The 144,179-nt window shown below is 42.8% G+C and overlaps 2 protein-coding genes and 1 long non-coding RNA gene across 10 annotated transcripts; 1 reads left to right on the forward strand and 2 right to left on the reverse strand.

The window, feature by feature from the left end:
• Positions 1–716: 716 nt before the first annotated feature.
• Positions 717–2,621, reverse strand: Gpr25 (G protein-coupled receptor 25). The gene is given in 1 exon segment (NM_001398594.2): positions 717–2,621. A coding segment is annotated over 1 exon segment (1,080 nt). The 5' UTR covers positions 2,572–2,621; the 3' UTR covers positions 717–1,491.
• Positions 2,622–11,152: 8,531 nt separating this feature from the next.
• Camsap2 (calmodulin regulated spectrin-associated protein family, member 2) lies at positions 11,153–90,501 on the reverse strand. Of its 8 annotated transcripts, none has more exons than NM_001134503.2 (18): positions 89,679–90,501; positions 72,757–73,016; positions 51,188–51,349; positions 44,906–44,989; positions 44,328–44,360; positions 40,687–40,828; positions 40,287–40,426; positions 32,780–32,873; positions 30,475–30,568; positions 26,655–26,689; positions 25,629–25,698; positions 23,124–25,311; positions 20,042–20,178; positions 19,379–19,599; positions 17,701–17,773; positions 16,642–16,757; positions 14,366–14,484; positions 11,153–13,959 (listed from the first exon to the last, which is right to left on the reverse strand). In NM_001134503.2, the coding sequence occupies exons 1-18, from the start codon at positions 89,815–89,817 to the stop codon at positions 13,654–13,656; spliced, it is 4,413 nt and encodes a 1,470-aa protein (NP_001127975.1). In that variant the 5' UTR covers positions 89,818–90,501; the 3' UTR covers positions 11,153–13,653. The 8 variants fall into 8 exon arrangements, with proteins under 8 accessions (NP_001127975.1, XP_087436604.1, NP_001402732.1 ...); XM_087580478.1 differs by having other exon boundaries at positions 17,701–17,800; positions 89,679–90,491; NM_001415803.1 differs by lacking the exon at positions 44,328–44,360.
• LOC134481565 (uncharacterized) lies at positions 60,847–68,743 on the forward strand. Its single transcript, XR_015635974.1, has 2 exons — positions 60,847–61,214; positions 68,479–68,743. It is a non-coding gene; the product is annotated as an uncharacterized LOC134481565 (long non-coding RNA).
• Positions 90,502–144,179: the final 53,678 nt, after the last annotated feature.

Here is a 144,179-nt window from a genome sequence, read left to right on the forward strand (position 1 = left end):
ATTTTGACAAGGGCAGCTACAAGATGGGATCAAGGTGGGCTGCGAAATTAAATACACTCCAAGCAGTGGTCTCAAACGCTATTGAGAATGCAGTGGTGCTTGGTGAGGAGAGAGGAGGTTAAATAGCCCAAGAGAACGCCCATCTTCAGATCCATCCGAGCGCTGAGCCTCAGTCTATGCTGCTACTTCACGGTCCACAATCTTGCTAGGACTTGGTTCTCAGCCCGATCGGGGAATTCCTTTCCCTCACTGATCAAAATGTTTGTAGGTCAAATCTTCTCAAGTAAAAACATTTACTTTCTAAGCCTTCCGGAAGCCTCAAAGGATAAGCCGGAGTCTGAAACAGTTAATTCTAAACATTTGTACTGGAAGAGCTCCCAGCACATTGGGGGAATGCCTGGACCGCATTTAAAAATCAAAATTACACATCTCTTCTTTGAAATGACACCTGGCAGGCAGATGCTGTACATCTTCCTCATTTTTTCCTTTCATCTCCCCACTCTCTCGATGTCCTTTAAAAGAATGAGACTAAGTCGTTCTCTGCCCTCCTGAGAGTACCACACTCACAGGTGCAGCTGGCACTCCCAGTCCCAAGGACACACAAACCATCACCCTGAACAGCCTGAACTACTGAGTTGACTTTTGTCTAACTGTACGACACACCCTTCTGACCCCGTCTCACTCTCGATGTTCAAGTCAAGACATGGATGCCAACTAGGGCCAACAGAGGTTTTTATTGAGATGTGTGCTCACAGAAGAACCTTGGGTCCCTGGCTGAGTGAGGGGGACCACGGAAAAGTTTCAGATCCCGGCATTCAGAAGGAAGGAAAGCTAGAACTCTTTTCAGGGTGAGTCCCGCAGCGTCTCCAGAGGGAAGAAGGGCCGCCACACCAGGGTGAAGCAACAGGTGGGAACGACCAAATTGAGCAACTCATACTGGGGTTGGTTTCCATGTGTTTCGTGGGCCTTTGAAAATGAAAAGATGAATTAGGGATGAGAAACAATACAGATAACATAGTGATGAGAGAGAGGGGGGGAGGGGGAGGGAGGAAGGGAGAGGAGAGCAGAGGGGGGGGAGAGGGAGAGAGAGAGAGAGAGAGAGAGAGAGAGAGAGAGAGAGAGAGAGAGAGAGAGAGAGAGAGAGAAGTGTATGTCTCAAAGGACAGAGGCTTTTGCAGGGGCAAGAATAGTCAGAGACAAGGACCTTTGAGAGTCTGGATTGAATGTTTGGGCTGAATTACACAGAATGAAACAAAGGACGGAACTTCCTCCCATCTATTAGGTGAACCCGTTTCTCCAGGTGGGTGTCTACAGTTTTTCTTGCATTGGAGAAAATTAAGGAAATACCCCACCCTTCCCGGTCGGTTTGTGAGAACAGCCAGCCTCAGCAGCCAGCTCTAATGGACAGTCCCGATGCCATCTTCAAGCAGAGTCGCCATCTCGTGGTTCCTCTCTTTGAAGCTCCGGTCCACCTGCGTCATCCTGAGGAGGCTACCAAGCGGCCAAAGCAGAGTTCGCCTTTGAGGATCGGCCCCAGAACACCGAGCTGTCATCTCTGGAGAGCGAGGAGGCCGAGCTGATCCTGCGCACCTGTCGCCCGACGCGCGTGCACGGCCCGAATCGGACCCGGGCGCGGAACGAGCGGTCCAGCAGGAGATAGATGACCGGGTTCGCACAGCTGTGGACGAAAGCTAGGCAGGTGGCGACAGTCAGACCCCAACGCAGCGCCAGCAGCAGGGAGCAGGGCAGCGGCAGCGCCCGGAGTCTCGCCAGGTAGAAAAGAGCGCGCAGGATGCTGAAGGGCAACCAGGAGCCCACGAAGACGCTCTCCACGGTGAAGATGATACGCAGCGAGTTGCCTCGGGCCCTACGGACGCGTAGCAGGCGGCGCGACACGCGCCAGTAGCAGGTCAGGGTGACAGCCAGCGGCAGCGCGAAGGTCAGTAGCAGCAGCAACAGCCCGACACCCTGGAGCGCATCCGAGGGCTCCTCCGCGCACTGGCTGCCCTCGCCGTCCAGGCTCGGCTGCAACCTCCGGTAGAGCAAGGTGGGCAGACCGGCGAGGAACGCCGCAGCCCAGACGGCGCTGCACGAGGCTCGCACACAGCGCGCGCTGCGCAGCGGGCGCGCGTTCAGCGGCCGGCCTACGGCCAGGTAGCGGTCCACGCTCATGCCCGCCAGCAGCAGCGCGCCCGCGCAGCGTGTGGCCGCCAGCGCGAAGCTGCTGATTTTGCACAGGCCATCGCCGAAGGGCCAGAGGCCGCCGCGCGCCTCCGCCACAGCCCACAGTGGCAGCGTGAGCACGAAGCCCAGGTCCGCGGCCGCCAAGTGCAGTACGAAGGTGTCCACCAGCCGCCGCGGTCGGCGCCGCCGGCTCAGCAGCCACACCACGAAGGTGTTGCCCGTCAGGCCCACGACGAAGGCCGCCAGGTAGAGCGCGGAGATGATGGCGTGGCTGTAAGGCAGTTCCCAGGCAGGGCACAGCTCTACTTGGTCCAGGGAGCCTGAGCCCGAATAGTCCCAGGACATCGTGGTGCCCCAGCTAGAATTCCAGGACTCGGTGGACTGCATAGTTGGAGTCACCGGACCCGTGTGCACCCTGGAGCAGTGCAGCTCTCTCTGAGCAGGAGGGGGTTTGCTTTCACAGCCCGTGCCCAGCACCTCCCTTCCTGCCACCCCAGGCTATAGGGGTGAGCAGGAAGGTGGAGGGTGAGAAGAGTGTGAGGCCGGGAGGGGCGGGCCTCTGTGGTGAAAATAGTGGCCTCCAAATTGGGGCTGGCCCAAAGGGAAGGGCAGAGGGGAGTTTCACAACTGGGTATTGTGAGATGTCCTTAGAGACCTGTGGCCACTCAGAGTTGGAGGCTCATCATTTCTGGGTGCTTGGCCTAATATCTGGGGAGGGGAGCAGGAATCTAAGATCTGGTGCAAGGGGCAATGGGTGTCTTGGAACCCTAACCTGTTCTCGATTCTCACCAGGCATTTTCTAGTTTTTAGAGGAGAGGAGACAGATCAGGCATGAGGGCAAGAGAGGACAAAGCCTCGGCTTCCTTCTCTAGTCTGCTCTGCCACGTAGCATGCAGGGAGATCTGAAGGTTGAAGGAGCCTCCCTTGGTTCCTGATCACGAATTGGCACCAGAGTTCTTGGATTAATTAGCCTCCTGGAGTGAAGGACTAGATCTGTTACCTGGAGTAGCATTTTTGTCCTGGTCCAGTCCTTATAGAACCATGTGAAAGGGGTCTAAACTAGAGAGGAAAGGTATCACCCTACTGGAAAGGGCCAGCCCCCCCCCCCAAGTTAACCTTCTCCTCCTTCCCCATAATCCAGAATCTTACTGGTAAGTCAAACGAGGTCCTAACCTCTATAGAAAAAATGATACAAGATGGCCCCTAACAATCCAACAGATGTGCTGTTCTAAATCATAAGACAGGAGCTCTGAGCGTCCTTGTGAGCTGAGGGGAAGGAAAGGGTTTGTGGGTAAGGGGGTGCAGGATGTCTAAGCTTGTGTAGAATGGCAAGACAGAGGAGGGATGGGGGTGGGTGAGGCAAAACTTGCTGCCTCCTCTCAGAGCTACACCACATGGTCAACACCCACCTCCTGACAGGCAGCGTTGGAACTATGTTAACCTTGGTGTGCCTTCCCACAGTCCATCCCATTGTCACTGAGAATGAGTGAGTGGTGCACTGAGCAACCTGGCATTGGAAATTCCAGGGGACTGTGGGCTTTGTCCTCATTTCACTCACGTGACCTCTCCATGCAGGCACTGGTTTGCTTTGCATTGCAAGAAATGCATTTTTGACCTCAGATCCTTTACTGAGGAGGGAAGAGACACAGGCCATGTGTGCAATGGCCAGCCTGCCAGCGGTCAAACTGGCACAGGTTTAAAACAACGTACACTTAGAGCTTAGAAGGGGGAGCCGAAGATCTGGTGGGGAAAGGTCTGCAAAGGGGCAACAGTTCAGGTCAGGTCTAGGAAGAGATTAAAGGTCAAACGGAATGGCAGAGCAGAGAGGATGAGTCAGTCCAGGGGGTTATAAAAAAAGCAAGTAAACGAAGACATAGGAAGACACTGGCAGGCTACCGGAGCCTAGGGGAGGAGTGCAGGTAGGTGCATGAGTGGACAAGAGATGAAGGTGAGAAGGGCACTGTGGCCTGATCCTGAAGGCTTTGGACATCAGTCTGATTTGAAAAGGTCCTGGCAAGACTGTGTGGATCATCGAGGGGGAAGACTCAAGCCAGGGGGACTCCACAGGAGGCTGTTGTATTTGTGAAGGAAGTAGATGGTGGTTGTTATTTTATTTTGCAGGGAGTTAAGATCTCACCCTCATTAGGCAGGAGCTCTGCCACTGAGTGACATAGTTATCTGTAGTAGGGACAGAAAAGGGAGGATGTGTCCAGATACAACACAGGTCTCCACACAGCGAGGGCTGGAAGGAGATCTGGGGTTTCTCTTTGGAACAGCGTAGAAGCTGTCTCTGTAATCAAAGGACCAGAGCTCAGAAGGGCATCTCTCTCTCTCTCTCTCTCTCTCTCTCTCTCTCTCTCTCTCTCCCTCTCCCTCTCCCTCTCCCTCTCCCTCTCCCTCTCCCTCTCCCTCTCTCTCTCTCTCTCTCTCTCTCTCTCTCTCTCTCTCTCTCTCTCTCTCTCTGTGTGTGTGTGTGTGTGTGTGTGTGTCCCCAGATTGACATCAATTGGAAGTAGGATGATGACATTACTTATGATCCAAACCTAGACTTGTCTCCGAGTGAGAGGCATCGTCAGTAAACAGTACTGTTCAGGGAGCCATAGGATCCCACCTGGGTTCAGTTTTCTTTCATATACGGAGCCACCCATGGGTTCAGTTTTCTTTCATATACGGAGCCACCCAGCAGGGAGTAGGAAGATGGGATGGAGGGCTAGATGTTTTCCAATTTCTGTCCAAATCCAGTTTTCATAGAGTAAGGGTTTTAAGCCAGAGAGGGGGGATGTAGCCAGATTGCCTTTCTGTAAGGGGGAAGGGCCTGGGGGTTAATCTTCCTCACCGACCTCTATCCTGAAAACCTACCCATTCAATCAAACACACGGAAACTGGGCGGGGTTCGTGTCTAGTCTGTTCCTGCCAAGAAGTTGTTTTCTTGGGCTGCAGAGATGACTCAGTAGGTAAAGGTGCTTGTCATTAAGCCGGAGGACCCGAGTTCAATCCCCTAACATACACAATAGAAACCTACCTCTGCAAGTTGTCTTCTGATCATACTTGTGCCGTGACACACACATGCCCACATACGTGCCCCTCCGCATGTATACAGTCATATACACACATATACACTCATGCACATGTATGTACACGCATGCACACACTAAGAAGGCATAGCAGTTTTTTTTTTAAGAGTATCTCTCCTGCCAGTTGCAAGCTGGGAGAGGAGACTGTGGAGTGAGCCTGTCTAAACTCTTAGAGGGCACCTCACCCTAGGTTTGGGCTTTCTCTTAGAAGTCCTCTACCCACATGGTGCTGGTGAGTTGCACTTACTTCCTGGTTGGCCGAAGGGGCTACAGCCTCCTTCCCTGGAAGACCAGTAGGATAAAGCCTGGACAGCTGAGGCCAGGACCCGGGCTGCATTTTTACCTTGCACTCGGGTGCACCTTAGAGCTCAGAGAGGTGAGTAACCTTGGAATCTAGTGATGAACAGTAGAGATGCCACTGGGGAGAAGGCAGACTTGGGGCAGCCGCCAAGACGGGAGGGCAGCAGGGGGCAGAGGGGAAGTAGAAATTGGTTGTTTACCGAAAAACACAGATTCGTGCTTCCTGGCTGTGGTCTCATACCCAAGGGAAGTCTGGTTGAGCACATAGGGTGGATTTTCTCTGCTCGGGCTCAAACACAGTGGCCTTTCTTGGCCTGTCTAGAGAAGAAAGCAGCAAAGGCCAGAGTCAAGGACAGTGCTCTGTGTGGACACCTGTAGTGTCTAGGCTGCTTTGTGAGGAGTGGCCAACCACTGTCTCTTTATCCCTGGGGAGAAGTGCTCACCACAGGATTGCAAACAAGTTAGGCAGTTGATGCGTCATCTTTCTCAGCCTAGATGAAGCCCACTCTCTGACTAGTGGGCAGAGGCTAAGCAGAAGTGACTGGCTCTTTTCCTATACTCCTGGAGCCTTCTCTGACACCGACCCTCACAGGCCTCCTTCTGTACTGGGAGAGCCACTGGGCTCACTATTCTGTGGGCCACCCTGCCCTATCCAGGGCACGGTATTGTTTTTGGAGGAAGAGAGAATACTGTGTACAACATTTAATCTCAGTTGTTTTTGGAAGTTGATTTTTCTTTCTGCCTGCCCTATGGAGGCTGCATTTAAGGCATCGCACTACTATTCATTTTTCTGTATAAAAATAATAAGCTTTAAGGAGATTTTGTCCTGGTCTTTTTCATTAGTCAGCCACGTGAAAATCACCGCAGATGTGACTCTTTAACACAATTACACTTCATAGATTGGTGATTTGTTTTTCATTCAGGGAAGGATGTTTCCAATAAGGTGTCCATATACTCCCATTATTTTTAGATTTTTTAAAAAAAATTTATTCACTTTACAATCCAATATCAGCCCCTTCCTCTCATCTCAGTACTCTCATGAAAATCCTCCCCGGATTCTACTTTCCCTTCTCTTTTGAGAAGCCCCCCTCTGGGTGTCAACCCGCCTAACAGGACCCCCCCCTCCCCACACACACACACATCAAGTCATTGCTCGGGGATAGCCCTACTCCAGTTGTTTGGGGACCCACATGAAGACCAAGCTGCTAATCTGCTACATATGCGTAGTAGCCTGAGTCCAGCCCATGCTTGCTCTTTGGTCGGTTCAGGCTCTGGGAACCCCCAAGAATCCAGGTTAGTTGACTGTGTTGGTCTTCCTGTTGAGTCCCTGCCCTCTTCCCATCTCTCAAATCCTTCTCCCAACTCTTCCATAAGGTTCCCTGAGCTCCATCTGATGTTTGGATTTTTAAAAATATTGTATGCCACATACTCTCCAGGTATGTAGATTTTGCACACTGTTCTAGCTATATCTGTCATTAGAATGTTCCTGGTTTATTGTCTGCTGTTCTCAAAAGACCTGTTTTCTGTTTCTTTTTGGTTTGGGGTTTTTGAGACAGGATCTCTGTTTAGCCCTGGTTGTCCCGGAACTCGATCTGTACACCGGACTGGCCTTGAACTTACAGAGATCTGCCTGCTTCTGCTTCTGCTTCCTGAGTGTTATATTAAAGGTGTGAGCCACCAAGCCTAAGTTGAATTTTTTTAATCTTGCTTAAATTTTTAAGTACTTAAATTCAGACACTTCAGTTTTTGGTGCTTTTAATTGCTATAGTTTGTGATATTCAGGTGAGCATGACCTTATGTATTATGATCATGTATCTTTACCATTGATTTTCATAAACTAGGCTGTATCATGTTCACATTTAACTCAGACATTTTCTAAACTTTTTCTCAGCTATTTTAAAGTTTTGAATCTTACAGTTTCAAATTCGTTGTCATTTTCAATTTAAAAATGCTACTTTCTCTCTGATTATATGCTATGGTTTGAATGTAAAATGTTCCTCACAGGCACATGTACACTTGGGTCTCTAGCTAGTGACCTTGTCTTGGAATGCTGTGGAACCTTCTGGACATAGGATTTATTTGGTGGCTGTGCTGAACTGAACCCTCTCAAACTGTGAGCCCCAAACAAATCCTTTCTCCTTTAAGTTGCCGTCAGATACTTTGTCACAGCAACAAAGATGTGTGAACATTGAGTTCTATGGCCATTGCTTTTAAAGGCTTATTATGGGTGTAAGAATGCCTTTATGTACCATGTGTGCCTGGTGCCCATGGAGGCCAGGTGTCAGATCCCCTGGAACTAGAGCAACAGGTAGTCGTGAGCCAGCTCGGTGGTGTCTTCTCCAGGTGCCCTTGTCTCCAGCTATCCTGCTGGGAGAGCTACTTCTCCCTTCCAGGAGAGTGTTTTCTCTAGGAGTGTTTTCCTTGCACACAGAAGCCAGCTTATGTATGGAATCTACAGAGAATCTTCAAGACTTGACCACCACTATTCATAGGACCTGGTGTCACTCTGCTGACGAATCCCTCAGGGCCAAATGTTAGATGATAAAGAGAAACTGCTAGAAGGATTGAAACCACAGCTTGCATTCTGCCAAGTCAGGCAGTTGACAGGGAAGCTAGAGAATTTGAATCTCAAGGGTGAGTTAAAACAAGGAGAGCTGGTCTGTGTTTCTGTACCATCGATACAGCTTGAACTGGGAATGAAGAATCCTCTACTTCTATTGGGGTAGGTCCTTTGTAGGTGTGGGCATGGACTGAGGGATTCAGGGGATCCATAGTAGCCACTCTGGTCCTGCACTGAGAGGTGTCTGGAATGCATGTGCATGAACACACACACACACACACACACCCCACCCTCATACTAAACATCGTATTCAATTATTTTAGACACTTTTAGGTACTAAATATGGGGTAGCTGGGAATGGACACTAGCTTGAGTCAGACATGAGCACTGGGCTCTAGCCTAGGGAATGAGTCAATGTGAAAGCCTTGTGGCCTACAGCTGTGTAATTGTCCCAGGGTTAGGTCTACCCACATTTCTTTGGTGGCCCTTGAAGGACTCGGGGGAGGAGAGTAGGAACAGAACTGCAGAGCTGGGGAGGAATGTAGCTTTCAAGGAAAGTGATACTGTTTTTCAGCAATGTAAAAAGACTTTTTTTAAAAAGTTAAACTCATCAGACACTTTAAAGATAAACAGGGAAGTCCCTCAATGTAAAAATGCCCCTAGAATTTGTCTGGAAAGGAAATGACATATAATGTTTAAGTATTCTGCTCTCAGAAGTGGCTAAGCTCCAACCTACCTGCCTGCCATTACTTCTCAGTGATTTCACATTTTAGTGCAAATTTCTAGCTATTCACGTAAGTCTCATTAGCATGGGTGGGAGAGGGCTGACACCCTCTCCAGTGCTATGATTCTGCTATTCAATGAAGCCAATTCTAACGTCACTTTCAGTTCAGACTGACTTTGTAAACAGCCCCTTCTTCTTCTTCTGGGCAAGGGCTGTAGTTATCAAGGAACTTAACACACAGAATGGGACTTAGGGGTTTCCTCTCAAGCAGGCATGTTGTAGAAATAAGTCAGCCTGTACTAGTTACTGGGATAAAAGGCAGATTGTGACATCCTGCCATGTGTCAAGGTCAAAACAAACGTAAGGGTTTCTGAAGATGTGTGTGGACAAATGAAAATTCTCACTTCCAAGCAGTGAGACAGATGATCACCTCCACTCTTCAATTTTCCATGTACTTCACCATGGAACAGAACACAGAGAAATACTTATAGTCCAACCCCCTAATCCCAGACAGTTTTGATAGCTTGAAATGTTTCAGTATTCTATTTTGGCCTGTCTATAAATCTGTTTCAGCCATGCTGCAAAGTGAGTTGGGCGAGCCTTTGAGGCCTTTTAATGCCCATTGTGAGAAGTGATGTTTATCAAGTCCATCAAGGTTTTGACCAGTGGAATGGCATGAACCTGGTGCTTCAGTAGTGTGGAGGGAGACCTTTGAAGGTTCTACAGAACCATGCCTGGCACGAGCCAGTGGCAGTGAGGACAGGGAACATACTGGATAGGTTTTGGTTACTGCAGGGGATCAAGGTAGGAAAGGGCTCAGTGGGAGTAAGAGACTCTGGAAGTCCTAGCCCAGCATTTGTAATGTGCTCTTCAATGACAGCCATTGTGATTCATGAGATGGGATCTTAAGTTTCCCTTGCAGCTCCTTGGATAAGGATTGTAAACAACTGAGCACACTTGTGCTGGCCACTCTTTTGAGAACTGTCTCTATGTTGATTGGCTTATTCACCAACTGGCAGGTAGGTGCTTTTGGTGTCTAGAGGTCAGAAGACAACAGCTCCCCTGTAACCAGGGTCACACACAGACCACTGAGCCATCTCTCCAGTCCTTCCTACACTTTTGTAACACAAACAGAAAGCACTGGTAGATTCAGGCAGTTCGTGTGTAACTGTGACACTAAGATTTGGTGGTTAAGCACGACAGTTCAATGCTGAGGTGCTGAGAGGCCTACATGCCCAAAGGTGCAAACAGGAGCCACGCAAACTCCATAAATTGTACAAACCCCACAGACCTAGTGTTGTTTTAAATAGTCTCCTTCTGAAAGCACAGCTCTGGTTTTAAGTAGCACTATTTCTATGGGATGATGGAATTTCACTCATTTCAGATTCTTTTTGTCTGTTTCTGGTTCCGAAGTCATAGAATTGCTGTTTGATATCATCAGGTTTTATTCTTCATTATCTCTGCATAGAGGTTAGGAATAAAGATGCTCTCTTGGCTAGGGAACAGTTTTCTCTACCCCAGCAAAGTTCACCCATTTATTAGCCGGATTGGGGGGGAAGCACCATGGTTTACAGATATTTCTCTGCTGATAGACTCAGTTTTTAGGATCAAATGTTTTTATTTTGGAAAATTAAGAAATCGGAGACTGCTGTGGAAGTATAGGTTGTACTCTGAGGTCTGAGTGTCTATTTTGTTGTTTATCTTTTGGTTTTTCGAGACAGGGTTTCTCTGTGCAGCCCTGGCTGTCCTGGAACTCGATTTGTAAACCAGATTGGCTTTGAACTCCAGAGATCTGCCTGCTTCTGCCGCTTGAGTGCTGGGATTAAAGACATGCGCCACAACCACTGGGTTGAGGACTGAGCATTTTACAAAAGAGTGGAGCCCACGCCAATGCCCGAGCACATAACTGTGTGCATGAGGACTTTTTGGCTATCAGATTTTTCCATGCCTGCATCTGAATAAACTGGGCACAAATGAAAGCTAGAGAATGGTATAGAACTGGCCACTGTGTACAGAAGACTCAGAGCCACACTGCAGTCACCGTAGCAGTCACACCTCCAATCCTTAACTCACTAGAGATGGTGTGAGCTGTGTATGAGAAACGAACATCTATGAATCACAGAGATGGATACTATCTGACAAAGCACAGAATCTTAAAACACTCTATTATCACCTAAGAGGCATTCCAGCATAGTTTAATATTAAAAATTACTTCAGTAAATATTCAATTATTAAATTTAAACATAGGCTGAGAGACAGGAAAACTCCAGGATGTATTCTCCTGAGTCCAAATAATGTTACCAAACGCAAGACAAGACAACACACACTTTATTGAAGAATCAGCGTCAGTTGGTGCCATGCTTTTATTCAAATGAAAGGGGAACTAACCGTACCGGGAACGAGCAAGCCTGACAGCACGGATCATCTGCAGCGCTCAGGAGTGGACAGGAAGCACACCACACACTGCACATTGCCCAACAGTGTCCATGAGTCACATCAAAGAAGGGGACTTTGGCTTAAGCAGCCAAATAAAAACTACAATAGTTCTCCTAAAACAAAACAGAGAAACTGAGAGGAAAACTTTAGAAGTTGTGGTAAGTAGCAGAAGTTGACAGGCCACACTGGTTACCATGACAATGATTTGGCAAATTTAACTGAGTAGTTACCATGGCAATTTGACCTCCAACGATGAAAACACTTGTGTTTCGGTAAGGTTGATGGAAATCTTCAAACTTTATGGAATGGCATATTTTCATTTGTGTAATTTTAAAACATAATTTTAAAAAAAGCTGCACCATAATAAAAAATCTGCAGACTAAAGAAATATATCTGTATTCCTCTTGCATTAATAAAGTAAAATCTTAGACTGAGAGCAATGAGCTTTGTGGCAATATTCACATCACACCTTCAGACACTCGATATTCTGCTCAGGTGCTGAATGTGCAGATTAAGAACTAGACGGGAGAGTTCAGAGTTCTTTAGTTCTTTCAATGTCCTGCATCTGACTCCTCTTTACTCAGTACTCAGGTGACAGCAAGGAGACCGCTTTGATAGGGAAAGACCATGGTTAGTAATATAAAATGCTTATTAAATTCCTTTGTCTATAATTCACTTGGTTTTGATTAAGTTTGTTTATAACTTTTAAACTAATTTTATCCTAAGAATGTCTTTGTTTGCTCATTTCCTTCTACTTGTGATAAAAATTGGTGTCTGAAAGGTAAAATGTGAAATTCCCCATTTTTAATATTTATATATACACAGTATGTATACATTTAAAACATAGGCGTTACATATCCTGGTCTCGCGTGCAAGCAGTAGTTCACAAGAGTTTGAGCTACACATACAGTTTGCACAGGTATTGGAAAAAAATCTGTGAAAATTTTTTTACATTTTAACAAATATACATAAATATAAGAACATAAATTACAGTAAAATATTGACAGCATTTGAGAAAATGTTGAAAACCCAGATGCACTGATACCTAAAGGCTTTATAATAATAGAAAAGTACAGCTCAGGGGCTTCCCACTCCACTCTTCTTTTAAATAAGTAAATACATCACGTGAGACATGAGTTCCCTCGCTGAACAACTTAGAGAAATGTACATATTTCATCTCTATATCCCATGACAGAAAACAAACTACTCTCTCACTTATAAACAATGTCTTCCCCACTAGTGTACACAGTTGTCACAACACTGAAACATAAAAGGGCCACACAATCAATCATTCAAATCTTTTCCTGAGAATGAAGTTTTCCCAACTAACCCTCTGGTATACTTGGTAAAGAAGAAAGACTGTGTAGAGGAGATTTCAAGTGTGTCCTCAATCTAAGCTGTTCCACTGGAAAAGGATTAAAAGAAAAGCCAGTATAGTAAAATAATATGAAGCTACTTTCAAATCAAAATGTAGCCCTTTGTGCATGTTTAAAAATTCTAAACACCATTTCTCTATCCTGAGCTGCCCAGGAAGCCTTCCATCTTCACACCGAAAGGCAACACTCCCGTGCCACTCACTCCTGCCAGCATAAAGTGATGTACTTGAAATAGAAAGTGGTTTTGGTTGTTGGTAAAAGTACGATCGAATTTATTCTGAGTTGGCCAGAAGTGGTGTAAAAACCAGCACTGATTTAATCAGCAGCTTCTTACAGGATACTCCGGGTTAGCTCGTGTGGTCTGCAGGGAACCGAGTAGCAGCTTTTACACCTCCTTACTCAATAGAGAAATGCTAATACTTGTGTGAATAATAAATACAGAATGTAAATACTTAGACGGATTCTTGCAAACGCTGTAACACCATTAGAGCATGAGGGCTAGTGTAGAACGTAACACTAGTGTTTCTCTCAACATCATATGGAAGGTGCGAGTTACTTCTCAACGTGAACTTTAGAATAACCCCCAGGAGAACAGGGACGACAACAACAACAACAACAAAATCATTTAAGATGAGCACACATAGTACAGGGTTAAAGAATGTAACACGTAACTGTCATCTAGCCCCACCTCAAGCCTAGGGCCCACTGTGTCCATGAGATTCAGTGCTTCAAGTTCTCTAACACAGGCAGGCGAACCTGGGAACACACAAACCTCCGTTTGTGAATCAAAACGTTTCCTTCATCACGTGGACGTGTCACCTCGTAGGAATCTTCTGCACTCCAAATACTGTGTTTACACTCCAGCTCTTCACAACAACACAGTTAAGGTCCAGTTTTAATTGATAAAAATCTTGTTGGCAATTAGAAAGATTCTCTATAGGCAGGAAAGACGAAGTACAAATTTACCACAGAGGTTCTGAAGCAAGCCTCTCCTGCCTCCTATGCTTTAGTAGGTAAGAGTTTTTTGGGTGTCACTGGTCTTTTGGTCTGCCACAAGTGGCTATGAATGGTAATGGCATCCACACTAGCAGATAAGGTTTTAGCAGGTATGTGGCTAAACTGTTTTCTGTCAGAATTGTACTTGTAAAGCCCCTCAATCATCTTTTTAGTGATAGACTTAGGGCCTATCCCAGTCAGTTTATTGATTTCTTCAGTTTCTGGGCAGTAAGTATACAAAGACCTGAACTGGCAGCCTGAATCCCGGAACAAGATTAAGAAGTTGTTGGCATCTGACTTCTCCATTTCCTTTAGAACAGAAAACAAAAACAAGGTAACGATGAAGCCATGACATTTAACCGAATGTCTATGTACTTGTTAATATTTCCTTGGTTAAAACTTCCGACAGTCTAGAAGCAAACCCGTAGGTCGGTATATTGCAGTACCTGGGACTGCCCACACGTGCCAAGGGTGTGCCCTGCCACCACCCACCACCCACGCAGCTCAAAGTCTCTCTGTGGCTTTAACCAAACCTTTAGGTCTGGAACGGAGAGCAGAGTACACCATCTAATACCTACAAACATCACTTCAGACCCTTCTCGTGCTGCTCAAATTCTAGGAGCCTGTCACAATATTTCCCCTGTACCCACCCATAAAGAGGACTCCTGAAGTTTGGAAATGCTACAAAATTTAATTTTCATGAGGACATGCTTACCTCTAATATTTTTTTCTTCTGACCTTCATTTACTTTTCCAGCCAAACAGCAATGAGCTAATGCATTCTGTATTATGTGTTTATTGGATTTTGCGCTAGGTTCCTTGTAAAGCTTTGGTCCTGTAGGAAATGTTAACAACAGTTTAGAAATAATGTTTCTCAGATAGAAACACTGCCAACTATGCAAGTGAGAACCTCTGGACTTGAAGCTGCTCTGGGACCTCTTTTGTTTTCTAAGACAGATTCTCACTGTTGTAGCCTTGGCTGTCCTGGAACTCTGTAGCTAGACCAGGCTGGCCTCAAACTCACAGAGCTCTGCCTGCCTCTGCCTCCCAAGTGCTGGTATTAAAGGCCTGTGCCACCATGTCCAGCTCTTATGGTCTGGCTACACTCCAGCCACAGCATGGTTTTATTCACACAGGACACATTTGGAGGATGTTCTTTTTTTTTTTTTTTTTTTTTGGTTCTTTTTTTTTTCGGAGCTGGGGACCGAACCCAGGGCCTTGCGCTTCCTAGGTAAGCGCTCTACCACTGAGCTAAATCCCCAGCCCCTTGGAGGATGTTCTTGTGGCTTTCTGACGCTGTCCATGAAGGCAGTGTTAGAAATAAGAAATTGCTAATAATTGTTGCACTGTCTTCTTAATCTTCCCAGTCTGGCTAGATTACTTACTGGTGATCTTAAAGTATAAAGGGCCCAAGAGTAACTCTTAGTTTAGTTTTTTTGAGACAGTGACTCACTCTTCTAACTGTGCAGTCCAGGCTGGCCTCAAACTCATGGTCCCCCTCTGCTCTCAGCCTCCCAGTTAGAAGTCACCATACTTGGCTTTAGCTTGTAAGAAGGTAAGAAGGTAGTTGTTTTCCGTGCAAGCACAAGCATGTGAGAACCCACATATTTTTAAAAGAAGTATTGGTGAGGTGGAGACTGGCAAACCCTGTTTCAAAACACGCAGCTGGAGGTTGCAGCATGTGCCTGTGACACCAGTATTCAGAAAGCAGGCAGGCCAGAGAGGGGCGCGGGGAAACCCTGCCTCCAAATCCGAAAGGAGCGCTGCCGCACGCTGCCATACGAACAGGCTGTCTTCTGGCTCTGCGTGCACACGCAAAATGACGAAAACAGCTTTTTTCCAGGCTGTTAAGATTGCTCAACTTTACAGAGGCAGAGAGAGCAACATGGAAATACTGTCCAGTCTCACACTGCAGGCTGCCAGACTGGGGTTGGAGAGGTGGCACCAGCTGCTTGCTCTTCCACAGTACCCGGGGGGGGGTTTGATCCCCAGCTTCCCAGCACCCACGCCGTGGCGCATCACCATCTCTACCTCTAGTCCCAGAGGATCTGATGTCTTCCTGATACAGACACCAGGTATGCACGTGGGGAGCAGACATGCACATGGGCAAACACTCATGCACACGGGATAAATTTAACAAAGAGATAGATGCTGTCAGATAGACCATAGGAAGTTGTACCAAACAGCTAAAGAATAAAGAGGGGGAGGGGAAGCCAGAAAGTAAATACACAAACAGTTTCTAACTGCTTCTTGGCTACTGAGGGTGTGGTAAGGCTTCCAACTCTGCAAAACCGCAGGTACATGGGACCCCATCCTTTTCCTCCCTTGTCCTTCACCTCACACAGGTGCCCCGTCTCCTCACTCCTGCCTCTGCTCCGTGTCTTTAACTGTACTCTGACTTTCTAATCTCTGCTCTGGCTTTAGTCAGTGCTGCCCACCCACAGAGGCTGAAAGAGGAGCTGGAGGGAACAGGGACAGTGAGGATGGCACCTCCTAGATCTAATGCCCTTACCTGTAGGTTCCCTTGATAGTATTACTAGCATTATTATTTTGGTGGGGCTAGGAATTAAGCTCAGGCCCTCATGCAAATTAGGCAAAGGCTTCACCAGTAAGTTTTACTTTTATTTTTTTTAGGGAGAGTTATGAAGAACAGAAGCTCCTTCACGTAGTTATGAGGAACAATATTTTGTTGATGAAACTTCTCTAACATTTCTTTGAGCCCACATTACCACACAGAAGTGGCCAGTAATATGGGCAGATGGCATCTAAGTTACATCTTTAGCTCTGTTTAGAGCCTACTGTACTCAGGAGTCACTGCCCCTTCAGTGGGGCTGCAATGGGAAAGGCTCATGCCTCAGAGTGAGTGACCTTTCTTCCTGTACCATACGCTGGTGTTTGTGATGCAAGGGGAACCTGTAACAGCCGTGCCCCTCTCCGCCTGTTCTTGTTAGTGTGTTAAATTAGAATGCTCCCCTGAAATGTTCACGCAAACCTGTGTATTCTGTTCCAGAAGCCACTGAAGAGGTCGTGGATGCGTTTTCCCAGTCTTTCTCGCCATTCCGACTGCCACAGCGACTTGGAGATAAGAAGCCTTCTACAGACTCTGACCTAAATAATGAATATCTTACATTTTATGTCTCAGAAAAAAGAACCTTTGAGCTCCCGAGGAAGCATGTGATAGTATCAACTAAACCAACCTAGAGTTTTAAACACGAGAGAGTGCTAACACTGTGTCTTCTTTGTGCCTTCAGAGACACACTGTAAATATCCGCTGGAATGAACTGTTTCCATGCACAAACGGGCAACTAGCACAACAGAGTGGTGGGACAGTGACCAGGCTGAGTTCCTGGGCCCGGGAAGCACTCTTTTTTGATGTGGGTCTTTTAATTCAAGGTGACACTGACCTTTCATCTCTATATGCTGGAGAAATAGTACAAGGGTCCATATATTTGTGAGTTAGACACAAATGCTCCAAAATGTCATACTCAAAGCAAGCTACTTTGGGACTAATGTCACTGTCAACAGGAAGACAGATTATTTTCTCTATTATTTAATCACAGTCATATTAGCAACTATTTGCAGAAAAATACTACTGGTGTTTATAGCTTATAAAAGTATTAATGTTAATCCAATTCTAAAAGAGCACTGAAAAGCAAATAGGTAATTTATTATAATATCATCTATATCTAATAAAATTATAAGCTATATAATTGAGAACTATATATTATGTGTAATAATAACTATATATAGTGTGTGTGCATGTGCATACAATGTCATGCGGAAAGTTTGAGGACAACTTGAAGTCACCGTTTGGGTTCCGGCACTGAACTCAGCTCACCAGGCCTGGCAGCAAACACCGTTACCTACTAAGCTGTCTTGGCGGCCCCACCTCACATCATTTTAACAGAAAGTCTTCAATCAGCAAGGCTAAAATCTGTGATGCTTCACTTCTTATAAAATATAAAATAACTAAATAATTTTAATTATTTTTATATAATTGTAAGAACTGCATTCTTTCCTGTGAAAGACATTCAAGAAGCTCTGGGCTTACCTTGGTGTCCTCTTGCCTGAATGAACACTCTCGGTATCACCTGTGTTCAGCGATGCCAGAGAGAGGCTAGAGACTGAAAAAACACGGTAAATTCGTGATCCTGAACAAAAACAAAATTGGAAATGTAAAAAAAGAAACTAGAAAAGAGTCTGTTCATTAGCTAACACCAGCAGTGATAATTGGACTTTTGTTATTTCTTTTTTTTTCTTTACTCTGAATCCTAGAACACAGTATGTCCCATGCATATATCCACAACTTATGAATCAAGTTTTAGGCAACAATAAAACTAACTTGCTATTTCAAAAGTGAAGTGGTAACAGGAGACCTGATACCCTGATCAAGTCTTTTTCAAGAAAGAAACATATTTCGCAATATCTAATTCCTCTGTGCAAAATTAGCTTACAGTTTTCTTCCAGTGTTTTTTAGTTTTGATTTTCATTACACGAATTTTTGCCTGCATGTATGATATGTACTGCCTGTATCCTGGTGTCCACGAAGGCTAGAAGAGGGTGGTGCTGGAGCCCCTGGAATTATGAACTGCGGGTTGTGAACTACTGTGTGGGCTGGGACTTGTACCCTAGCCCTGCAGAGCAGCAAGTGCTCTTACCTTTGAGTTATCGCGCTAGTCCCAGCCATCTCTCCAGCACATCAGCCAGTACTGTATACCAGAGTCTCACCAAGCCAGGCTCATGCCTATAGCAGCCTCAGGACATGTAGTACTGGAGCAGAATGGCCAGCTGGAGGCCAGCCTGTGCTGAAGAGCAGGCACACAAGCCAAGCTTCACTGCCCAGTCAATTTTAGGTTACCCCCACTCCAGAATAATACAGAAGTTCTTGTTTAGTATTAGGGTGACAGGGATAAAATCTAGAGCCTCGAGGATATTAGGCAAGGCCTCTACTTTTTTATCTTTAGCTCTAACTGTAGAAATTCTTGGAAATTTTCCATGGTACTACATTAAATAAAATGGCTAAAAATTATGTATATTAAATTTTTCAAAAAATTCTAATTTTGGATTTTCGACTATTTGTATCTTAAAGGGGGGGACTTTTGAAATCTTGAGCTGATGTTCTTAACTGTCCAGATAGCAATGTGTAAGGAAAGAGCCAATGGCAGCGATCTTAGACCTCACGTGTAAAGTCCTGGATTAGGTCCTCTAGAACAGTGACAACAAAAGTACAGGTATGTTTCTTATACCTTCCATGCACATGACATTTATCCTCAATTTATGTTTTTAGAAAGTAGTTAATGCATCGGGGACATAGTGTAGCTGCTTGAACACTACTTGCCTATCAAGCACAAAGCCCTGGATTCAATTCCCAACACTACATTAGACAGGGAGTGGTAGTACACGCTTGAAACTCCAGCACTTACAGGGCAGAGGTAGGAGGATCAGTTAAACAGTGAGTCTGAGGTTGGCCTAAGCTGTATGAGACCTTGATAAGGGGGAAGGACGTTACATCTGCAGATTCACATTTAGCATTCACATTTGATCTACTGGATATATGCATGCACACACAATGCACCCAGATTAACTATAAATTTCCTTTGCTTATTTTGGTTTTCCAAATAAGACCATGCATCACCTCAAACTATCCAATTACCAAAGCACTGTCAAGTTAGTACAGCAAACCAAGCTGGTGTTTATGAACAGACCTCCTCAGAAACAACTGCTGTTACCTGGAGGGCCTTTGATTGGTGTTTTGGGAGATTCAATATGATCTCTGTGAATAGATTTTGGCCGCTGTTTTTTCTGTTTTGCCACCTGAGGCCGAGGCTTGATTACTGTGTCCATGTCCTCCATTAGCTTCAGCTGCTTTCGCCTCATGTACTCCTGCCTAATGAATTCTCTCCGTGCCCGCTCGTCCTCTTTCTTCTGACGTTCTTCCTCAGTTTTTCGCCTAAGAAACCAAAGAGCTGAATTGGCTATTTTGTACACCAAATGCAAATGACTCTGGAAGAGTTACATGTTTGATGGGAGGAAAGAACTTCAGAACCTTGGGGGAAAACATAGTTGGCTTAAAATATACTTGAGAAAATTGACAATTTTGGTCATTTTTCTGTGTTTGTGTGTGTTTCTCAGTGAAGTTATTTAAATTAGTGGCTTTTAAGCATTAGTATTAATTTTCAAAGTTACTACTCCTTTACCCTGACAAGCAAAATGAATAGTTTGAACTTCTAAAACCACCAAAAGTCAGCAATGGTCTGGTCTGGCTGTTTTTTATCCCCCCCCACCCCCTCCCCCCCCCACAAATTCCCGCAGAACCCTGCTGTTGAGCACGCTGTCCTAGGCGCCGTGCAGCTCTCGGCCGCGAGCGTCGAGCGTCGGCGCAGCGTCCTCACCTCGTCTCCTCTTTCCTATGCTCCATCTCCGCTTCCAGCTGCTGCTTCCGAAGCTGAGTTTCCTTCTCTCTCCTCAATCGCTTCTCCAACAGAGCTGCTCGTTTCACGGCCATGTCATTTTCTGCCTTTTGATCATCCTAAGGAGAAAGAGTAAACATTTAGATTCTAATATTTTCATTTACCAGAGCCACATCTTATAGTTACTATTAGACCTGAAAATCGAAACTAGTTATAACCGTACCACATGTGGACATGACACACAGAGTAAGAAGTCCTTGAACTTAATGGCCATCAAAAGAACAAAGAAAACAGGTGCGTTCTTTTTCTGCTTTAGCTTGAGTATGTGTGCACATGCATGCACAGTGCATGTGTGGAGGTCGGCGGGTAACTTGCAGGAGTCTGTTCTCTCCCTCCCCATGTGGATCTCAGGGACTGAACTCAGGTCTTCAGGCTTGTTGTTAACAGCCTTTACCTGGTGGGCCATTGTCAAGGCCTTAAGACAACTGTTTACAAAAATTACATCCTGTGCACTCGTGTGCCTGTGCACTCACGCCATGGCACCCATATGGAAGTCGGAAAACAACTTGCAAAAGCTGGTTCTCTTCCTCTACAATGTTGGTCCTGGGGATGAAACTTAAACTGTCAGCCTTGATAGCAAGTGTCCTCCCCACTGAATCATCTCACTGGCCCCCAAATACATTTGTTTTCATCCTAACAACCCAGAGTAGCAGAGTTTGGCCCCCGTTTTAAAAAACACATTTAAATTATAATGAAAAATCAGATAAAAAGCATTCCAAAACTTGGCACCAAATGTCATGTCACATAAATGGCACTAATGGTGCATGGGCTCGTCTCCAGTTTAGTTTTGGTGTTTTCAGCTGAGGTACTGACAGTGTGACTGCTGGGTCACTTGGAAGCAGAGGTAGGCATAATCTCCTTCTGAAGTTCTGCCATTCTCAGAGTTGGTGACGACCTATAGACCTCCTGGACTGACTGAGGGCAGCCAGTTCCCAGAACGCCTCTACAATGCAGTGCTTACAATCCAAGCAAGGAGCAAGTACTCATTCACTGTCTCAATGATTCCTTGAGGGTGCTTATGTTTTAGTGGCTAATACGTTTGCATTATGTGCTGTACATTACAGGTTTCCAATCACACAGGGAAGAAGGACTTTTGTCTCTTTTTCCCTGGGAGCCCAGAGACAGATTTCATGGTGAATGGAAAAAGTCTGAAGATACATCAAACCTGTCAACTTAAACACACATTTCTGGCTAGCTAACAAACCATACATAGTATATGCTATGCTTTGGGTAAAAAGAACCAGTGCCCCTGCGTGTTCACAGTGAGAAAGAAAAGAAAAACACAGTAACTATGGATTCCAAGTGCAATGTCCGAATACTCAGGACCCCACAGACACACAAGGTGGAGACAGTTAACTAAGCATGAACAGTCTTAGAGGAAACAGTTAAAGAACAGTCTAGAAGCTACGAGAAGAGTCTAGACAAGTAGGTCTAGGTTATTCTACCCGAATCCCTGAGTTGTGCTAAGGTTTGAACTTTATTAACACTTGCTCAGAATGCTGGAGGACATAGGCTCACTATTCAGAACCACATTGAATATGAAAGAGGTGTCTCCAGAGGAGCCAGTAGCATAAAGAACAGGATGGCATGAGTTGACGCTAGGGACCTACGTAAGAAATTATACCCATGTCCAGAGATAGGATCAACAGCGTGGGAAAGAATGCAGATATGGTGGTTTTCACTGAGGATGCTCCTGCCCCCAGTTTCCTTTCTGGGCAAGGAAAAATGCTAACAAAGGTCTCTGAACCTGCACATAAAACTTTGCTATGTGTTAGTAGTAGTCTATTAAAAAACAGTGCTTCTACATGGCTAACAAACATGACTGACATCCAAGTTTTTAAATGCTGAGATGCCTAAAGGATAAGCATCCTGAGATAAAGTTTAAAATAAATCACAACAAAACAAGCAAAACCCACTGTCTCCGAGGTCTCAGCTCGCTTGTTTGTTACCACTGCTGCAGCACACGTCGCCACCGAGTGGCTGCTCTGTGCACCTTTCCAAGTAAATCTACCCTGAGCATCTTTACCGGGCCCGAGGCAACAGTCGCTGAACCGAAGGGAAGCATGAACAGCACACGTTCTGACGGTGGAAAGCGTGCTCTTCCACATGGTGACCAGATAACAGAGAAGAAACGCTTTACTTACCATGAGGTTATTTATGGATAAAGCCTAAGGTGTTCACCATCAGGAAGTATGCTGCCCAGGCTCTGCCCCGTCTGGCTGAAGTACGGTTTAACTACTGAACTCTAAGAGCAATAGTAAGATTAAAACGGATGCTCCTAATCTGTACAGACACAGGGCTAGTGATCACCTGGTTTTAGTGCCTTACCAAGAACAAATCTGAAACATACATTCTAGTTATAGAAAAGCAAATGTGGTCCACGATGGAGAGCATGAGTACGGAACACCACAGCCCAGAGATCGTGTATACATCTTTTCTCCAACTGTTTTTAGAGGAGTTTTTTCAGGGGTGGACAATATAGCTATTGGCAGACCTCTGTTCAGTATGCAAAGCATTGGCTTTGGTTCCCAGAACTGCAGAAAAAGAGAAACTGTATCTCAATGATAACATCAAACTACTACACCCTTTTAAAAACATTTCACTGTAAAAGATCCTATCTGATAAGTCTGTAAAACTCAAGTTGATAAAAAATGTTCAGACCTTAACATATATTTAAATATGATACAATTTGAGTGTTTTATCCATTGGAAATAGGGCTTCAATAAAAGTGAGAACAGGAGTAGGGAACCATGTGATATAATTTAACTACACACATGCCATGACTATGGTGGAGGAGTGCAACTCTGAGTCCAAACTGGAACTCGACTGCAGGAACCAGCGTACCTAAGTACTTCTGTAGTCCAAAGCCTGGTCTGCCTAGAACCCTTTCAGGAATAATGGCTGACTGTAATGCCATTGTTACTGAAGAAGTAAATGTATCAACTTAAAAAACACGCAGGCACCCATCCTAAGAGGATGCTCAGAACTATGTCATTAGTATTACCTTAAAAAAGAAGCCACAGCATACTTTCTGGTCATCATCAAACTGTTCCTTGTCACTCTCTCCATCAAACTTTTCAACAGACACATCAGCCTTTTCAGGGGGTTTTAAATCTGACAGAGAAACTTCAATCAGATTGACATTTTTAGGAGCAGTAGGTGGGAAAACGGGCTTAGGCGGAGGATCTGTGGGTTGATTCAGTTGGTCCTCATTTGGTGTCACACACACAGTCTCTGTGATGGGCTGTGACAACACTTCAGACACTGTTGATTCAAGAGGTTTAACCTCCTTCTCCCCAGGATTATGGTCACAAGATTCCAAAGTCCCTTTGCACTCTGAAGGCTCCTTTTTAATCTCCTCTTTTGGTTTGGGCTCTTTTTGGGGCTCTCCATCATCACCAAAACATACGAACGACCGTGTCTGAATGGGAACCTGGCTCGGGGAAAACCTCCTTAGCCGAGGAAGACTATCCACAGACCGAGGAGGTGTCAAGGTTCGATTCAGAGGAGTTATTTTTAATTCATTTGGCCTTGGAGTCCTTTGATTTTTAACAGAAAAAGATGCACTCTTCCTGGTAGAAGACTGCGGAGACGGATGAGTGGGGCGTGGGGAGTCTGCTGAGAACGGTGCAGCAGCTGACGACAGGCCTGCCTGTCTAGGTTTAAAATCGCGGATCTGCTTCTGTGGAGAGGGCTGCGGAGGTGAGATCACCCAAGACTGCTGCTCTCTCATCTGCATTAACATCTCCTGCTGAAGGGACAAGCGCTGCATTTCCTGTTGTAGAAAGTGCAGGGATGAATTCAGCTTTTCGATGGACTTTGTGTACTCTAAAAGTTCTCCCTCATTTAAAGTCTCCTCTGAGGGACTTGTCAGGTTCCACTGCTTCTCGGGATCAACAGGCGTGCTTGGGGACTTTAGCCATTTGCCCTGAGGGTTCTCCATGCTTTCTTTTATGTCTGCTAAGGACTTGCTCCTCTGCCCGTCCATTTTCTGTGACTCCTTCTCTTTGGCTCGGTCAGTATATACTTTCTCGTCTTCTGCACCTGCTGCTTCCTCTCGGAGAGGAGAAATCCCATCCCCTTTCTTTTTCACAACAGTTAGGAACGCTGTCCTTCCCATTTTCTGCCTCTGTTTGGTAAAAGCAGCTTCCATTTTCTTTTTCTGGGCTTCTATAGCACGTCTCTTTTCCTCTAGCCTCATCCTAAGATGCACCATTTCAGACGCCAACAGCTGTGTAGTGTCCCGGCCTTGGGCAACACCCGATTCTTCTGGAATTTGAGCCCAAGAAACCATGTGAGGAATATTCAGCTCTGAGCCTTCCGGGGTAGTTTTCTGAGAACTGCTCCCACTACTCTTCCCATCAGTATGATTCAGCTTCCTGAACTTCTGCTCAGCGAAGCTGGTCATTTTCACCCCAGAGCTGGAGGAGGCGCTGCTCCCCGGCTGAGACTTGGTGCTGATGGTACTTGGGCAGGGACTCAGGGCCTCTCTGGGGTTGCTGGCTCTTATATCATAGTCCTGAAGAAATTTAGACGCATCATCCATGTCAGAGTCTAAGCTAACAGTATAATCTCTCAAGGAAGAGTCCTCGTCCATGGTTTCGGGAATGTCTTCTGAAGGAACGTGAATTCCAGTGTCGACTTCTGTAGTGTCAGTTATGGGACTCAAGGCGCCTTTTGGGTCAGTTATGTTATCAGGACTGGACTGGCTTAGCTTGATATTTGAATTCAGGAGACTCAGATCCTGACCGTGAAGAAAGAAGCCATTAGCAATCTGATCTGGCCGCGCTGTATGAGGAGGTTTTTCAGTATCATGGATTATCTGTAATGCTTCTTCAATGCTCGGAGTTTCAATCTGATTCCCAAACTCATCTAGAAGCACTCTATTTTGTAAAGCCCCGTTTGGGAGCTTGTGGTGAGTATTCTCATTAGAGTTCAGTTCATTTGTGCTGAGAGGCATGTAAGATTTGAGGTCCCCATGAGGGTCGACATGAAGTTCTTCTTCAATGCTTTCCTCTTCTCCTCCATTCACTGGCTTGAAGGACAGATTTTTCCTAATGTGTTTGGATGCCCGACTGTTGTTGAGCCCCTCATTACTAACAGAGCGGATGATTCCTCGGTTTGGAGTGGAGCTCTGGGCATTGTCTTCTTTATCGAAAGAAATATCAAATGAAACGCCATGTACAGATGTTCTAAAAAAGATGTGAAGACAAAATATTTAAGAAATTACAGGAAATAAACAATTTTAAAAATACCATTGAGCAGTTGTTTGGAAGTCTATGTTCTTCCTTCGCCTCTCGAAGCTTGCTGACCTCATGGTGGACTGGGCTGCTCCAGCACCCTTTGGTTTACCCCCTTCGACCTCTATTAATCCCCTGTGCTGCCCTTTTAGAGTTAGGTCCTAACTGAAATTGTGCTTTGGCGAGTTGACTAACTACAACAAAAAGGCAGAGTGAGATAAAACTGGCATTTTTTGGTAATGTGACCACACCAAGATAACTGTTTTTACCTTTTCTCTTTAGGCCATGTTCCTATGAAGCCATCAACATAAGACATAGATGAAGACCTTCTAATTCCTCCTTCAAATGCAAAAAAGGAAAACTCATTGAAACCATGTGTTTGACATATTTGAGAGTTCATTCGTGGCACTAAAAGGTAAAAGCTCAGTAGCGACAACACAAATAATTCCTTTTTTTTTAAAGTTTAAGGAAGCAGTATGTAATTTATAGCTAACACCTGACTAGCAAGAGAGGCTCTGAGTTTAATCTCTAGTAAACTACCTTCCTGCTAAATATAAGTATATACATATAAAGAATTTTATACTTTTTTACTTATTTATATATAGCATTCTACCTGCATGTACACCTGCAGGCCAGAAGAAGGTACCAGAATTCATTATAGATGGTTGTGAGCCACCATATAGTTGCTGGGAATTGAACTTAGGACCTCTTGAAGAGCAGACATTTTAATCTCTGAGCCCAAACAAACACATCCATTAAGTATAGTGGCACATGGCAGGAATACCAGTACTTGGGAGATTGGGGCAGGAGGATTAGTAGTCTAAGACTAGCTTGGGTACCACAAAGAGACCTCAAGAAAAATACAAACAGGGCCTGGTGGCACATCTCCATTAGCTAGACATGGTGGCACATGCCTGTATTCCCAGCACTTACAGAGCAAGACAGGAACATCAGAAGTTCATGGTCATCTCTGGGTACATAAGGAGTTTGAGGCCCGTCTGGGCCAGGTGAGACCTTGTCTCCAAAACAAAGCAAAAGCAGGCACAGGGACTAGGGACACAGCTCACAGTACTGCAGCAGGCACGAGTACCACAGCTGCCCAGCACGTGACACAGAGTTCTTGGGTTAGTCCACAAAGAAGGAAGAAAAGCTCGCATGGAGCTACAGATCATCTTCATGTATATAACAGACACTTTTCAGAAAAAAGACTACATATACATACTTATTCTCACTTATTTCCAAGTCAGCCTACTTAACATAGCATTCACCTCAACAGGCCTTTTCAAATACCTTACCTGAGACTGAAGAATGAGTTTGGGGACGTGTATATCTAAAAGGCAAATGATGAGACTGTAAATATAGCTCCTTCCCAACGTACCACATAATATATATAATACATTCTCTTCCTCTCTTTTCACCCCCACATACCTTTTTATAAACAATGAAAAATTAAAAAAACAAACAAACAAACAATAATTGGCAGTATTTTGGGGAAATTTAAATCTCCAAAAACTTCTGTCCAATAAAATCCCAGATGATCCTGACAGGCCTTTCAGTATATCGCATGTCTGTGGACCTTTCCTGCTCTGACATAACTCTGCCCTACAGTACTAGGTCCAAGGGAACTGACAAGTTTTCTCCTCAGTAATAGTGATAACTGGCCAGATCAAGATATACTTTTTGTCCTCCTTTTAAGTTCTAAGTCACCATGTTCCGCTGGTATCCAGTGGTGTTATATATCCCAGTTAATGGGAATCAGGGATAAGTGGCAGTGGCTTTAGCAGCTCATGCGACTCATGTCTCTCAGCTCAGACAAACAGAGTCTTAACAAACACAACCGCTGCAGACCTAGGGCACTCCCAATGCTGTCTGTGCCTTTACCACTTACGAGAGCTCAATCAACAAGCTTTTTCTAGAATGCAGCCACACTGTCCAAATCAAATGTTACCCAGATCTCTGATTCTTTCTCCCAATTCTGTGCAGCTTGTATTCTCAGTTTATCCGTACTCATGGTCAGGCCTATCAATGAACACACACAGTTCCCCAGCATGCCTGTGATGTCCTGCCTTCTGAGATACATTCCATAGCTACTCTTGCTTAGCTCTCTGACCAGAGAGGGTAATCCTGAATACTAGTAAACTGGTTATTAAAATGTGTTCATTCTTTTCTTCTTCCCCAAATAATGGCTATCATGATGTAAAGCTGGTTACTGTCTCATTTTCAAACTTGCACAGAGGATTTTGATGCTGGGATACTCCAGAGTCAAGCAGGAGCCAAATAGATGGGATGGGCCTGTCTTCTGCTGTGACCGCTTCCTTTTTACTCACGTGACCTTTACTTCAGGTATAGCAACATCTGTAGATGTGACCACATTATTCCCAGGGAGAGGAAAAATTAATCAAATCCTTTATCAAAAGTTCTACAAAGGACCTTGTGGAAGCTTAACAGACATTAGAGGGCCTGGGCGCCAAGGATGATAGTAGATAGGAACTCCTCAAGGGAGAAGACTTGGAATCTACCTGGTTATTGGGGTTCTCCTAGAAAAGAGAGAGAATAGCCTGGGGTATCTAAGTAAAGGATGAGTTTCCAAAGGACCTAAGCTTTATTTTTCCATGGGCAGAGAAGGGGAGGCTGTTCATTCAGGGTCCCCATCCTAATCATGACTGCATGATCCATTCTTAAAGCTTCCCTGTTCACTTTCAAATGGAAGGTCCACAGTACAGGAATGACGATCCAGAATACTGAGCATTTCCTAAACTTTCAAGGGAAGAAACTGAGTCAATCAAGAAAGCACCAGAGTAATTATATTTAGAGTTTCCCATAGGACAAAATAAACAGACACTCCTAGACTAGCTACCCCAACCCTTTCTTTTCTTCTTAGGTGCTGGAGGTCAAACTCAGGACCTTGTATGTGCTAAGGACTCACTCTGGAACTGAGTGATGTCCCCAGCTTGAGAGCAGTAGTCCTCCATAACTTAACCCTTCTGCACTGCATTGCAAGACAGGTTCCGAATAGAAAACTTAGTGAAGTAGCAGAAAGCAGTAAACTAGAGGCTGAGGAGAGTAAGGCAGTTCCTTTACAGACACCAGAAAGCTCCTGAAGGTAGGAAATACAGGGAACTAGGGCACTCCAAGTTCAGTCAACCCTGGGCTTCACATTCATGAACACACACTTGACAAGGGAGTGATAGCTTCAGAGTAAGTTTTTGTTTTTATGTAATGAGGTCAAGAATTAATGCAAAGAGTACCTGGAAGTTTTTGCTCATTACTTTTTAAAGTGTATTCTTGTTTTTAAAAGAATATATTGATGGCAGGTTTATTGAGAAGCTGCTTCAGGCCCCAAGGATTGAGGCTTGGGAAGTCTTCAGGGGAGACTGGACGGGAGAAAAAAAGAGAAAGGACAACATGCAGAGAGAGAAGGAGAAAGAGGAGGAGGAAGAAGAGGAGGAGGAAGAAAGAGAAAATAAAGTGTATTTTTAATAGATCTTCCTGATTTCCTAAAAATCCACAGAACACAGTAATTTTAAACAAAAGAATTAGACTGCAGAGTCTAAAGTCAATATAAATTTTAAGATGTACTTACTAGATACAAATGAAAAGCTAAGTGTGGGTGCACACTGTTACTCTCAGCACACAGGAGGCAGGGGCAGTGCACCTCCGTGAGTTAGAGACATCCTGGTATAGAGAGTCTCAGGCCAGCCAGAGCTACACAGTGAGACCTTGTCAAACCAACACAACACAGCACAGCCATAACAACAACAACAAAGACAGAGAGAGGAAGGAAAAAGCAGGCAGGCTACTTATGGATTCTGCTTAAACTTTTCTTAGATTGAACTGCTATATGTGGTAGTGTACCTGTTTAACCCCAACACTTGGAAGCAGAGGCAGAAGGATCCCTGAGTTCAACACTAGCTTGGTCTATAGAGTGAGTTCAGGACAACCAGGGTTACACAGAGAAACCCCGTCTGGAAAAACCAAATAAATAGATAAATAAATATTTTAAGCTGGCAAATGATTTTTATCATATACTTGGCTGAATAGTCAAGATTATTTAATTAGAACATTCTTACTTAACTTTCAATTCAGCCTCTGATATATAAAAACAGAAGCATTCAATAAAGATTCAATAATATATTTATTTAAATCTACCTTTTAATAACTAGGTAGGTAACTAGAAAAATATATACCTCTTTGTGGTGTGGTGAGGTGATTTAAATAAAAAAGGGGGGCCTTCCACTAAAACAGGCATTTGAACGCCTGGGCCCAATTGCTGTTTGAAGGCTATGGAACTCTAGGAGGGTATCTGGCTGGAGGAAGACTATCACTGGGGTGAGCCCTGAGGGTCTGCAGCCTTGCCCACATGCAGTGTGCGCTCTGCTTTTGTGTTTGCAGCTGGCGAGGAAAGCCCCAGGCTTCTTGCTCTACCTTCCTGATGCCTACCCCATTCTGGATTCCCAAGCCAAAATAAACCTTTTCCCTTAAATTGCTTTTGGTCATGGTGTTTTATCACAGCAACAAACATAAGTGGGGAAAACCTGTTTCAAAAATTGTTTTAATACTAAGAAATTTACAAATCCAGGGTCAGCAAGACAGCTGAGCAGGTAAAGGTATTTGCCAAGCCTGATGGTTTGAGTGTGGTCCCAGGAGTACCCCATGGAAGGACAGACCTGATCTTACAAGTTGTCATCGACCTCCGCAGGTGCTCACATACATAAATAAACATGGTTAAAAATGTAACCATTCGGATCTAATTTTAAAATTTCCCTGAGGCCTAAGAGTCATCTTTTAGATATTTTTCAATATTAATAACTGAATCTTAAATAATTCTCAATTACAGAAGTAATGCAGCAACAAAGTTTAATTTTAGGTTTCATATTTGGAGCTTACATTATTATTTTCCACTTTTCAGTGTTGGTTCATTAAAACCTACTTATGAAACACTCATTTCAATAGAAATTTCAATATACTTAAATTAAAATAGGCCTTGGTAGCATAAGCTACTTGTAAGTTAATTTACAAATCTAACTATAAAATTTAAAACCTTTTTTTAATGTCAAAATATTATTTGAATTCATTAGTAAATGACATGCAAACAGTGAAGTCACTGTGGACTACCTGGAGGTGAAGTCAGAACTAGAAGAACTATCCAGGACGTTTCTTTTGGCAGCATTTAAGACAGGAACCGATGGCATGTCTTTCGCAGGCTCAGCTAGAATAAAAGACAAAACTTCAAAACTGTACAGTCAAGTTATTTCTAACACTATTGCAGACATTCTGAGCCATAAGTAAACTTTACATTTTCCTTTCTATTTCCCTGATTAGTTATAGAGTATCATGTTCTTTCTTTCTTCTTCTTTTCTTCCCCCCCTTCCCTTCTTTCTTCCTCTCCCTGTCCTGCTTTCTTTCTTTCTGGGCTGGGGAATCAAGCCTAGGACCCCAGAACTACCTCTGTTTTCTTTCTTTCTTTTTTTTTTCTTTTTTTCGGAGCTGGGGACTGAACCCAGGGCCTTGCGCTTGCTAGCAAGCGCTCTACCACTGAGCTAAATCCCCAACCCCTCCCTCTGTTTTCTTAACTAATTCTAATATAAATGTACCCTTAAATAATTTCCAAAAGATCAAAAGATTCTCTTACTATAATCTGACTCTTAAAGGTCCACTTGAGGTAGTGGGAGAAGGGACCATAAAATAAAGACAGGTATTCAAGACGAGGAGAAGCCCAAGGGCTTACTTAATATTGTGAAAGTTTTCACAGAACTTTAGAGACCTGAGGTAGGTTTCAGTTTTGCTTTTTATGAAATAGCTGGTAGGTTTGTAGTTAACTAAAGTCAGAATTTCACTGGAAAACTGTCACTGTATCTAGTTTACGAACACTTATAAGTAATCATAGGGAAACAACTTAGTTTTGAGTGATGTTTAATGCAAAAACTGTTGTTACTGCTGAGTGCTGGGCTTCACAGACACAACTAGAAAAAGCAATGCAAGTGACAGTCACACTAATTGCAAACTGTTGTGTAAATATTGGTTAGATAATTATTAAAGGTGTCAACATGGTTAGATAATTATTAAAGGTGTCAACGGCCTTAAGGATCTAAGAGTCTTTCACGGTATTATTACCTAACAGCTCACTACTTACAGTCTACTTTAAATGGCTTTGAGATCCCAGGCTGATCAAATGCCTATTATTTCATATTGCACAGAATGTCGCCTTGGGGCAGCATATTTTATAATGTAAAATAATACCCACTAGAATGATAAGTAGTTCTTTGGTTATTTTACAACCCCCTCCTCTTTCTTCCTAATTTTTTTCTTCCTTTGTATCTCTGGGAAGGCAGGGGTTAACTACAGTGATTAGAAAAGGAAACTGGGGGTGAGGAAAGCTGCTACAAGAAGTAGAACAGCCGCAGTTTTTGCTGGGTGTAGTAGCCACTGTTGCGGGAAGAACTACTCTGTAATTTTTGCTGGAAGAAAGTTCTAGGTTTAGAAGAAATGCTAAACTTAGAATCATTTCTACCTGTAGGAATACATATCTGATTTTAAAATGAAAGCTTGTTTCACTGTGCTATACACAGCATTTGCTCTTTAAAAAAAAAAAAATCCAGAAGGAATTCTTTTTATTTATTTTTGCTTTCTGGCAGTGATGAAGTTTGAACCCAGGGCTGTATGTAAGCTAGACAAGTACTCTACCATTGAGCTGTGCTCCCAGCCCTTGTCAGCAATTTCGTCTTTATTCCTAGAGACTTGTGCAGAAGCCCTCTGATTTCTTATTACTTTTACCATAATTTTATTGTTACAGAAGCTACTAGTTTAAAAAATATATCCACAAAGTATTCCATTGTTTAAAAGAAAATTGTCTTAATATGAGTGGAGTTTGGGTGAAACAATGAAAAACAAAGAACCCACTAAGAAAGGCCTGGGCTGGAATAACAGGTAAAGGGGCAGACAGCACCAGGACGCTGAGAGCTCCGAGCCATAGGATAGCAAAGGCTTCCTGTTCCTTACAAATAAGCTGGGGCCTTTTTATCCAGGGTAATGGCTGGGATCTAGAATAATAACAAGGTTCTATCCAAACAAAGTAACCGGATGAGCTGGGTGGTGGTACACACCGTTAATCCCAGCACTCAGGAGCAGAGGCAGGTGGACCACCATGAGTTTGAGACCAACCTGGTCTACAGGGCTTCTTTCAGGACAACCGGTGCTACAGAGAGAAACCCTTTCTTTTTTTTTTTTTTTTTTTGGTTCTTTTTTTCAGAGCTGGGGACCAAACCCAGGGCCTTGCGCTTCCTAGGTAAGCGCTCTACCACTGAGCTAAATCCCCAGCCCCGAGAAACCCTTTCTTAAAAAACAAACAAAAACTCAAAAAGCCAGATGAAATGTATAAACCTTCCATTTTTCTACATTAAAAATGACCAAGATAGATTACCTCCTTGTGGACGGACAACACGAGGCTGCACAAAGGAAGGCTTCACAACTTCGAACCACCAGAAGAGTTCTGCCATGAACACCAAATAATTACTCTATATAAGAGAGTTGAGAAAATTAAAAGAAGTCTTACATTAGGACATAACAATCATAACAGTGACAAAGTTTTGTTTTATCCTCTCAAATATACATTTGAATTCTACCCGATTGTTATTTTAAAATGTTTGCTCTGTTGTATTAGAGCTGGAGTAAAAGGTTTAGCACTTAGTAACTACACATGTCCAGACCTCTGATAGGAAGCTTCCAGGCATCGCATCTCCAGCTATGTACAACTCTGAGATAACATAAACCGGATAAACATAAACAGGTAGCACGAAGAACATCTACCGTTTGAAAAAAAAGTAAAACGCTTTTGGAAAATGTGTGTAATTGAAATATTGCGTCCACATTTTGATCATGCTAATCCACATGCTAAGTAAATGTGTGTAGTGGTGACCCATAGACTCTATACTCCTATGACTAAATAACCTTGAAATATAAATGCACTGTTTTAATCATTTAATACTTCTAATTTTGAATACATTAAGGATAATAATTTATTATTTATACTTGAGAATGCAAATAAATTTTAAATGGCTTAAAGGAGTTCTCAAAAGCATATTTCTACAGGATTATACATATAATATATAACGGTGTACAAACATATATATGATTTTAGGATTTTAGTTGTTTTGTTTTGAGACAATCTTGAAATCTGAGCAGTGGTTTTTTTTTTTTTTTTTGGTTCTTTTTTTCGGAGCTGGGGACCGAACCCAGGGCCTTGCGCTTCCTAGGTAAGCGCTCTACCACTGAGCTAAATCCCCAGCCCCCTAAGCAGTGGTGTTAAAGACGTGTCCTACTGTACTTGAATTAGGCTTATATGTTAATATATATAAAGAATAATTTCAATTTTAGGTATTTAATATATTTCTAAAAATAACTGTATGAAACCCATTTTCCTCATTATGGCTATTATCACTGGAAATATGGGTGTTTTCTGATGTCTTGCCTTCCACAAATTTGCTAATTAAGGCACTAACATGAACACACTTCCTTAAATTTTATCACCTAGACTTTTTTCATATTTAAGCTGGTAACATCCATATATTCATTTGCCACCTTATGGCTCCAGAAAGCAGAAGAATCAAGGATGTCTCCAAATCTCTGATCTGAGCAACCCTGACTGCCGCTGAAAAAAACAAGACTGGAAAAACAGGTGACCAGAAAAGGTCTCTGACACTTTCCCAAACATCTCAGTGGACGTGGTGACTGTGAGACACAGGGCACTGTGGAAGGACACAGAGCACAGGACAGGACCAACTAGGCTGTTTACTTCTCTTTCAGTATTTGTTTTTACTGTAAATCCCCAGGACAATCTAATGCTTCGTCATCAACAGCTGTTATTTGAAGCTGGTGAAATCTGTACTTTCTCTTTAACAAGAGAATGATATTTCAATCCCTTGCACTGTGGATGCACCCCTGCTTGCACCCCTTCTCATCTCTGCATTCCTAATTACAGTCACCACTTACCCTTCCTTTCATCTTTCTTCCACTGAAAAGCAAGACCTTCTCTCAGTCAACCCTCCTATCTAATTTCTCCGCACCCCTACACTCTTACCTTCTGATGAAATTCCTTAAGAACAGACTCATCCCAGTCCTGCACTTCTCCCATCCTCTTGCTGAACCACTGCAGTCTTACAATGAGCTCCTCCAAACAGCACTGGTTGGGTCACCACACTTTTCACTTTACTTGACTTGCTGAACTGTGATGCTCCTGATCTTTCCCTTCTCTGAAATACTAATACCTATGACTACTCCACTCCCAGTGAATCCTCGTGCACTGACTATACTTCTACATAAAATGACCTACAGAGCACTGGCCTTCGTAAGCAGTGAATGAGAGAGAGGCCTTTGACACTCAGCCCTAAAGAGCATTTCTCTATCAACCACTCCTCCCTCAGGGAACCCCATAGAAGAGGTAGAAAGAGAGTAAGAACCAGAGGGAACGGAGAACACCAAACAAGACCCTCTCCATCAACATGATCAAATCACATATGAACGCACACAGTCTGAGGCAGAATGGACAGGGCCTGCACTCATCTGTACCAGTTGGGGTCCTAGAGCACAAAGGAGAAGTGGCATTCCCTATCCCCAACCCAGCAGCTTTATCTTGAATAGACAGCCACTTGCACATGACAATTTTTCTCCAAGAGTCTCACTGAGAAAATAAAGTACTCTTAAGGGTGGCTGCATGTCCAACGCTAGATGGCTAAGAGAAAATGACCTCAATGGTGTCTGTGCAGATTCCCTGTCTCATGACATGTCGGGACCTTTCCTTTTCACAATTTGTATCTTATTATTTTTAAATTGTCTGTCTGTCTGTCTGTCTGTCTGTCTCTCTCTCTCTTTCCTCTCTTTAAAACTGTAGTCCCCCCCCCATACAGTTTTCAGTTCAGTATTTTTATGTGAATAAAATACTGCCTGTGAGAACAAGTGGGTCTTCTGTTCCTTATGCCTTCTTTTGAGCTTTTCCTTTTTCTTCTGTTTGTTTGTTTTGTTTTGCTCAATTTCAATGTGTTAGTGTTTGCTTTATCTTATTCTATTCTATTCTATCCTATTCTATCCTATTCTATCCTATTCTATCCTATCCTATCCTATTCTACTCTATTCTATCCTATTCTATCCTATTCTATTCTATCCTATTCTATTCTATCCTATTCTATTCTATTCTATTCTATTCTATTCTATCCTATTCTATTCTATCCTATCCTATTCTATCCTATCCTATTCTATTCTATTCTATTCTATCCTATCCTATCCTATTCTATCCTATTCTATCCTATTCTATCTATTCTATTCTATTCTATTCTATTCTATTCTATTCTATCCTATCCTATCCTATCCTATCCTATCCTATCCTATTCTATTCTATCCTATTCTATTCTATTATCGTCCCATAGAAGCCTATTTTCTAATGAGAGAGAGATAGGGGATTGATCTGGATGGGAGGGGAGCTGTGGGGGGAGTGGGGAAGAGCTAGGAGGAGTAGAGGGAGAAGAAACTGTAATCAGGATGTTATGTGAAAAACCCAATTTTTAATAAAAGGAATAAAAAAAGATTAACCATTAAAAATTCTGACCAATCTAACTAGCTTTATCAAACATCATTCTCCAAGGTTTGTCAGCCCACATGCAGATTATAAGACCTAGCCCACCATTATATGTTCATCAGGCTAAAACAGTTGCCAGAACAGAAGAAGTATTTATTGAAGAAATGTCTAAATTAATCAACAACAGAAATGCAAGTTAGAAGAACACCCAGGTGCTGACAAAGGCGTCTCTGACATTAGATGGCGACATTCACCTGAGGAGCACCTCGGACACCAGTAAAGCACAGGCCTGCTACGTGGATGCCCGCATTCTGGGAGGACTGATTAACTTAGTTTAGAAAGTGGACAGCACATCCAAAAGCTGGCAGCCCAAGAGGAGGAAGAGGAGGGAGAGGAGGGAGAGGAGGGAGAGGAGGGAGAGGAAGAGGAGGAGAAAGAGGAAGAAGAGGAACCCGCTGGTTCAGGCACTCTGCTTTTTGTTCATCATGAGGAGCAGCTTTGATCCACCAGGTCTTCACCACGGTGGCCCACGTCAACCAAAGGTTGAGAGAAACAGCATTAGCTGTGCATGGATCAAAACGTCCGAAACTAGCAGAAATAAAGCCTTCCTCAATCCTTTACTCCAAAGCCTGCTATAGCAACAAAAGGCCAACTGGCACATTAAGATCATTATGACCGGGTTGGGGATTTAGCTCAGTGGTAGAGCGCTTGCCTAGCAAACGCAAGGCCCTGGGTTCGGTCCCCAGCTCCAAAAAAAGGAAGAAAAAAAAAAGATCATTACAACCTATACTCTGCTCTATACTTTACTGTCCACCCTTTAAAGCCAAAAGATAAACTTTGTAAGTACTGGCGGTAGGGTCTACTCTACCAGTACTGCTAACTAGGGACTAACTTTATCTTTTGGGAAAACACCCCTTAAGTTTGCAGTAATTATCTGTTGATAGGAAAGGAGTATTTATTTTAAGGCTCTTGGTAAGAACTGTCCTAATAACAGAATGGCAATAATTGGCCACAAGATGGCAGAACTGTAGAAATATCTTTTCTGGTATCTAAACTGGAGATAACTTCATTATAAAATTGTAATTAAATGACAATGAATTGGTCACATTCCAGAAATGGTACAATAATTTAAAATCATCTTTCCATATATTTTTAGACAGATTCTCACTGAGTAGTCCTGGCTGGTCTATAACTGACAGTGTAGACCACACTGGCCAGTGACTCACAGAGAACGTCCTGTCCTTACTTTCTGAGTGCTGGGGTTAAAGGTGTGTGCCATCAACCCTGGCCTACTTTTTAAATATATGCAGCATGTGCCTGCCCCTGGGTTCGTGCATGTGAGTACAGATGCCAATGGAAGCCAGAAGAGGGTGTCACAGAAGTTATAGGAAGTTGCAAGCCAACATGGGTATTAGGAGAACTGAACTCAAGTTCTCTGAAAGAGCAGCATGTGCTTTTAACCTCTGAGCCATCTCTCCAACCTCTACTTCCTTTAGTTGTGAAATACATGTACATAGTAGACAGTATAAACAACAAGAATGAAGAAGTCCAGCACATCTTCATACCTTCTCCCATATCCAACACCACACTGAGAAGAAATTACTTTTGTTTTATAGCACCCTAAGGATTCTTTTTCTGAATCTATATATGTGTCCCTCAGCGTCTATGTGCAGTTGGTTCCAGGACCCCATATAGACACCAAAGATTTAGATTATGTAGTGTCTGCATAGAACCTATGCATACTCTTCCATGGGGGGTTGGTTTTCTCCCCCAACAATGGGATAAAATTCAGGGTGTCGGGTTTAGTAGTATAAGCCATCACCAGCTGAGCCATCTCTCCAGTGCTCACAGGACAGTTAAAAATGACCTTACATCACTTACAAATAGTTAATACAATATGTAAACAATTATTACAATGAATTGCTTAGGGAATGGCTGGGAATATGGGTCAGTGGTCTTGAGTTTAATCCCTAATTCTGAAAGAAAAAAAAAAAAAAAAGAGAGAGAGCCCTGAAACACACACACGCACGCGCGCGCGCGCACACACACACACACACACACACACACACACACTCACGCACACAGAGAAAGAGAGAGAGACAGAGAGTCAGACTGAGAGAGGGTAATTATATACTTTTTTGTTAACTTTACTGTCACTTAACAATGTCTTTGGGGGCTTTCTGTTTCAGTAAAAACAAACTCTCAACTATCTTCCTTTTAATGGATCGCTTATATTAAAAAACCCTTAAATGGATAATTTCTAACTTTTCACCATTGTAAGTGGTCCTGCATACATGCCTTCCGATGGCCATCCCTGCCCTCTAAATAAGTTTACCAAGTACACTGCAGGGGAGCTATGCCCTAACTAGGACACAGCCAGACCATCTGATGCTTTTCTGGGTGGTACTTAGGATGCAGCTCAGGAACTTGCTTAGGCAATGACCAACAGTCCTGTACAGCAGTCAAATCCCACCCTATAATTCCACAAGAGGAAAGGGCAGTGCTCATCTCCACTGTTAAAAGTTGAAGGGAGAGGGTTGGGGATTTAGCTCAGTGGTAGAACACTTGCCTAGCAAGTGCAAGGCCCTGGGTTCGGTCCCCAGCTCCGAAAAAAAAAAAAAAGTTGAAGGGAAAGTGAGGTGCCCAGCAATATGGATGCGCAGCCTCTCTCCAGTTTGAGTCTTAAGCAGAACTGTAAAATCAAACTTGTGGTTATGACAAGCAAAGAATATAGAATGTGAGCAGACCTTTTGTTGACAATTATTTATTTTAAATAAGCCTGACTTAAAGAAATGTTTTTATATTTGGGTCATGCTTACAATGTTCTAAATATCAGGGTTATATTGCCTTATGAAAATCTATATTCTGTTCTATTCTCCAAAATGGACAGGAAGGAACACTACCAAACTTAGTCTAAACCATATTTTTATAATATAATATTTCATATTATAAAGGTAGTACTTATATTTGATAGCATATGCTAGAAAAGTCATTAGTAAGATATAAAGTTAATAATGGTGTAGGTAAACCTTTAGAATTGACTAATCAAGGTTTTTCATTTGATGTGTTAGAATAGGGAGTGACCATGAGTCACTAGGGCTACTGCCCCATTTGGAAATGCTTTTATCACTGGCTCTATCTTCTGCCCTTTGGAGATCCTAAAATGGACAAAGGAAAAGAGGAGATACCAGAATACCAAGAATTCCAAGTGAAAGGAAGACATGAGCATCATCCTGAGAGGAACTCTTGAGCCCTTCCAAGTAGGACTAGCACTAGAACTCTGACCAGGCTCAGCAGAAAACTTCCTCTAAGACAAACTTCTAAGTCAAACTAAACATAAGATCACTTATTCCTAAAGCATTGAGACAGAAGCAGCACATGGATTGACAAAACTAGTATTGTTACACTGGCCAAATTACTGAAGTGATCTACAGAGTCAATGTAATTCCCATCAAAGTTACAGAACTAGAAAACACAATCCTGAAATTCACGTGGAAATCCCAAACCTTGAAGAGCCAAAGGAACACTGAGCAAAAAGTACATTTGACATCTGATTTAAAAACAAACCGAAGAGGCTAGAGATGCCTCAGTGGGGGTAGAGTGGACCCAAGCCTGGACCCCCCAGCATCTCAATAAAATCGAGAAGTGGTGGCCCTATCTGCAACCCTACACACACACACACACACACACACACACACACACACACCCCATCACAAATATATACACGCACACCACAGTTTTTCATTTGATTCTCTAATTAAAAATTCTTCATGAAAAAGAAAGCTTTATTACTGCTTTTTGTTTGAGTAGTGTTTCACTATGACCTCAGGCATGAATCTAACTCAAGCCTCACCATCACTTTTCAGAACACTGGAATTATAGGCAGACGCCCGCACACACATTGCTTTTGAAGAAAAATCTCATCTTTTGTTACATTTACCTATGACAAAAACCATTTAATGGTTTATACTCTGTCCACACTAAAACAACAGATCAATCTTATAGATAACTTTTTGTTGGCCTTTACAATGTAAAAGACTTGTAGCTCACAATGGATATTTAAAGAAGAAAAAAAAGCCCCCCACACCCCCAGTTCTTCACTGACAGAGTGAATCTGTCGGCTTTGTTTTACAGTCGTTCGCTTGTGGAGCTAGAGTCTGCTGGATCCCTGGCTGGCCTCGGACTCATCGAAAAGCTCAGGCTGGCCTTCAACTCCAGCTCCTCCCGTCCCCCTCTCCCTTCCCCCTTCTATCGGCTAGTACTGCATCTGGATCTGGCTCCTGTGGTACTGCTGACATCCCAGTTTGCTGCAGCAGCCTTTAACCTTTAATGGAAGGCAAGTGAGAATGATGTGATTTACCTTTATGGACGAAGCAGCATAAAGCATATCTTCCAAGCTGAAATGGCAGCAATGGTTTAAGTATTCTTGGCAAAATTCCTGAATCAGCTGCAGGTTATACAGACTGTCGGCCAAAGACATAGTTTCTTTCAAACAAATATCTTCAAATAGAAAAGGGGATGGCTTTGGGTTAACCATGAACACTTCAGAACTACTGACAGTACAAATACACGAGTATGTAAACTTTGTTTAACAAACATGTATTTATAAGTAATAGCCACTAGACAGAAATTTCTCAACTTTTTCTCAGAATTATACTTAAATCTTCCTTTAAAAACCCTTTATTAGTTATTAAATACTGTTGGTTTAAATATGTCTTGCCCTCGCCCTCACTTTAGGAAGCTGTCCCCGGAACGCCTACCTTCTAGTCGGACAACAGCAGGGCAGTAGAAGTGAATGAGGGCAGCCAGCGCACAGCCATCCGTGCCGTCCTTCAACAAGTTTTCCACCAATGGAATGCAAGGCAGTTGCTTAAGCAGTGTTTGCTCCTTCCTGTAACGAGCCTACAACAGAAAGAGTTCTAAACAAACACTACGCAATGCAAGGAGAACAACCACAATGGTGGATTCTGGTTCTTAGTCACATTAGAAAATATAAACAGAGAAAGAAGAATTCCCAACTACTCAGCTTTTAGGGAAGGGGGCAATAACACCAAGGTTAAACTTACAGCAATAATACTAATTCCTTTCTTTCTTTGTTTTTTGTTTTCTGAGACAAGGTTTCCTTGTGTAGCCCTGGCTGTCCTGGAACTCACTCTGTAGACCAGGCTGGCCTTGAACTCACAGAGACTTGCTTGCCTCTGCCTTAACGTTTTCATCCAGCCACATGAAGTTATTTTTAGAAGGTAAAGATTTATTTTTCTGAGGGAGTTCGACCCTTACACTTGGCTCTGCTGCTGGTTCTGAAGTCTGGTACCCTGACATTCAGATGGGAGTCAGAACAGGCTGCTTTGCTGTTCCTTTGGGAGTAGTGCTTCTGCTGCTCACTGAGTTTGATAGCTCTTATAATTATTTTTTTTCTCAATGATAACTTTGCTCTTCAAAAGCTAAATCTGTGTGAGAATTTTTAGTCCTTCCTCTAATATTAAAGTAAAATTATATAAAAAACAAAATAACGAAATAAAAATGTTAACACAGCTCTCTAAAAATGAGAAACACTGTAAAAAGTTAAGAAAAAAAACTTGAGCCAAATTATCTGCCCTTACATCCTGGTTCTGCCACTCACTAGCTGTGACTTTGGACAAGTTACCTAAACTCTCATTTCTCATTTTCCTTATCTGTAAAATGGGGCAGTAAAACCTACTTCGTAGTTCTGCTAGGGGACTGAAAAAGACTGCTGGGCACACAGAAGTGGCAGTCAGTCCAGGCTGGCTGTTATTAGCTAGAAGCTTTCCTAAGCCAAAAAGACTAATGCTTACAATTGCTAATGATGCAAAAAGTATGATTATATAGGCTACTGATATTCAGTAGTCATTTAAAAAAAGGTTTATTTTATGTATATCAGCATGTAAATATGTATACCATTTTTGTAAACATGTACAGCCCAAAGTGAGGGCAGATGGCAAGAAATATTTAAACCAATAACATTTAATTAGTAATGAAGGTTTTTTTAAAGGAAGATTTTATGTAAATATGTACACCTTGTGTCCACGAAAGGTAGAGAAGGTTAGATTCTCTGCAAGAATAAGTGCTCTGAACTGCTGAGCCACCCTCCAGCTGTAGCTGTCTTTTTAATAAAAAGAACCATTTAAAATTTTCTTCAATTATATCTAACTGTCACCTCTATGATTTATAATTAAAACACAATTGTGAAAAAATGCTGGTGAGAACAAAAACAGAAAATCTCAAATTTTTTTTAACAAAACACTTAATACATGAAGGTGCAACTCGGTTCTTTTAAATGGCATCTTCCAGAAAACATATCACCAATGAAGAAAAGACGTGTATCTCTGCTTCTCTCTCCTTGGCTACTGACCAAAATATAATATAATGTAAGAATCATGGAACATGTTTTCCTCTTGAAAAAAGAATTTGCAGGAATCCAAGACAGACATTATATCCCTAACTCGTACATCATCTATATGTAGAAAACCATTATTTACATGCATAAATCTATCATGTAGATTCTACTTTTCCGTTCTCCTTCTCATTCTGGGGGGAGGTGGTGGTATGTCAATGCAGCCTAAATTGCCCTCAAATCTCAATCCTCTGGCCTTGGCTTCTGATTGCTGGTGTTAACAGCCTAGACTCTGACTACTGACTTTTATCTCCTTCCTAAAAACCCTTTGTTTTTGTTGCTGTGAGAGAATTTAAAAGAGAGGGAGGAAGAGAAAAGGAAGAAAGTCAACCAGTGGTAAGCTCTCTTTCCAAACACTGAGCACTGCTCCAGACGTGCCTTTTCTCCGGTTATCTAACACAAGGGCTAGATTGAATCAGCTTAGCCATCACAAGCAATACTGGTTTAATGAATTCTATTCCTTTGCCAATTAGCTTGTGGATGAGAAATGTGTGTGTGTGTGTGTGTGTGTGTGTGTGTGTGTGTGTGCGCGCGTGTGCTGACAATAATCTCTATGGTTTAGAGTGGCAATTATGAGCAGCAGGCCAAAGAATCTTCCTAAAGATTATACCTAATAAAAGTTCACACTGAACAAACAAACTTTAATGTAAGGTTTGTACAATCCAAGGTAAACTTAATCTGAAGTCTATGATCCATATAGAACCTTTAAATACTGAATGTCTTTTGTTTTTTGTGTCCTAGGCTGGCCTTGAACTCACTACATTGCCAAGTATAAATATGAACTTCTGATTCTCCTGCTCGGTCTCTCAAGTGCTGAGACTACAGATATATAACCACCATACCTAATTTATGCAATATTGAATATTGGGACCAAATGCAGGAAGCCCATGTTTTATAGATTCACTGCATGAAAACACTGCATAGTCTTTTTACAAACTCGAAAGTCTGGCATTCAAAAGAATCACCATATTTTAAATCAATGGCTAAAAATGGTATATTTTAATATTATATATGTATATGTGATTTTAATTATATACACCATAATAACATAATATACATGTTATATATATTTGTGTGTGTGTATGTGGTAAGCCACTTGTATGCCTGGTACCTGCAGATGTCAGTAGAGGCTGTTGGATCCCGGGACTAGAGCTATGGACTAAGTGTTAGCTGCTTAGCAGGTGCTGGGAGTTAAACCCAGGTCCCTGGAAAGAGTAGCCAGTTCTCTTAACTGCTGAACCATCTCTCTTACCCACACCAGGCTGTATGTTTTTATCAGGATGGTGCCTAAGAGGTCTTAGAACCTTGAACTGCCCATACTTCACCCTGAAATATCAATCATCAGGTCAACTCAGTGTTATACAGTATAAGTGCAATATCGGTAAGGATACAGATACACTTTTGATTTTTATTAAATAGTAAAGTGGATTGGGGATTTGGCTCAGTGGTAGAGTGCTTGCCTAGCAAGCGCAAGGCCCTAGGTTCGGTCCCCAGCTCCGGAAAAAAAAAAAAATAGTAAAGTGTTGTCTTCAGATAGGATAATAAGGAAATTATTTTGCCCAAAACAATTTAAACATTCAGGCAACTTAAAAGATTATTCGGGGGGTTGGGGATTTAGCTCAGTGGTAGAGCGCTTGCCTAGCAAGCGCAAGGCCCTGGGTTCGGTCCCCAGCTCCGAAAAAAAGAAAAAAGAAAAAAGAAAAAAAAAAAGATTATTCGGATTCACTTTTATGAAAACTTTTTCCCACTAGCGAGATTTTGTATCAATGCTTGCATTGGTAATGATAAGTGCTGTGATGAACAAACTTTAAACTGCCCGGAAAACTGGCCAGACCCATTGTTTTCATTTTATATTATGAAAATACCTGATCCCTCTACCTAATGACAAACAGACTTGTATGAAATGATGATACCAGCAAGCTATGATTAATACCACTAATACCATTATAATCTGGAGAGAAAACCGAAGTAGTGAGGAAAACTTACTGGAACCAGTTTCCAAAACCATTTGGAAGGAGACTTCAGAGGAAGCATGGCGGAAAACAGGGAAGTAGGAGGCAAAGGAAAGGCCATCAGAATCAACCACGTGATGTTACAGCAGGCTCCCACCAGAATCACCAGCAGCATGCTACAGCAGGCTCCCACCAGCTGGACTCCCATTCATAGCTCCCACAGGGCTTTATGCTAATTAACACTTTAGTTAAAACTATGTAAGTTCCTAATATCCAAGACCAGTGCCATTTCCTCCTCTCTCCTGCTCCCCCTATACAGAATCATATTTTAGGATACTAAAGATATTTTAGCAACAAATAATTTTATTTCAGATATTCAGAATCACTTAAGCAAATAGCAATGTAGCTGAAAGGACTGGGAATCTAAATGTTAATAATTCTGCTACCTCAGGGAGTCCTACAGAGTATTATTTTTTATTTTAAACACTAAATCCTTAAGTTTCTATCTCAGTACAACTGAGTTATCAGTGAGTATTTATTTTGTATATCATAGAATGACTTCTGGCATCTCTAAATGTATGAATGAATCTCATGTCATATTGCAGACTGTACCTTTTGACCTCCTGGAGCTTCAGCCGTGTGGTGCTCTTTAGATTTTTGTTCTTGTTCCATTATGTCTTTCAAGTGTTCATTTACCTTAAGATATGTAAAAAAAATCAGTTTGAATTTTATTAAAATACAGCAATAAAATGACATGGTTTTAGTAGACCCCGATATTACAGGTAACACTCAAATATCATTTCTATAACTAGAAAATAGTACCCTACAAGAGACTTTACTTAAAACTAAAATCAGCGCAAGGCCCTGGGTTCGGTCCCCAGCTCCGAAAAAAAGAATAAAAAAAAAAAAAAAAACCCAAAAAAGCAAACAAACAAACAAAAAAAAACCCTAAAATCAGTTCTGTAGATCGCACAGTACATATTGAACACCTCTGTACATCAGAAGTTGTAGAGACCAGTTTCAGTTCTAGTAAGAGCTCACTATAACCTTTACCATGTACTCTGCTTCTAGGCATTCAACACACGAAGCCCGTCAGAGATAAGTTTTAATTTCTGTACAAAACAGAAGGCTGAAGCACATGGAGACTCAACGGTAGAGCGTGAGACATCATGTATGAGACCCTGTGCTCCATCTGTAGCATCAAATACGTGGTTTATGCACGCAGGCATGTTATACGTATAAAACCCTGTAACAAGACGAGCAGGAGGAGGAAAGGACTCAGTCTTCGGAAGAAAGGAACACGATGAACTGCACTTATGTTTCTATGGTGTTCATTTTAACTGACAACTTGACACATCTGAGAAGACTCTCACCGAGTGACTATCTACACTGGGTTGGCCTGTGGACATGTCTATGGGAGACTGTCTGAACTGATGTGGGAAGATATAGTGCATTTGTGGGTGCACCACTGGCAGGAGTAGGGAGGTGGGGCAGTGATAAAGTGGTGTGTGTGTGTGTGTGTGTGTGTGTGTGTGTGTGTGTGTGTGTGTGTGTAAGAGTGAAGACACTGAGTTCAGCACAAGCAAGCATGCAGCATGCACTCATTCATTCCTCTGTGCTTTTGACTCAGGGTATGATGTGACTATCCCTGCCTTGACTTCCCCACAACGAGGAACTATAACTTAGAACTGTTAGCTGAAATAAGCCCCTTGTTCTTTTATCATAGCAATGGAAATGAAACAGGACACGTGGACCTCCTTACAACTGATACAGGAAAGAGTGACTAGGACTTAAGCAGAAGAGTGAGCTCACTGGTTTGAAGAGAAATCTGATACTATTAGAGTAGTACATGTGTGTGAAGCGTACCCTGGGAAGGACGGGGTCACAGTTAAGGAAGACCAAAGTCTACATTGGTGGGTCTCAACTTTCCTAAAGCTCTGACCTTTAACAAAGTTCCTCAGGTTATGGTGACCACCAAACCACAAAGTTATTTTGTTGCTTCATAACTGTAATTTTGCTAGTTATGAATTACAATGTAAATGTCTGATATGCAACCCAAAGAGTAAAACCCACAGCTTGAGAACCACCAGTCTACAGATAATTTAGCCTCGAATGTTTGGTAATACCTTAATGTATGTATGCTTAAAAAAGAACCCACAGACCTGAGGGAGAGAAGGTCAAAGAAGCTGCCACCACAGGTTGGTGTTCAAATTCCATTAAATAGAGGAGTGCTTGGTAAATACCTCGGGTTTTCCATGGAAAGTTTAGAATGACAGTGTGTGCTTCTAGAGAGGACTGAGTTTAATTTGAGGGAAAAAAGTATGCACTAGATCTGTCGGCATAAAGATTAACTGGCCAAAAGGAACAATTTCAGGGTATGAGAGAGGAAGGAGAGACAGTTAAGCAATGAGGAAAGTAATGCCTACAGGAAGCTCATTCAACGGGGCTTGGAAGGAAAAGAACCACAGCCTGTCCAGCATTGTGCCAGTAAAGCTGTTTGCCATAACTGAAGGGAAGATAAAAGCTTCCCATGATAAAAAGACTAATGGCAGGAATCAATATATAATTTTCAATAATAACTCTGAATATTACACCTCAATCCCACAATCAAAAGACAAAGACTTTAGAATGTATCAAACAGCAGAAACCATTTATTTGTTACCTCCAAGAAATACATCTCATAGGGCAGTGGTGGCATATGCCTTTAATCTCAGCACTCAGGAATCCAAGGTAGTGGGTCTGTGTTCAAGAACACAGATTTACAGAGGGAATTCTAGGACAGTCAGGGAGACACAGAGAAACCCTGTCTCAAAAACAAAAAATCAAACAAACCAAAACCACTACTCACCATAAAAAGTAGGCATTACTTTAGAGCAGTGGCTCTCAACCTTCCTAGCTGAGGCACTTTAAAACAGTTCCTTGTGTTGTAGTGACCCCAACCATAAACTATTATAAAGTTACTTTGTTGCTACCTTGTAACTGTAATTATGCTTCTCTCATGAACCATAGTGTAAGTATCTGTTAGATGTGTGTCCACCAAACGGGTCTCAGCCACAGGTTGAGAATCACTACCCTAGAAGCGAAAGGATGGGAAAGGGCATTCCAAGCCAACAGACCCAGGGAACAGCAGGAGTTTTGCTGTTTCAGACAAAACAGACTCACTTCAAACTGGGTAAAGAACAATCCATCAAGAGGAAGTTACATAGGTGCAGGCAATTTCATAAAATAAATATTACTAGATGAATACAGAGTCAGAAATTAACCCAGCACAGCAGTGGCTGACTTCAGTACCTACTTTCACCAATGGACAGGTTACCTTGGCAATAAGAATCAATAAAAAACTTCTGAATGATGTTCCACAGATCAAATGGATTTAAGAGGTATATTCAGAATACTCCATGCATACATGGCAAAGACAGAGAGAGAGAGAGAGAGAGAGAGAGAGAGAGAGAGAGAGAGAGAGAGAGAGAGAGAGTGTGTGTGTGTGTGTGTGTGTGTGTGTGTGTATTGGATTTACCAGAGTTCATTTTCCATTTATTTATTGAAGGTCATCTTTATCCCTCCAGGCTTTGGCAAGTATATATAAAACCATTTCAAACCCTTTTGTGCAAGTTTTTATGTAATTGTTTGCTTTGTTGGTATAGATGCCATGGAGCGCAACTGAACTTAAGTTTGTTTTCTTTTCTTTTCTTTTTTTTTGTATAAAAGTGAATGTTGTTGTTTTTGATAGCTGAGTAGTACTCCATTGTGTAGATGTACCACATTTCTTTAATCCATTCCTCTGTTGAAGGGCATCTGGGTTCTTTCCAGCTTCTGGCTATTATAAATAAGGCTGTTATGAACATAGTGGAGCACGTGACTTTGTTGTATGTTGGAGCATCTTTGGGTATATGCCCAAGAGAGGTATAGCTGGGTCCTCAGGTAGTGCAATGTCCAGTTTTCCAAGGAACCTCCAGACTGATTTCCAAAGTGGTTGTACCAGCTTGCAATCCCACCAACAATGGAGGAGTGCTCCTCTTTCTCCACATCCTCGCCAGCATCTGCTGTCACCTGAGTTTTTTATCTTGGCCATTCTGACTGCTGTAAGGTGGAATCTCAGTATATTTTTTTTTCTAGCAGCCTATGGGATTTTCTTTTAAAATGTATCCTGCATCAAGACACAGAACAAGTCAACAAATATCTGAAAACTGAAATAATTTCTTGTATTCTACTTTATCACAATGGACTAAGGTGATGAACCCTACAGTCCCTAGTGCTCATGGAGGATTAAGCCAAACAGAACTGACTGAGGAAGGAGACCTAAAAGAAATGAAGGAAAAAAAAAAATCCTTGAACCAAATGACAATAAATTAAACATACCAAAATCTACAGAAAGCAATGACAGCAGTCGTGGTGGGTTGGGGGAGGGGTCAGGAAGTCGGAGAGATCACAGATAAGATGGCTTAATGACATTCCTTAAACCTCTGGAAAAAGAAAACAAGCCATGCCCTAACTCAGTAGATGGACAGGTATCAGTAAGATCCAGGCACAAGGAAAGAAACGGAAACACCAAACAAAGAGAACAAAGAGCAATGAAGGGCAGAGTCGGTTCTTTGGAAAGATACACAACAATCTCAGCCAAACTGACCAAGAGAAAGAGAAGACACAAATGAATAAAACTAGAAATGGAAAACGCCAAAAAATTCAGAAAATCTTTAGGTCTTATCTAAAAAAATGTTCTCATTAAACTGGAAATCTAAAATAAATGGATGAACTTCTAGCTGCATATGACCTACCAAAGAGATAAACGATTACAAAAGATTGAGCCACAGTGAGATTGAAATAGCAATTAAAAATATCTATGGTTAAAAAAAAGTAGTCCAGGCCTAGACAGATTCACTGTTGATATTTATCAGACTCTCAAAGAACTAAACTCAACATTTCTCAAACTATTCCATAAAATAGACAAGGAAGAAGCATGGCTAAACTCTTTTTACAAAGTGAATATCACTCTGACATTCAGAACACATGACAGATGAACAGAAAAGAAAATTACAAGCCAAACTCCTGATGAATACAGTTGCAAACTCTGCTCCAGAATACATTAAAAAGGTCATTAACCATGATCCAGACGGCTGTATTTCAGAGATGCACGGATGGACTCAAAGACAGAATTACACGGACGTCTCTGTAGGTCCAGGATAACCTTTTGAGGAAATCCGACGGCTGTTCACATTAACAGTCATACAGAGGGGGCTTGAGAGAGATGGCTATGGAAATATACAGGGTTCTCAAAAGAAAAATTACAAATGGTAATAAACATTTTGAAACGTGTTCAATATCATTATCCATGTACATACCATGGCCTTGAGGTGGTGACCAGTAGATAACTTGCTGGAGGTAATTTTCTCCTCTTACATGAGTGTTTTCTAAAACAGTAGTAGCTTCCCACTTAGGGCATATGACCACCCCAGCCACAGGCTTCTGACCAAAGCTTACATTATTGGCATGAATTCCCTCCTGTGAGTAGGCCTCAAATCTGGTCCATGAGAAGTTTTGTTAGCCTCATGACTGCCATGCCACTAATGTACCAGTGGGCACACTTGCCTGGCAGATCACGTGCCAAACTGCCTTTTAAATATTTACGTTTATTCTCATAGATCTGTGTTGCTTTCAGCCTTGGTCAGAGATGCTCCTTTTTGTGGTGGGCAGCACTGAAGCAGAGACTTATAACTGGTCAAGAGTTAATAAGTGACTGCTGCCTGTTCACCCCTAAATGGGTTATCTATATAATTCCCTGCCCCAAAGGCTCAGGGAACATTACGGAAAATGGGGTAGAAATAAGGAGGGTGAAGACTGCTGAGGACTGCTGTGAACTGCTGTCGTGTGGATATATGACAGGGCAGGGCACTTGTGGCCTCACGGGATTCCTGTCACTGCTTTCCAAGCACTGGAAGTACAGCAGGCTGCCAGTTTCTGTAGGTTCAGGAGATCTGGACTTTGGACGTGATGCTCATGCAGCAAGGGCTTTACTTACTAAGCCATCTCCCCAGCTCAGTTTAGCTGATAACAAGTTTCACACAGCATTTAAGGAAGGACACCTCAAGATGTAATTTCTACATTTGCTCAGTGCCTGTGCACAAATCTAGTTTAATTTCCTCTGCAATGACAACTGTAAATGAAAGCAGAGCCACCTGCATCTGGTGGCACAAGCCTGTGATCCCAGCGCCTGGGAGACAGGGGCAAGAGGAGCTCTCTAAGGTCAGTTAGGTGTATACAGTGAGACCTTATCTCAAGCTGAATGCATGGATGCGGGTCAAGAAGGAATGCATACTCAACTAACAAGGAGAGCAATAAATTAAGAACGTAACCATGTTCAAAGCTAAAACCATAAAAATCTCTAAGAAAATGAATTCATGATCAATATGATTTTGTATAATTTAGTTAAACAAACCTAAGACTCGCCCAATCCGAAACGTGTGAGAATTCTATCATCCAAGAGAATCCCTGCTCACTATGTGGCTCCCTATCGTGAGTGCCCTGAGGTTTGTAATAATCCAGTAGAAGCTGGATTAGCCCTGAGTAGTCATTATTAAGAGTAAGTACAACTCTGGATATTGTTAGATATATAAAACTGCTTTATCATTTTGACGCTTTCATTTAAGACCAGGTCTCAATGTGACCCAACCTGGCCTTGAACTCAGTGACTCTCCCACTTCAGCCTCACAGGCGTTGAGAGTACAGATCTAAGTCACTATGTTAGGCTTTATATTTTTTAAAAATAAAATATTTCAAGCAAACTGTGCAATTGTGGCTTATCCTTTGATTTAAGACAAAAAACCATACAAGAGCGATGTGCAACTGAGGATTTCAGTTTCCTGTGTTAGAACTGTATCCAAGCGAGGACAGGCCTACCTTATTTATCCAGTACATGACAGCATCCTCGATATCATAGGGCAGATCTGTGGCTTGAAAAAAAGCTGAATACTGTTGAGCACATGCAATTACTTTCTCTATGCTGACCATCTCTACAGTGTAAGCCATCATTAGAGTATCGATCATGGCCAAGTGTGCACTCTGAAAAGAGAAAAGCACAAACAGGTTCAAGATTACATTAGAAATCGCCTCACTGTAACATATTAGTGTTCTCTTAAAATCAGTAGTAAAGCCAGACTACAGACAGGTATTAAAACAGCACAAAGCACGCGAAGGTGAACCAACAGGTCCAGACTCATTGGACTACCGAAACACTGACTGAAGTTCTATGCTAAGATGCTCCTTTATCTACTCAAAGCCTCTTCTCCTCTTTCTTTTTTTAAACATTATAATCACTCATGGATCATCTGCAATGCAGTTTTCAAACTCCAGCATCGTCTTTGATAATCCTCATTTTCAAACCCACGTAGTATAATCTTAAAGTTCGAACCTTAAAAATATCCTTCTGTGCTCTTCATTAATACTGGTGCACGTTCAATTCAGACTACAAAGTCTCCCTTCTGAATAAACAACAACAAAAAACCTGTAACTGATTTTCTTGTTTCCAAATTCTTTCTCCCCTAACTCCCTCGCGCACAGGACTTCCAGTAATCCCATGGCTTTTTTTCCTTCTTTTTTAAAATATATGAATCTGCTATACAGTAGCTTAAAAAATACAAAATATTACAAAAGCATATAAATGAGGTTTGGTTTGTATTCTTACAAAAAGGTTAACACACACTCGTTAAGTACAATGTTCACATTGTCTACCATCTTTGGCTTTACAAACAGTGCTGTAACAGTCTTCTATGGGGTGACTACTTCCTCCGGGGCTACTGGGTCCAAAAGTAGCTACAGTTTAAGTTCCGATAGCCAGGTAAGTTACAACAGTCTTCCATCCTAAGAATTCTGATAACTAAGAATGTTATCAGAATGCCAATTTCCACATTTTTAATATTTACTTTCTCCATCTACATGACAGGTTAAAAAACCCTCCCCCTTGTTAGACTCTGTAGTTATGATTGTTGCCGGGCATGCTCTTATATGGTTAGCAACTTTCTGCATTTCGTCTTCAGACACCGGTTATATCTTTTGCATGCGTCTTCCCTTGGGACATTCTCTTTCGCACTGATTTGTAAAGAGTTCATCGTATACTGGGTACGTTGTTGGTTCTCTGTTGTCCAGATAGCGAACACTTGTTCCTAGCCTTTCTTGATAAAGCTTTGGCGCTTTCCTTTATGGCTCTGTAGTGTTCATCATGTCTACTATGGCTGTCTCCAACCTAACAGAAATACTATCCTCTACAGTTTCTCCCATTATATTAAATCCATTAGAATTTTAGAATGTTATAAAAGAGAGACTAGATGATTTGTCCAAATCAGAGACTGCAACCTATCCTTCCTACATACCCTCCCCTTTTTTAACATAATACCTACACTCTGTTATATAGCAGTCTCCTTGGCGATTAAAACCTTCTATCTTAGAGGGGAGCTCCTTAAGACACAGGATGTTAAAGGGGGGTGTGTGTACAGCAACAGGATGTGCTAAGGAGAGGTGAAAGCTTTCTTAAACTGGGGAAGAAAACAACTTAACAGCTTCAGGAAGGAAGTCCCTGAAAAAGCCAGATTTACTTGGCTCCTCTATTCCCCAGCCACTGTAAGGACTGTTGTGTTGTGGTTTGTCCTGAAGTTATCTGTATTTGATGCTAATTCCACTGCCCCAAGTACAGCTGCCTAGTCCAGGAATCAGGTGACTTCACCAGAACCTTGCCATTGAATTTGTAAAGTACAGGTGAGAGGCAGGTACAGGATAGAAGGAGGCCTGTCTTTGGAGGAGAAGGAAGGATGGGTGGGAGAGAAGTTTGAAGGAAGAGGAGGAGACTAGGAGAGAAAAGAAGAGACAGGGGGAGAGGAGAGGGTGAGAAGCCATGGCAGGTGATGTTAAGATTCTGCTCTGTGTATTTACAGGTTGTTATCAATGTTCCTAAGGGATGGATGGTACCGGGCTTTGTATGTTTAAGTGGGCAATTATATCTTACCAATTGGGTCAAAGATTATTGTGTTGTGTGTTCTTTTATGTGAGGGTTTGAGTGTAGGAAAGTGTGCGGCTGGGCTGTGTTTCTGCCAAGATATCTAGCAGATATCTTGGGCACCGTGGTGTAGGACCTAGCGAGGTAAAAGACAACTATACTTTTTAATTTTTATATTTTTACAACAACACTGTTGAAGTTACTCTCAGACAAGATGAGCCGCCCAGAAAAAGACTCAGACCAGCTGAGCTGCCTGGAAAAAGCCCAGAACAAATGAACTACCTGGAAGGACACCTTTCAACCTACTGAGCTGCCTATGGGCTATGCAGTGTGTCCCAGTTTTCTCCTTTGTGAGTTGTTACGCAGGGGGCTTTGGTAATGAAGCTCTCTCAGTCATTTTCAGTCCTGTAAGGAACCCCAATAAACACACTGGTTGGATAGGTCAGGCTGCAATGGCATCCTTACTTTGGTCTGCTGTTGGCTCCCTATCTGGAGTGAGCAGAGAAGTGTGTTCAAGTGTCCTCAGAAACAGGGCCACACAGAAATCCTTACAGAGACCAAGCTTTCTCGTCTGAGTTAAACCCATCACTCTAGCCTTCCCGCTCCCTTCTACATTTCTCTGAAAACAACCACACAAAGCTGCTCTTCTTCAAGTCTGCCATTCCTTTTCAAGCCTCCCTGCCTTGCGTTTGTAAGTTCTGCTTATAATCCTGGCTGGCACTGACTGTGACTCTCACTGTAAAGTTTTCCCTCTGCCCCATTCATCCTCTAAACTGAGCACAGATCTGCACAGACTGCAGTTGTGCTCCTATTATGATCTGTATTAATCAAGTAGGAAATAAGCACAGGTATTTTTAAACATGTTCAATGATGATGCTAAAGAGAAATGAAGGATGAAAACCATTGACTTCTCTCACTTCTGGACAATCATCTGTGTACAAAACTGTTTCCTGTGTACAAAATGATACCTTCTTATATACATATTTATGGAAGGAGGGAGACAGGGAGGACAGAGCTAGCTTACTGACTGTTATAAACTGAAGAGTAGGCTTTGTGCTGGAAGTTGAGGAAATAAATGAACTAACTGCATTAGGCAGGGCTTCAGCCTCTACAAAAACTCACAGAACTGAGAAGAAAACAATGCTTTGTGCAAAACAGAAAGCTGTTTGTTGGTGATCACAAAACCTACAATGACTCTCATTTATATGCCAGAGAGTGTGCCAACTACCTTATTTATTTACATTTTAACCAGTCACGGTGGCACCCGGGAATTTAAGACTATTCTGTGCAACAATGAGACCTCTGTCTCTTTAAGAAGGGCACTTGCTTGAGCAGGGAGGTGATGGTCCTAGAGCTGGTGGTGAAGCAGAGGCAGGCAGATCTCTGACTTCAAGGCCTGCCTGGTCTACAAAGCAAGGTCCAGGACAGACAGAGCCATACACAGAGACCCTGTCTCAGAGAATGAAAGAAAGGAAGGGAGGGAGGGAGGGAAGGAGGGAGGGAAGGAGGGAGGGAGGGAAGGAGGGAGGGAAGGAGGGAGGGAGGGAGGGAGGGAGGGAGGGAGGGAGGGAGGGAGGGGAAGAAAGGTGCTTCTGTGAAGCCTGACAGTCCCTACTTAATCAGCAAGCCCCAGGTTCAGTGAAGGACCCTATCTTTAAAAAAGGTGGACAGTAAGAGACGAGACACATATTGTTGATCTCTGGACCACATGAACACGTATACATATGCATGAAATATACACACTCCTGCTCAAATATCAATCACCTCTGAAAAGCTGAAGATGTTCTAGCCCTGCAGTATCAAATATTCAGCCAAGATTAGATTCTTTATGTAAAAATAAATAAGCATATCCATCTCATGCTTTCCCTTAGTAATGGTAAAATTTTATATATTAGTTTTAAAATAAACTTATGCTGGGTATGGTGGCACATGCCTTTAATCCCAGCACTCTGGAGGCAGAGACAGGTGGCTTTCTTGAGTTTGGGCCAGCCTGGTCTACAAAGAGAGTTCTAGGACAGCCAGGTCTGTTACACAGAGAAACCATACCTCAAAAAGCCAAACCAACCAAATAAATTTTAAAATTTAAATTTTAAAAACCTGTGATTTATTATCAGTAAGTAATTGACTTGCATACAATTTATTTTATATACCCTGGCACATAAAAAATTCTCAGGTGAAAAGGATCATAAATCAAGAAAAAGTTTAAGAAACTCTATTCCAGAGACCATAGGACTTGCCCTTTTTCTTGTCTCCAAACAAGGTATCATGGATAAAAATCTCTTAAATAGTTGGGCATTAAAATCATAACCTTTATGGACAGCAATGTGGGAAACATCTCAAAAGTCACTAGACAATTCATATATCCTAGGATTTCTCTTGGCTACTTGTCTTACGATATGACAGGGAAGGGTTGTAGACATTAAGGGCTACGAGGCTAAGAGTACTTGCTGCCATGGACCCAAGGACCTGGAGTCAAGTGGTTCACACCTATGTGTAAGTCCATCTCCAAAGAATCTGCATCCGCCTTCTACTGGCACTTCTCTACACACACACACACACACACACACACACACACACACACACACACACAAGAAATCACTTCAGTTTTTTATATCAAAAGGGAAATATAAACGTCCCACAATGAGTAATTTGTGAACTTTAATTTAGCTAATTTACACTCTGTGAAATATACATAATAAAACTAGTTAAAAAATAAAACATGCAACAATGATCGCTATATTAATGCTATATATATATGAAGTGGGAAATGAAAAGCAGTGATTAAAAGTGCCTTATTATACAGCATGCAAAGACACACATTAATCTATAGTTTATGTCAAGAATTGGGATACTAAACACTAAGCATAATTACTTAAGTAGTTTTAAAACAGCTCAATTCCCTGATAGAAGAAACTAAGAACTCTCGTCGGTATTTTTCATACTTTCACTTTATGAGATAGAGGTAAGTTATAAATAATATTTACAAAGTGTATATATACATATATATATTATATACATATATATAATAGACCTAGAAAAGATCAACATTAAAAAAACCCAACAACCTCAAGGCCAAAAGTAGAGCTTTTATGGTCTCAAGTAAAAGACATTTAGTTTCCTATCTAAATGCATTAGCATCGGATTGATAGCAACAGATAGCGCTGTCCCATACCAGATGCCGGGTTCGGCTTCTTACTGTTTACTGCTCCTAGCATTCTCACTATGGAAAGGTTTCCGGATTTGCTGCAAACTCATTTAATGTAAACAACCTTTGAGTCAAGCGCCACTCTATGCAGTTTACAGGAACAGAAACCTATGTAATGGATTTGCAGTTACACAGCAGGCAGGAACAGCAGGCAGAGCACAACCACATACCATTCTTGCAGACTTGAAGTCAATCTGTATTCCCAGTAGACTCCCAGTACTACAGTAGAAGCAACATTCCCTCTGAGAACACTAGGTGGCAGAGTGAAATACAGTATTTAGGAGCAAGAGGGAAAAATACTGGCTATGAAAAACAAAAACAAAAACCAGGAGAGCTCCACATGCATCTTACTAAAAGGGAAAAGGATGCTGGGCTCCAAGGACTGTGATTTCGGTGAAAGTGAAGTATCATCCAAAGGCCAACAGCAGGGCTCGGTATCTGTATTACAAACAGTGCATTTTATTATCTTCAGCTAGCAAGAGCCTAAGCAAAAATGAGTTAGCATCATATGTGAGAAATGAAGAGATTTGAGGCTAGAAAGACAGTCCAGTGGGTAAGAGCGGTTGGTGTGCAAGCACAGGGATCTGAGTTCGAATCCACATCACCCACATAAGAAGCTAGACATGACCTCACACCCAAACCCCAGCACTGGGAGGGTGGAGACAGGCAGGCTCTGTCTGGAACAGTTAGCTAGCTTCCAATTCAGTGAGAGACCTTGTCTCGGAACAAGGTAGAATACACCGTCCTCTCATACTCACTTGGGCCATACACAAACATAACACATACCACTCTAAAGGCAGAAAAGAAGCGTTTCTAAGTGTTGTGAGAAGTGTATTAGCCTCACAAAGAGAGACACTCATGGCTACATGGCCTTTATCATTCCCACAACAGGCATACACAGCTAAGAGAGAAATTCCTAACATCAACACTGGTCTCAGCCCCAAACGGTGATTACAAGACCGACTAAACCCAAGTCCTCTAAAGGGGCAGAGGAGGAAACTAAGACTTCGATTATACACAGGAAGTACTGGAGCCATTCTATTGAAATGGCACATACAGACTTTTTTTTTTTTTTAAAGAGTTAATCCCAATTTGTAATTAATACTTCACCTATCTTACAGGTTTTCCATTTGGTTCATATTTAACCTCAAATGGTAAATGAAAAATGTTTAATGTGGTTATTCTGGATAGACATATAAAGAAATTATGTATTAGCAATCAAATCAATTCAGTATATAGTTAAAAAGGAAATAAGTTTAAAAAGCATCCTTTCTAAATATGACCGATGCCATCAAAAGATCATAAAATTTCTGGTCTTTAACCTTAGCTTAATTAAATGAATGCTGGCAAATCCCTGATGCTACTGTGCTTCAATGCCCTAAACTGCCAAGTCAGGTAGTGGTAGCAGTGTAACATAGCGTGTACACCAAAAACTAAGACGACCTGCTGACGTACTGAACACCTTAGCACACAGATGCAGAGTCATGCAAGTTCAAAGCTAGACTGAGCTACACAGAGCCCTGTCTCAAAATGCCCAGGGATGTAGTTCAGCACGCACTTGCTTAGTCTGACTGAGGTCCTGGATTCCATCTCCAGGACTGAAACACAAGTAACATAATACCCATCAAGAACAGTGTTTGTGGTGGTCTGAATGAAAAATGGCCCCCACTATAGGGGTGGCCTTGTTAGAAGTGTGTCACAGTGACACTCTGTTCCTGCTGCCTGCCAACCCAGATGTAGAACTCTCAGCTACCTCTCCAGCCTGCCTATGCACCGCCACGTTTTCACCCTAACAATAACAGACTAAATCTCTGAGCCATAACCAGCCCTGACTAAATGGTTTCCTTTATAAGAGTCCCCAAGGTCGTGGTGTCTCTTCACAGCAATGGAACCCTAACTAAGACAGTGTTACAACGTATTTTTAAAAAGACATTATGCCATGATCAGCTGATTCTTTTAAAAATGAGGAATACAATGGTTCATCATATGCAAACCAATAAACAGCACACAGCCTCAGGAGAAATTGCATAATCATTTCAATAGATGCAAAAAAAAGTCTTCGAGAAACTTCAACATCCCTTTATGACAACATGAAGCTAAGACAGAAGGGTCATACTTCCACATAATAAAGGTTATGGATGACAGGCTGACAGCAACATCAGAATCAATGAGGAAAACCTGAGAGCATATTCTCTAAAGTACGGAATCCACAGAGCATCCACTCAGAACTCTTCTGCAGCAGTTATCGGAAGCTTAGCTAAAGCAGTGTGTCACGAAAAAATAAGCAGGATAGAATTAGGAAAGGAAGAAGTCAAGCATCCCTGTATGAAGGTGCACGGTCCTATAGTTAAGACTTCAAAGAGCCCACACCTCAGCTGTGAATAAACTGTCGGCAATGAAATGCACACCAACACCAACACCAACACACAAGCCCCTGCAGCTTTCCTCACTACCAATAACGACGTCAGTGAGACAGAAGTCATGGAGACCGGCCCATTCCCAACAACCCCACAAAACAACTCCCACAAACAACCAAAAGTATTAAATACTCTACAACAAAAACCAAGCTCTGAAACTATGAAGAGAGTGTGGAAGACACCAGACAGCAGAAGCCCATGTGTTCACAGGCTGGCAGAATCAACACTGTGACCAGCTTATTAGCAAAAGCAATCTTCACATGCCATGCAGTCTTCTTCAAAACCTTCATGGCACTCTTCACAAGAAGAGAAAAATTCTTAAACTCACAGCACAAAACAAAAGACCTGGAAGAATCCAAACAATGATGAGCAATGAAGAGGACTGCTCCAGGCCTTACAATGACTTCAGATGGCACTACAGAGCCTCGGTGATAACACAAAACCAGGCATTGGGCGGGGTCTGCAGAATAGCACAGAAAGCCCAGACACAGGCCCATGTGCAGTCACCCGATTCCTGGTAATGAAACTGGAGGTGAGGACCAAGACAGCCTTGTAAACAGTGACAGTAAAGTAACTGTCCACATGTAGAAGATGGAAACCAGGGCAACTGAAAAGACAAAGTGCTGACCTGAAACTAGGGGAGACACTTCAACATCTGAACCTGAGAGACAGCTTCCAGAATACGACTCCAAAAGCTCCAGAAATAAAAGCAGGAATTCAAAGACAAGAGTGCATCAAATTAAAAAGCTTCTGTACTTCCATACAGCAAAAGAAATAATTATCAGAGTGAAGAGAGGAGAGCACACAGAATGGGAGGTCTTTGCTAGATCCTCATCTGACAAATAATAGATTACAACAAGCATCTCAAAAACGTTAAACACCAAAGGAGCAAATAATTCACTTAACAAATGGGCTAATGAAGCAGACACTTCTGAAATTAATAAGTATGAACAGCACACACATACATGAAAGTGTCCAACATCTTCAGCTGTTGGGAAATGCAAATCAGAGGTACAGCAGCAGTCCAGCTCACCCCAGGCAGAATAACGAACATCACAAACCAAGTGTCAGCAAAGCTGTGGAGGGGCGTGTACAGGGAGGGAACTTTACACCAGTTGGTAGGAATGTAACTAGTTCTACCTACTATAACTTAGCTTGGCGGTGTCTCAGTTACTATTCTATTGCTGTGAAGAGACACCATGACCAAGGTAACTCATAACAGAAAGCATTTTCTTGGGGGCTTGCTTATAATTTCAGAGGGAGAATCCATGGCCGTCAGGGAGGAGAGTGTGGCAGCAGACAGGCAGCAATGGCACTGGAGCAGTAGCTGTGAGCTCACATCCTTATCTATATGCAGGAGAAAGAAAGAAGGTGAGACTGGCTGGGCCCGGCAGGCTTTTGAGACATCAAAACCCATCCTTAGTGACACACCTCCTCCAACAAGGTCAGACCTCCAAACTTTTCCCAAAGAGTCCCACTAAATGTGGACCAAGCCGTCAAACAAGCCTGTGGGCACCATTCTCATTCAAACTGTGGCCCTACTAACAACAGTTACATTACAGAACCAGCTTGGGGCGAAGCAATGGATCAAGAAAAATGTACACACACACACACACACACACACACACACTTTATTCAGGCATAAAGGATGGGGTAGGGTTGGGGTGAGGAGACAGGCTGGGGAAGCTGATCTAAGTACGCTATATGTATCTAAGAATGGAGAATGTCATAATGAAAACCCACTGCTTTATACAATTAATCTATACTAATTATAAAAGAAAAGTGTTAGAGGTTATAAAAGGCGTCAGAATAAAAATGAACTGTAAATTCTCAGGGGGAAAAAAGCCACAGCTCTGTTAAAGATTCTACAAGGCTGACTGACAAATTCGGAATTGTGAGAAGTTAGAATGTTACAGATCGAGAGCCAAATTATTTTAGATTACCATTAGCTCCTTTTCTAACCATTCTGTTTCCTTTCTCTTTGTTGGAGAAAACAACCTTATAGTTATACATGAAACTAACTCACAAGCTAACAATATGTTTAGATAACATCTAAAACCTTTCCCCCATTTTGCTATAACCCATCTACCTACTATACATGGTAAATGCTGTGGTTTATGACTTTTTTGTTTTATAGCAATAAATTTCACAAAACTGTTGCCACAATAGAACATGTTATTTATGGCAACCAGATTCTGTGTTCTTAGGCCTTAGTCACTCAAGACTTGGCTTACGATAAACATTTGCCCCTTATCGGAGATGACACCATCGTTTCCTCTGACAGGATGGATGGACAGATGGATGCCGGCAGACTGGGTAAGGAGAGAGGATCTCATGCCTAATTACAAGAGCGGTCACTCTCAAATAAACGTATCATTTAGGGGCTGGGGATTTAGCTCAGTGGTAGAGCGCTTACCTAGGAAGCGCAAGGCCCTGGGTTCGGTCCCCAGCTCCAAAAAAAAAAGTATCATTTAAACGTATCATTCATTGTTTGTTATGTAGGTGACTCATAAGACATTTGAATCATTTCTAAATAAGCTAAAACACTGAAACCTCAATGGCAAGGATACTTAGGAGTACATTTGCCAAATGTACCTGGCTTCTTAAACTCTGCAAAAAAGACAAGCTTGGGGGCTATAAATGAAATATTATACTTTTATAGTATGTTGTGTGTTCATAACCTTGGACATATACAGGCCAGTCTTTCTATAAGGTAGGAACTCAGGTTGTCTCTCACTATTTTAAAACACTCTGAATTCCATATAGCCATGGGTACTAGAAGACAAGTTGATCCAGACTACATAGTGCTTAAATAGAAAATTATCTGTGTCCCAATACTACAAATTGCATCTGAATAAATTTCAGTAAGGAAGTGGGCTAAACAGATGCAACGGGGCTCACCTAGTTGCTCATACACACCCAGATCCATGACCCAAAGCCATTACGAAAATTGCTTTGCTATGCTCTTAACTAGTCTTTCTTTTTTTGTTAACATTAGTCCTTTTAAAAAGTTTGCACCCCCATTCCCTGTCAAAATTATGCAAAAGTAAAACTACTAAAAGCCATGCTGGCCCAGCCCTGGTTGGTGATAGTGAATGTCTGTGGAAAAGGTAAACCACTGGACGTAACAGTGAGCTCCAGGTAAACTCAATCTGTAAACTACTCCTTCTGAACCCTCCCGCTTCCTAAATATGATTAAATGGAGTTTTGCCACTAACATCTACTTACCAATTGCTTCCCCTGAATGTGGGCCTCTTACTGGACCATCTCAGCACCAAGGCCGAGTCAAAACTTAACTTTAGGATTATTGATCAGTGATGCTTTCAGAGACAATCTTCACCAAAAGAAGGAAAAGTAAAAGTTGTCAGAGTGATAATGGTATCATTTCTGTTGAGCCCACAAACCAAGTGGGAGGAAATGAAGTAGGAAAGAAGAAAGGGATAAGGTTTAAAGATCACGCGTGCACACACACACACACACACACACCTCACTATACACACCACTGAAGACCCACAAAAGGACACTACAACCCCCCCTTACACACACACACACACACACACACACACACACACACACACACACACACACATACACACACTCTCTCTCTCTCTGAATGAGTGAACAGAATGGAATCATTCACATATATATGTATGTGTGTGCATGTGCGTGTATGTATGGAAAGGGGGCTAATATATCAGGACCAGATGAGGTAATATCTAAGATTCTTACTATTTGAAAAACAGTTCACATATTAACAAGAAAAATAAGGAAAGCCATGTGATTATCTCAACAAAAGGAAAAACATTTGAAAAAATAACATCTGCTTATGATTCATATACACAAACTTCTTACAAACTACAAAAAAACTGAAAAGTCCTACAGACGCATTCTTCTTTGTTGGTTTTTCCTCAGGGTACAGTGGGGAACTAGCTGTGTGCCTATGTGAAAGCTGACTCTAAAGTGTACTCGGAAATGTAAAAAAACTAGAATGACAAAAGTGAACAGTTTGCATTACAGACTGCAAGACTCTGCACAAAATGATACAGGACAGTGCCGGCCTGGGCTAGAGACCTGTCTCTCCAAAACCTAAAAAAGAGTAGCACATAATGACCATCAGAGCCTAGGAAGAATGTCAGGAGGGGAATGGAGAGATCTCTGGGTACAGAGGCTCACAGGGAAGAAAGAAAAATTCCTCATGCTCTACAGCACAATGGAACAACTAACTGATTGCCTACTGAGTAGTATTTCTGGACAGGTAGTAGAGAGAGACTGTCGAATTCTTAATGGCGTTTGGATCACAAGAACCCATGAAGGTGACAGACGGTGTGGAGGCCTGTCTGTAATTCCAGCCTTGGAAAGCAAGGTCAGAAAAGTCCCTGCAATGTACAAGACTGGCCAGATCCGGGATCTCTGGGTTTACTGAGAGATCTGCCTTACTGAAGACAGTGAAAGAGTGACGATTCCTAACAACCACCTCAGGCCTCCAAATCAAATGCATCCTCTGGTATTCACACACCCACACGGGTGCCTACACATATACAGATATGAACACACACGCATACTAAAAACATGTATGAGTGTTGGAGGGGAGGGGGATCAGTAAAGGGATGTTACTTTTCCTACCATAAAGGAATGACGCATGTCTGGAGCAACAGGTATGCAATTACCCTGAACCTGTAATTCTACATTGCATTTACATATTGAAATGGCATGCTTGTCCCACAAATATGTACAGGTACTACTATGTGTCAATTTAGAACAATTTTTTAATTGTGAACATTTAATTTTTCATCGCAAAAATTTCAAATAAAATATATACCTCAAAGTAATCTAAAAGTTTCTCAAGGAACATTTTTATAGGTTACAATCAGTATGGCTGTATGTTTGCAACTATGGCAGAAGCTTATTACATAGGAATAAAATCTAAGTAAGAAATAAAATCTAAAAATACTCTTTAACCTTAGGTTTAATCATTTAATCAATTAATACTTTAGGGAATTAATGAAATTTCCAATGAACCAATCAGATATGTAACATATTAACAGGAAAAACTAACCATCAAGATCACAAACCAAGGGCTCTATTAAAAGCTCACGAGAGAAGATTATATTTAACAGGTCCCGGCTTGTGTGAAGAGAGTGTGTGTTTTCGAGAATACCTTCAAGTGAGCTGAGCAAGTTTACGCTTCTGACGGCTCAGGCTTGTCCAGCACTGCTCGGCTAACTGCTGCTACCTGTGCCCACAATGGAAAATGGCAGCCATGCACGAGACAGCCGCATGCCTGATGCATTTAACCAGTTACATATGTTTTATTTTTTTTTATTTTTTTTTTGGTTCTTTTTTTCGGAGCTGGGGACCGAACCCAGGGCCTTGCGCTTCCTAGGTAAGCGCTCTACCACTGAGCTAAATCCCCAGCCCACATATGTTTTATTTTTAAATGTTTGTGTTTTAGTTTTCCAAATTTGTAAGTTACCCAAGAACACTTGCTTCAAAGCCAAAAACTGTGCCTCAAACCTCAAAATCTAAAACAAGTTACAAAGGTACACTGAAATATATTTTATTATATTAAAAAAAGCACCAGCAAAAGTTTCAGTGAACCTGGAAAAACCTCTGAAGGAAGCTTGCCCACTAATTTTTTTCCAGGTGGCTGTGTATGAAAATATGTCACATGGCATCAGCTTTATCAGAAGACAAGATGGAGTGACACTGTGATGCCACATGGCTTTCCCCTAACAGCCTAGCAGGTAGAGAGGCTTGACTCCCACAAGCTTTGTGTGAAGAGGGGAATGATAGCTGACTTCGGAAGCTACAGAAACAATGGGCAGCTTAACACCATAGGGAGCTGTGATGGTGTGAATGAAAATGGCCCCCACAAGTGCATAGGGAGTGGCATTATTTGAAAGAATTAAAAATGTGGCATTGTTGGAGCAGGTGTGACCTTCTTAGAGGAAGTGTGTCACTAGGGGTAGGCTTTGAGGTTTCAAAAGCCCAAGCCATGCCCAGTATCTTTCTTTTCCTGCTGCCTTGCTAATGCAATGTAGACCTCTCAGCTCCTTCTCCAGCACCAAGTCTACCTGCACGGTACCAGGCTTCTGCCATGACAACGACTGTCTAACTTCTGAGCTTGTAAGTCAGCCCCAATTACATGTTTTCTTCTGTAAGAGCTGCTGTGGTCACAGTGTTTCTTCACAGCAATAGAACCCTAAGGAAGACAGGAGCTATGATCCTTTACCTTGGCAAAACAGGAACCTTTGAGCTCTGAGCCCAAGCCTTACAGAGCACAGCGAGACTGCATCCTTTTGTTTTTTGGAAAGGTGATATGATTTTGCCAAATGTATTTGATTCTTAAAAACTCATTAATATATCACATGTGTTGATTCTGCATTTCCTTGGCAAGCCACTGGGAAGGAATATGGTGATAATCATGACCCACAGGCCCTGTCTTCACAGAAGTGATTCTATGTCAAAGCAATCTGGGTACAACAATTGTAGGATACAGTTTCTTCTTGAGCAACTTCACTCTAGTTTCATTCTACAGGAATAAGCTAAAATCTACTAGGGATTTCACCTTTTCTAACAATTTTTTAAGTTTAAAAAAAAAAAGGCATGAAATACCCTCTCCTGACCTGAGAAACATATATGCATATGGTATGCAGATATACATGCAGGAAAAACACCACACACATAAGTAACAAAATAACAATTTTTAAAAGTAAAAAGCTGGGCACAGTAACAAGGATCTGTAACCCCAGCTCCAGGAGAACAGAGAAAGGCCAAGTCCAGAGTACCTGCTGGCCAGCCAGTAGGTTCTGTGAATGACTCCATCTCCAAGCAGAAAGGACATTGTGACATGGACTTCTAGCTTCCACATGAGGCCATACATACACAGGCAGATACACAGACTCACATGGAGGGAGGGGGCTAAGAATAAAGAATATCTCATCCTTGAGGGGGTCCAGAATGGTAAAACTTGAGGGCTCTTCCCCCCTAACTTCTAATTTTTAACTATCAACTAATTAATAACAGTGACATACTGGCTGATTTTTTCCCCTAGTTCTGTCCCTGTTTATAAGTTCTCTTCTTCATTTTTTTACTCTGAGAAGTAAAAAAATTCATTCCATAGACCTTAAGAAAGGCCTCTGGTAGGCTCAGAATGTAGTAAACCTCCCGTTAGCCTAGACCCTAAACTCAATCCTCAGTATTGCAGAAAACAGCCCCACTCCCAAAGCAGCTCTCCAGCTGTAGTTCAGGCCCCGGCAAGTCCAAAGTGACATTTCTTCCACAGTACCACCAAGGTGACTTTCTGAAACAAATCTGACTATACCCTCTGTGGGGTCAAGCCCCTATTCTGTGTGATTCTTGCTCACTTCCAGAAAACCACATCTAGGCCCTGTGTCTATGTATCCTGAGGGATCACTCCCTGTCATCTCCCAGTATGGACTTAATGCTAAAGCTGTGACACTGCCTTATATCCCACATACATTATCAACAGCACACCTTCACTTCTGGCAAAATTGGCAGTTGGTGAAGCACCTGCCATGCAAACCTGACTACCTAGTTTGATTCTGAGAACCTACATAAAGCTAGAAGGAGAAAAACAGCTCCACAATGTTGTCTTCTGACCTCCACAACTATTCCCTCTCATATTCCTTATCTCCCCACCTCCCTCACACACACACACACACACACACACACACACACACACACACAAATAATAAAAAACAATAACAACTTGGTCCAAAAGGAGGACTGGGTTTAGTGCCTCTCTATCCTTAAAACATACAGTGAGCACATTATCTATTAGAGTATCTCTCTGGCTCCAATGTCATTTTTCTAAAAACAAAGGCATATATAATATGCTACCCAGAAAAAACAGAATTTAAATTAGGTGTACAATAGCAGAAACCAGAAGACCGAGATCTAGCATAAAGGAAAAGAATTCTACTTAAAAGCAGGTACTAGGGACTGGAGAGGCAGTCAGTGTTAAGAGCACCAACTTTGCTCTTGCAGATGCCCTGAGTTTGGGCCCTAGCACTTACACAGTGGCTCACAGCCATCCATAATTCTGCTTTCAGAGAATCTGATGCCCTCTGCTGGCTTCCAAGAGCTACTGCAACACAAAGTGCATATCCACACTCACACAAGCATACACCCATACACAGAAATGTAAAAATCATCAACAAAAAAGTTTAAAAATAAAATTACAGAGACAAGTTCTGTTCATACATTTAAAATGAATTTTGATAAAACCTGGATAAGAAACTACAGTCTCCTCCTCACTTTACCCACTACTGTGACACTAGTAGGTGCAGTGAGTTGACCTTAGTCTCTTGTCACCACAGTCCTGTCCTTGCTTGTGATCTCTGTTACGACAGTCTAAAAGCCTGCCTCTCTATCAGGACAGCATGGTTATTATGATCTAAGTTACATGAGCACAGGTGTGTGAAGTATAAGCACACTGCATGGTACACAGTAAACAGACAGACAGAAGAGCTACCAAGGAGCCTTGAAAGAAAACAGAAAAGCAGGTGCATGAAAATCAGAAAGACCTAAAACACACGCACACATGCACACACACCTATAAGAATTTATTCCATGATCTTGTCACTCCAAGAAAGTTGTCTTACGTTCAGCTCCTGTCACTTCAATCTAACCATGCACTGTATACCAGTATGTAGTCACATCCTAAGTTGTCAGACACAGTATTCTTCCCAGCACAACAAACTTAGGTTAAAACAAAGACTCCATCAATTCAGCCACCATGTCCTACACTGCTTTTCCTGGGTCCAGCAGAGATGATTCTATTTACCTTGTGGTTCCCAGGGCTCACTGTTTAGAGGCACAGTTCAGAGCACACAGTTCCTGCCATCTGACTGGGTGGTTTGTTCCAGTGTTTTCATCACTAAGTTTTTAAGCTCATTATTCAAATGTAGATGTTCTCTCAAAGGTCAGTGCTGAGCATAAAGCATGATTTAAAAACTCACTTCTTTATGTATGGAAATAACCCTTTTGAGGGTTAAATATTTCCACTGTCTTTCTGTGTCTAACTACAACTTCACTGACCCTGCCTTGAGGGTATAATAAAACAGTGTGCAAGAGTGCTAGATAGTGGTTTACATCTGAATTCCAGAACTCAAAAGGTTTGAGGCAGGAGGATTGCTCCGATATCATTAAAGATCATTTAAGATAACTTTTGGCCAGCTTGGGCTATGTAGCAAGACCCTGCCCACCCTCCCACTAAAAGCAGTCTAAAATAAATATTAACAAGTAAATAAATAAAGCTTTCACTATAAGAGTTTTGGCATTTCAGAAGACGACATTTTTATAAGATGTATTTGTATGAGCACACTGTAGCGGTCTTTAGACACACCATCCCATGGATCATAACCATTACACACAGTTGGGAGCCACCATGTGGTCCTGGGAATTGAATTCAGGACCAATCAGTACTCTCAACTGCCAAGCCATCTCTCCTGCCCCCAGAAGAAAACATGTGATGCCTTACTTGCCAATGACAGATTCTCCCATTTTAATTACCACTAGGTAACAGTATAAGCTCTTCTTTTATTCATTTCTGTAGGTGCTGGGAATGTACCTCAGGTGGAGAATGCCTGCCTGACATGCAGGAAGACCTAGAGCTGATGCCCACCACTGACAGCCCGCTGTGGGGGCTCACGTGTGTGATGCAGCACCAGAGAGCCGTATGCTGAAGGATCAGACATTTAAGGGCACTCTAGAAAACATGAGCTGAGTCTTCAAAATATATTAAATACTTTGATTTACACAAAAATGTTTATTTCAAAACAAAATCTGATTAAACATTAAACATTGTTATATAAGTCCTATTTAAAAATCAAACTCATTCCATTATATGCATATCTACATTTATTTAGAGTTTTATGTATATCAATTTTTTTCCTACATACAGGCACAAATATTGTTGGAAATTAAGAAATTAACTCACAACCAAGAGTTTGATCTCTCACAGTCTCTAGTCTAGATGATACCTGGGTACATGTAATTCTAAGAACTAGCAGGTATGGTGGTACAAGCCTTTAATGCCAGTATTCAGAGGCAGAGACAGGTGGATCTCTGTGAGTTCAAGACCAGCCTGGTCTACACAGTGAATTCTAGGACAGATCCTGTCTCAAACAAACAAACAAAAAACAAAAATAAAAACCCACAAATTTGCAAAGGTGTTTTAGAAAGCCCCAGCTCCGCCCAGATTCTAACTGGCTTTCCCGCAGGGCCGGGCATGCTTAGGCAAGACACCCTGCACGCTGAGCCTATCAGTACTACATGCACAACATAAAACCTTGGGTCAGATAAACCTTTCCATATATTCTTGATCATAACCTACATTTTAAAAAACACATGATGGGTGGTGGTGCTCTCCCGCAATGCAGCATGTGAGAGGCAGTGGTGGGAAGTTAAGCAGCAGCAGAAAGCTTTAGACAGCTATTTACAGGATCCTGGAATTCAAGTATTTGGAAAAATCCTTCAATGTTTGTTCTCATTCCCTGTTTACTTAGCTACTAACCCAGAATACTCATCTCTTAATTCTGTCCACACAGAAACCACTTCAATGACCATTTCCATTTGAACTTAAATTTCTTCTCTATAAGTTTGAAAATAGTATATGTAATTATATACAAATGTTACCGGTACAGAAATATATCTAATAACAAGGAAAGTTCCATTCATCCCTCTCATCCCATTTTAATCCCATTTCCCAGAAGAAAACAAAGGTTAACAGCTTGATGACTATTTTGTCAAAAAACCCACTCTCACATTATATACAATTGCAGGGAGGTTGATGCAGTCCAGTGTGACGTTCTAACAACCAACAATTAGAGGGCAGAGCCAAAATCAGGGAAGACATATCATTTAAGTTAGTTCTTTAAATATTAAATATTATGCTGTCTTAGACTTTGATAAAAAAAGAATTAAGGGGCTGAAGAGATGGCTGTTTGTCAGGAGCAGTTGCTACTCTGCAGAGCACCATGGCCACCAGTACCTGCATGGCTGGCCTCCCTCAGCGTAGGCATCTGTAGCTCCCATCTCAGGGGACCCAGTGGTGGCCTCTATAGGCACCAGGCTTTAACATGATGCACACATATTCATGGGCACAAAGTACCCATATACAAAAAATAAAGTTTTTTAAAAAAATCAGAAAGAGCATTATGTCTAAAAAGTCAAGATAATACTTCTGCTACTGATATATTCTCCCAACCCCCAAAACGATGAGGCAGCACAGAAATAAAAGATACCGAACCACTTAGCCTATTCAGTCACCAAGAGGTAGAATACAGTACCAGCACACTCAGTGAAGTCAAAACACTATCAGGTGATACCGCTCAAAAGCAACCGGTAATAACTCCTATTTCACATTTAAAAAATGTTTAAACAAAATTCTACTAGTAAAATATTCTCATATAGGCTTTTAAAGGAGTAGGATAATATAACAATAGTATTAATAAAAACGTTACAGTTGAAAAACCATGAATTCTGACAAAAATTTAAAATATATGATTAAAATACTAATCAGTAAATATGACAACCGCAAAGGGTTAACGTGATGTGGTCTAGTCTGAAGTTTTAACAGCCTAAACATTAGAAGTAAGACCCAGAAAAACAGGGAAACTGTACGTTACTTAAATTAGTCTTTAAATACTAAACATTCAAAGTTGTCAGCAGGCTTTACGGGGTGAAAGAAACCTAAGCAATGCAATTAGCTGTCTACCAAGCCCTTCATCTGTAACTTAGTCCTCCAAGTACCTGCACAGTCTGTCTTCACCATACTAGAAAAACGGTAGGGCATATGGCAAGTCCACCTTCTTATGAAGGAGAACGAAGACAGTGAACTGGGTTATCAGCACAGACCTCCCTGTGCCCTAACCAAGTGCTGCCTCAGACGTAGCAGTGAGCTCACAACCATCTGCTCCACCTTGAAACCCCGATCACTTAGAAGTGGCTGCGCTGCCACTGGAATCCAGCTAAGACAGTAAATCCTGAATGCAGCACAGTCAGAAGTAGAACTTAATTATCCCTAAAGCTAGCGAATGTTTTACAGATGACGTGCATACGTGTACACATGTCAGCGTAAACATGTGCATCTGGCACCATTAGTGAGAATTGGAAATCTCTTACATGAGAAAAGATCAATATCCTCAGTCTTCCTTAATTGTTCATTATAAACTTTAATGAAGTTACCCTTGAGAAGTGTTCTCAATTCCTTAGAATATTAAAACAAGGCTTTACAAGAGCAGTAACAGAGAGCGGAGTGCAACATCACTTCCAGTTAGTACCAGCCTTGGTGACTGTGTTCCCTCTTCCTGAGTCTTTTAATACAGCCTTCCATGTACGCGTCCTTCGTCCCAAGACTACTATCCTCATGAAGAATAATTTACACGAACTGCTTTCTTACTTTTATCATCGTGTGTGTGTGTGTGTGTGTGTGTGAGTGTGTGTGTGTGTGTGTGTGTGTGTCCATTTGTGTTCACACACAGATGCCACTCACAGGATGAGTTGGGTGCTGCTCTATCATTCTCCCTCTTACTCTTTCTTTCACACAGCCTCGCACTGAACCGGGAGCAAGGCTGGAGGCCAGGATCCCCCAGAGTCCTGCTGTACCTATTCCTCAGGATGTTGACGTTACCGGGGTACATGATCACCCTGGCTTGTTTATGCTGGTGCCGGGGATTCGAACTTAAGTCCTCTTACCCACTGAGCCATTTCACAAGACCTGCTTTTGAGTAATGTTCTTGTACATGTATTTTGGAAAATTTACCCAAAGCATACAATGAACTTAAAAATATTTAGATTTATGTCTTCAGATTATCTGACTCCCTACATACTTATCCCAGACCAACTTAGAAACCTTCTCTATGTATGTTGTACAAGCAGTGAGTTAACGGTGGTTAAGTAAGCTAATACAAGAACTTAACGAATGCTTACATTTGTCACTTTTTCCATTTCCTCATTACATTTTTTAATGTGCACTGGTGCTTTGGCTACATGTATGTCTGTGTGAGGGTGTGAGATCCCCTGGAACTGGAGCTGCAGAAAGGTGTGGGCTGCCATGTGGGTGCTGGGAACCACACCAGGTCCTCTGTCTGGGCTTGGCTCCAGCCAGTGCTCTTAACTGCTGGCCATCTCTCAGCCCTCCCGTCACATTTTAAGTGTTGTGGAGCCGCAGTAGGGTGTCAGGCGGCTATCACCTTCCATCTCTAAGGCAGGTTCTCTCACTGAGCTCTAACTGTTATCTAAGCTATCGACCCAGCAAGCAGCAGTAACCTTGTCTCTGTCCCCTCACAGGCGCGCACAGGACTATGCCTGGCCTTTAACATGGCTGCTGGGATCCAAACTCTGGCTCTCATGCTTGCCTAGCGCAAGTACGCGTGTGTGTTGGGCTATTTTCTCCAGCACCTTACATATTAGTTGCTCTGGGAATGAGACCCAGGCAGGGTCTTTCAAGTGCCAAGCAAACGAATATTCCAATATTGACCTATAGCCCCTCCACGATAGAAAAATTTACAACTCCAAATTCTTGTCTTATAAAAATAGCCAAGGATGCATTTTTCCATTTCTTATAGCTAATCTCTAAAACAAGAAAAATTTTAATTAAAACTATTTCAAAATAGTTTGAATTTACATAATTGTTTCTTCTAGATATTAGATGGAAACAAATATTCCAAAATAGTTTGTCAAAATCTTCCTTCACTTAGAAATAAAGGATGATTTTTAAACTCTAGGTGTAGATGCCATAAAGTATTTCAAACGCTATTTATCATATAATTCACAAAAGTATGCATTTCAAACTTGACATAACTTTAAGCTCGGGTATGCAAAGACTCACCATCTGTATGGGTTTCTTGTGGAGGTCTCTTTCAGTTACCAGTTTTTCCTGGTCAGTGACATACAGGCCTTTGTGTGCTAATGCCTGGATTACAGCATCGTGGCCCAGGAGGGGCTTTGCAGCGTCACTCTTGAGGATGAGACTGCCAGCACGACAGTACAGCTCCGCTGACAGAAGCAGGTTAACGACAGGGGGCTTGATGTGTTCCTGGTCATACTGATCTGTGTAAAATGGTTCTCGAAGTTCCTCTGGCACAGTTTCTATAAAGGTTAAGAAAAAAATTTTCATATTTTTGTAAGATTTCTATTTTAAAAACACACCTCATTTAATTACTACAGACCTTGAGATTCTTCCTAAAAGTATCAATATTCCTTTAACAGGCAAGATGATATATACACGTACATTTGTTTGTTTGTTTGTTTGTGGACCTGGGTGTAAGATATAAAAGGAAAGATACACTTTTCCTTTATAGAAGTCATGGCTCTGAGGTATACAACCGGAAAAGCAAACAAGGAGAAAGGTCTTCAGAGTGTGGGGACGATGAAGGCATGCCCCCAATCCAGTGTAGGTTCTTAAACCTACCACAGTCAGGAAATGCACCTGCTGTCGCTGCCAATATCATCTGACAGGACAAAGTCTTTGCCCAAGGTTTTACAGCTACCGAGTGCAAGAACTGAGACTGCCTAATTAATCTGGTCCTTCTTCCTTGAGGTTCTCAGCCCCTGCACCAGTCTTTGTCCCCTTTTGCTGAGACTACTGAAGTTACTGAGGAGAAGTTACAACTGCTATTTACATAAGATCTTCTGTTTAAAATCTTTCATTCAATACCGATGACTATAAAAATCATAGACTGATGAGATATTACTTTATGTGGATAAGGAAATAAATCTGAAGACAGACAGTAGTGAGTACAAAGAAGACATGAGATTGCTAAAAACCATCAGAAAGTACCCAGGCATACAGCAGAGATCAAGATAATCAAAGATGATCAGATCCAGGTTAGACATAAAGTATAGTGGCTTGATTGAGAAATGTCCTCCACAGACTCTTTGAGCCCTTGGTCCCCAGTGGTATTTAGAAGGAAATATGTCACTGGGACAAGCTTTAAGAGAAAAAAGGCCTCTCCTACTTCCTTCCAGTTTATTCTCTGCTTTGTGATAGGGATTCAAGATTTGAGTTCTCAGCTTCCTGTTCCTACTGCACTTGTTATCTGCCTCCTGGCCACGATAAACTCTTACTCATCTGGAAGCATACCATATTTTATTGCAGCAAAAGAAAAGTAACTGGTGGTTTGAATAGGAATGGGCCTTATGTATTTGAATGTTTGGCCATAGGGACACTATTAGGAGGTGTCCTTGTTGAAGTAGATGTGGCCTTGTTGGAGAAAGTGTGTCACCGGAGAGGTGGGCTTTGCAGTCTCTACTATGCTCAGGCCAACACCAAGTGTGGAACACAGTCCCCTTCTGCTGCCTATAGATCAAGACATAAAGCTCAGCTCCTCCAGACCCATGTCTGCCCACACTGCCACACTTCCTGCCATGATAATGAACTGAATCTCTGAAACTGTATTCCAGACCCAATTAAATATTTGCCTTTATAAGAGTTGCCTTGGGGGTTGGGGATTTAGCTCAGTGGTAGAGCGCTTGCCTAGCAAGCGCAAGGCCCTGGTTCGGTCCTCAGCTCCAAAAAAAAAAAAAAAAAAGAGTTGCCTTGGTCATGGTATCTCTTCACAGCAATAAAACCCTAACTAAGACAGTAACCAATACAGAAAGGGTGGTAGCATTATAGAAAAATGAACATCAGAAGTGCACTAATTCTAGAAGAAAGCGAGTAAGCTCAGATTTAGACATGTTAAGTTTGAAACAATAGCAAAAATATCCAAATAGAAATACCCAGTGAGCAGCAGAAAATATAGGACTCTAAAAGAGGTCAGAGCGAATCTATAAAGTTGGGATTTTGGAGACATCTAAAAATATCATTCATGTTTAATAATTGAAAAACTCCTTCCTTCCTTCTGAGCTGCATTATCCACCCAGTAGTGAGACAAATTTAAATTTAACACAGGGCTCAGCACTGTAAACTTCAGACTTCAGTACTAGTACTATATTTTAGTATCAGAGTACCTAAACATACGCTGTTAACATAGCAGAAAAACCACACTAAAACAATTGTTACAAAATGTATAAACGAATATTTTATTTCCTAAAATAGCAGTAGAAATGATTAATATAGGTAATCTTGGCATCTAAACACTGACCAATAAAAAAAACAAAAAACAAACCCAAAAAGCTAGCGAGTGACCAGGATTGCAAGTTTATCTGCCATTCGATCTTAGGGTTCTGTTGCTGTGATAGAACAACCAAAGGCAGTTTGGGGAGGAAAGGGTTTATTTGTCTTCAGTCCCACTGCTCACCACTGAGGGAAGTCAAGGCAGGGACCTAGATGCAGGAACTGGTGCATAGGCCCTGGAGGAGTGCTACTTACTAGCCTGTCCCTCACAGTTTGCCTAGCTTTGCTTCCTCAGAGCACCTGGGTAATGTGGCTTATGGTGAGCCGGGCCTTCCTGCATTAGTCAGCCATCAAGCTACACCACAGACTCACCAGGTCAATCTGGTGGAGGCATTTTCTTAACTGAGGTTCCTGCTTCCCAAATTACTCTAGCTTGGTCAAGTTGACATAAACTAGCTGGTGTACATGTTTATCTACGCATCCATGTAGTGTTTATGTAATGGTTTCACACTCAGTCATACATTTCACACACAGTGAAAATCTTAGTGAAACATATAAGTAGGTTAATGTAACAGATTAAATAACAAGTAAATACTTATTCTTACTAAGAACACTGTGTCAGGCATTGCTCTAAACATGAATCCTAACCTGTTTATATGTGTTTAACAGATAAACTTAAAAAGCTATCTTGCCCTAAAACAGGCAGCTATAAATACAGAAATCTAGCTCTAAATAAGTAATAGGCTAAAAATTAGCAAGTTTTGTAGTCCATGTGGCTTTGAACTCAGAGATCCCCTGCCTCTGCCTCCCAAGCACTGGGTTAAAGGTGTGCACCAGCACACCTGCCTTCATCTGAAGCAGTCTTTGCTTTATTCTATGTTGTCTCCTTTCTTTGTACCAGAGTTGTTTTCAAGGTAGACTACTGAAGTTTATGATATGCCTTAATAAAGTAAAAGCAGCCCCTAGGCCTTGCATCTTCCACCGTCCGCCCTTGTGATCTTGGAATATCAAAGCTATGTTTCAGCCCATTACCTATTTAGAGCTAGATTTCTGTATTTCCAGCTGCATGCCTTGGGGCAAGACAACCACGGCTACCCAGAGGAGACCCTGTCTCGAAAAACAAAACAAAACAAAAAACAAAGATTGCCTCAAATACGACTTAAAAAGATGTTTTCCATCCCCTCAGGAATAAACAAGTTGTCCCATACCATGCTGCTGACATCTACAGGCTGCCTCCAGCCTCAGTCAGAAAAGCTCTTTACAGTGACCAACAGTCACTACAGAGACGTGGCTGCTCAAGGTGATGATGGTCGAACTGGTTCAGCCCTGAAGACATTGGTACCCTCTAAGGCTGTGCTTCTCAACCTTCAGCTGGGACCCTTTAATACAGTTCCTCATGTTGTGGTGACCTCCACCAAAAATATTATTGTCATTGCTATGGCATAACTACAGTCTGCTACTGTTGCGAGTCATAAGCATCTCTCTTTTCCAATGGTCGCAGGCAACTCCTATGAAAGGATTGTTCAACCCCTCCCCAGGGGGGCTCCATCCACAGGCTGAGAACCACTACTTAGGTTTAGGAAACATCACAGAAGGGGTAAAAAGGTGGAAGAGCTAGAAGACAGGACAGAGGGCTGTGAAAGCCATCTTCTGGGCATAGCACAGCCAATGCAATCATGTTCTCACCACAGCTGGAGCTGCCTGCACAAGACTGGGCCTGTTAACACATTATCTCACAGGGCTCTGCCCTCCCTGGTCAGTCATGGATTCTGGGAGAACAGACATTGTCTCTAGTTGTATATGCCATTGAGTCAGTCCATGAGGTTCCAATAAATAGCTTGAAATCCCTGTCACACAGATGGTTCTAGTTAAACTCATCAACTCGTATAAAACGAATGGGAGCACAGGACTCACAGAAAGGAGGGGTGGGCAGGAGGTCAGAAGGATTGTGGGTAGGTCAGGACTGGGATTTCAAAGAGTGGGAGGTGACAGTGTGTCCTAAGTTCTGGGATGGCAAGTGTGAGCACCACCATACCTAACAGAAAGATTTAAAACAGATTATAATGGACTATATATTACTTTTCAAAAATGGAATTGTATATTTTTTGAAAAATGAACGGAAACAACATATTAGAAAAGAAATGGGCAAAAACAGGTAAAATGTTTCATTTTTTCTGAACTCCAGAATAAAAGCAAAAACAATCTTAATTATAGAACGGCTGAGTGAGATAGCACCATGCATGAGAGCTCCAAAGGATTTGAGACAAGGTCTTGTGTGCGGCATTCTCAAGCTTAAGTCCCCCTTCCATTACCTGAGACCTGAATTCTTTTACCTACCACATCATTATAGCAGCACCAACAAACTGAATTCACTTCCCCGCCACAAAGAAGCCACTAACACAGCAGGAGGCAGGATTCTCTATGACCAAGGAGTTACAATATGAGGAAGACTAGAAGAAATTTTTGTGTTGTATGAAATGGTAAGTGTCTGTATACAAACAATGTAGTTAAAACATATTATACTGGAGAAAGAAACATGTAGCTATATGTTCTGTGTGCTAGCTTTCTGCTGAATTAACATTCCACAAGCAATAAACCTAGAAACTGTATCTTAGATTCTAGTATTTTCCCACCAAAACCTGGCACAGATAAAGTGCAGGCTAGCTTTGGACATCTTCGTAAACATACATGTAATATATATGTGTGAGCATGAATGTCATGGGGAAGGAGATACTGTAAGTGATGCAGCTATGTCAAGGGATATAGGATCCAAACAGAAAGGAATCATACTGGCTAAGCCTAGGGCAATTTGAGTTACAATAAAATGCGTAACAATAAAGTATTATAATTCACTGTATGCCCTGTAATAGAGTGACAACTAATAAGTGAGAAAGATAGCAATAATCAATCATTACATAGATTCAGGCAAAATCATTACTTGATGCTAAAATAGTAGGTACAAGCTTATGGAATCAAATCCCTATAAATTATTAACTAAAAATGGGGGAAAGGTGGGGCTGGGAAGATGACTCAGTGGTTGAGAGCATATGGCGTTTCCTGCAGAAGACCTGGGTTGAATCAGCACTCAGATGGGAGCTCACAATCATCTGCAATTCCACTTCTGGGGACCCAACGCCCTCTTTTAACCTCCTCTGGGGTAAGAGGCACATGCATGGTGTGCAGGCATACATGCAGGCAAAACATTCATACACAAAAAAGAAAATTAAATCTTTTTCAAAAACTGTAAAGAATTCATTTTATAGTGGAGTAGGCCGGCAGATGAGCATGACAAACATCTCTGACAGTGAAACAAACACCATGTGCCATGCGATCTGATTTACTGAGAATACATATGTCTTTGTGGTAGTTCTGCCAGATCTGTATTAACTTCAATCACCTCAGCACTGGAAAAATCCAAGTCAGAGACATTTTGTAATTAACTATCCCATTTTTTCTTCTAAGACAAAAATGCATTTTAATAAAAAAAAAATCAACACTGAAGGTTCACGTACGGAAGAATAATGGGGGAAAGGAGCTACCACTTCTCTACCCCAACCCAAAAACCTTCCTGGCGTCACAACAGATAAGAGTCGCTATGGCCTTGGGAGGAAAGCAGTGGGTAAGGACAATTTCTTCTATGTTAACATGGTTCCTCTGGGGCTATTGGCTAGTCTTCAGGGGCTGAGAAGCTCTTGCCAAGGGCCCTGTGGAAAGCAGAGATGGTTCTATGCAAAGAGGAACAGGGCACATCTGCAGGTGGTCGTGGGAATCATAAGAGGGATGCATGAAGAGAAAAGCTGAAAAAGAAAGAAAGTCAAAGAGGCTAGAATACAAGACGGGACATGGTCTCTTGCTACTGCGTTTCTATCAGCCTCAGAGAGGGAGGAGATCTCTGGCCCTGTTTCTCCAGTCCAGGCATTCCTGTACTGGGCCACAGCCAGAGCCCATGCCAGGACCTCATCACCATTCTGGTCACTCAGAGCCAAGGTGGAGGAAGACATCTGCTGAAGGAAGGCCCAGCATTCCAGAGCTCTGAGAAGCAATGCACAGGAAGAAGTGAGCCAGGCAACTCCCGGAGAAAACTGGCTGCTTTTACCAGGCACACATTGTAAGGTAGTTTGGCAAGGACTAACATAAAGCCTAGGGAAAAGGCTTGATGCTCAGCTCAGCGTGTAGCCCTGTGTTTACAGTTTCAAAGTGTTCATGTCATGACAAACTACAGAACTATTAAAGATTAAAAGTGAATTTAAACACACTAATACAATGCATGAGAAAATGTAGAAATAATTAACACTGAAACAAAATTGAATATGGGCTGTACACTAGGAAATATATCATAGTTAATTTCCTGATCTCTTAATGGAGATTATCTAAGAGAATTAACATACCTTTAAAAGATACAGTAGAATATTTAGTGGCAAATCAGGGTACAATGCCCCAAGTACATAGTCAAATAAAAAAATGTCACATATATTTGTGTCTGTATTTATCCATACAAGTACAACACATATCCAGATATAATGTATGTGCATTTGTGTAGAGGGAGGGGAAGGAAGACCTTTCAGAGTTTCATGCATCAATGAACTACAGTATTTACCTAACTGTACAAACCAGAAACCTACGAGTTGTCACTCAATTTCCTTCCCAGCCCTCAGAAACTTTCAGAAGCCAGTCCTGGATCTCGTTACCATGTCAGCTAACATCTCTTTGGTCCATGTGATCAGCACTGTTCATCTCAATTACTACATTTATCGCTAGTTCTATCTTCCCATCTTCACTCTAAAGCCCTCCCTCTAAAGCACACCCTATTTGGGGCTGAGTCAGTAATAGCTCAGTGAGTAAAATGTTTGCCATGCCAGCAACGGAACCTGAGTTCAGATCTCCAGCACCTATGTAAAAAGCAGAGCACGGCAGCATACACCTCTAACCCCAGTGCCTGGGGCCAGGGTGGGTGAGTACGGAGGAGATAGATGGGGGGGGGGGGGGAGATGTCAAGCCAGCATGGCCAAAGCAGGGAGCTCCAGGTTCAGAAAGTAAGGTGAAGAGCAATAGAGCAAGATAGTGCTGACCTCTGTAAGCACCTGCACATATGCACACACACATTTAATTCATTGAAATAAAATGTCAAATTCAAACTGCTTATTTCACATAAGCAAATTCAATCATGGCACAGACCCCACCCATCCCAAGGATTTTCAATTATTTTTCCTTCTCTAAGGATTAAAATCCTTCCTCTTGCCTGCAAGAAAAAAGTGATCGTATCTCTGCCAGCTACACTGGCTCCTAGGAACCAAGTTCTGTCTACAACAGAGTCTTTGCACACTCTGGTCATGCACGCTGCGGTGTTCTTTCCTCCTATCCTTTATACCCTTTAGAGTCCCAGGGGCCAGTGATTCACTCAACTTGGTTCAATTTCCCTTTTTTGGAAAAAAGGAAAGAATGTAGCATTTATCCTGCCTTCCCTATATCTCAAATGTGCCTTTACCTTAAGACTGTTCAATTCTATTATAAAAAAATGAGTGAGTTTGCAGTTTGTGGAATATAGGTGAAATGTATTAAAATACTTCAAGTAAGAAAAAAGTTTAGCAAGCAGAGAGCTAACAGAATGTACTGAAGTACCTAGGGGTATATATACAACAGAGAGAATGGAAAAACTCAAGATACCCTAATGTTCATGAAGCACCTTGATACTGAATCTTCATGCTACAGATATATATGTATATATGGTACTTAATATTTATGATACAGTAAATATACAGAGAGAAAAGGTCTATAAAAATTAACATTTATGAATCTTTAATCCACTCACCCAGCAATGATTCCTATATATTTGCTACCCAATGCAGACAAAATTCCTAACTAGTAACCAAGCTTATTGGTGAGCTCCAACTGAGGCGGATGTGCTCTCCTCTGGTGTCTCTCATAAAGATAGTCTGTGTCAGTGGCCTCTGTTTCCCTAAGGGGCTCCTTGGAATTCCAACTCTTGTCCTGATGCCCATATCAACAGCAGGGAAAGCTAAAGTGGCAGAAAAGGCGGGCATAAAAATATTGTCTATAACAGAATTTGGAATATGGCTTTTCCTGCTTCCACCTTGTCCTGAGTATATTAACTAACTCATCTTTTTCCTTTTGCTTCTTTCTGTAAATTGATTTAACAAGTCATGGCATGTGAGCATTTCAAGTTATTTTGTCTGCTTTCTGTTCCAAGGCCTCTGGGGTAAGCTTGCTGGTGTGTGCTTAGAGGTTATTAATGCATGAGTGTAATTTCCCACATAGCACTTGCAGCAACCAAACAATCAGAGAAGTTCATTTTTAAAGGGGCATTCCAATGACCAAAAGAAGACATCATGACAGAATCACACCCAGATATGAGGTGTCACCTGTTAAAACAAAAGCCACACACACAGTACACACAGTATACAATTTAAAAAAAAAAATCTGAATGTAATCAATTCTTTAAATTTAATTATCAACTTAGAAACAGAGAAGACAAAAAGATACTTGTTAAATAATTTTGGAGATTTAAAGAATAGAAAATTTCGGGGTTGGGGATTTAGCTCAGTGGTAGAGCGCTTGCCTAGCAAGCGCAAGGCCCTGCGTTTGGTCCCCAGCTCCGAAAAAAGAAAAAGAAAAAAAAAAAAGAATAAAAAAATTCACTAAGCCATGTATGCAGTGGCACATGCCTACAAAGCTACTACCTGGGAGGGAGAAGCGGGAGAAGCAGGAGAAGCAGGAGAAGCGGGAGAAGCAGGAGAAGCGGGAGAAGCAGGAGAAGCAGGAGAAGCAGGAGAAGCGGGAGAAGCGGGAGAAGCGGGAGAAGCGGGAGAAGCAGGAGAAGCAGGAGATAAAGGTCATTCCTGCCTACAAACATATGAGGCCAGACTGGGCTGCATAAGACTCTGCCTCTAAACAACAAATCCAAGATTTCTTCTTATCAGCATGTAACAGGTTAAAGGCCATTACAACACTTTAGGACTGAGCGCTTTTGTGGTTCTCCATCCTTCATCCACCCCTAACCCCCGTGCTACCCCGTTCCTGACTGCTGTGTCCTATAAAACTCTTTTCATCTTTCATATTCCACGTGTCCTGCACACCATCCATACTTCCTTCATCTAATATTACCCTCTCTGGACGCCTTTCCAGACTTTTAGGCTTGTCCTACATTTACAGCTATGTGTGTGGTGTGTGTGTGTATGTGCACGTGTGTGTATGGTGGGGGGTTGTTTTTACATGCATACATTACAGGCTAGAATGGACATGTAGAAGAGTATGAGTTTTGTTTTTCTGAGTCTAAGTGACTGCACTTAGTATTATATTTCCCTGACTCACCCACTTTTTTCTTTACCAACTTCATGATTCCTTTCTGCTAAAGGTGAGTAACATCGACTGTGTATGTGTACCACACCGTCATCAGCACCCATCTGTTGATGAGCATTAGGGTGCGTCCATTTCCCTACTCTCATGAGTAATAAGCATGGATGTGCAAGTGTCTCCCTGGAGGATAATGAGGCCTTTGGGTTCATTTTGAGGAGGAGACAGCTGAAACCCGAGAAAATCTGTTGAACAGTCTGCTTTTTCCAACAAGCAAATTGCAAGAAAGACAAAATGAGACAGAGTTTACATATTTGAAAAACAGAAACAAAAAACCTTAAAGCTCAGGGATGTCTTGCAGATACCAACAAGAACTAAACAACAGAAAAGAATGTATGAAACAGTAAGAAATGCTAATGCTTGGCCATGGGGTGGGCCTGTGGTGATGACAGTGAGATAGTTACATTGCTTTGAACAGATAAAGCAGAAGCTGAGATTTGCTTCAGACTCTTGGTGAGGGTGGAAGTGTTTCCAGAGCGATCAAGACTGGCCAAAAGTGGGGGTTGGGGATTTAGCTCAGTGGCAGAGCGCTTGCCTAGGAAGCGCAAGGCCCTGGGTTCGGTCCCCAGCTCCAAAAAAAAGAACCAAAAAAAAAAAAAAAAAAAAAGACTGGCCACAAGTTCATGACTTCAGAGGTAATGAGTCCAAAAAGTATACTGTTACTGTACATGGACGAGATACCATCAAATGGTTTTAAGAAAAAGGCAAGGAAAGACTGCAGAACTTTCATGTAATAATTAGAGAAGGGCTCTGACCTGTGGTTTCTGGTTAAGGCCTGGACCACCTACAACTATTTTGTACCATGACACCCAGAGAATAAGATCTGCTCATGATGGGGCTGGGGATTTAGCTCAGTGGTAGAGCGCTTACCTAGGAAGCGCAAGGCCCTGGGTTCGGTCCCCAGCTCCGAAAAAAAAGAACCAAAAAAGAAAAAAAAACATTTAAAAAAAAAAAAAAAAGATCTGCTCATGATGAAAGGTACAGCTAAAAGAATGAAGGAAAAAGAATTAAAACAAAGTAAGTACCCACTCAATTCAAATACAAATCCATCCTACTTTAGGACCCTTGTAGTTTTATAAACCAATAAATCCTCTTTATTGTCAGTCAACTTGAATTTGGTTTTCCATTAACTACAATTGAAATGACCTCCTACCCACTTCCAACCTAGTCTCAACTGTCTGTCCTCATAGCTCTAACATCCACGGACCCCCTCATTTGTCCTCACCAGCTCTAACATCCATGGATCCCCATTTGTCTGTCCTCACCAGCTCTAACATCCACGGACCCCCTCATTTGTCCTCACCAGCTCTAATATCCAATGCTCCCCTCCCCATCCATCATAACTTTTAGCCTTTCTCAAACCTATTTTCTATGCTAGTTCCAAGATCTCATTTTTCTTTATGGTACTATGCATATAACATAAAGGGTACTGCATGAGAGCTTCTGGAAGTGATCTCTGATGCTACCACCTTGCACAGAACAAAGCTGACTAGGTCAGGGTCTGGGTGGGAAGGAAATTTTTTTCACTAGATTTATCTGGGTGGCCAAAGATAATTTAAGGGGCCTTTCAATGCCTGTTTCTTCTTTTATTACCAAAAAAAGGAAAAGCACTATACTTGCTAACCTCTTGCTTTCACTGTGGATATTGTCTGCACCTTAATGTAAAGCTGGCAGTGCGTTCCAACTTCCCAGCAGGTGTAGAGAATACTCTTAGCATTTGAACAAAAACCAAGCACACTGATGAACGAAGAATTATCTGACCAATAGCTCTACAGTTGGGAAACCGAGACAGAGACGTAGGTGAAGAAATAACCTGTCTGCTCCATAGGGTTGTTCTCAGAACTAAACAAAAAACTATGTAAAATGCTCTGAGGCACTGTTCCCACTGTACAGATTATCCTTGCTATACTGCAGCTAGACCTCACCTTAGCTTAAAACCAATTTATCAAACCACCTTTCCTCCCAGGGCTCTAGGGTTAATATCTTTTCTTCTAAAACATTTAAACATTTATTCAGTCCTTTATTTACTTATTTACTTATTTATTTGGGGTGGAGAGGCTTGTGTCCTGCTGTGTATGTGAAGGTCACAGGAGGGCTTGCCAGAGTCAGTTATCTCCTCCTACCCTGTAGTTCCTAGGGACCAAACTCAAGTGCTAAGACAAATTAAATCAAGGGCCTTTACCTGCTGAGCCATCTCACTGCCCTATATACTTCCACAACACGCTTCTTAACTCTGACTGACCTGCCTCTGCTTCCATTTAAGCACTCACTCTGCTAAACTGCCCTCAACTTTCTTCTCGTCCTCCACAATCCTTATAACCTTACTTATGTGTTGCTATCCACAGAACGGCAAATTGTTGCTTCTAGACCCAGCTTCTGAGCCATACTGCAGTCTGAGCTTTATTTGTGACTAGCCACTTTCCTGGACTTCCCTGACAACATACTTGGACTTATACTTAGCTCAAAAACATAAAAACATGGCGACTGGAGAGATGGCTCAGAGGGTAAGAGCAATGATTTCCAGAGGTTCAATTCCCAGCAACCACATGGTGGCTCACAACCATCTATAAAGAGATCTGGTGCCCTCTTTTGGCCTGCAGGCATACACACAGGCAGAACGCTGCATACATAATAAATAAATAAACCATAAATAAAATAAAATAAAATAAAAACATCTGCCTCTCCATTAACTGGTATCACAATTTACCTTCCTGGTCAAGAAGTCTCCGAGTTTCACTTTCCGTGAATCCTCAGGTGGCCTTACCCTCATTTATACTCTTCTAAGCAATCACCCACTTATTTCTGCAATGCTTCTGTCACTTGCTTTTTTTCCATCCCTTTGGCACATATAAAATAGTTCTTAACTATTAAGAGCACACACACATGGGGCTGGGGATTTAGCTCAATGGTAGAGCGCTTACCTAGGAAGTGCAAGGCCCTGGGTTCGGTCCCCAGCTCCGAAAAAAAGATCCAAAAAAAAAAAGAGCACACACACAAGTCAGACTTCCCTGGTTCTGATCCCAGTTCCATTACTTTGATGCCTTTGGATGAGCTCCTAAACCCACGAGCCTCATTTTCCTCATCAGTAAAAATGGGATGATTAATAGTTTCTGCCTCTTACGACCATCATGAGGATTAAAATAAGGTACCATGTGTGAAGTGTATGACACGCAGTAACAATAAATACAGCAGATTTATTATTATATCCACCCCACCTTGAGCCCTCATCATGTCTTGCCTGAACTCTTGCAAAAATATCCCAAATGGCCTCTGCTCTGAGTCTTTTTTTCACCTCATGGCTACCCAACGCTCTAACAGTCTCTGTAAATATCTAAGAGTCGGGACTTCTATAGGACTTTACCAATATCTGCTGGTATGTAACAGATATGTAACAAAGTATACTTACAACAGCAAATGATTTTATACCACTAACTAGATGGACTAGGAAATGAGGGCTGGGAAGATGGCTCTGTCTTTAAGTAAAAGTGCTAAATGCTTGATGCAAAAGCATGAGGATCTGTCGGCCCATGGCATTCACAGGCACATGCACACATGTAAACACACACACACACACACACACACACACACACAGAGACACGCACACACACACACAATGAAAATATAGATATTAAAGTTAAAATGATAACCTGTCACTACAAAATGAGGCTTAGGTGGGCATGATAGCTCGTCTGTGCAATCTCAGCACTCAAGGGGCAGGACAGGACTCACATGAAACCTAAGATACCTAGAACCACGCAATAGCACAGCAAGAATCTATACAGCACAATACACAGACACACACATGCAGGCAGGCACGCACACACACACACACGCACCAGACATAGTGGTGCATACCTTCAATCCTAGCACTTAGAAGGCAGAGGCAAAAGAATCTCTTTGAGTTCTAGGCTAGTCTGCTCTACATTGTGAGTTTGAGATCAGCCAGGGCTATATCATAAGTCTGTCTCTCTACCTCTATTTCTCTGTCTCTGTCTCTGTCTCTGTCTGTCTCTGTCTCTGTCTCTCTCTCTCTCTCTCTCTCTCACACACACACACACACACACACACACACACACACACACACACACACAGAGAGAGAGAGAGAAAAATCCATTCCAAGAGATTCTGTACCCATCAGCTGGAAGATTTAAAGGAACATTTAAGGCAATCTCAGTTATATGGCTGCTTGAATGTGTTAAGTCTTCAAACACAATAAAGCTTACCAGGCAATTTAACCTCCTGTTTTACAACCAGGATACCTATTGCTGCTGTAAACTCACCTACACACTCATTCTTCACTTACACAAAACCAGAAAGGCATTCTCTGAGAAAATACACTGTTAAGAATGGAACCCATAATCCCCAGCACACACTCTAGAAACTGAGGCAGGAGGATCAGGATTCAGTGTAATTCTTGGTCATATGATGAACTCAAGGCCAGTCTAGGTTCAATGAGACACTGTCTTTCAAAAACTAATGAAAATACATCCTTCCCAAAAGATGAGGCCTTTGGAACATTTTTCAGGACAAGAATATTATTGACATGAATACCTTATATCGTCTTTCTAGGTTTCACAATGTTAGTGTCTTATTGGTTTTACAGTTCAATGAATTTTGTCTTTGCCTACAATTGATTGTGCATTAACCACTGTAAATTGCTTTTACAACGTACAGCTCTGAAACTGATCATTTTTGTATATCAAGTTAGAAAGTGACCACTGGTAGGACTGCTCCGTGTATAAGCTCTTGCCACCGAGACTGACAACATGGGTTTTAGCCCCGGAACCCACATGGGAAAAAGAGAGAACCAGCTCCAGCAAGTTGTCCTCTCGTGGGTAAGGAAGTGGGAATATGTACACATTCTTGCACACACAGAATATATAAATGTAATACAACAAATCATTCCTACACTTTAAACATTTCTAACAACAAAAAAACCCATACATTATCCTAAAAAGTTGGGTTAACATTTGAATAAGAGAAAACAATTTGAAATACTTGTTTATTAACTTTTTTGTGTATATGGCAAATAAAAATGCACCAAAAGATTTAAAAAAATTTACCTTTTTTACTATTTGCTCTATATAAGTTTATGTTTCATGTTTTAAAGATTGCCAATGGGAGCTGGAGAGATGGCTCAGCGGTGAAGAGCACTGACTGCTCTTCCAGAGGTCCTGAGCTCAATTCCCAGCAACCACATGGTGGATCACAACCATCTATAATGGGATCTGATGCCCTCTTCTGGTGTGTCTGAAGACAGCTACAGTGTACTTATATATAATAAATGAATAAATCTTTAAAAAAACAAAACAAAACAAAACACTGACTGCTCAATTCACAACACTCACATGGCGGCTCATAACTATAACTTCAGGTCCAGGGGACCCTATCCCCTCACACAGACATATATACAGGCAAAACACCAGCACACGGAAAATAAAAATAAGTAAATGATTTTTAGAAAAGACTTTCAATAAAGCAAAGCAAACGTGGAACATGGTGGCATACATCTCTAATCCTAGCACTAGGGCAGAGGATTGCTATGAGTTTGAGGACATCTGGCCAGCTGAACACACACAGTGAGACCCTCTCGGAAAAAACCACAGCCATTTTAAAGAATTTTTCAATTTGTTAAGTCACTCTCTTAAAGGCTTCCTTAGAACCTTTTCTCCAGGCTAACAAGTGCCCTGGCTTCCTCCAGCTTTAATGTGGAGCACACTGCCTTCAGAGTTGTGAATCCTGGTGTAAAACAACGCAAAGGGCCCACAGAGGGCCTGGATGAAGTCAGATCCCACTGGCAGTGTACTCCGTAACTTCCTGACTTCTCAATGTGTTCAAACACTCCAGAATCCAGTGGCCAGCCAGACATACATCCAGAAAGTAGGGCATTTCTACTCTGAAGTCTCTGTGAGAATGAACAGCAAAACATTCACCTCTGCACTTTAAGTGCCCGCTCCACTTCAGATGACAAGAAAATGCCTTTGCTCTGTCTTCCAGCTTCCACACAGGAAACTATGTCAATTTCCCTGTTTTCTATATACTTAAAGCGCTTCATTTGTTCTCCAAGTGGGTATTTAGTATACTGCTTCCTATTCTTCCTATCAAAAATTTTAATTTTATCTGTGCTTCCTATTGTTATTCTTCATTTAAAACTTAAATTAGTTCAAAAGAACATTCATTCCTGATGTCAGTTCTCTATCAAAGTATAGGAATTCAAATAAAATTAAGACAGACATGAACATAAAAATTCCCTCTAAACTAATTCACAATACTTTTACAAACAGTGAGGGAATTCATCTAAGCTTTAACCTAGATGTACAAGCTCTGTAAACACTTGCCTGTTATAGAGTTAAACAATAAAGCCACATATTTTCTCAGTCCTAAAACTGGAAATCAGTCATCCTCCACAAACAATCCAGAAAACATTTTGCAAGCACCGAGGAACTTCTCTAATCTTTTTTTTTTTTTTAAAGCATTCCACAACCTGGGTTCCTAAAGCAAGAGCTAAGGAATTACAGCAGGAGGTTCCTTTCCTGTTATTCGGCAAAGGCTGGGTTATAGAGGGAGTGTTTAATTACCACTGTAGCACAGGATTTCTATGTCAACAACACGTCCCCCACCCCACCCCACCCCACCCCCGGCCCAAAAACCCACTTCTCCTTCAAAAAGAAAAACTCAAAAGTAAGGAGGGGTTGTTTATCCGATTTTATGACGTCAAAATACATTTGGAAAAGAAAATATGCCGCGTTGACACTAAGTGAAAGAGCACCATACAGTCAAGAGAACTAAAACTGGTTTTAATGGGTGGCTTAACTAGAATTTGGAATGTGTATGAAAGGCCGAGAGGAATAGGAATGACTACAAAAGATACTGCGCTTCAACAGTGACCACCTTTCATCCTATAGAGCCTGACTAGCAGCCACCATTACAAATGTCAAAATCAATATAGTACCCTACCTTCTTCCACTAATAAACTCAGATTTCTTGGTGTGGTAATCACAATTATGACCGAGAGGGGAATGTATGCAGGATTAATAAGGAAAACATCACAAATTAAAGCCATTTTGGGAAAACATAATTTGCTTGCTGAATTTAGGCACACACGCTATCCAATAAAAGGAATCCGGTCAACCCCTCCCGCGTCAGTCAAGGGCACCTCGTTTAAGACCAAAGCTGCCTTCTTTCTTTCTCCTAGAGCTTGTCTCCCGTCATCTCCCTGAACCTGTACCGGAAGATACACATGGGGGAGGGGGCTGGAATCAGGAACAAAAACCGGGATGTGGACAGCATCGGGAGGAAGAGGAAGGGACGACACCACTTACCTGTCCCAAAGGCTTTGGCCACCAGCCAGGCCAGATTGCAGGCGATTTTGGCTCTGGAGAAGTCATAGTGGTCAAAGGGTTTGATGGCTGGAACAATGAACGTCCTTCTCACCTCCCGCGGGTCTGCAGCATCCCCCATCTTTCAAGGCGGCTGGTCGGGATGGAGGGACGACGGCCTTCACATGGTGTGGCGGAGAAGGGAGTTCAGATCGTCCGCGCCGGTCGCGGCCCTCTCGGGTGCCGGGCACAGAAAAGCTCAGCTGTGCTCGTCGCGAGCCCGCCGCCGCCCGCGGGAGCCGCGGCGGCCCCGGGCATAGACGTGAGGCGGCACCCGGCCGCGCTCGCTCCGGCCGCGCTCGCTCCGGTCCCGGTCTGCCCCGCCGCCTCCCCTTTGTCTCCGTTTAGTCACACGGGCTCGCAGGAGGGTGGCGGCTGCTAGGGCCCGGAATGCTCGGGCGGGGGCAGCCTGGACGATCACGTCGCGGACAGTGTCCCCGCCATGGTGGAGCGCGCACGCCCCGCCTCACTCACGGCCGCCCCTCGGGCCGCGGGACCCGCCGCGGAAAACGTCAGAATCGCTGCAGCGCGCAAGCCGCCCGCGGCCCGGCGCTTCTCAGGCGCTCCCGTCGCCTCCGCCCGCCTCCTCGGCGCAGCTCGCGGCCAAGGCAGCGGCCTGGGGGAGGCCGCAAATCACAGGCCCTCGGCTCCTGCCTTATCGGGCTTGTCCTCGTATTTTCCGCTACCCCTCCCGTAGCCGGACGCGTCGCTCCCCTTCAGCCGCCGCCGCCGCTGCGGTTTTCCGGCTGCGGCACTGGATGGAAAGAGCAGATGGGAACACTGAGCATGCGCCTGGCGCGCCCGGCCCCGCCCCCGCCGCTGTCTTGCGCCGCCTTGCGCACTGAGCATGCCCAGCCTCTCTGCCGCCCGCGACAGCTTCGCGCCCCTATCCACATTAATCAGCAGAGTGCCCGCTGGAGTGGACGTCCTATACATCCGCAGCTTTGGGCTGCTGCCGCTGACACTGCTGGACGAGGGAAGGAAAGAAAGAGAGGGGAGAGGCTTTCCCCTTCCGCTACATGTGGTTCAGCCAAGAGAATTGATATTTATTTCAAATGCTGCTTATGTCACGCAGATTGCTCAGACTTGCCCTTCATACCCATTTAGTCCTTGCAGTAACCCTGAGAGAGAGGTGTTACAGTTGGTTGACCACGAAATTATGGAGGGATGCAGTAAGTTAAAGCACCCATGGGGTTTAACCAGGGTTGAAGCTCTCCAAAGCTCTATAAATTTCCTATCAAGACATTTTAACTTGACACTCCCCACTGAAGTTTTCTAAGTGACAGATTTTTTTTTAGGGGGGGGGTGCCTTCTGTTTCCTCATAGAAAGAAACATAAACCCTTCCACAAAGAACATCCACAATTACGATTTATCGCAGATTTCTATGAGTTCATTTTGTCAGAACCCTCTCCGTTCACCCATATGGGTATGCCTTTTCAGACTTGTGTGCCATCTGCCACTGTGGTCTCTGCCCTTCTGACTTTAAGCCCCCTCAAGTAGTCACTCCCTCCAGAAAGTCTTCCCTGATACTTACTGCCAACTTCCCATTCAGAACTGTCAGGCACCTCCCAGGCTGATTCCAGAGCAATGTATGTCCTTTGTGTCATAACTTGTCACACTGCATTCCAACCACCAACTATCTTTAACTTTCAAGCTGGCTCTTGATCTCTGACACCTGTATGATGCTAAACCTCACGGTAGTTGCTCTGTCAATGTCTAGGGGTCAAAGGGAGAATGTTACTTTACTTACCTCCGAGTTTGGTTAACTTGCGGATTTCTCAGATCTTATTTTAACAGGTCTGATCTTAATTATGTAATCCTGGGTTTTCATTTTACAGATGAGGGAGCTAAGACTCAGAAAAGCCTCTTAAGTCGCAGTCTTAAGGCACACTCACAGTCTGAACCCAGAACTGTCTTATTTTGTTCACCTAGGGCCTCCCTATTATCATCAGCCGTTATGATGGAAGACATATGAAACATGAGGGGAGGAGTTTTGGTCCCTACTATCGAAAAGAGCAGCTCCAGTAGCAAGCCCCTCCCTTTTGATTTCTGCTTAATCCCCAGAAGCACTCCTCCCTGAACCCAATAAGGCATTCCAGATAAGCCCCGCTAACAATGCCAAGCAGGATAAAAGTCACTAGTAATAATATGCCATTGGGTGATTGGCATATTTTTTCAGTAATTCAATTAATATTAATAGGGGTTTTCTCACAGGCAAGGCCCTTTGAAAAATTAACATATTAACATTTAAATACTGGTCGACAAAACGCATTCAAATGGTAACTAGTTTCCACATCCATTTGATGAACTAAGCACTAATTGTCTTCCCAGTCTGGATGTAGGACTGAGGCTCACAGAGATCAAGTGCTATGACCACGGTTTCTCCACTTTTATTGGAGTCTGGCTTCAAAGTCAAACCCAGGTCTTCTGTCTCCACTCCTCGGGCACCTTTCTGGACTCCTGTTGCCTCTTTTGATAGGGGGTGGCACCTATACAAATAAAGAGAACATATCATAAATATGGTACATGATGTAAGAGACAAAAAAAGCACAGCAAAAACATAGGTAGGGGCACTTGGAAGGTGTCTTAGAGACTGCTGTTAAATATAATGTTCTGGAATCCAACTTCAACAGGATTCTAGATCATGTATACCAAGTTAAGAGAAACCTATGGACCAGAAAAATTAGAAAGTATTACTGAAATATGTCTCTTATTATATGAATCTACAAGCACATGGAAGATTCTAGAAACCAACCATAGGGCTTTGTGTTACCTGTGCTCTGGCCCAGCACTGTGCTCAGATAGTATTCTCAACAAATATGTGTCCATTGAAAACTGTTTCAACCTCAGTAGACTACATGAGGAAGAGAAGAGACAAAGGCAGCAGCTCTGGCTTGTCCCTCGATACAACGGTGAAGCTTCAGTAAGGATAGTATTACTATGACCCCAATTGGGAAGGAGTGTGTTTAGCAATGAGGAGGGAGGGAAGCTCTGAAACAATGAGCAGCTTTGACTTTGAGGGAGGCTGTGAAACAACTTGGGGTCATAGTTGGAGCCTGTTATTAACAGGGAAACACCCTGAGTACAAAGAGGGAGGATTCATTTTCAGGGCGGCAGACACTCTAATAGGGTGTTCTTTGTGACACCTTCAGAATGATCCTTTTTAAGGCTGGAAGTCTCTGTGGACTATCGCTGTCGAGGAGAAATGCTCTCCTCTGCCTTCTGAAGACAACTGACTTTGTTTGAAGCAGAAACAAAACCAGGCGATTCTTTGGGCCTGCTCTTCCAGCTGTACAGAGGCCTTCTGCTTTTTAATCTCCAGGTCTGAGGTCTCAGTCCACCTAGGCTCTTACTCCCATGCATACACTGCTCCCCTCTCTATCATGTTCCCTTCCGAGTTTCTCAAATCCTGAAACGCCAAGCAGACATCTTTCCTTGCCATCCTCGAGCTCTGTCTTTGCATAGATGTAGAAGGGTATTCATTCTCTCCTCAGCCTATATTGATGGAGCTCCCAAGAGCTGAGGAGTCGATGCTGAACCAGGCAGCTGGAGAATCAGCTTCCTAAGCTGGACACACTGACACAGGCTCGCAATTCCGGCACTGCACGCATACACACACACACACACACAGGCGCGCGCGCACACTCACACACACATACACACACACTTACACACACATACACAGATACACACACACAGACACACACAGACTTATACATACACACAGGCACACACACATACACAGGCACACACACATACACACACACATATACACACACATACACATACACACACACACACAGGCACACACACACCGGCATACACACACACACATACATACACACAGGCACACACATACACAGAGGCACACACATACATACACAGGCACACACACACACAGGCACACACACACACACACTGGCATACACACACAGGCACACACACACGGCATACACACACACACATACATACACACAGGCACACATACACAGGCACACACATACATATACAGGCACACACACACAGGCACACACACACACAGGCATACACACACACACAGGCACACACACACAGGCATACACACACACACACACACACACACACCGGCATACACACACACACACACACACCAGGTAAAGGGATACGAGGGAATTCTTAGTTAATCGATGACATTAGCAGGATTAGTTGGATGTTTATCTGCCTCTGAGAAGCCAGTGTGAGACCGGGGCACCTGTACCATGTCATTTCTAGATACAGCTTCGGCTCTCATCTGAAGAACTAACAGACTTTTACAAGAATTACCTCATCAACCTTGACACCGGTTCTAGTGTATGCCTGAAATGACAGAAACACACGGAGGCCACATAGCTTCCCAGAGCCACACCATGAATCAGTGTCTTCACAGAAGGGAGAAACCTACCTCCAGGTTCCCAGGTCCAGCACTGGGGTTTCCACAGATTCCTATAACAAATTGTTCCTTTATTTATTCCTTATGCAAATCAACTCTCCTGAGTCACGGTAATAGGTAAAGCGGCCATCATCTTTAAACATCATAGAAGGCAGGTGAGAGTGTTTGCAGGCAACTGGAACATTACTGGGCTACCATAAAACCCCCAGGCCAGCACTGTTCTTTATTTGTGCTGAGTGGTTGCCAGAACGGTTCCTCTGCTTTCAAATATTCACTGCTATAAAAGTAGGTGGGCCCAGGCAGCATCTAAGGTAACTCCTGTGTCAACAGCTACCACAGAGACAGCATCTATATGTCTTCCCAGATTATAATGAAGGTGAGATCAGTCATGTGCCTGGCATTCACGCGTTAAGTCTTTAGAGCTGTAGTTACTTCTTACCAAGCTTAGTTGTGCAGAAATTTAAGGGAGATTAAAAAGCAGGAACTGGGCTCCTCCAGCCAAGCTAGAGATGCAAATGCAAACGGGAAGAAGTCTGGAGAGAGGCACAGGATGCTACAGATGAGGGGTGAATACAGAAGCCCCTGCTGTTTAGTCAACCCACCCGCGAAGTCTGTAGCAGGCAACAAGGCTCAGAACTCTAGAGTGGCTTCTCCATAACTGAGAAGAGTTTTCTTTTTTATCAACTGCATGGAAACAAGTCAAATGTCCACTGGTAGAGAACTGATCGGATAAGAAACGGTACACAAAGGGTCTGCTGCAGCCTATCGAGAGATCGGTCACTAAAACACCAAATGGTCAAATAAAGGAGGAAGATACAGAACCTTAGGGTTCTATATACATGTTCTATATACATATAACACACACACATACCTTAGGATGACAACACATTCTATACACACACATGCATACACACACACACACACACACCTTAGGATGACAGCACATTCTATACACACACACGCACACACACACACACACACACACACCTTAGGATGACAGCACATTCTATGTGCGCACACACACACATACACACACACATACACACACATACAAACACACACACACACACACCTTAGGATGACAGCACATTCTATGTGCGCACACACATACACACACATACACACACATACAAACACACACATACACACACACATACAAACACACACACACACACACACACACACACACACACCCCTTAGGATGACAGCACATTCTGTATACATATATACACACACATATACTTGTTTAAGCCAAGGATGTAGCTCAGTGGTAGTACATGCTTCTAGCCTGCAAGAGGCTTAAGGTTTGGCCCCCAGCAGTGCAGAACAAACCACATACAGAGCAGCCTGGATAATTGACCGATACACGAAGTGTTAAAGGGGAGGAGGGGACCCCTTTTTGATTGCCTTTGCTTCGTTTTGATCCGTATGCATCTTTATCCAAAACAACTAATCATTTCTTCAAGCCAACACTTCCCTGCTTCTTGGAAATGTGTCCCCTGCCCTTGTCACACTGCAGAGACTGCCCCCACAAGCTATCACATCTTGCTGTGACTTTCCTGCTCTTGTTCCCTTGACTTCTGTGGCATGCAGGACTGATGAATGTCCCTTTGTTCCGAAACCTGTCTCCTGGCAGGTTCTGGGTCCCTCCAGTCAGCACCTGGTTCTCTCACTTCTCAATTCCCTCTCCCTGTTGCCCACCAGACCCCTTCATTTGCTCTCCTCGGCTCTGTTGAGGAATCACTCAAGACTCAATCCTGTTTGCCTTCTCCCCTTCCTCTTCCTCCTCTCCCTCCCCCTCCCCCGCCTCCTTTTTTCTCACTCCCTTGGTATCACAGTTAACTCTATTAGGGTAGGGAAATTTTGAATCAGGGTCTCTCTATGTAGCCCAGGTTATCTCTGAACTCTCAGTCCTGTGCCTCCTTTCATTACTGGTGTTATAGGTGTATGCCCACCGCAGAGTTTTTCAAAATGACATCTTCATGGTCCGTTCTTCCTGCACAGTTTGCTGATGCGCATCTCGGCTCCTGAGCCCTGATCTTTAACTTCTTCTTTTTTTTTTTTTTTTCTTTTCTTTTTTCGGAGCTGGGGACCGAACCCAGGGCCTTGCACTTGCTAGGCAAGCGCTCTACCACTGAGCCAAATCCCCAACCCCGATCTTTAACTTCTTAAGGATGCTGCACACATTTATCAACAATAGTCCTAGGACTTCAAATTCAACAAGGTTTAAAAAAATAAATAAAATAGATCCCTCACGTGGCCTTTCAACTCTGCTAATGATACCTTGTTTGTTTAAAGTGTGTTCTCTCTCTTCCCGCCTCCTCCAGTCTAATCTCACGCCTTTGAAGCAATTCAAATATCGCTTTAGGGCTGGAGAGATGGCTCATTAAGATTAAAAACTCTTGTTGCTCTTGCAAAGGTCAGGAGTTCAGTTCCCAGCATGGTCTCCATGAGTGCCAACAGAGAGAGAGAGGGGGGGGGGGGGGAGGGAGAGAGAGAGAGAGAGAGGCAGACAGAACGCGTCTTAGAAGAGCAATTTCTCACTTCTACCTGCCCTCTTCTATTCCTGAAATCTCTTTGGCTTTCACTCTCAGTCCATCTCTCTCTTGAAGTCACAGGCTAGCCCCTAATCTTCCTCAGCCAACTTCAGTGAGGTTAGATACGCTGTCAGGCCTTTCCCATTCCAACTCTCCTCTAGCTCGATCTTAAACTCTCACGGTGTTTCTATTAGCTTCATTGTACAGATGGGAGATGCAGGCTTGGAGGGATTAAGGAATTCCTTGAGGTTTTTATGAGGAGGACAGCAGCCCTGATGTGTACATCTTTGCCTTCTGGTGTCTGGTTCCAGAATTGTCCTACCCTGCTACTTACCAGACAAAGAGCCAAATGTGTCCTGACTTTGCGGTTCCTCTATAAAAGTGGCCTGTCTTTGGCTTCCTGCTTCTTCAACACTTGCCTGTGCATATAAAGCAAGCAAGCTATCCTCAAGTCCCGAATACATAAAATAGATGACATAGTCCATCATTCCAAGGAGGGATTTGTCTAGTCTCATTGATGCCTTGGAGACTGTGAGCTATCAAAATCTTTCCAACTTCCAAAGTCAGCTTCAGTACCACCTTTTCCAGGATGCTTTCTTGTTCCTGCCCTTGGCTTTTGTCACCAGCGTTCTCTTGTGGTGTGCACTCCACGTGCACACATATACAAACACACACACACACATACACACACATACACACACATAAACACATATATACATGTACACACATACACACACATATGCACATATATACATATATATTCACACACATACACACATACCACATACACATACACACACACACACACACACACACACCTCTTTCCAAGATAGAGACGATCATATTCTATTTGATAATCTTCAGCAATGTCTAATATATAACCAGTCACAGAAACTATCTGTTGAGTAAGTGAAGGCATCCATCAATGAAATAAAAGGTCAAAGACAGCAACAAAATAAATGTTAACACACATTCTAGGACCATGAAGTAGAACACACATAAGTGTCATGTAGCTCTTCTTAATTGAAACATTCCATCACCAAACGGGGGAAGCAGGTTCCTAAGACTTAGGAAACTATCAATGAGTAAGTCAACAAATCAGCAAGGAAAAGTTAAAGGACCCAGGGAGGTCTTGGAAGTTACGAAATTCATAAGGACCCCCAGATGTTTGATTTCATTTCTGTACAGGAATAACATAGCTGCCTTATGTGGGAATTAAAAAAGTGAGTGATTCCTATTAAAATATCCATCTCCTGTGAAATAACAGTAGTTGTAGATAATGAACTGTAGTGTGTCCTCATTTCCCAAAACAAACAGGTTGACAGGGGTCCTTCCTCTCCAGTTGGTTCATTCGTTCACAAACGTGATCGCTTTGTGAGACCTCAGAATCCAGAGGCCATTGCTCTGGTGATGAACAAGATGAAGACATGCTTCTCACTAATTGTAAACAAAAGCAGTCCCAGGAATGCAAAGCAAAAATCATTTGTGTATACTTTGTATCTGCTGTGGAAATTGTTATTGTTATGATTCCTAACATGTTGCTACTGAACCAAGTCATAAGGCAAGAGCTGAGTTTTTCTCTGCTTTGGGTATCTCAAAATACAAATCAAAAAAAATTTTTTTAAAGCAAGATCGAAGGGTTATGCTTAAGCATTTGTAGACCTCCTTTAAAATAGAATTTGAACCACCAGTGGATTGTGGGAAATGCTCATTTAGTCCCCTCCAGCTGGAAAGACCCACTATACTTCTTTGTGGTGTTTGATCTTTAAACTAGGATACCAGGCGGATTTTGAATTAACAGAAACAAAGCATTAGCCTTCCTTCTCCTGACTTCCGTTTATCATCCGTTCTCTTCCTCCTAGTTTTCTAGCTCAGAGGAACGTAACTTCCTGTTTAATGTCTTCTGTTGTCCATTTAAAGGCCTTGGGGAAAACTAGAAGAGGAAATTTGACAAGACAAAAGCTTCTGGCGCCTGAAATGATATTCTTTACAGAATTTATTTAGACCACTCAGAGAAATGAGATAACTTTGAGAAACACTGTGCTTTTACAAAGTTGCCCCAAATATAAGCTGGAATTATCAAGAAAAGCAAAGCAACAAAATTCCTAGGGGGTTAAAGATGTGCAGAGGCAGAGTCCTTTCCATTCCCAAACTAAAGAGGTTCCTCTAAAATGGGAGAAAAATCCCCGAGTGCTTTTGTTAATCCATTTTAAATCAGCTTAAGCAGATTTCTACTGGTGCTGTGGAACATTTGTTAGATTAAATTAAATGAGCACACTCAGGACAATAAATGCCACTTGTAAATAAAATTGGTGACATTTGATTCATTCGTAAATAAAAGTAAAAACTCTTAAGAAATGCCTGGGTGTCTGCAGACAGCAACATCACCACTCTCGTCCGGCAAGCCTGAGCACGAACCCCTCAATGTCCCATACGGGGCTCACCTGGGCTTACTCCTGTGTGTTGCGTAACTTTGCTTAAAACGAGGTTTACTGTTTACTCTGTATGAGCCACAGAGATGTTTCAGGTAATTATGTAGGGGGAAGGAAGGAACCAGAATGGGAGCAGAGGTGTGGACGCACAAGGACTGCGACCTGGGTTTAAATGTTGCCCAGTAAGTACATATTTTCTTTTCCATCAGGAAGAGGAAAAACCATGTAAACAACTTAAAAGACTTCCGTATAAAGTCCAGAAAAAGGGGGAAAAAAAAAACCCAAAACCCTAGAACTTGGCCTTCTCGTTACAGCAGAGAATGTTTACACTTATAATTTAAAGTGTATTCTCGGGGCTGGGGATTTGGCTCAGTGGTAGAGCGCTTGTCTAACAAGCACAAGGCCCTGGGTTCGGTCCCCAGCTCCGGGAAAAAAAAAAGTGTATTCTTATGCTGAAAACAGTCCATACTGATAGAGAAACTACAGGAGGGAGAATGGACCAAAGGCTTCATACCCAAGGGTGTCCTTTGTATGTCCTTCCATTTCCTTTTGCACCGAGATGCTACCATATCAAACACTCCATTTCACAGAAGAAGGGACGGTGATGTCCTTTGATAAGAGTAAACATCTATCTCAAACATCGGTTTAACCCATAATAAGATTTGATTGTGTAAATGTATCGTGTCTTACTAGGACCCACTTTTAGTTAACGTCTATTTTGATATTTCTCTAATTTCATTTCTATGAGTGTGTGCTGTGAGGACCGACACCCTTACAGGTTCATCTGCTACATCTGTGCCTACTTCACTTATTATTCTCAGATGTGGATAAATTAGTGAACGGACATCACTGACTCGTCCCTGCCTTCAGCTTTAGAGAAAGAGCCGGGCATGATGGTGCACACTTTTCATTCCAGCACTCAGGGCAGAGGCAGTTGAATCCCCGAGTTTGAGGCCAGCCAGGTCTATAGAACAAGTATGAGAACAGCCAGGGGTACACAGAGAAACCCTGTCTCAAAACAAAAACAAAAGAAAAAAATCAGTCGCACCAGTTTTATATACAACAGTAATTTGTAAGAGTTTATATTTTGGGGGTTGGGGATTTAGCTCAGCGGTAGAGCGCTTGCCTAAGAAGCGCAAGGCCCTGGGTTCGGTCCCCAGCTCCGAAGGAAAAAAAAAAAAGAGTTTATATTTTTCATTTGTATTTTTAATTGCTAACTAATGTGTTTTAGAGATTTCATCATTTTATTTGCTTTTTCCTCATATGAAATCAGTTTCTCATTTTTTGATTAGAATATTGATTAACTTCCTTCATCTTTTCATATTGATTTGTGAAAGACAAATTATAATTATCAACTTAATGTAATTATTTATTTTATTGTCTATTTGTTTACATGTTATACATATGTATCAACTCTCTGTCAACCAAATGTTACTTTCTGAAATTTTTTTCCGTCTATTGTGTTTCTTCCTTCCTTTCTTCCATTTTTTTCTTTTTTTCTTTCTGTCTTGGCTTTTAAAGACTTTTTTAAAAATGTGTAGGTGTGAGTCTGCATGAGTTTAGGTGCATTGTATGAATGCAGGAGCCCACAGAGCCCAGAAGAGAGCATCTAATTCCCCGCAGTAAGAGGTACGGCAGTCGCAAGCTGCTAGAAACCCATCCTGAAACAGCAGCCAGTAATCACCCTTAACCACTGAGCCGTCTCTCCAGCCTTTGGTTTGTTCTGTTCTCGCTTTTGCTTTTTCTCCTGGAGATAAGAGCTCACGCTATAGCCCAGGCTACCCTGGAACTCACAATAGCCCAGGCTGACTTCATACTATGGGCAACCCTCCTGCCTTAGCCTCCTAAATGCTAGGTTTATGTACATGCAAGACCACACCCAGTTTCATTCCTACTTTAAACACACTGGTTATATCGTTTTGGATTGTACTTGTCTTTCTATAGTCAACTAGAAAACCAATTTCTCTGAGAGTAGAACTTGGGGGCCCAAGTATGGGAGGCAAGTATTTTACCACTGAGTTACATGCCTGGCCTCCTTGTCAATCTGTTCTTTAACAGTCTCTATTCTAAATTTCATTCTTAGAAAGACATTTTCTCCAGAACCCTTCTACCCTAAAGATTACTAATCTATGCATAATGAATAAACAAGTGAACTGCTGAAAATACGTTGTTTCCACAGACACTTAAATATCTGGGTTCTAATCTTAAGCAGTTTTGCTCCAGGTCACTGACACAAAATTTTAATCAAATTTGTCCCAACAAAGTTGATTGTGGAGATGGTGTTTACAAAGTATCGTTAAATTGATAGATTTTTTTTTCTGTTCTGCAATTAAACTTTTTTTTTTTGCTATTTCTTTTGCTGATTTACAGAGGCATTCTCTCTCTCTCTCTCTCTCCTCTCTCTCTCTCTCTGTCTCTCCATATATGTGTGTGTGTGTGTATGTGTATGTGTGTATTATTTCTTTTCCAGGTAAATTTACAGGAGAGACTTAAGTTTTTTGAAAACGGTTTGTTATTTTTAATTATGCCTTTGTCTGAATGAGGGTATGTACTCATGAGTGTCCACGGAGGCCAGTAATGTCAGATCCCCCTGGGCTGGAGTTACAGGGAGTTGTGAGCTGACAGATGTGGGTGCTGGGAACTGAAGTGGGATACTGTGCAAGAGAAGTAAGTGCTCTCAACCAGTGACCCCGTCCCTCTGACCTTGGCTTCTTTCTTTTCCATTTCTTTTTTAAAATCATTTTATTTCTTTACATTTTGAATGATACCCCCTTCCCAGTTTCCCCTCCACAAACCCCCATCACATCTCCCCTTCCCTTTGCCTCTATGAGGGTGCTCCTCCACCCACCCACTCACCCACTCCTGCCTTATTGCTCTAGCACCCCACTACACTGGGGCATCAAGCCTCCACAGGACCAAGGGCTTCCCCTCCCATTGATGCCAGACAAGGCCATCCTTTGCTACATATGTAGCTGGAGCCTTGGCTTCCTCTATGTATACTCTTTGGTTGGTGGTTTAGTTCCTGGGAGCTCTGAGTGGTCTGGTTAGTTGATACTGTTCTTCCTAGGATTGCAATCCGCCCCCCCCCCCCCCCCCCGCAACTTCTGGCCTTGATTTCTTTCTTTTTTCTTTTTTCTTTTCTTTTTTTTTTTTTTTTTTGTTCTTTTTTTCCGGAGCTGGGGACCGAACCCAGGGCCTTGCGCTTCCTAGGCAAGCGCTCTACCACTGAGCTAAATCCCCAACCCCCTGGCCTTGATTTCTATTCCAATGATGTTGTTTGCATCAAATCTTCACAAGAGCCTTTTCTTTGTAGCCATTATTTTTCAAACAAGTTTAGGTTAGCTTTCTTGAGTTACATTTTTATAGCTTTCCATATTTTTTTTAAAGAGTGGTTCTCTAGGGAAAATGACTCATCCATTACAGTGTTTGCTGTGTAAGCCATGCTTGCTTTTTGGCTTTTATGCAAGTTATTTTTTACCAGGAATTTTCATTATGGATTGTCTAAAAGATTGCTAGGTTAAAAGCTGGTGCGATAACTTTAATTTGCTGCTTTATCACACAAGAGAACGGAGCACTGGATATTTTGGCAAGCCCAGGATGAGTTCCCGATGTGACAAGTTGAATTAAGACCACAAAGTCTTTGATACTCCCTTAAAAGGGTAGAGGCTGAGTCTTTATCTCGAGGGTAAGCTGGACCAGAAGATGCAGTCTCAAAGAATCGGAAAGACGCCTAAGGACAGTGTTCTTGACCTAGCTATTGGAGACAGACTGTAAAGGCATTTTAGCTTCCTCCTGCATCTCCTGCATCAGTCTCTCTTAGGAGAATCCTGTTGTTGTATTGGAAGGATACTCAGTAGTTTATTATGGGGCACACTTGTTGAAGAACTGAGGCTGCCCGCCAACAATCACGTGATGAGCAGGTCTGTCTTTGTCGATTTTCCAGAGGGAAGTTTAGCCTACCGACTCCTGTGAGATTGTGGCCCCTGTGATTTAGCTAATCTGCTCCTGAACTCTCGACTCACAAGAACTGTGAGTGGTCGCTGGGGTTAATCTGTTTTACAGCAACGGATGATCAATAAAGAAGCAGCGGTGGTAAGCCAGAAGACGGGGTTCTGGAGATTGTACCCGAGTTTGAGCTCCCCCATCAATGACAACACAAGGCAGGCTCCCCTTTTGAGTTACTATTCTGCCCACTCGGCACCTCCTTCCTCTCCTTCCCTGCCCTTGCCTTGTCTCTCCCTGTGTCTGTCTCACCCTCTCTTCCCCCAACCTCTTGCTTCCTTTGCTTAATCTAGCAGCAATGTAGAGTTGCATAGGAAAGGCTTGAGAGTGTAACTCAGGGGTAGAATATTTGCTTAGTCTTCCCACACACCTTTGCCCCCTTATATACAGAACTTTCGCACTCTCACTTCAGGAAAAAGAAAAGATTGTAGAAAATATTCTGGATTATTCGGTCCAAAGGAAACAGCTTTGATGATTATATTATTAACCAGGCCCTTCTGAGTGCAGCTCTATGATGCAGTTTATGACAGATGTTCTCCGCCCACTCCCATCTTCCCGTGTTAAACACACTTCTAAAGGGAAGAGAGCTTGTCCCATAGCTCTAGATGCTTCTCTCCATGATTTGTTCACCTGCTTGATTCTGAGCCAGTGGCAAGATAGCAAACATTAGAAGGAGCATGCGATGGAGCAAAATCACCATAAACAAGGAAACAAAAGAGAGATGGCCGCCGTCCCACAAGGGCATCTCTCAGCAACCTCCCACGAGGGGACCTCTTCTGAAAGCTTCGCTACTTCCCAAGAGCAAGATCTCAAGACTGGGCCTTGAACACACAGGCCTGGACGACAGCCAATGCTCAGATGACTGCAACCTGTTCACTCTTTTTTGTGCCCACTGCGGATGGACATCACAAAGATTCTGAATGAAATATATTAACAACACCAATATAGTTAGTAACGTTAATAATTGATATAATTATATTGCTAATAGAATTAATAATATTAATATCAATATATTAATAATATTCTGGAAATTTCTATTGCACAGTGGAGGTTTAAGGAGCACTTAAAATCAACCACAAAATGGACAACTATGAGTAGTCTCATTATAGGGTGCTGTTTTTTATTAATGAACCAAACAAAAAGAATGGATCCTGGAGGCCTCGTTGTCTTTTGCCAAGAAGAAAACTTGCTGACAGAGATGAGATGAACTGCTAAAAACACTCAAATGGGGACTATTTGTATTGCTTTTCCAAACATTTGCATTAGCATGGCAAAGTTTCCTACAGAATTGTCCATTATACCTATCAGTCGGCTATTTATAAAAAAATCTTGGGGGGTTGGGGATTTAGCTCAGTGGTAGAGCGCTTGCCTAGCAAGCACAAGGTCCTGGGTTCGGTCCCCAGCTCCGAAAAAAAAAAAAAAAAAAAAAGAAAAAAATAATCTTGGTAGTATATGTAATATCTTTGACTTAACATTTATTCTTGTGGCTCCGCAAATAATGGGTTTTAATCACTTTTTACTCCTTTTTGGAGGGTGCATATCTCAGCAATTATTCACTAAGGGCCACCAGCTACAGTTTGTGTCCTATCTCAGGGCAATCCATTTCAGTCAATCAATTATTTCACACTTGACACCTCCCATTCATTTCTAATGGATTGCATATCATTTTATGGCATAATTACATGTGATAAAGCCATAAAGTCTCCAAGTAGAGTGTGTTTTAGTTGGACTTTATTGACTCTCTGTATGGCTATCTCTCTCTTTATTTTTGGTTGTGAGCCTAGCCTTTAACGGCTGAGCCATCTCTCCAGCCCTCTCTCTTCTCAAACACAGAAACTGACTGTAGGCTGAAGAAACAGCTCAACAGTAAACATTTGTCTAGCGCAGTGGTTCTCAATTTGTGGATCACGAACCTCTCTGGCAAACCTCTATCTCTAAAAGTATTTACACTATGATTCATAACAGTAGCAAAATTACAGTTATAAAGTATTAATGAAAATAATTTTGGGGCTGGGGATTTAGCTCAGTGGTAGAGCGCTTACCTAGGAAGCGCAAGGCCCTGGGTTCGGTCCCCAGCTCCGGAAAAAAAAAAAAAAAAAAAAAAAAAAGAAAATAATTTTATGGTTGGGGGGCACCACAACATGAGGAAGTGTATTAAAGGGTATAGGGTTAGGAAGGTTGAGAACCACTGGTCTAGTAGATGTGAAATTCTGGGTTCAATCCCCAGTACTAAAAATAAAAAAGAACTAACAAAAAAGTTTCACCCCATGCTTAGTCTTTAATTGGAGTTCTGAATGAACAAGCACCTGGTATGAATTAAACATTCTATTTTTTTAAAGGAATGTCAAAGAGTTAAGGATTTAGCTCAGTGATGGTACCCTTGTACGAGCTCAAGTCCCTGGATTCTGTCCCCCGTACATACACACAAAACACCCAGAGTGCCGAGGCTGGGTAGATGACTCAGAGAGTAAGAGTACTTGCTGTGCAACCGTGATGACCTGGTTTTAAATTCTCAGCATCCACGTAAAAAGCCGTGCATGGCTGTGTGTGCTTATGTCCTCAGGATTGTGGAGGAGGCGGGCAGGAGGGTCCTGGCATCTCACTGGCCTGCCAGCCTCTCTATAGCAGAGAGCTTCAGTTCAGTGAGGAACCCAGTCTCAGGCAATAAGGCAGAGATCAATAGAAGACAACTCATGTCTTCTTCCAGCCTTCAAATCTGTGTGCTCGAGAACCTGTGTCCACACCCTCAGGTGCATGTAACACATGCACACACGTGCCCATGCGCACGCATGTACACGTGCCCACCATGTCTTCATTTAAAAAGCTCTTGAGGAAAATTAAAAGCAGCATTCAATTTAGGGGAAAAAATCATCTGGACTCTGCAGTGCGCCAGCTGATAAATTGCTGTAAAAAGCAACCATAATTCATAGCATTGAATCTTGTTCTCCAGACAGTCCGTGGGCCTGGAGAAAAGGCTCAAGAAAACAATGCCAGGGCAGTTCTGCCCACGATGGGAGAGCCAAGTGGAAGGGTGAGCCAAGTGACCTCGAAGGCTGTCCATCCCAAGACCTTCAGCATTTCAGCATATATACATATATATATATATATATACACTAACTTAGAACATTAAGTGATTTTTTTTAACCTCAAGATGTTTTTTAAACCTCATTAATAGGATCCCAGGTTCTTCTTTGAAAAAATTGTCTAAAACCAAGTTGCCTCACTTTTTCCAAGCAAATGTTAACTCTTACCAGATTCCAAATAGGAGAAAACTGTTATGTAATGCAGCCTGGCCCAGGGTATGGTGTTGAATCAAATGTCTCATTAAAAGCACTTTTAAAATTTTACACACACACACACACACACACACACACACGCACACACGCACACGTGTGCGCCCGCCCTCAAAATGGGAACACAAACAAGAAGGGGAAAAACGAAGCTCAAATGTCTGTTTTGTCTCCCTTGGTATGTCTGTTTTCAGAGTATGGAAAGGTAAGCCTTCGCTGCTAAGCCGCATGGCGAATCTGGCGTTCCAGCCAAGTTATAAAGCTCCGCAGAGAGAGGTTTAAATGGCAAGTGTTGGGCTGGTCCATGCCCTCACTGTAGCAGGACTCTGCCCAAACAAAGCCGCATTCATGGGTCCACTCCGCCACTTCATGCTCCAGGCTGTGGCCAACAAAACTGCTGGGGAGCTGTGAGCGAACGTTCTCAGAACGCAGAGCCATGGAAAAAAACGTAAAAGGTACCTGGTGTCTCCCAATGCCCGGACTGCTTAGGAATCAAACTGTGGTCTAGCCAGCACAATCGATAAGGAAACATTTGTGTTCACAGTCTAATAAAACTAAGAAATCTCAAGCTCCCTGTGTCATACAATCAATTTGGGTTTTGTTTTCTTTGACTCTGTATTCTTTTTCTTCAGGCAAACACCATCTCTGAAGAAGAGAAACCAAACACTAAAAACCATCCCTGTTAGAATTTGCTAGCATTCACTCTACTAAGGGGAGGGGGGGGGGGGGACAAAGGCAATCACGTGATGGTTAACGGGACTGGTAAAAACAAATCAAAACCTCTCAATAGTAGATTAGTATGCGTGGCTGGCTGTGGGCACAGCTCAGTAGAAAACTGAGCCTAGGCTCACAAGAACCAGCACCGAAGTGAGTTTAAAAAGTAGATTAATATACAGGTCTCACCGTTTTCCTTTTCGACTCTCCACTTCAGTTGCTAACACCAAGTCCTAAATGACTTATAGGAAGAGAACCGTGCCACACAAGCCCCATTTCTTTAAAACCTTGAAGAGGACTGGGGTCTGGGCTCAGGAGATAAAAACTAACTGCACAAAGATCTGAGCTCAGATCCCCAAACCCACATGAGTGCTGGTGTCACACTGTGCCCCTATGAGAGACAGCAATGGGGAAATCACTGAAAGCTCACTTGAACTGTGCAAAAGTGAACAAGAGAGACCTTGTACCAAAGAAGATGAAGAGGGGACCATCTCTGAAGCTGTCCTTTGATCTTCAGATACCTACTGTGACATGTGGGGATCCACACCTGTCGGCGCCTGCGCCGCCAGTGTGTGAGTATCGGGCGTAGGTCTGCGGGATTGAAAGAAAACACGTACACGGGTCACCCGTTTTCAGCGAGTGCCACCAAGGCTTTACTGAGGATCTCCTTATATACCCCAGGCAAAAACCGAGGAAAACAACAAGGCAGGTGAAAAATCCCCAACCAGGAAAACAGGAAAAGTCTATGTGGTGAAAGTTCCAGCCCAATCAGGGGCATAAACAACTTCTTAACAACAGCAAGCAGGAAGGCTCAGTGGGGAGGAAGGGTGCCATGGAAAATCCCAGCCCCAAGTCAGGGGCTAAGAGCAGCTCCCAAGGGTGTAAACAATTTCTTGCTATAGCAGGCTAAAAGGCTCAGCGAGGGGGGAGGGAAACACCAAGGTAGGGCCCAACACACACCCACACCATGTGGGTATACACACACACACACACACACACACACACACACACACACACACACCCCACAAACCACATACAAGGACTACAATGTGGAAGTGTAAGTCAAATAAACCCTTTCCTCCCCAACTTCCTCCCCAACTTCCTCCCCAACTTCCTCCCCAACTTCCTCCCCAACTTCCTCCCCAACTTCCTCCCCAACTTCCTCCCCAACTTCCTCCCCAACTTCCTCCCCAACTTCCTCCCCAACTTCCTCCCCAACTTCCTCCCCAACTTCCTGTTTGGTCAGGATGTTTTATCCCAGCAATAGAAACCCTAACTAGGATATTGATAGTCTCTTTCTTTTCTTCTTTTTAAATTGCTAATTAATGGAGAAGGGACTGTGGGCTGGCTCACCCCTGAGCAGGTGGTTTGTATAGGAAAGTTACCGGGGCTAGCCAGGGAAGCAAGGCTGTACACAGCATCCCTCCACGGTGTCTGCTTCAGTTCTTGTCTCTATCTTGTTTGAGCTCCTTCACTGGCTTCTTTCCCTTAATGATGGAGTGGTGTGGAGGTTTAGAACCACTGCCTAGCAATGAATGAAGCCCTAGGTTCTACTCTTAGCAACACACACACACACACACACACACACACACACACACACACACACTCCTACCTGAGTATTTCGCCTCTCCCACCCCTTAGGAGTGAGAGGAGGGCCTCAAGCGTATGTGCCCTACCACTGAGCGGCATACACTCTAGCCTCCCTATTTCGTGGGCACATGTGTGAGAGTTACTCAAGAGTTCTGGGTATTCCCCTGTGTTCATCCTCCACCTGACACCGTTTTATATCAGGTGTCCTTTTCCTTTCATCACATTATAGTTTTAGGACACGTGACTACAATAAAACCTACTGAAGTGTGTTTTCAAACTTTACATTAATAAGACCTCGGCACTTGCGACCGGTGTTGTGATTTGCCATGGTTGACCCATTTGGCTCAACTTTGTTTGTCTTGGTGTTGTGTAGAATTCCTTTATACAAATTGTGTGACTTTGTCTTGTCCACTCCAGACGGGGCAAAGAAACAGCTCTATTTAAATCTGTCTTGAGGAACCAATAAATTTGCCGCTGTGCTTACAGGAGAATGGGTTGAGGGGCTATTTATAGGAACGTGGTTGGCTCAAAGGCAGTTACATCATCAAAAAGCCCATCCCAGGCTGAGTGACACCTCGGGAGAGTCACATTTCTGGAGTGCCCCCCACCAGCTTGAAGGCAGTTCACTGAAGTGGCCTCTTTCTCTGAGCAGTTCACTGCCTTCCTAACCTTTGAGTGGGAGCTTGTGTGACTTGGCAACTTTCCCGAGCTGCCTATACCTCTTAAGTGTTTTTAGCTTCCTGCGTCTTCAGGGTCTCTACCTCCTTAGTGGGAATGTGTCAAGTCAAAGGAAAGAATGTGTCAATTCTGAGGGAAAAGCAGTACAACAAGCCTCGGCGCCCTCATTTGCCCACTAGTATAAACTTCTGTGGTTTCTAAGTTTTCCCTGTTGCTAACAGTGTCAGGTGTGTAAAAGGTGGTAAGAACACTCACGTTTTCAAGCTAATTAGATGTTGCTAAATTGCTCTCATATCAACTGGTCTCATTCAAGGTCCCAGCAGTTAGTGGAGGAGTTTCTCCTGATCCACCCCGACCCTAGGACTTGGCATCATCACATGTCTGCCTGTGACCGACATTTTTCTCATCACAAGTGTATTTGGACATTTTCATTTTGCATTGAGTGTGGTACTGGTGAATCCTCCCGTCCATGTCTCTTGCTATTCTTCTTCTGTGTCATCTCCATTCTGTCAGAAAAGTTTCCTCTCTGGAGTGTGTGACTAGGTATGTAATTTTTTTCAATATGATTAGTCAGTTCTTCTGTTACCTTTCCTGCTGAAATTCAATGTCAGGTGAACCTTTAATGTATGGTCTGTCCTATTTTACAACCCTTTATGTGGTACTGTTGATCGGACTTTCTGTCCCCACGTCATTGCTAGTTGTAACTATTAACTTCCTAGGAAGTTCTCCCACATGGTAGAGAAATTTGCTTTGCTTCTTTCTTTAAGACACGGTCTGTGTATGTAGTCCAGACTCGCCTCAAGCGCACGGTGCTAACGCCTCAGCTACCCAGATTCCGGGGCTGCAGGGGCAGGCCATCACGTCTCCTGTACCGTTTAATTTTCATCCAAAGCATCTTTTCATGCAAATTTTAGAATTCACTAGCCAAATTCCAAATTCAGAGATTAATTTGGAAGATAGTTACAATCTAACATTACTAACTTTTCTAATTAACAAGCTATAGCTCTATATTTCCCTAGTCTTTCCTTTCTCCCATTACTTCCTTTTTGAAATTATATGTATGTATGCATGTATGTATGTATGATTTATTTTATTTTGTGGGTGTGATGCCTGCATTTATGACTGTGTACTACATGCATACCAAGTGTGAGAAACTAGTAAACTTACATTCGAGTGCTGGGAATTGAACTCACGACTTTTGCAAGAACAAATGCTCTTAACCACTGAGCCAAGTGTCCAGCCCCCCCCCTCTCTCTCTTTCCTTCTTTTTTTTCTTTTCTTTTTCTTTTTGAGACAAGGTTTCTTGTTACCCAGGTTGAATTCACTGTCACCAGGTAGATGACCATGGCTTAAGTCCGGGTCCTCCTCCCTCCTTCTCCTAAGGCTGGAATTACACATGATTACATGTGTTTGTCACCACCCAGCTGGTTTCAGAGTTTTTTCTAATTTTTGATTACACATATTCAGTGTGTGTGTGCTTTCATATTTTTTCCTATAAGTTCTTTGACCTCTCCTGCAAGATCTACTCCTACAAGTTTTAAGGATTTTGATACTGCTGATTCATATAGAACTACAGCTCAGTTTTTTTTTTCTTTTCTTTTTTTTTGGAGCTGGGGACCAAACCCAAGGCCTTGTGCTTGCTAGGCAAGCGCTCTACCACTGAGCTAAATCCCCAATCCCTACAGCTCAGTTTTAAAATAACTTATTGATTTATAGATTTTTCTGTGAGAAAGTGGTCATCTGTGAGCTGTTAGTTTCATTTCTATCTTTCCAGCCTTTCTTTTTTTAAAATATATTTCTATTTTATTTTATGTATATGGGTGTTTTGCCTACACGTATGCCTTTGAACCACTGGTATAAAGTCTTGAAAGAGGCCAGAAGAGGCCTTCAGATCCCCTGAGACTGGAGTTACAGATGGTTTGAGCCACCACATGGGTGCTGGGAGCTGAACCCAGGTCCTCTGGAAGAGCATCCAGTGTTCTTAACCACTGAGCCATCTCTCCAGCCCTGCCTCTTACCTTCTCTTTCTTCCTTCCTTTCCTGCCTTCCACATTCCCACCTTCCCTTTTTTCCTTCCTCTTTCGGTGTGACTTGAATTTTCTGTCCAATCCTGAGTGACTGTAAGCTGGGACTGTAAGACAGAAACTGTAAGTTTCTGTGAGGTTGCTCTCAACAGAAGGTAACACTAACAAGTCATAATTAGTACTTGTCTGTGTAGGGCTTGGGAGGATGAGATGTCCAGATTAAAGGGTTTCTTTCTATTCTAATAACTTTCCTTTTGTTTTGCTTTAACTGTGAGTTATCAGCTTGGGTGTGGGATGTTAATGCACTAACGTGCTTTCCAGTGTGTTTATACCTGAGGTTTGCTCTGAGCTTCCTTTATACGCTTCTGTGTCTGACTGTGGCATGAATGCTGTACGAGTTTCACAAATTCAGTTGAGAGGCGTTCTGTCTTCTTCTGTCTGTGACAAAGGTATGACATAGGATTATCTTCTTGCTGAAGTTTTGGCAGAAGTTTCCTGCGAAACCATCCTGGCCGGGTGGTTTTGCAAGAAGAATTTTAGCATTTCTTTATTCGTCAATTTATTAACGGCTGAAAGTCTGATCAGGCCTTTTATTTCTCTTGGTTCAGTTTATTTTGGTTGTATTTTTCTAGGAAAAAAAATTCCATTTCATCTCTACTTTAATTAGATGAGTAGACCTGTTCTCAGTATTCCCTTGTCATTTCTACAGATTTGTTTTGGTTCTAGTTGTGTGTTTGGGGGAGGTATTGGCACACAAGTGCGGGGGCTCGCAGAGGCCAAGGGTGTCTGAATGCCCTGGTACTGGAGTAACAGGAAGTTCTGATGAACTTGTGTCATCTGCAAGAGCACTGTGTGTTCTTAATTGCTGATCTAGCTTTCCATCTTTATTCTTGGTTTATCTGTATTTATGTCCATTTTCCCATCTCCATTATTACTTCTTAGCATCTTTACTGATGGGTCATGCCAGAAGTGTGTGTAGCTTGTTAATATTTTTTAAAATTTTCTCTTTTGATTTATGCCTTCTATCTTTTTGTTATTGTTGGCCATATTCAGTTCTTGCGTTCATCTCCTTTCTTACTTCTTTGAGTTTTACAACGTTAGCTTCATTGGTTTTCATTTTTTATTTTTATTGTGTGCGAGTACTGTGTGTATGTATGTGTCTGTTTGTGTTGTGTGTGCACTTGTTAGTGTGGTTTTGTGCACATGTATGTGCAGGTGTCAGTACGTGACGTCATGTGATGACCAGAGGTCAATTTTGGGTGTCTTTCCTCAAATACTGTACCTTTTTTTTTTTAAATTGAGACGGGGGTCTGTCATTAAACCTGTCTGGCAAATGAACTTTAGTGATCTGCCAATGTCATCCCCATCCTCTAGTGCTTGTGTTACAGGCATAATGTCAAGTCACACTCTTCTCTGGGTTATGAGGTCCAGACTCAGTTCTTCCTGCGTTTACAGCAAACACTTCACTGAGTGCTCCCACTCTCCCATTACTGTCTTTGTTTTTGTTTGTTTGTTTATTTTATTTCCACTCTATGCTCGGTCGCTAAATTTTACACACAAACACGCACACACACACACACACACACACACACACACACACACAAATATATGTACTCTTTCTTCCCTATCCCTAGTTTTTTGTCTCAGTCTAGCCTTGGGCTTTTAGTGGAGGATGACCCTGATCTCATAACCTTTTTCCTTCCTGTCTTCACCTTCCCAGTGTTGAGATGACAGATATGTATGACCCTTGACTTCTTTTCGTCTTGGATGTTTCTTGTTTTTGTTTTTTAAGCTTATCTGTGTGCATAATCTCTTCTGCCTTTGGCCAATCCCCTTAGGAGACCTGCTTTTAGAGACTCGCCTCCATTCTTCAAGGCACACACACACACACACACACACACACACACACACTCTTAAGGCTCTGTATGAAGCTTCAGTCTCAGACTTTCCCAGACACTCACCCCCATCCCTGGAGTTAACAGCTCTCTGTGCGTGGACTTGCTGCTGAACACCTCTGCACTGAACACCTCTTCTTGACTATGAGGAATTACAGTTTTACTGCCATGGGCTTAAATGGTGATATTTAAAAAAAAAAACATTCTTAGCATTCCTAGTTGTAGCCAAATTTGAGGATTTAATGACTTTCATTATTAAGTTATGGTAGTTCTCAGGCATTGTTGTCTCTCAATGTTATAGACAATTTGAACAATGGCATTTTGTACTTGCCATATGCTGTCATGACTGTCTCTCAGGAGAGGCAACAAATGTTTCTGCATAAGAAACAGTGAAACATTCCTTGTCCCTTGTCAGTATAAGCAGCTTACCACCCTGATGCCTGCCTTAGTTTCATTGTAGCTGGTAATACCCGTGAAATTTTGGTTTTGAAGCATGGATTTAATGACACACATTAATATGACTATGAAATGGAATAATTCATACTTGCAACCAACCATAATCATCTTATGTCCTCTATGTGCACTTGTCCTGGGAACTCCTGGCGTAAACTGAAGAAGAACTTGGCGAGAGCGATGACAGGTACTGAGGTGTTGAAGCAATGGGATAACATAGACATGTCATCTCTCGAGACTGTGTTAGAGACAGAGGTCAGAGGAGAAAATGGGGTAGTGAAGTATTGCCCCTGAAAGCCAGATGGTTCATATTAGGCCAATATAGTGAAACAGGGGAAACTGAGGATCACTGACGCTGGCCCTTACTGTTGTGGAGGAAAAGGGAGCACATTTCTAGGGGAGAATGCTAAGACTTCGTGGACCATTAGATGGGGGCGGGGCAAGAAAAGCATCCTGAAGAGAGATGGGTGGTGCTTTAACCCATACCTGTGACCTCACATAGGAGGTGAATTTGTTCTTGGTTTGGTTTGGTTCCAAAGAGATGTGTGTATCAAACACGCCTCTCAGAAAGGAACCTTAGAAGAGGTTTACCCGATTGCTTCTCTACCAGAGACATATTTACCAAACCATTATTGCAATCATGGAGGAAATGTTTTCAAAGACTGTTGAGGAGAGGGGATATCAGACCCCGCTCTTGCACAGCTTCTGTAAGTTTGTAGGAGTGGGGAGTTTGGGGAAAGTAACTCCAGAGAGACTTGCCGTGCAGGTGCTGTTTCTTCAAAGGCTGCAGAAAAGCTCCTCCATGCAGGTGTCCTTGTAGCTCCACCTTAGTGGCACGATGGCAAGCGTACAGTGATGCTCGGGGAGAAGGGTGATGGCTTCCTCGCCTATCCAGAGCGTGTCTGGATAGCCGGCAGTTTTAAAGTAAAACTGAATTAAAATTGGAGTCTGAAGAATATTTGCCAGGGTCTCCATACAAAGCCTCCAGTGATAGATCGAGGTCACATAGGGTTAGAAAGTAGGAAAGTGGGTATGGTTTCCCCACAGGTTTGCTTATCCTTGTATAGGCAGCCAGGGTTTGAGACGCCACTATTTGGGTCTACCAGGTGTGTTCTCACGTTTCCTAAGGCTGATCTGTTCTCTTTTTTTTACATATTTGCTCCATTTTAACCTCCCTTCCTGTTATATAGCAGTTTCCTACTGGATTAAAACCTTCCATTTTGGAGGGGAAATCTTTAAGACATAGAATGTTTACATGGAGATAAAATATTTTGAGATGGGATGTTCTCAAGGTGAAAACAAAGGAATCTTCTAAGGGGAGGTGGAACCTTCCATCCTGCAAGGAAGTTCCTTAAACTCAAAACATAAATAACACAAAATAGCTTCAGGAAGTCCATGAAACCAAACAGATTCACTAAGCCCCTCCTTCCAAGAGCATTTATAAGCTGTAAGAACTGCAAAGACAAGTCGATTTGCCTTGAAGATGCTCAGACCAAGCCGTCTAAAAGAAAGAGAGACCAGGAAGAGAGAACAGTTGAGCTGCCTGGAAAAACACTCAGACCAACCTGAAAAGGACATGCTCCAACCTGTTGAGCTGCCTTCAGGTTATGCAATACACTCTGTTTCCAGTTTTCATGAGCTGTCACCCATGATGGGGTGGACTCTGATGATGTAGCTGTCTCTGGGTCCTGTAAGCTCCAGAGTTGTGTCCTCCTCTATTCCCTGGATTTTGTTGTATACAGAAGGCATAGTGAGCTTTAGCTGTCATGATTGGGAAGACAGAAGAGTTAGATTCCCTACTCTCTGGGCTGATGCATCCACACATACAACATACAACATATACATACACATACATCATATACATACACATACACACATACATATACACATCACACACAACACGCACACACACACACACATCCTTTTCTCAAAACTTACTATTTGGTTCCAAAACCTTAAAGACAGTTCACAAAGGATAACTATTTTTAATATGAACAACACTGTCTACCTTGGTTAATGCTACAACACCCTCTTCAGTCAGCAGTAGATGGAGGATAACCTGTTCTCATTACAATGGTTCCTCACTGGCTACAGACACATGGGAAGGAGGTAGAGGCAAGATGGGAATTCATTTGCTCTTTTATGTATTGAGCTCGTGCCTGTGACACTTCTAGATGTGGACACTTACTACTCAGCTAAAACCGTGATTCTCGAGCTTACGTGGAAAGCACAAGATGGTGGGTGAACATAAGGAGCCAACGGACAGGTAAATCGTCATTCAATCTGGAGGCTAAGATAAAGTTGAGGAGAGAGGGAGAAAGTAAGAAGTCATTAGGAGAACTGCTGAGACTAAAGGCTGAGGAACTGGGAGCAAGAGGATCCTGCAGAGAGAACCAAGGCCAAACCAAGGGTTCAGAAATGAGCCAGACATTTAATAGAATGATAACTGCAAACACAGCCACGGAATACCAGCCAGCACTAATTTTAAGTGTTTCACATGCATTAACCCATCCCCATACTAAGCACGACTGTACCGGGTATGATCTTACTGAGCATGACTGTACTGGGTATGATTATCGTTTCCACAGTGAAAGTAATGGGACAGAAGCAAAGGTTTAAATAATCTCACTAAGATTTCCACAGCTGGTAAGGTTTGGTGTCAGTATTCAATGTCCAGCCACCTGGCAATGGAGCCTGCATTCTCTACCATGTCCTTGTAGCCTCTTAAGAAGTGAAGCAGGGAGACAGTTCAAAGACAGCACAGTCTTGGGTGTTAGACAAAACACCTTAGTGGAATTAAGTTGAGCAGAGTTTATCTGAGCAGAGAATAGTTCACAACGTGGGCAGCATCCTGAACCAGCAGCTTCGGAGGGCTGCCTCGGCCGTGTGGGCAGACAGCACCGGCAGGCAGCAACTTATAAAACTGAGTACGTGACCTGAAGATTCTACAAAATGTTATGTCAGACTCATTTGATGCATAGATCTTCTGCAAAGGGCGGGGAGGCAAAACAAAACTCTTCAATGTAAACACCAAAAAATTAAGTAAGTGATGTGAGGCCATTTTTGTAATCAGACTCAGAGCATTGATCAGAAACAATAGGAAATATTTCTCCTAATGGTTTTGGCATGGAAATCTGCTTTTGGGGTTTGTTTGTTATTCTGGGACTAGAACCCTGGGCTCTCTGCATGCTCGACAAGTGCTCTGTCCCTGAGTTGTTCATACCCCGACCCTGGCAAGGCAATGTCTCAAGTCAGTAACTACCATGCTAAGAGAAGCTTCTCATTTTGCATTTCCACCATGCAAATTAAGAGAGATAAGGAAATGTGTCTTAAGAATTCATTCTATAACTCATTCCTAGAAGTTAAATACCAACGACAAGCGTTAACCCTAAATTCCAAAGTCTTTCAAAGGCAATTTTCAATAACTACTCCTATTGAATATTCGGGGGAGACTATTTTTGAGAGACACAAGTATAAACATTCTATGGATAGTATTTTGTATGATTAAGATACAGAAAATTATAGCCAACACTACCCAACAAACAATATGACTACCCAAATCTCTCCCCCCCACTCCTTTCTCTTTTCAATTCTTTAACACTTCTGTGTTATTCTCTAATCCTCTATGTGTGGGGGCGTTCTGCCTGACTGCGTGTCTATATACAGCCAGTGTAAGCAATGCCCACAGAGGCCAGAAGAGGGCGTCAGATCACGTGGAACTAAGTTACAAACTGTTATAAGCCACTGTGTGGGTGCTGGGAATCAAGCCCAGGTCCTCTGGAAGAACAACCAGTGCTCTTTTCCTATGAAACACTTCCCAGTCCCCTACCAAAATCTTGAATGAGCTCAGAGTTCACTGCTAGTAACAATACTGCAGACAAGTTTTAAAGCAGTTCTTGGATGAGATTGGCTGCTAACTACTCAGACACATTGCTGTTAAGTTTTCTTGAGAAGGTCTATTTTGCTTTTAACTTTTTGTTTGTTCGTTAGCCTGGATATCCTAGAACTCACTGTGGAGACCAGGCTGGCCTCAAACCCAGAGATCTGCCTGCCTCTGCCTCCGGAGTGCTGTGGTTAACGCTTTGTGCCACCACTGCCAGGTTAATATTTTTTTTTCAGAGCTGAGGACCGAACCCAGGGCCTTGCACTTGCTAGGCAAGCACTCTACCAATGAGCTAAATCCCCAACCCCCAGGTTGATATTTGATTATTACATTTATTTATATTTTTAGTACGGGTGGCGGGGTGGGTGCACAGGTCAAAGCACAGTAACGGAGGTCAGAGGAGAACTTGTAGAGTTGGTTCTCCCTCCATCATGTGGATCCCTGAGATGGGGCTCAGGCTCTCAGGGTTCATGGCAAATGTCCTTAACACTGAGCCATTTCTCCAGGCCTCTGTTTTAATATTTCAATCATAAAAATCTCCCTGATCTATCTTAGAAAAAAAATAGTATAGAAGGTTTATTGTACATATTATAATTAGACTTATTGTAACGAACATCCCATAATAAAGTGGTTGGGGATTTAGCTCAGTGGTAGAGCGCTTGCCTAGGAAGCACAAGGCCCTGGGTTCGGTCCCCAGCTCCGAAAAAAAAGAACCAAAAAAAAAAAAAAAAAAAGCAGAATAAAGGGCCAGAACCAGGAGCTAAAAGTAGACACCTGAACCAGAAAACGTAGCACACACGTATTATCCCAAGTTTTGTTGGTGATATTTTCACCACTGAGGCTAAGGCAGGGAAATTTCAAGTTTAGGCCATCCTGGACTACACAAGTTCCGAGCTACTTACTGAGACTGCTTGTGTGTGTGTGTGTGTGTGTGTGTGTGTGTGTGTGTGTGTGTGTGTGTTGGGAATATATCTCAGTTGTTAACTTGGTAGGGTGCTTGCTAAGCATGCTAGCATGCAAAAAGCCGTGGGTTCCATCCTTAGGGTCCCCATAAAACTAGACATAGTGGCATACTCCCGTAGGATCAGAGTTCAAGGCCATCCTTGGCAACACAGTAAGTTTGAAGCCAGCCTGGAGTAGATGAGGCCTTGTCAGAAAAGAAAGAAGAGAAGAGGGATGGGGAAGGCAGGAAGAAGGAAAGGGACTATACGGCCTCACGTTGGCTTCATATTTTTCTCCTGTTCACAACAGACCAGCTTCTTCTCTACTTTTAAAGAGAAGTTTTATTTCAAATTTAATTAATCATCATTATTGTGTGTGCTACGTGAGGTAGGAGAGGGAGGGGTGTGTAGGCTATACCCACTCGTGGAGGTCAGAGGAGAGCTTTGTGGAGCTGGTTCTCTCCTTTCTCCTTTTTTTTTTTTTTTTTTTTTTTTTGGTTTTTTTTTTTTTCCGGAGCTGGGGACCAAACCCAGGGCCTTGCGCTTCCTAGGCAAGCGCTCTACCACTGAGCTAAATCCCCAACCCCCTCTCCTTACATGGGTGCAGGGATTGAACTTGGGCTGTCAGGCTTGTGCATCCCTGGACAGCAGTGGTTTTTGTCTGTTGAGCTACCTCACAGGCCCAGGACCAAAAGCCTTTGCTTTTGGATGCCCATGGCCAAACATCCCAACCCCTGCACTGCCATCGAATCACTGTAGCGACCCAATTTCAAAACTGGGCCTGAACAAACTCCAAGCAAGTTTGGGGTTGGGGGTTCATTTTTCTGAGATTGCCACAAGTCTGCTTTGAGGCCTAAAAACAGTGAATTCTGTTCCACAGACTCCAGTAAAATGTAAACCAACAGCTCAGCTAAAAAAAAAAAAAAAAAGGCAGTCGCATAGAATGTGGAGTCCGAGCATCTAGAAAGATTCTGTGCTGTGGCTGCGTTTTGGGGTAATGGCACTTCACCAACCATTAGACTCTAATGAGCAAAATACAAATTGAGTCAGTTAAAAAAAAAAAAACAAAAAACTCTGATGATGTATCACTGTCTACAAAAACAGGAGAATCGGTCCCAAAACAACAATTAATTAAAGATTTGATTCCTGGTCCTCACAGAAAGGAAACCACTAATTCTGCAGGCTGACAGCTCCTTGTCACAATGGTATCGACGGGATCCACTTCTTCAGCAGTGTTCACTGCGTCAGAAACTGAGGCATCACTGTCTTCCAACATAAAGACACCTTCCCCACCCCCACCCTCAATTCCCCCCTCACCCCCACCCTCACCCCACAGCCGCCGCCCTTCCCCGCCGGCCACCCTTCCCTGCCGCCTAGGGGCCATACCGGCTCAGCTGTCTGGGACAGTGCCCGCTCAGCACAGTCATCCAGGGCAGTGCTAATTCTACGGCAGCAGGTTTTAGATGAGGCCTGTCGGTTTTACCCTGCCTCTGTCATCCCAGAACTGACAGAGCTCTCTGCTCAGTTCATCCCACCGCACAAGTCCAAAACTGATTTTGTAATGGTTTCTTTTCGGCACGGAAGTCTTGTCCTGTTTGGGGTAGGAAGTATCCCCCAAAGCCTCATGTGTTAAATGTATGTTTTCCTACTTGTTAATCAATCATTGGGAGGCAATACCTAATCTATGGGTTAATTCACAGATTGGGTGATAAATAGAATGTACTATTTGGGGTGTGGTAGGAGCTGCGACACGGGGCCTGGCTTGGGGAAGTGGGTTCTTCAAGCCTATGTCTTTTCTAGACTCCATGCTCCACATCTCTCTGCCCGTTGGCTCCACCCACCCATCTACCATTGTGTTCTGCCTGGCTACCGGGTCTCAGCAATGAGCTAGGCAGCCTTCACAGAAACCACGAACTCTTCTCTCCTTAAGTCGTTTTCTCAAGTATTCTGTGACAGCAACGGAGAGAGAACTAAAGGAGCGCCCAACTTCGAGTTCCTGTGTGTCGTGTTTCCACCTATCACGGGCCCTGCAGTTAGCTGCTAAAACAGACCTAGTAGATCCAAGGGTGAAATCAAACTAGGAAGAGATACAAGAACCCTATTCCAGGCCTTCTGTCATTAACGTGGCAAGAAAATATAGATAAAAAAAATTTAGAAATATGTTTAATTCATCTGAAGATTGCCTTCTGTGGTAGGAAGTCCTACTACTATGAGGTGCAGCCTTGTTGGAGTGAGGAGGCCTTGGTGGAGGAAGTGCGTCACTGTGGGGGTGGGATTTGAAGTCCTATGCTCAAGCTCCTCCCAGTGCCGAGTTTCCTCCTGGCTGCCTTTGGATCAAGATATAGAACTCGGGGGTTGGGGATTTAGCTCAGTGGTAGAGCGCTTGCCTAGGGAAGCGCAAGGCCCTGGGTTCGGTCCCCAGCTCCGAAAAAAAGAACCAAAAAAAAAAAAAAAAAAAAAAAACTCGGCTCTTCCAATACCATATCTGCCTTGAGGCTGTCATGCTTTCTGCCATAATGGTAACGGACTGAACCTCTGAAACTGTAAAACAGCCACAACGAAATGTTTTCCTTTTTAAGAGTTGCTTTGGTCATGGTGCCTCTCACAGCAATGAAACTCAAACTAAGACACCCTCCCATTTAGATTTCTATTGACCTCTGTAATAGACCCCGCCAGTCGTTCTCATGTGGGTGGATCTCCAAAGCCAGCTTGGTGGATGTTGCTGACTGCTCAGAATCCTGTGCTTGGCTTGAGCTAGTTGCTTCTCCTGACTACATCTTGCCCACTCTGATAGCCCATGCAACCTGTCAGACAGGAGAGACCCAACTCAAGGCAAGAAAGCTCAAAAGAGATGAAACACACTCCTTTTTCTCTTCATGGAATGTTTTGAACCGTATTCTCAAAAATCCCAAATCAGAATACTTGCTAGGACGAATCTTTCTTCTGGTTAAAGAATTAATTTATGAAGCAAAAGAATTTGCAAAGGTACAAACGGTAAATAATATTTAGTCATAAACCTAGCAGGTTAACATAATAGAACAGGAGTGACATTGTACAAGAAAATCCAGGACCTCTTATCCCATTAGGCTCCTGATATGTTAATATCAAAGTGTGTGAAAACCAATACTGTCCTCTGAACACTTTGGTGTACCTCAATGAATGCAGTATTATTATATTAAAAGCAAGAAAGAAGAAGCATTATCTAGTACAGCACCCAAAGGTCCATGGAAGAATAGATTCAAATGTTCCCGTCATTGTACTAATAATATCAGTTTCTCTTCATAACACTACAAAGTATTTTTTAATTTATTTATTTAGAACCTAAAGAGACAGCCCGGGGTGGTTAGGAACATGAACTTCTCTCGCAGAGGATCCAGCTTGATTTTCAGCACCTCCATAGGGCAACTCAAAACCACCTATAACTCCAGTGCCAGAGGATCCAACATGTCTAACTTCCACAGGAAGCCATGTTCACAAACATGTTTACAATCCTCCCCCCGAAACACACACACACACACACATAATTAAAAATAATACAAAAGTTTGCCCAGTGTTGTGGCAAATGCCTTTAATCCCAGTCCTCAGGGGCAGATGGATTTCTCAGTTTAAGGTCAGCCTAGTCTGCGGGGTGAGTTCCAGGACAGCCGGGGCTATGCAGAGACTCTTTGTCTCTGAAAAAAATTAAAAGGTTAAATGTATTATTACTGTGTGTAAGTTTGTGACGTGTGTGACTGGACACTCATGCCATCGTGCGTATGTGGGGATCAGAGGACAACTTTGTGTTGTGCATTCTTTCTTTTCACTTTTCTGTGGGTTCCAGGGATTGAACTCTTTCCCCCTGAGCTCTCTCACTGGTACCATAGTTCAAATGCTTAATCGACCTCTTCTGCCACCATCCCTTTCAGTCTTTTTTCTTGTTTCCTATTTCTTGTTGTCTTTGGCATTGTGTTTGGAGTGCTGGTGGCCAAATCTAAGTCCTTGCACATTCTAGGCAAGCACCATCTACGTTTGCAGTCTCTGTCGACCGCATGCTCTTGCTGTCTGTGTAATCTTTTTTTTTCTTTTTTCTTTCTTTTTTTCTTTTTTTTTTTTTTCCGGAGCTGAGGACCGAACCCAGGGCCTTGCACTTGCTAGGCAAGTGCTCTACCACTGAGCTAAATCCCCAACCCCCTGTCTGTGTAATCTTATCTCTGAAACCTAGCATCTCCCACAGCCAGGCAAACATAGCTGACCACTGAGCTACCCACCCAGCCCTTAGTCTCTTAAAATAGTATTTCCTCCCCCCTTGTGAGGGAACAGTTAGACTCTGGCTACCTTGCTCTACTTTTAAGCAACCAAGGGAAAATGGGGGACCTGGTTGATGAGTCTGCAGAATCAGCGAAGCCAGTCAGACTCGGGCAGGTGAGTTAGGTAATTTAACTGCCGGACTGGTTTTGCTGGGCTATTTAGGGAATTAGCATGGTGAATAAAACCCACCAGATGATCTCATCTCCCCTCAGTCTTTCTGCACATATTCATCTCCAAATGAAATAGGACACTTGGCTTTCCTTGAAAACAGATGTCAGTCTTGTTACTTCAACTACCTGAGGCTGATGGAGGGCCCAGTGGATTTCTCCTTGGGACTAGCTGAGAGTCAGGAAACGGAAAATAGGTTGTCATCGTTTTAACCTTTGGAGAATGAGCGATGAAGTAAAGTTTTCCTTAAGTTGCCTAAGCCCTTGAAATGAATTCAAATCGATTCGTGGCCCAGCTACTCTGTTCCTACAGGACTGAAATCTTCATTTCTACATTGAAAAGAGGATAAAAGTGAAAGTCCTTTGAGAAGCCAGTATCCTCTTGGATGAGTTATTTCTGAATCTCCTCAGAAACAATCCTGCAGGGCGCTAATGATACATAATCAGATTTACAGAGAAATATAATTAGCATCATCTTGTTTGGTTCTGTTAATATAATTAGTGATTGTGCCGAGGAAAACATACTCTTGCTCCCATCTTTTACAAATAGAGAAAGTGGCACAGACCCCTTTTAGAAACCTGGTCCACAGGACATCGGCACAGTGGCAGGCTCATGGCTCATTCCCAGTTCATCCAGAAGACAACTTGTGAGCAAGCAGCACTGAGAGAGGCCCCAGGAAGTGAGGTGTTGATACGGAGAAGAGAGCAAAGCCAGAATCATCAGCAACATAAACGCACACAACAAACATTTACCCAGAATCCACCACTGGAAACAGGATGAGGGTAGCTGGGAAAAGCTAATAACGGGGTTGCCCTTAGGGAGCCCACGGTGAGTTACAGGCCAAGGCACAAAGGTGCATACCAACACAGTATACAAAGGCAAGGTGCAGGGACTACGTTTTTTCAAATAAATATTGGATTGTGGCTGAACGGTAGTTATGGTGTAGAATAAATTGTTTCATTGCCGGCCAGTCAGCAATATGAAGCTCAGAGAAAGCAGTATTTCTCATGAACCCCAGCCAGCTGGTTAAGCTTTGTGAAGGAGGTGGAGCAGGAAGGCAGACAGCCGTGCTTTCTTTCCAAAAGGAGGAAATGTCGCCGACACTGGGAGTCACGTGCAAAGCGTGGTTGGAACGAAGGGGAGAATATTGAAGAAACTTGAAGAGTATCTCAGGTCCAGGTGGTCGAGGACAGTTCGCGATGGCCAAGGCAAAAGATACTTTAGATGTAACTCCACCATTGAAGGGGCTGACACCAGCAGAGTTAGGAAGCAGTTCTCCTGGCCACTTCCTATCAAGCACACTCTAAAGAAGGTTACTACTCTCTGCTTCTAAGATTACCTTTTTGAGCAAGATCCGTCGTTCTCAGAACAATTTTAGGGTGTTCTCCTAGATCCATATGAACATTCCAATCCTTCTTCTAACTTATGCTGCTCCGGAAGGCGAGACCTGTGGGCTTGGAACCAGCACTGGGTAAGAGGTCTGCTCCACCCCACCCCCAACCCTTGTCACTGCTCATTGCCTCCTTAGGGTTGGGGGCATTGGTGGAGAGGGACAGAGGCAAAGGTCACAGTTGTAGTTTTCTTTGGTAGCCAGTGCTTGGCAGGCATTTGAATGCTTTTGCTTCACACCGCACATAAGTAAAGACTTGCTAACACCTTCCGTGTTCAGCCTAATACTGTTCCTGGCCTTTCCCAATCTGTCCTCAGATGTGTTACCCATAGCTGTGGGGCTCTCCTCACCCATGCAAATAATGGTTTTTTGGGTGCAGTATTTCAAAGCAGTCCCTTGTAGTGGTTCACCGTCGTGTCTGTGGAGTTGGTACAGGACACTGTTATTGGATGGAAAGGCTGCTCTCACCGACCCCTCTTCCTCCATGGCTCCTGCTCTGAAGGAGGGAGGCTCTTGCCTCTACTTTCATCCCATAGGATCCAGTTTCCTGAAAACATTTTCTGCCTCGAATGCTTATGTGGTCCATTGTGGTAGTGGGGCATCAGCCTCCAGCTGGAAAATAAGATAACAGCCCTCCCTTCTTGTAGTTAGAGCCAATGTCTAAATCAGGTCACTTGGTCCCCTTCCAAAAGAGGCCGCCTTTGATTTGGTGTGATAGAAAACATCAGGCTTCCTGCTCACAACAATCCTCTGCCTACCGAGAATCTTACTGCAGACTCTCTTCTTCCGGAAGCTGGAAATGGGTGACAGTACCGATCCCACTCCGTGCGCGGCCACGGCTGTTTCTGGGTCTTTCTCTAGAGCATGGGGGCATTTGTTACCTGTTGTCTACAGCTCTGAGGCTTAAGTTCAAGTTTTGAGGAAAAACATCCTCCCGTTCCACATCCTGTGACGAGGCTACAGGCATCTGTAGATGGGAAGGAATACAGTCTGGGGAGCTGGCAGATCTCTGCTGTGGGGTCTGGGGCCCTGGTGCTTTCCCATAGGCCTTTGCAGAGCATCTTGAATGCAGCTTTGGCTTGCTGCCTGGTTCTCTGGCTTCCTAAACTGAGTCGAGTCTTGGTCTTAGGCCTGAAAGGCTGTGGTTTTGCCTCCGTTGTGAACAGCATCTTACCAGACGTGCTGAGTCAGCCTTTCTCTGAACTCTGCGTTCCGGATCGCTGGCGTGCTTTCTTTTCTATCAGCCGCTATATAATGTTTTCCCAAGAAGTTTAAATATGCAACTGTCCACCACAATTTGGGTACTTCTACATTCGTTTCTAATGTCCATTTTAGGCCCATCGTGCCTGTGTGCAGTCCTCAGAAATGAGTGTGTGGCACGTGCTCTCCATGCGGCTAGGATGCACATCTGTACCACAGCATGGAAAGGGGTGGGCTGACTTTCTCTCGAATGCTCCCACATTTGACTTTTAAAGGCGCTATGGCAACAGTCCAAGCTTCCATTAACGACTGCAGTATCATGGCACAAGTATCTGGAAGAGACAAAGCCAAGACCGCCTCTTCATTCTGCCTCAAATTGTCTTTCCATTTTAGCCCCTATGTCTTGTTAAATATTCAAATACACACTCAAGCACATTGGAGATGTGCTTGTTGGTCATCATAGACATACTTCATATAGGTTCAGGCTTCTGAAGGTCCCATACTGTGTCACAATTTTTCTTCCTTTTTTAGTACTTTCTAATAGCCTCCCTTCTCCTCTCTTCCTCCCTTTCCCCTGCCTTCTTTTCTTTTCTTTTTTGGAGCTGGGGACCGAACCCAGGGCCTTACGCTTGCTAGGCAAGCGCTCTACCGCTGAGCTAAATCCCCAACCCCCCCCCCCCCGCCTTCTTTTCTTAACAGAGCCCCTTTTGTTGCCCAGCATGAAACTTGTCATGCTCCTGCCTCAGCCTGATGCATGCAGTGGTGCTGGGATACATGTGCCAGCTCTAATGTTCTTACGAGAGTTCCTGTTCAAATCCGCACAGCCCAATTTAGTTTTTCACTTGTCAGATCGTCATAAATACCTCTGAAAATAGTGTTTTTAATTTCTTTGTGTGTTTTTCAAGAAAGGGTCTTATTGGTAGCTCAGGCCGGCTTTGAACTCATTACAAGTCTTCTACCTCACCCTCCCAAATGTTGGCATTTCAGACATGAACCAGAATTTCTGGTTCTAATAACTCTTTATGTTTTCTCTATGCCTTTGTTTCCCTCATACGTAACACACATGCCTACAGATAGACACATAGTATTTCATGAGAGTCAATGCCATATATCCTAGAGCATACACATCTGTTTTGTCTGTCTATCTATTGTCTATCCACTCTCATCTCCATCACCAATCTATCTTTCTCTCTCGTTACTTTTCCCTCCCTCTTCTTCTGTTCCCCTCATTTACCCCACCCCCTTCTTGTGCAGAGAATTTGTGTATACATCTGATATAGTTTTGTTTTTCTCCAGGTTCATATTCATGAACAGATTATAGATTAAAAGTCACTGTTAATTTATAAAACATTGGTTTATATTTTACACAATATTCATGTGTGTGTGTATATGTGTGTTTGTATGTATGTGTGTTCATGTGTACACAAGTTAGGATATGTTTGTTTATGTAGGTGCATTCTGTTTTGAGGTTCGTGTGTGTGTGTGTGTGTGTGTGTGTGTGTGTCTTCATGTAAAGGTCAGAGGCCAACCTTACATAATGTTCCTCAAAAGCTAACCACCTTGTTTTCTGAGACAAAGTCTCTTCGGGGCCTAAAGTATACTAAATGACATTACACATATATCCAGAACTTTCCTTTGTAAGCAACAGATTTCCAGAAAGATTACCATGTATACTGAAGACATGTGTATGGCTTTAAATAGATATTGATAGTTCCCTATCCCAAGAACTCAAAAAAGATACTTAATGGTATTCTTGTTCTTCCTATTTCCAAAAACATGGCCACTGTTGTTGTTGTTTACAGTCCAATGGACAAAATAGTGTAGTTTATTGTTTTAAGGTGTATTTTCCTAATACCAGCAAGTCTGACTATATTTACCTGTGGTTCTTGGCATTTATGACTCTTCCGTAGATGGTCTCTGACCAGTTCAGGATGTGCATGGGCTCCTTTCCTACTAGAGATCTATGTGTATTGTAGACAATATACCTACAATATCAGGCATTGCAAATGTTTGCCTGATTCATTGTTTGACCATTTTGGTGTGGGCTCCCTTCCCGCTGTTGGTGTTCTTTATGTATGTAGATGCTCATCCTTCTTTTTAGTATTGAACGTCTCTGCTTGCTCCACTCTCTCTCTCTGCTCTTGGTTTCTTTGAAGTTGGGATTTTCATGGGCAGACACTAGGCTCTCCTGTTGTAGTCACTGGGAGTATTTCCTGCTCTATCTCGTTTGCTCAATTTTTTAAAAAAATCTTTTGTTTGTAGTTTGCTGCTCAAAAGTTTTGCATCTCTATGTTGTCAAATATGTCTTGAAAAAGAAAAAGTAGCATCTAGGCTTTTCTAGTTGAGGTCTTCTGCTTTGAGTTCATGTCTGTAGTCTAATGTTTTGGGAATTTATTTTTAGATTTATTTATCTTATTTGTATCAGTACTTTGCCCATATACATGTCTGTGTAACACAGATGTGCCTGGTTGAAATCAGAACAGGTCAGATTCCCTGGAACTAGAGTTCTGGATGACGCTGAACCACTGTGTGGGGTCTGGGAACTAAACCCCAGTCCTCTGTAAAAGCATCGAATGTAACTGGGTATTGTGGTACACATCTTTCATGCCAGCACTTGGGAAACAGAGACAGGCAGATCTCTGTGAGTTCCAGGCCAGGCTGATCTGCAAAGTAAGTTCCAGGCCAGCCAAGATTACACAGTGAGATCCTATTTCAACCCTCCTCCCCTCAAAAAATCCAAGACAAACAAAGAACAAAGAGTAGCAAGTGCTCTAACCATTTGAGCATTTCCCCAGCCACCCACACACACACCCGTGTCTTGGCAGGTACTATTGTTTTGTGATTCCCACAGTATAACATAAACTCTGCCTATATATTTTTTCAGATGAAAGCCAGACATACCAGACAACAAAATTTCGGGGGTGGGAGGGTGACGCACATCTTTCCTAAGAGATAAGAGAGCGTATTGTTCTTGTTGTTGTTGTCCTTAAAATATTGAAAAAAAATCAGAGGCTCTTGTTTTTTATTAAAATTTTAATTGAGTTACTGACTGATTTCTCTGTAGTTATTAAAAAAAAAAACCAGAGAGGGCAGAGGGCTAGGGAGACATTTCAATAGGTAAAGCTCTCTCCGTGCAAGCATGAAGACCGGAGTTCAAATCTCCAGAATCCATGCAAAGCTGAACACAGTCTTGTGCATCTGTAATTTCTGTGGTTCTATGGCAGGATAGAGGGCAGAAACAAAGGAATCCAGAAGCACATAGGCAAGCAGCTTATGCAAGAGAGCCTGTCTCAAATGGACCAACACCCAAACTTGTCAGCTGACCTCTCTATGTACTCAGTGGCATACATGCACCTGGACTGTCTCTTCACACACACACACACACACACACACACACCCACACACACACACACACTCAAATCAAGAGCACACACACGGACACACATCATAACACATACACACGCACACACACATACACACACACACACACACACACAGAGTTCCAGACTTTGCATGGAGACAGACAGACAGACAGACAGACACACACACACACACACACACACACACACACACACCAGTGCAGAAAGAATGAGAGAGGAGCTCAGTTGATAAGAGTGTTTGCCTACTATGCACTTACTATGCACAAAGTCCTGGTTTCCATCCCTTGCACTTCATAAGCTGAGCGAGGTGGCAGTACATACCTGTATTCTAGTATTTAGGAGGTGAAGGTAATAGGTCATAAATTCAAGGTCATCCTCAGCCACCCAGGGAGCTTATATGACTGGCCTAAGCTCCATGAGATCCCCTCTCAAACAGATACAGAACTGAAGCGATCACTTCTACTTTACCCATTTGTCCCAATAGCAACATTGTACAGCTTGAACACAACAGCAGCATGAGATTATTGACTTTGTACCTCCACCAGTTTTACTTGCATTCATTTGTGCCCATCCATCTGGTTTCATGGATGCTGCATCTGCGGGACCATGTGTTTACCATGATCGATATGACGCAAGAGTTTCCATCACCTTGAGATTCCTGATATTTCCCCCATGAAGCTCTTCTCTGGTATCTTTGGTATCTTTCCTTTTAGAGGACCCGGCCCTAGCCCCTAGCACCCAGTGATCTGTTCTCTGCTTCTAACATTGTATCATTTAAGTGTTAAATGCAGGGAATTACATGTAGCTTTGGGGACTGGCCTTTTCCCTCTGCAAAACTCCTTGGTAACTCATGCAGGTGGTTGGTAACATTTGTTCTTCATTTTTTTTTCTTTTTTCTTTTTTTCAGAGCTGGGGACCGAACCCAGGGCCTTGAGCTTGCTAGGCAAGCGCTCTACCACTGAGCTAAATACCCAACCCTGTTCTTCATTTTTATAGCTGGGTATTTCATAGTCATGATATGAATTATTGTGTCATTCGGCTGTTGAAGGCTATCTTAGCTGCACCCAGGCTTCCGGTTCTTTCGTTCATTAGGAATAAAGCTGGCACTTACTTACAGGTGTTTGAGTGAACATATATGCTTTTTCAAGTCCCTAGAAGAGAGGTTCAAAAGTATAAATGACGGGGCTGGGGATTTAGCTCAGTGGTAGAGCGCTTACCTAGGAAGCGCAAGGCCCTGGGTTCGGTCCCCAGCTCCGAAAAAAAGAAAAAAAAAAGTATAAATGACAAATGTATGGTAGTTGCTAGTTTTATAAGCAAAAGAAAGGAAAGAAAGGGGAAAAAAGAAAGAAAATCCATTCCTGGGTGGCTATACTGTTTGCATTCATATCAGCCTCCCTTTCTTCCTTCTTTCCTTCTTTCCTCCTTCCCTCCCTCCCTCCTTCCTTCCCTGCAGGTCAATGGCCTGAGTTCCTGCCCTTCCATGATGGACTGTTATGCAGAAGTATAAGGTGAAATAAAACCTCTCCTCCTTCCCTCTCTCCCTCCTTCCCTCCGTCCCCTTCCTACCGTCTTTTCTTTCTTTCTCCTTCTTTCTTTTCTTTTCTTTTCACCCTTGCCAGTGTAGGGAATTATATTTGTTTTACACAGGGTCTTAATCTGTAACCCAGGCTGAAACTTAATACACAGGCGCAGCAGAAGCTGGCCTCAAACTCATGGGAACCCTCATGCCTCAGCCTCTGGGTGCTAGGAGCGCTGAGCGCTGGGATGAGCCGCCTCCCTGACTTTTCACCTACTTATTTGCTCTCCATGGTCTGTCTAACAGAACACGAGTGTCTTCACTTATTTTCCATCTGGATTTTTACTGTTGGCTGTAAAGGGAATTTTTGTATACTCTACATGTTGATTCTTTGCCAGATTAGGAATTTGGAAATCTTTGTTCCCAATCTGACTTTGATTTTTCTGTTCTTCATATGGTCTTTAGCAGAATAAATTTTTAATTTTTATGAGATTCAGTTGATTCACTTTTTTCTTTTCTCAAAATTTTTATGAGATCCAGTTGTTTAATGTTAAATGTAAGAACTCTGTCTAGCCCTAAATCCTAAAGACTTCTTGCTAATTTTTCAAAAAGTTGTATATTTACAGTTAAATCTCCAGCCCATGGATATGATTTTTACACAAAGTGTAAGATTTACGTTCATATACCCCCCCTTTTCCTCGTGTCTCTTTGCTCCGGCCCCACCACTGAATGGTTAGCCTCCTTCACAGCGCCAACTTCCCATTGCCCCAGTATGCATTTGCATGGCTCCATGTGTGGGTTCTCCATTCTGTCTCTCCTCCCACGAACACCATACCCTTGTCACAAAGTACATCACAAGGCCCTCTGCCAGGCACTGTGATGCCTCCCTTTTTATTTTTCTTTCTGAAGTTTATTTCAATTGTCCTAGGATGTATTCCTTTCAATATAATATTAAGCAATGCCTCAAAAATATTTTTTTACCATTTTAGAGGAATTGGACTAAATCTGCAGATCGTTTGGGAGAAATGACATTCTTACTACTTTGTTTGGTCTCCCAGCCAATGAACGCAGTATGTCTCCCGTTTACTTAGGTCTCTTTGATCAGCATCAGTGCAAAGATGCTGCGTGAGTTTTCTTTTTTTTTTTTTTTTTTTTTGGTTCTTTTTTTCGGAGCTGGGGACCGAACCCAGGGCCTTGCGCTTCCTAGGTAAGCGCTCTACCACTGAGCTAAATCCCCAGCCCCGCTGCGTGAGTTTTCTTAAGTGCTGCTTCATTTTAATTTTGGAATGATTGTGAAGAGTGCTGGTCCTTAAATTTTGTTGGCTTATCTATTCATTACTTTCTAAAAGATTTATTTATTTAATGTGCATTGGTGTTTTGCCTGCATGTATGTCTGTGTGAGGGTGTCAGGTCTCCTGGAACAGGAGTTACAGACAGTTGAGAGCTGCTGTGCAGGGGCTGGCAGTTGAACCTTGGTCCTCTGGAAGAGCAGCCAGTGCTCTTAACTGCTGGACCATCTCTCCAGCCCTTGTTTGGTCATTATTGCTATACATATGTGCAATCAATTTTGAGTATTGACTTTGCATCATGAGATTACCATTAAAGTCATTTATTAGTTCTAGAAAGTTTGTTTAAGGGTAGCGTTGCTGGGATTTTGTTTTTTGTTTTTCGAGACACCTTAGCTGTCCTGGAACTAACTCTGTAGACCAGGCTAACCTCAAACTCACAGAGACCTGCCTGCCTCTCTCTACCTCCCGAGTGCTGGAATTAAAGGCATGCCTGGCTTTAATTAAAGAGCCACCATCACCTGGTTCTTGCTGAGATTTTTTTTTTTAATGTGGAAATTTTATCATCTATAAACAGGAATGATTGTATTTCCTCTTTCCAACCTATGCTTTTAAGTTCTTCTTACCCTATGGCATTGAATGTGATTTCAAATATTCTGCTGAACTCTACCAGTAAGAGAGGACAACCTTGCTTCTTTCACCCAAGCGATGCCTGCATGTATGTATGTGCACCGTGTGCATACCTGGTGCCCCGGAAGTGGAGTTATGGATGGCTGTGACCCACAGTGAGGAGCTGAGAACCAAACCTGGGTCCTCTGCAAAAGCCACGAGTATTATTAATCACTGAGCCATCTCTCCAACCTGGATGTTACTGATTTCCAAGTAGTTATGTATTCCTAATCCAGGAGTCTGGGTAGTAAGTTAACAAACTGTTATGTTTAAAGTACTCAGAACAACACCTGACATCCAGGTAAACTGAAGACGCAGAAGGGTGGTCTGAATATTTTTATTCTAGATGTCTCTTTTTTACCATGTATTGATTATGATTGGTTATGATATATGAATGTATGTTGAGATCAGGACAGGGGTGGGGTCCCCCAGCAGGAACCACTACTAATGGGATATGTGAGGATGGAGAGGGACAACCTGGTGTAAATAGCCTGGGATGCCACCTGAGGCCATGGTGAAGTCTCGGCCAATGCTGGTGCTGAGGGGCATGCTGGGATGCATGGTCCTGCAGCAGCAGGGACCCATGGCCCATATTACTTCCAAAGACCATTCGTATGTCTCTAGTTTGGGTTGCCTGCCGCCTGGGACCATGGTGATGTCCAAGGGCAGAGATGACCCCATCCGTCACTGGCTGCAGCACTTGGGAGAGAGGGTCCTGGACTATGCCTGGGTAGCATAATAGATCTGGCCCTGGTGCATGGCGGTGGGTGAGCTGCCAAGGGCATGCAAGTGGGAAAGCTGGTCCTCCCCTTGCTGGCATTGGCTTTGGGTGAACTAGCCATGGCCATCCTAATGGTGTGGTTGCAGAAGAACTGGCGAGCTAACTAAGTCAACTCTCACCCAGGCCTACATCCAGGACTCCGAATTGGCCCATCCCACATCTACCCTATCTGTGAACTGTTGGAGCTGTGAAAGGACCAGTTCTGCAGATCCAAAGCTGTAGGGTCTCCATGACACAGGGCAGCAACAGGTGTCCAAAAGGTGTCCTTATAAGGATCTAGTATTGATAGATAGCAGAAGCCAGAGGCCTCGAGCCAGACCAACGACTTACTGTAATGAAGATTTGCAGGTAGAGATGTGTGGACCAAGGGGTGTGACCCACTGTGTGACCCACTGTGGCTCCAGAATGAGATGTTTTATTGTTGGTTTTTTTTTTTAATTTTCTTTTGTGGGGACATTGCAAGGGCAGAAGACAGATATGAAAGAATGGGGAGATGGGTGGGATTGGGGAGCATGGTGGGAAATTCTCAAAGAATCAATAAAAAGTTTTAAAAAAAGAATGTATGTCTTTGGGGAGTTGTAAGATCTTGTGTATATGTAGTCAGTATAATATATATTATTTTGTTTCTTCTATATTATTTTGTTTCTTCTTGTTTTTTCGGTTGTTGTATTTTGTGCTGGCAACTGAACCCGGAGCTCAGGGTCTCACTTATGCTAAGCACACATTATGTTACTGAGCTGTATTCCCAGCCATTTTTTTTCTTTTACATTTATTTGTCCAACTCTGAAAAGCAATATTGAAGTTTATCAACTTAATTAAAATGTTGTTATGGCAGTGCAAGGGAATGTGGGGGCTAAGGGGTGGGTGGGGAGGGGAACACCCTTATAGAAGAAGAGGATGGGGAAGGGATAGGGGGCTTATGGACAGGAAACCAGGAAAGGGAATAACATTTGAAATGTAAATAAAGAAATATTTAAAAAATACTGTTATATTTAGAAACTGAAAAAAATGTTATGATTTTCTTGCATTTTTATTAGTTTTACTTTAGAGGATACTCTTAAAATATATTTACAAATATCTTAAACTGTTTAGAAACATCTCCTTCAAAGGTAGAATCTAACTCTTGTCTTCCCAGTGTGGGTTGCATTTAGTATGTAGCTTCGAGTCAGCAGAATGATGTAGTATGTCAACTGATTCTCTCTAGAGTCTCTTAAGCTGCGCGCAGGGCTCCTTAGTGTTCTTTATATTTCTCTCCGGAGCCTCATGCACTCTGCTCTGGGCTCTTTAGCATTCTTTCCTGATATCTCTTGCTATAAATGTGTTGCCTGTTTTTTCCAGCAACGCTCAAGGGACTTGTGCTGTTTGACCTATCACTCTCCCTCCGGTTTGGATGCTTTGGGGAGCAGCATACGTCAGCAGTGGTCTAAGGTGGGAAGGACAGTGGAGTCTGGTCTTTATGGTGGCAGATAGATCTGAGAAAGTAAGAGGGGAGAGAGAGAGAAAGAGAAGGGGAGTCTTTGGGCCTCAGTTTGCTTCTTTGCCAAGAGCTGGGCGTGAGAGAACATGCGCACATGCATACAGGCTTCCCTCGGGCAGGTTAGCTATGGTTGTACCATAGGGAACCAAACTACCAGCAGCCACCATTTCTTCGGCCTTCACACCGGAACTCTCTTACCCTCAGTTCAGCCCACAGTCTGAACCATCGGTTCCCGTCTTCCACTCTTATCCTTCAGGTCTACTGAATGGAGTTGGGGTGGGGTTGGAAATGGGTGGAATGGGAAACATTAAACTGCGTCTTCCCCTGGCATAAAGTTGAAGTCAATATCTGTAATTTTAATGTATAACTAATGCATTCTACAATAATATTTAATATTATTTTAATATCTATCATTTCTATATCCAACCGGATCCTTTTTTTGTTTTAGATGGCAATGTGCAAAATAAGACGTTATGAGCCCCATGAGTATAAAACGCACTGGGGAATAGAATCTTATGGAACATTTTGCATATTCCTTGCAGAGCTCAAACCAACCAGAGGGGTTTGCTCAAATTCTCCGATGTGATTGTTTATACATAGATACCAAGCATGGAAAAATGTCAGACCCGGCATGGAAACCCAACCCATGGCAGGGTCTACGGGTTTAGAAAGGAATGGTTATTTGATCTCATGCGAACGTCAGCGTATTTCTTCTTCGTTTTCTTTTTTCTTTTTGTATCCTCCAAAAGGCTATAATTTGAATTTAAGAGCAGTAGTTAGAAGCAAAATGCTAATCAAAAATCAGGAAACCATGCATTAAATTCTCCCATGAGTAAGGCACTGTATAACACAGAGCTCACCATCGCTCTGAGACCCCTGGAGCACTTTCTCCAACTCAAGCATTAACCCATTATGGACCCCCAATTTCTTTTTGTGCATCTCAGGGATTTTTTTCTAGATCGTTCTCTTTTCTGACTCTGCACAGTCCAGTTTTTCTTTAGACCCCCCACCCCACTCACAGTGGTCCCTGCGATTGGGTCTGCTGCTGTCTCTTTGCGTCTGCTCACAAGCCTGTCTGTGCCTTTAAGAGTTGTCGCTTCTCTACATTATTAACAAATAGGAATTAAAAGTAAACAAACATTAAAAGAAATTTAAGAAATCACCAAAGTCATCTTAAATACATGTCCTGAGGCCAAGGTGCAACAAGCAGGATGGGGGTGGGGTTTGGAAGTCTTACTCAGCACCTTTTCTTCGGTCGGCCATGTTGATGGTTTGCGTGGTCTCAGAGCCTTGGGAACTCCCCTCCTATTTACAATGACTTTCATTCCATGGCTCCAACTCAGACAGATCTTCCTTCCTCCTGCCCCCCAGGCCCTCAACTCGTACGCTTTGCCCTCAGCCCTATTTGTTCTGATGGTTAGATACGTGTAGCACTCAGACTGTGTGCGTCCAATGGCTTTAGCCTTCCTGCAGGACTGCTCCTTTGGATCGGTCCTTACTAAGAAAACAGCCTGGAAGAATAACAAGTGCCCTGTCCTTCAGGCTCAGGGATGGTCAGGCCCATGTCATTCACAGCTTCAAATCTAAATGAGATTAATGTAAAATTGAAGGCAGTTCAAAGAAAATTCAAATGCTTATTATGGTCTGGAAAGAAAGACTAGTAATAGTTCCTCTGTAGCTGTAATAACCCAAAATGACACATGGTAGCTCATGCCTACAAGCCCGGCTCTTAGATAGCTGAGGCAGGAGGACTATTGAATACAAGACCAACCCGTCCTGGGCCACATAGTGAATCTGTGTCTCAAGATAAGGGAATGAATGAATGAATGAATGAATGCTGTAGATATTTCCAAATGGCACTTGATCTCTTGGAAGTAAAATTGTCTCTAGTTGATAGCTATTGTGTTAAAAGAATTAAAATATGTATTATAAAGAAGTTTAAGGTTTTTTTATTACACACACACACACACACACACACACACAGTGTGTGTGTGTGCATATGTCACAGCACACATGTGGAAGACAACTTTCGGGAATCCGGTCTCTCCTTCCATGTAGGCTATGTGGCACAAACTCAGGTCAGCAGGTTTGGCAGGAAACATCTTTACCTCGTGAGCCAGCTCACCAGCCCAAACTGTTTCATTATAAGACTTTTTATGGAACATGATAAAATAGAAATGAGATATGAACACTTGCATTTTAATAACACCAAGTAGTTTTATTTAGCTACATGCTCATTATATCATACATGTACAATGACTATAATTTTTTTTTCTTTTTTCGGAGCTGGGGACCGAACCCAGGGCCTTGCGCTTGCTGGGCAAGCGCTCTACCACTGAGCTAAATCCCCAACCCCTACAATGGCTATAATTACATTGTATACAAACGAAGCACTGTGACCTCCAAGATGGACAAGGGAAGAAAAGGAGGAGACTGAGCTGAATTGAAAGTAATCACTAACCTCATGTGAGGGTGGACACAAGGACATGTAAATTCACTCAGACTTAAGAAACAGCACCATCTGGAAATGAACCAGGCGTTGGGCTGTGAGGTCACTCCAGCACTTGGGAGGCTGTGGTAGCGGAATCGAGCATTTGAAGACAGCCTGGGATACACAGCAAGGCTTGTATATTTTTTTCAATGAAAAAGAAAGAAAAACAAGCAATTGTAGGAGAAAGGAACCAAGTAAATCTGGCTGCAGGCTGTGTTCAAAAGCAGGGAAAGATAGCTCAGGCCTCAGAGCCTGTGAAGGGCTGTCATGCAGATGAAGTCACTGACCAAGGTGTTTCAGGGCAAAGGCAGAAAGGAAACACATTCGATACATTTCTCCCCCCCCCCCCCCCCCAGCTGGGGACCGAACCCAGAACCTTGCGCTCCAGAGCCTTGCGCTCCAGAGCCTTGCGCTCCAGAGCCTTGCGCTCCAGAGCCTTGCGCTTCCTAGGCAAGTGCTCTACCACTGAGCTAAATCCCCAACCCCAACCTGGATACATTTCTTATGGGACTGGTTTGCCCTACAATTCACTCCTACAGAGAAATTGAATTTTTTTTTCCTGCCAGTCTTCAAAGAGAGAGAAAGTCCTTGTTTCTAGGACATTGTTGTGTCACCACCCCAGAGGAAACAGAAGCCAGAGAACTCCACTTCTTACACAATGTTGAGCCGTGGGGATTTTGTGCCATTTCGAGAGAGAGGGGTGGGGGGAACTCTTCCAAACAGAAAGCACCAACTACAGATAATTTTTATTATTTTGATATTGTTGGAAAAAGTAGAACTTTTTTAAAAAGTCCTGGAAGTTGGAAGGTGGAGCAGGAAGAGTACTGTGTCTACAAGGCTAGCCTGGGCTACATAGTGAAACTCTAGTCAGTTTGAGCTACAGAAGGAGAAGCTGTCTTAAAACCAGAAAGCAAGCAGGCAAGCAGACAAAGTTGCCCCTCGGTATGTTCTTTTGAAGCTATTTCTTAATCATTGTTGGTTTGGTTTGGTTTTGGTTTTGTTGTTTTATTTTTTAAGGTATTTCTAAAGGGTCCTGGAGGAGGTTTGGTTCAGTCTGTGTTGTTTTGAAGATTATGTTGCTCTGAATTATTTAATTCCACTAAGTTGTAAGGAAAAATGCTATCGTGCTCTTGAAGAAGCACAAGATGAGAATCTAGGCTCTGAGTGGAAGGAGAGTTTGTGCTCAGAAAAGAAGCCTACAGAAGGAAAACAGACTGATGTCTGCCTAGGCTTATTTGTCACCCTGCTTCATCGTAATGGAATTCTTCATTTAAACATTTTTTAGTAAAAGTTTATTTTTGTCTTATGCATATTAGTGTCTATCTAATATGCCTGCATGTCTATCATGTGCTAATGTGATGCCCGGACACTAGAAAAGAGCAGTGGACACCCCTGGAACTGGAGTTACAGGTGATTGTAAGCCATCATATAGATGCTGGGATCTGAACCCAGGTCCTCTGCAAGAGCAGCCAGTGCTCTTAACCACTGAGCCATCTCTCCAGCGCTGCCACTGACTTTTCGATGTCACTGTGCTGGTTAGCTTTGGGATATTTCATTTTATTTTATTTTGGTCAATGTGATACAATCTAGAGTCATCTGGTAAGAGAGAACCTCAAACAACAAAGTGTCTCTCTCATCTTCATCGGAGGGCACGTCTGTCGAGTGCTGTCTTGCCGGCTGAGTGATGTGAAGTGGGAAGGCCCCGAGTACTGTGGATGGCGCCATTCTTGGGGCAGGTTGGCTTAAACTAAGGCTGAGCCAGTGAGCACGCTAGCAAGCAATGTTCCTCATGGTTCCAGCCTCAAGGCTCCTGCCCGGGTGACCCTCAAAGACTGATTGTGACCTGGGTGTGTGAGCCTTTTGAGTTGCTTTTGGTCAGAGTATTTTATCCCAGCAACAGAAAGGAAACTATGACTGTCACCAAAATTTTAACTTTGGAATCTAAGATTATAGTTACTTAGCAATGTGTATGATAAAGAATGCTTTGGAGATTTAAGGTAGTAGTAGTAGTATTCAAGGTGTGTATATGCAAATGGGATATATATGCATATATGTATATATACAGACATGTATATATACATATATACATATGAGTATATACATCTATACACACATCTATACATATGTATATATCCATTTGCATATACACATCTCACAAACTACTATATATACTACACATATATGTATATATGTACACATATATGTATATATACATATGTATATATGTGTGCACATGTGTGCCTCAGTGTGTGTGTGGAGGTTAGAGGTCAACTCTGTAGAGCTTGTTCTCTCCATCTACCTTTACGTGAATTCTAAGCGCTCTCAGGTCGTCATATGCAGCCAACGCCTTTACCTGCAGAGCATCTCACTGGCCTGAGAATGAATACCTGAACTAGCTTTTGAAGCCTGTAATCTTACAAGCGCTTCTACTGCAGGAAGTGCAGCATGGAAATCATACTTCGTATCTCCGTGTTACGTGGTAATATCAAGTCCATTTGATATGAAGGAATTCGATACCTACAAAGATTCCTTAATTATATAATTTTCATTTCACCTGGCTGTCCACCAGGACTATGGCCCTATTGTCGAAGAGATCACGCACTTTGGTCATAAGGACATAAAGAGACCAAGCTGGACCTGGGTTGGAAGCTCAGTGGCCCTCACTGTGATGCAAGGTGCTCTGCAGGCTGCCGGGAGAGAACTGTTATCAAAAGTCTTACTCAGCTGTGGACTCTGCTTCATCACTGCCTAGGCTGAGTACACAGGTGTCACACCGGCAGCTCTGTTGTGAGCTTAAATGACCAGAGTCCAGGCCTTCTCCGCAGGAAGGGATCCATATTAGGTACCATAAAATGTGGTCAAAAGTCCATGACTGAAGAGATCGTAGACCCCAGTGGGGAAGCTGCCACTGTTGTTTTTCTAAGTGGATGCGATGTGTGCACCTTGTAATCCCCCACTGAAACTGCAGAGATGGGAGGCGGAAATAGGAGAATCCCCGAAAGCCTACAGGCCAAGGAGCCTGAGGTATGCAACACGGCAGAAACAGCAAGAGAGACTCTGCCTCAAACCAAGGTGGAGAAAGAAAACTGATTCCTGAGAGTTGTTTCCTGTCATCCACATCAGCTGTGGCACGCACGCACACATGCACGCACACACGCGCCTGCATGTATTTACAATTACCCCTAATAATAAACAAAAGAAACACACAAAACAGCTTCATGGCCTGTCTTGAGAAAGTGCTCCTCTAAACTCTCAGTCATGTTAGAACACATGGAAAAAGACAAAATAAAACAAAACAAAAGTTCCTGGTTTTGCCCACATCCGGAGCGGTAAGCTACCCGCCTGGCTCCGTGTGCACAGTGCGGGGTGGATGGGCGGAGTCAAGCCCTGCTGGGCCGAGTGGGAAGCTGCCAAGTTCTCACTCAGCTTTTCCCTGATGCTTTTAGCAGTTGCTGATGGTCTTTGCTCACATGCATTATGTCATTAGAGCGAGCAGCACTGTGGTGTTCTAAATCCATCATGCCTGGTGTGCTTTTTTAGCTAGAACAGAAATGGAAGAGGTCATCCACTAATGGTTATCCTGGGGTACAGCTTGTACGGGAGAGAGAGTAGCATCTTGGTTTTGACTTATTAAAGTTAGTTTTCTTTCTGAGTTACTTTTTTCTGCTTTCTTCCTCCCCCTTTCTCTTCCTTCTCCTCATCTTTTCCAGTCATTATTGAATCTACCTACATAAAGGATCAAGCAACATTGTAACGGGTGACATTCAATTTCTCCATTGTGTCAAGAGGAAGCCTGTCTTGCTGTTGTTGGAATAATCGCTTGTGCCGTGTGTAAAGGTTGTCTTTGTATGAAGCATCACCAGACTCAGTGTTTTGTAAACATCTTCTCCATCACCTTCTGATTGGTTTAATAGAGAACTGAATGGTCTATAGGAAGGCAGGACAGAATAGGCGGGACTTCCGGGAAGAGTTAGGAACTCTGGGAAAAAGTCTGAGACTGGAAATGCATTAGCCGGAGCAGAGGAAGAAACAGGTGCTGGGAGCTACCTAAAAAGGGGACAGAGCTAGACGATCAGGTTTGCTTACACAAGCTAGTTGACAGTCTGCTAAGAGCAAGCCCATAATTAATAAAAAGCCTCCGTGTCATTATTCAGTAGCCCGTGGGCCAGAGGCTATCTGGTTCTATACGGTCAACACCATGGTAATTCTTATAGTAATAGAAAAGTAAACTAAACATTGAATGTTTTAAGAAGGAACATAAAAGGGGGCTGGGGATTTAGCTCAGTGGTAGAGCGCTTACCTAGGAAGCGCAAGGCCCTGGGTTCGGTCCCCAGCTCCGAAAAAAAGAACCAAAAAAAAAAAAAAAAAAAAAAAAAGAAGCAACATAAAAGGTATAAAGTTAGGAAAATGTATAGACAGAAAATTTGACATTCTATTAAAGAAAGCTAATGAAGTGACATCATATAAACAAACCATATTCAGAGTAAATTTTGACTTGGGAAAATATAACATACTCGTGATTTGTAGAAATCTAATAAAAATCCAAAACCATCTTAATGTTCCCTCCCTTTGGATACTGCTTTAAGAATAATCTGAGGGTTGGGGATTTGGCTCAGTGGTAGAGCGCTTGCCTAGCAAGCGCAAGGCCCTGGGTTCGGTCCCCAGCTCCGAAAAAAAAAAAAAAAGAATAATCTGAATAGATACCTATCTAGAACCTTCTAGAGAAACAAGTTAACCAGACTTGCAATATCAGCTTATGCATGACCCAGTTCATAACAGTATTTAATACTGGGCATAGGAACAATTTGCTTAGAAGAGGGTAATAAGTGTCAGGAACTTCCCAGGCTTATGTTCCTGTCTAAAGGGAATCTGAAAATGGTTCAGGAAAATGGCTTAGGATCTACCAGTTGCCTTGACTTAAAAACAAATATCTATCGTTGTGTTGGTAGATAGATGGTTAAATCCTTGTAAGTAATTTAAGTGGTTTAATGTGCCAGTTGTTGCCAAAGTGCTGGTGACCCAAAAGCAAAGAAATAAATATAAATTCAAATCCGCCCTCTGAGTCTTCATGTCAGAACAGTTGATGTTCTCAGGGTAAAGGGCAGGCAGCCTTAGTGAAGTACTGTATAAAGCCACACTGGATCATGGTTCTCCCAAAGTAACTTATATTTTAACACAGGGAGAAACGTTGTGTAGCTTGTGGTTTTGCAGTTTACTGCTACAAGGCTACCCCGCAGGCACCCACGGGTTTTTGCTTTAAAACGTTCTCCAAGAAACGAAGGGAGACACACATTGACGGTGGTTAGAGCACGGGTCACAATTCAGCCATGCCTGGCTTTGTTTGATTTCATGGTTGGAGTTCCTTGAAGTCAGGTACAGTCTAAAAATATAACTATGGTGCAATGAAGAACTAAGGTACTTCAGTCTGGGGTTTAGAGCTGTGACTTAGGAGCCAAAGGCAAGTACTGCTCCTACAGAAGAGCTGAGTCTGCTTCCTGGAACCCACATCAGGCGGCTCATACCTGCCTATCCAGGAAGCTTTGGGCCTCTGTGGGCATCAGCGCTCACATGCACATGGGCGCCCATTTTAAAATACTTGTAAAAATAGTTTCATTTTAGTTTGTTGAGACATTATTAATTGTGCACAATAGTGGGTTTCATCACGACATTCTCATACATATATATGACATAGATCATAGTCTCCTCTAATACCCTCTTGCCCCCCACCCAATCCCTCTCCTACTCTTTCTAATTGCTTCCTCTTCCCAACTAGTTCCTCCTCACTTTCCCTCTTTTTTTTCTGCCCTGGTGACTCAATGAGTTTTAATTGGGCAAATTACGAGAGAGAGAGAGAGAGAGAGAGAGAGAGAAGAAAGTTTACATAACTTTTACAACATACTGTGCTATTTTAATTGCTTCTTGGTATCTTTTACTGGGCTCACTTTATAAATTAAGCGTTACTGCAGGTATGTATATGTGTATAGGGAAAATCTGATATATACAGGTTCAGGACTCTGTGGTGTGGGGGCGTCCACTGTGGGTATCGGAACACATTCCTCATGGATAAGAGAGAGGATGAATCACATGGCTTCTGACGGACAACAGTTGACAGCCCAGATGTAGGTCTAGATCTGCCTGCTTCGCCATATAAGGCCTCACGTCTTCACTGTAAAACTCAGGGGCAGGTCGCAACTGAAGAACTTTTATGGACTAAGTTGTTGCTGGTGTTTCTAAACTTTTCTTTTTCAGGCCAGATCATGTTTCAAATGAAACCAGCTGTTGGTGGAAAACTGAAGGAGGCTTCCCTCCTCTTGTTTTCCATGTTTGTCCAGACACTGACTTCAAGGACCAAAATAACAGACAAACCCTCCTTCTGGAGGGAGCTATGCTCATAGTCTTTAAGAACACCCCTTCTTGCTTTCTGTGATGATGACAAGAGTCTTTCTAATGCCTTCCATTTCTTTGGAGCATTTTCCCATTGACCATCTCAGATCATAGTGGGCTGCGTCTTCTGCGGTTTTAATTCCAGTATGTATCTAAGATGTTTTGATATTTGGTGTTGTGTGTGTGGATTGCCTGTACCTCTATTTAAGTCGCTCTGCCTTTTGAGCATGTGCAAATGAACAGTTATCAGATACTGGTCGATCTAACCTCCTGCAATGACATAATCAACTGATACTGTCCTTGTTACTTTCCTTTGCTGTGAAGAGACACTGTGGGCAGAAACTTAAAGAAGGAAGAGCTTGCTTGGGGTACATGGTTTCAGGGGGTTAAAGCCATTACAGCAGGGAGCATGGGAGCAGGCAGGCTAGCATGTGCTGGGACAGTAGCTGAGAGCTTTCCTATTGAGACAGAAGCACTAGGGAGGGAGGGTGGGAGGGAGGGAGAGAGAGAGAGAGAGAGAAACAGAGAGAGAGAGACACAGAGAGACAGAAAGGCAGAGAGAGACAG

The sequence above is a fragment of the Rattus norvegicus genome, chromosome 13, assembly GCF_021556685.1.
Source record: "Rattus norvegicus strain SHRSP/BbbUtx chromosome 13, alternate assembly SHRSP_T2T, whole genome shotgun sequence".
In the NCBI taxonomy this organism is placed as follows: Eukaryota; Metazoa; Chordata; class Mammalia; order Rodentia; family Muridae; genus Rattus; species Rattus norvegicus.

Excerpts from the sequence above, each read along its gene's own strand:
- Camsap2 (XM_087580478.1), bottom strand. The coding sequence starts at position 89,817 with ATGGGGGATGCTGCAGACCCGCGGGAGGTGAGAAGGACGTTCATTGTT. Across the intron at positions 32,874-40,286 it reads ATGCTGCTTCGTCCATAAAG|AGTAATTATTTGGTGTTCAT; the intron begins GTAAATCACATC and ends TCTCTTATATAG. Across the intron at positions 25,312-25,628 it reads ACATGGCCTAAAGAGAAAAG|AACATCTGTACATGGCGTTT; the intron begins GTAAAAACAGTT and ends CATCTTTTTTAG.